Source organism: Callithrix jacchus, chromosome 7, assembly GCF_049354715.1.
Source record: "Callithrix jacchus isolate 240 chromosome 7, calJac240_pri, whole genome shotgun sequence".
Taxonomy (NCBI): Eukaryota; Metazoa; Chordata; class Mammalia; order Primates; family Cebidae; genus Callithrix; species Callithrix jacchus.
Window position 1 is genome coordinate 75,390,830 of NC_133508.1, and position 140,005 is coordinate 75,530,834.

The 140,005-nt window shown below is 43.3% G+C and overlaps 4 protein-coding genes, 1 long non-coding RNA gene, 1 other non-coding gene and 2 pseudogenes across 14 annotated transcripts; 4 read left to right on the top strand and 4 right to left on the bottom strand.

Moving 5' to 3' along the window:
* Positions 1–8,713: 8,713 nt before the first annotated feature.
* On the bottom strand, positions 8,714–33,847 carry RRAGC (Ras related GTP binding C). Of its 2 annotated transcripts, none has more exons than XM_078331300.1 (7): positions 33,779–33,847; positions 26,635–26,838; positions 25,474–25,673; positions 22,148–22,262; positions 21,404–21,546; positions 15,763–15,911; positions 8,714–10,235 (listed from the first exon to the last, which is right to left on the bottom strand). In XM_078331300.1, the coding sequence occupies exons 1-7, from the start codon at positions 33,779–33,781 to the stop codon at positions 10,084–10,086; spliced, it is 966 nt and encodes a 321-aa protein (XP_078187426.1). In that variant the 5' UTR covers positions 33,782–33,847; the 3' UTR covers positions 8,714–10,083. The 2 variants fall into 2 exon arrangements, with proteins under 2 accessions (XP_078187426.1, XP_002750677.1); XM_002750631.6 differs by lacking the exon at positions 33,779–33,847 and adding an exon at positions 29,200–29,548.
* LOC144576975 (uncharacterized) lies at positions 29,685–59,335 on the top strand. Of its 2 annotated transcripts, none has more exons than XR_013519936.1 (3): positions 29,685–42,104; positions 44,136–44,763; positions 53,209–59,335. It is a non-coding gene; the product is annotated as an uncharacterized LOC144576975 (long non-coding RNA). The 2 variants fall into 2 exon arrangements; XR_013519937.1 differs by having other exon boundaries at positions 29,685–41,843.
* Positions 31,678–41,544, bottom strand: MYCBP (MYC binding protein). Of its 3 annotated transcripts, XM_054259166.2 has the most exons (6): positions 41,459–41,544; positions 41,085–41,256; positions 36,450–36,498; positions 35,678–35,807; positions 33,774–33,855; positions 32,651–33,095 (listed from the first exon to the last, which is right to left on the bottom strand). In XM_054259166.2, exons 1-5 carry the CDS (start codon positions 41,540–41,542, stop codon positions 33,811–33,813), a joined length of 480 nt encoding a protein of 159 aa, XP_054115141.2. In that variant the 5' UTR covers positions 41,543–41,544; the 3' UTR covers positions 32,651–33,095; positions 33,774–33,810. The 3 variants fall into 3 exon arrangements, with proteins under 3 accessions (XP_002750679.5, XP_078187431.1, XP_054115141.2); XM_002750633.7 differs by having other exon boundaries at positions 31,678–33,855; positions 41,184–41,256; XM_078331305.1 differs by having other exon boundaries at positions 31,678–33,855.
* Positions 42,060–52,968, bottom strand: GJA9 (gap junction protein alpha 9). Of its 3 annotated transcripts, none has more exons than XM_078331299.1 (2): positions 49,631–52,968; positions 42,060–44,388 (listed from the first exon to the last, which is right to left on the bottom strand). In XM_078331299.1, exon 2 carries the CDS (start codon positions 44,291–44,293, stop codon positions 42,749–42,751), a length of 1,545 nt encoding a protein of 514 aa, XP_078187425.1. In that variant the 5' UTR covers positions 44,294–44,388; positions 49,631–52,968; the 3' UTR covers positions 42,060–42,748. The 3 variants fall into 3 exon arrangements, with proteins under 3 accessions (XP_078187425.1, XP_078187424.1, XP_017830067.2); XM_078331298.1 differs by lacking the exon at positions 49,631–52,968 and adding an exon at positions 48,764–48,866; XM_017974578.4 differs by lacking the exon at positions 49,631–52,968 and adding an exon at positions 48,732–48,866.
* Positions 53,053–109,494, bottom strand: RHBDL2 (rhomboid like 2). Of its 3 annotated transcripts, none has more exons than XM_017974581.4 (8): positions 109,375–109,494; positions 84,615–84,985; positions 80,873–81,021; positions 79,448–79,560; positions 62,898–62,998; positions 59,395–59,455; positions 54,390–54,451; positions 53,053–53,426 (listed from the first exon to the last, which is right to left on the bottom strand). In XM_017974581.4, exons 2-8 carry the CDS (start codon positions 84,858–84,860, stop codon positions 53,247–53,249), a joined length of 912 nt encoding a protein of 303 aa, XP_017830070.1. In that variant the 5' UTR covers positions 84,861–84,985; positions 109,375–109,494; the 3' UTR covers positions 53,053–53,246. The 3 variants fall into 3 exon arrangements, with proteins under 3 accessions (XP_017830070.1, XP_054115139.1, XP_078187427.1); XM_054259164.2 differs by lacking the exon at positions 109,375–109,494 and adding an exon at positions 96,032–96,161; XM_078331301.1 differs by lacking the exon at positions 109,375–109,494 and adding an exon at positions 88,993–96,130.
* On the top strand, positions 93,503–93,601 carry LOC118143386 (U6 spliceosomal RNA; annotated as a pseudogene).
* Positions 103,846–103,980, top strand: LOC118143457 (small nucleolar RNA SNORA70). The gene has a single exon (XR_004727669.1). It is a non-coding gene; the product is annotated as a small nucleolar RNA SNORA70 (small nucleolar RNA).
* A 1,733-nt stretch (positions 109,495–111,227) lies between the features above and the next one.
* On the top strand, positions 111,228–112,898 carry LOC100399577 (high mobility group protein B1 pseudogene; annotated as a pseudogene).
* Positions 112,899–140,005: the final 27,107 nt, after the last annotated feature.

Consider the following 140,005-nt stretch of genomic DNA (forward strand, 5'->3'; position numbering starts at 1 on the left):
TCCCCAGCACGGTGAAGTCTGTACTGAGTGTGTACACTCAGAAAGAGGGCTGGTGAATGCACAGACTCTGCCCTTCAGTCTAGTGATTGCCCTTGAAGAATTTCATTAAACACACAGAATGATTGAAAAAAGGAATGAGGTGGGCCAAAATGTGGGCCAGGAATCTTCTAAATGTTGGGTCTCAGAACACAATACCCTAAAGTATGGTGCCTTGACATGCTGAATACTTTGAACTGAAGGAAAGGGGCTCAGAAGTGTCTTTCTGATCTTCTCCTGCCCCTTTTTTTTTTTTTTTATGAGATGGAGTCTCACTCTGTTGCCCAGGCTGCAGTGGCATGATCTTAGCTCACTGCAACCTCTGCCTCCTGGGTTCAAGCAATTCTCCTGCCTCAGCCTCCTGAGTAGCTGGGATTACAGGCGTGGACCATCCCCATCTAATTTTTGTATTTTTAGTAGAGACGGGGTTTCACCATGTTGGCCAGGCTGGTCTCAAATTCCCGACCTCATGATCTGCCCCCAAAGTGCTGGGATTACAGGCATGAACCACTGCACCTGGCCCTTCTTTCTTCTGCTCCCCTTTTTACCTAAAGGCAAGCCATAAAACTGAAATTCTGGCCGGGCGTGGTGGCTCACATCTGTAATCCTAGCATTTTGAGCCCAGGAGTTCGAGACCAGCCTGGGCAACCTGGCAAAACACCGTGTCTACTAAAAATACAAAACAAAATTAGCCAGGCGTGGTGGTACTGCCTGTAGTTCCTCCTGTACTCAGGAGGCTGAGGTGGGAGGCTCCCTTGAGCATGGGTGGCAGAGGTTGCAATGAGCCAAGATCATCACACCAATGCACTCCAGCCTACGTGAGAAAGTAACACCCGGTAAAAAAAAAAAAAAAAAAAACTGGAATTCCTCTTCCCCAACGTAAGTTATAGCAACTAGAACCCCTCTCTCCCAAAGCCAGCCATAAAACCTATAAATATTACTGGAAACTTTCCCCACTTTTTTTGTGTAAGAAAAGGAAGTTCTCTGACCTACCTTGATTATAGTAGGTCTTAAACCCTCATTCCAGAAGGTGTCCTGCCCTATACCCTGGAGGAAGGAATGCTGCATAGGCAGGCCAAGAAGAATCTGGGCAGGCCTTGCAGGGTCTCCCCCTTCAGTCTGTTACCATGAGGTCTTACCCTCTGTGTCCAATCCCATTCCTACACGGCTGTCCATTCTTTATCTCATCAAAGCATGAAAATGGACAGTTTTCCTTCAGTCTCTGGCTTTCGTTTCTGAAGGCTCCCATGTCATGTAAAACTTTATTTCTTTTTTTTTTTTTTTTTTGAGACAGAGTTTCGCTCTTGTGGCCTTATCTCGGCTCACTGCAACCTCTGCCTCCTGGGTTCAAGCCATTCTCCTGCCTCAGCTCTCAGAGTAGCTGGGATTACAGGCACCTGCCATCTCGCCCAGCTAATTTTTTGTATTTTTAGTAGAGACAGGGTTTCACCATGCTGGCCAGGCTGGTCTCAAACTCCTGACCTCAGGTGATCCACCTGCCTCCGCCTCCCAATGTGCTGGGATTACAGGCATGAGCCACGGTGCCCGGCCCATGTCATCTAAAACTTTAAATCTGTTATGCTTTTCTCCTGTCAACCTGTCTTTTCTTTCTTTTCTTGCCCTGTTTTATGGTGCTGATTCTGTTAACCTGTCTTTGTCAGTTTCACTAGACCTGGTCAGGAACCCAAGGAGGATTGAGGAAACTTTTCCTCCCCTCCACTGAGGAATGCGATCAAGGAGGAAGCTGCTGAGTCGGGGAAGGCTCGTTAGAGAAGAAAGGACCTGCCAGGGGACGTGAAGGGCAGCGATCCTCAGACATGCAGAGAAGAGGAAGCTGGCAGGCCAGAATGGGGAAACTAATGAGCTAGGCTTATTTTTCCTCCCAAAATGTTGGCTTCATGTTCTACTTGACCACAAGACAATTATGTTTTATATTCATGATTTCCCTCACCCAGACTATTTTACTTGCTCATTGACACTTGTACCATATGCCAATGTATCGGTTTCAAGAAAAGCTCTCCTTTTATAGTCTTTACATATATAAGGGGCAGAATTGGAAATCCTAGGGAAAAAAATGTGAAATCCAGAACATGCAGCCAAGTCCAATTTTGCATTTCTGTTCTAAATAAGCCTCCTAAGTGGCTTATGCTCAGATTCACAACTGGTTCCTCACCTTTTTGGAGACTGAAAGGGCCACGTTCCCTCTGTCCAGTTGGTACATATAATTTTGCACAGAAATTCGGGGGCTCTTGAAACCTCTGAAACCCACCCACGAACTCCGAAGATAGTTCAGTGAACTCCTTGCACGGGAGGTTCGCTCTGAGGAGTATCCAATAAACCCGATTTCAAATTCTGTAATCACTATAATCTCTTTTGCCTGAGAAACATTTTCTTTCTGGCATTTTGCAACTGGTCACAAAAACTGGATCTTTCTGGTTCATTCAGTTGCTACCTGCTTGAGCTTCTAGCCAAGAATCAGGACCCATAGTGTGTGTTAGTGTATAAGTTAGGGTAATACTAGCTGCTATAATAAATAAACTCCATAATCTCAAAGGCTTAACACCAGAGACATCTATGTACTGCTTATCAGTCCAGTGCAAGTGTTTCTGGTCAGCAGATGAGCCTCTCACTGTGTAATCCAGGAATCCTGGAGGCTCTGCATTTCCAACAGTATTTCTGTGCTCATCAGCAGTGATCCAATAGAAGGGAAAAAAACATGGAGGATCATGCCTGAGATGGGCTAGGCCTAGAAATAGAATACATCACTTTCACTCACATTCCATTGGTAGAACTCACATGGCCATTCCTAATTGCAAGGGTGACTGGAAATGCCCAAGGAGAAGAAAGTTTATTCTGCCTTTGCCAGAATGGGTATGTACAGCTACTCTCAGAAAGTTCTGGGATAAGCTGTTCAGAGTCCCAATGGAGCATTTTCCATCCTTCCTTCCTTCCTGGCAGCCTCTAAGAAGCTCTGTTACTACTAGGAATGCAGATCTTTGCTCTGGCATCAGAGAGATGGGACTTTGATTCCAAGCTATGCCAATAAAACTAGCAATATGTTCCTGCCACAGACAACCTGAGGCAGGTTGTCTATGCCTCAGTTTTCTCATCTGTAAAATGGGTTATAACAATAGCTCCAACCTCATCACACTGGATGGATTAGATGAGAAAGCACAAGTAAGGCTCTCAGCACAATGGTTGGCAAAGTGTAAGTGCTCAAATATTAGGATAAGCATGCTACTGCTAATCATAATTTTAATTAAACTAGTACAATTATTAGTATAGACTAGCCCAATTTTTTTAAAAGAAGAAAAGGATCTAAGAGACAAGCACTGAACAGCACGTTTCTGACCATTATTTTGGATCTGAAAGAAATCAAGAATAAATAAAGGACTTAATGATACATTGGAAGAAGGGAGTTAAGGACCTATAGAGGCTGGTCCAGATGGCCACTGTGTGGCCCGGATCTCCGTTTGGAAGGTCTCTCAAGGTCACTAACATTCCTAGGCAAAATCTAGGAAAATCTGTCTCCTTTTCCAGATTCCAGGCACAGAAACCTGAAAGATAGGAACAAATTAGAGATCTTCATTTCAACAAATAAGAAATCTTTCAGTGGTGAGCACTGCTCTCTCTACCTGGTTTCCTTCTCACTGCATAAATCATTCTAACTTCTGTTCCAGCTGTCTTCCTTCCACTGACTGACCAAGGCCCTCCCTAAGGCCCAGTTCTGCCTCCCACCCCACCCTGCTCCCAGACAGTATGCTAATTGGATCTCCTCTTCCCCTTCTTCCAGCCTCAACACTCTAGTGGGCCAGAGAACATTTCCATGGAGATCCTGTGGCCCCGATCCTAAGTGAGTTCTTTTTGCCAGACGGCCTGCCTTTCTCAATTGTCCCATTCCCATCAATAGACTGCCACAGGGGTCATGTGAGGAAATAGTCCTAGGAGCCTCCATGCTAGACATCTAGTCAGGAAGAGCTATAGTGCAGCTGAAGAAAAGTATCCTCCAAGCATGGAAATGGCCAACAGCTCCACATCCAAAGTCAAGACAGGTATTCGAGAAATGTTTGGTAGGGCTATCAGCTTATTTCTCAGTTCATCTTCCAAAGCTGTAGAACCAGTATCTTTTTTGGGAAAAAGCCTCAGTACAGAGAATGCCAGCACTGCTTTCCAGAGAAAGATGGGCCCCGTCTGCAGGCTTATTACCTGGAACACAAAGTTTGCATGCCAATTTGCACAGAGATAAGAGAGAGGACATGAAAAGAAAGGAAAGAATATTCACAATTTACTAAAATGTGTGCACCAGCACCTCATTTTAAAAGAAAAGCAAAAAGAACATTGTAGAAGATTAATATTCCGTTTTTATATTTCAAGGTTCTGTCCGTTCTGCACATTATGTTGTAATAAACCAAATTAACTGTCTCTTACATGACTTCTATTATTTTATCACTCCAAGCCGGGTGTGGTGGCTCAGACTTGTAATCCCAGCCCTCTGGGAGGCGGAGGCGGGCAGATCACTTGAGGTTAGGAGTTCGAGACCAGCCTGGCCAACATGGTGAAACCCTGTCTCTACTAAAAGTACAAAATATTAGCCAGGTGTGATGGTGCACGCATTGTAGTCCCAGCTACTCTGGAGGCTGAGGCAGGAGAATTTCTTGAACAAAGGAGGTGGAGGTTGCAGTGAGCCAAGATCATGCCATTGCGCTCCAGCCTGCAGCACCAGAGTGAGACTGTCTCAAAACAAAACAAACAGCAAAACAACCAAAGTGTTTGATCACTTTAGTTCAAAAGGTGCTTTTTAAAGTGTAAGAATTTTTTTTACTTTTATTTACCTGGGTGTAGCTGTGCTAAGGCCAAAAAGGGCGTCAGCCTAAAGTGTAATAAGAATCTTAAAGTGGAAGTTGCGGCATTTTGCAGGCAACATGTTGGTAGTAACCGGCACTTTCAAATGTGGGGAGGAACAACTAGTTTCCTGCTATTCAGTTCCTCATAACTGTCCTTTGCAATGTTCTCAATTATATTTTAAACAGATCTAAATAGGCACTGGTGTATCTAGTTCTTTTTACATTAAAATTTGTCTTTTCAGAGCAAAGTCACAGCTGGGGATTGTGAAGAGATTACATGGCTCTACAAGAAAGAAAAACAAGCTGGGAGCAATGACTCACAACCGTAATTCCAGAACTTTGGGAAGCTGAGGTAGGAGGATTCCCTGATTCCAGGAGTTTGAGACCAGCCTGGGCAACATGGAGAGACTCTTGTCTCTACATTTAAAAAAAAAAAAAAAAAAAAAACTGGCCAGGCATGGTGGTGCAGCTACTCAGGAGGCTGAGACGGGAGAACTGTTTGAGCCCGGGAGGTTGAGGACGCAGGGAGCTATGATTGTGCACTGCACTCCTGCCTGTATGACAGAGCAAGGCCCTGTCTCAAAAAAAAAAAAAAAAAAAGAAAGAAAGAAAAAGAAGTACCCATGGAAGGATAAGATTCTGCACCTTTTCCTCTGCCATATTTTATCTCTCAAGCCTAAATGTGAAATAATTTCAACAAACTTCATTTGAGGCAAAGAAAAGTGGTGAAAACAGATATTTTAATTCAAATATGTGGCATTTCTTTCTATGGGAGTCTTGAAGAGCACACACATTTACAACAGATGGATTAGAGAGGAAGCAAGAAGTTCTGCCTGCTATCAGAATGCAGATAGAGCTATCTTAAGGCCTTTTTGTAGCTCAAAATCCATCAAGCAAATGTCAACAACCTTCGTTTTTACCCAACCCCTCACTAAAAAGTGAAAATCATAAACTGCTCCACTTCCAATAAAATATCTCAAATCAGTCCTGAATATTACCCCAGGGAAAATACTTCGGGGATTCTTTGGATCTCTAAGTTAGGTGTGCACTTGGGTATATGGGCAATACAAACTTTCAAGACAGAGCATATGTGCAAAAGCCACAAAGCAAGAAGCTGTGTTTAAATAATACAACACTGCCACCTAGAGGCCTAACAGTAAAGACTTGGACACCACCACCAAACATGCTGAAAAGGTAAAAACAAGCTTACCTCTGCTTGGCAGCACGGCTGGCTTAAATGAGCAGAGATATTAAGAAAATGTTACAGAGTAGTTAAATATGCTTCCTGCTCACTATCTACAAAGGCAGGTGCTGAACTAGCCAATCAAGAAACCAGTCTGGCGATGGTTGTATTAAGATACTTGGAAAACAGTGTAAAAATCATACTTCCAATCCAATGAAAACATTTCAATACAGTGAGTTTATTACACTGATTGAATATTCATTTAACGTGTCAAATCTAGGAACATGGGATATAAGCAAAGATTGAACAGCCTTCTTTATTGCAGGTCTTCTCAGAACCTTTCATATTTAACTGTATGTAGTAATCTCCAAAGAGGGACTACAGAACGCGAGTTTCTAAAACTTAACTATAGAATCCTTGTTTTGCCAAACACATCAGTGAGCAAACTCTCCCTGCCTACTAGGAAAGGAAGGTCGAGTGGTGGTTGCAGGTTATGGAATCAAACCACGTGTTCCAATTCTAACGCCACCACTTTACAATTAAACTGCTGTGTCTATTTCCCCATCTATAAAATAGGAATATAGCACCTACTTCACAAGGAGTTGTGATGATTACAAGGTAATACATGTAAACCACCTAACATAGTAAGTGGTGGTTGGCTATTCCTTCATGTCCTTCTTGGATGTTATTTGTATCCAGTCTCCTAACATTGGTGAAACAGTTCGGGGAAGCTACTATTAACAAATAACTCCAGTTATGTCCAACTGTTGTCCACATTCCTTTTACAGACTATGTTCCTTTGGGATCCCTGAGAGGGACAGGGGGAGCACTTAAACTTATTAGCTTACTTACTAGCTTAGATGGAAACAATAATGATACTAATAATCTCTTATGAATAATTGGAAGGGCTTTCAGCATTTGCAAAACAAAGGTTAGTGATCCTTACCAAAGTCCAAAATTCACACACAGTGCTTTCTCCAACAATGCTCTATTTTATCTTTTAAATCATTTCTCCATACAGAACTCAAGATGTAGAAGGTAAATTAACGAAACTCCCAAATACCTCCAGCATTCTATATTGAGACATTATATACATGCATATATGTGTGTGTGTGTATATGAATGTGAATGGGAGAAGTGGTGGTATGTGAAATAGCTAAAATACCTTGCTGCTTAAGACTTTAAGTTTTTTTTAACCATCTGTCCTAGTTCTCTTTGAAGTAACCTGGTAAAGATCAACATCCATTGGGATACAAAACATTTCAGGCAAAACCTTGATCATTTTATTCTCCAGTTTCCTTCATCCTGAGTTGTCTCCTTTCCACCTTTACTTTCTATTTCACAATTAAGGACTTCTCCACTGACTGAATTTATAATTTTCAGTAATAGGAAAACATTTATTGGGCATCTACGTACCATATACATCTTGAAGCATTCTCTCCATTTAACCAATGGAAGCCTGAAGCTAGGGGCTGCAAGTAAAGGCGCATGACACGGCAGCCAGGTGTGCAGGCCAAGTCTTGCTTTGCCACTAACTAGATCTATGATGAGGCTGGCCACTTTTGGTGCACCCCAGACAGTGCTAGTTCACACCTGCTGCTCAGGCATCCTGAGTAATGGCATCCTGTCCACTCTCAATAGTATCTGGAATTTGAGTTATACAGTCCTCCTAGTTATGGCCTCAACACAGCTCCTTATCCCTCTGCGCCTCAGTTTCCAAAATCTGAAAAAGGGGAGCAGATTAGATAGTATCGCAAGAGTTTTTTCAAACTGTTTCTGTGATTTCCATTTCAGAATTAAAGCAACTTCCAAGTAGTCCAATTATGACATTAAAAGACAGTTCAACCTCTATCTTCCTCCCACTGATAAACTAATATCTATTTTTCTCTGATTAGTTTAGACCCAACGTGTTTGTAGAGATGATTTAAGAGACATTTAAGTGTCAATGAGTATGTCAGCAACTGGAGGAAACAAAAAACAAGCTGAAATTGGTACAATTTAAGTGTGTTCTACCTTCATGCATCTTAATCCTTAGCTTGGATAAAATCATTCATGATGCCAGACCCAGGATATTCCCCACCATGCATGAGATGTGCTGATATGAAACACCCAACCAAAAATATTTTCACCTGAGCTTTGATTTACTACCCTAAAGCAGAGATGGCCAGGGAAGACACAGAGCCATGAAACTCCCACATCGGGATAGAACTTGAAACTCTGACACATAAGAAATATTAACCACATGAAGCCACAAAAGAAAAAGAAATGGGCCAAGCATGGTGGCTCACACCTATAATCCCAACACTTTGGGAGGCTGAGGCCTGCAGATCACCTGAGGTCGGGAGTTCAAGACCAGCCTGACCAACATGAAGCAACCCGAGTTTACTAAAAATACAAAATTAGCCAGGTGTGGTGGCACATGCCTGTAATCCCAGCTACTACGGAGGCTGAGGCAGAATAGCTTGAACCCAGGAGGCGGAGGTTGCAGTGAACCAAGATCACGCCACTATACTCCAGCCTGGGCAACAAGAGCAAAACTCTGTCTCAAAAAAAGAGAAAAAGAAAAATAAATGAATGAGAAAACAGCAAAGTGAGACAACCCAATGTTCCACCACCACCCTCTCATACCTCAGACAAGGAGAAAAACTGGTTTTGGAGTAAATACATTTATTGATACCCATTTCATATATAGTTCAATGAAATAATCTATAAATATAAAAAGCATTTTTCTTTTGGATATCACCATGGTCCATGTAAATACTCAACAGTCAGAATCATCTGCAGGAAGCACTCCAAGTCACACTGTTAGCTTTACAGACCTGAATATACATATTGCATTAAACAGTGGCACTTATGTACTCAAGTGGTCCAGTGGCTTTGGAATCCACGCCTACCAGGTATGTGGAATAGAAATAATGTGTTAGGTTTAAATCAATGGAAAGGGTATCAACCATCAACAAAAGCAACAATTATGAATTAATATCCTAGGCAAAGAAAGTACCACAGTTGACACTTGGTGTCAGAATACTGGAGACAAAGTATGTAAAACAATGCCTGTTACAGCACCACGTGCTCACTCCAACTCCCAGCGGACAGTCCCCCAGTGCCTTAGGGTCACTCGTGGTCAACTAAATGCAATCAAGAAGCTCGGTAGCTTAGAATAAAAGGTATGTAGAGGCTGATAACAAGGTTAAAGAAAAGTAAGCTCAACATTTCAGTGACATGAGTTTCTCCCCTAGAAGGGGATTGTGGGAAAAACTTAGTTTTAATTCCTTTTATTACACTGAGCATGATCATTTATCTAATGCAGAAGAAAGAACCCAGACATCTGGTACCCAGAACAAAGGTGCAAAAATTTTCTTCCCTTTCAAAGTTTTTTCAACACTTCCGAGGGAACTAACACAACCACTGCTGAGCCTTGCTCTCCACCTGATGCAGCATAAAATTTTCTCTCATTTCTTCAATACAGGAATGTCTTGCTGCAGACTATGTGTCTTCCAAATTAGCAAGCAAATGCATTTAAAAGGTCTTAGTTGTGCAATGTCCAAAACTGAAATCTGAGAGGCAGTGTTAGAACCTAAGCAAGGCAGAATTTTTAGTCTACTCAAATGAACGCCTAAGTGATGCATATAAAAATTCAGTCTTTTCTATTATTTTCAACTGGAATTGATGGCAACATTCCCTGGTAAGGATGGGTAACTGCTGTTATCTCCAGGTCCAAAATATCTCAACTACTTAAAGTGGACCCAAAACAGGAGAAACACACACTTGAGTTCTGTGGTCGCCAGAAATTTTTTTTTTTTTTTTTTTTTTTTGCCATTTTTCAAAAAAGAAATAGTAGCTTCAGTTGTACACCACCAGGTGAAGGGGTTTTCATCCAAATGAGAAACTCTACCCCTTGTCTCTAGTGGGACAGGCACCAGATTCCCACAAGCGGCAGCTCCCATGTCCTGAAGCACATGGCATTTGACCCTGGAGTGAGGAGTACGCTGGCACAGAGCCCCGATGCTGGGATTCAGACTAGATGGCGTTCCGTGGCGTGCCATTGTGTGTCAGCGCTTTCAGACTGGAGGCACTAGTCTGGTGACCACAGCTCCTGTGAGAAGTCACACCCACCTCAAAAACCTCATGAATAGCTTTTCGGAAACAGTGGAAGTTGTAGTCTATTAAACCTGCAGGAAGGAAAAAGAAAAGAATGCCTCCTGAATTGTCAATTGTGCAATTATCTATTTGGGTTTGCAGCCAGAAATAACTCTGATAAACACTGGTTGGAAATTAAGCCTGCAAACTAGATAGCAACCTTTTCAATCATAAGAACAGCTGGTGATTATATATATCCACCATCATAACGTTCTGCCAGACAACAAATACGATTAGACCATCACCTTGGCCAAATTAACACCTCTGGCATCCAAGCTTCAAATCATTCAATTCACATTCAAGAAAAGTAAAATATTAAAATACACTGTGTGGCCTGCTTGAACATAGTGTGATCTTTTAATAATTTATATTTGGTTTTATGAAAGTCATTAAATACTTATTGAACAGCATGATAGAGGGTACAATATGTCAAAGGAACCAGCAGATATGGTCCATGCCTTCCAGACAGGATATGCTAGCTGGGGCATAACGCCAAAATACAAGAAACAAACCAAAACAATCTGGTGTCAAATTGACTACAAATGTAAAAGAAATCCAAAGACAAAGCCAAGTGCAGGGCAAAGTAATCAATTGAAAACTTCAGGAACAAGAAAGAACTTTGGGAATACAGACACAATTTAATTAGGCAGAAAAGGGGAACAAAATCACAAGAAAACTGCAGGGAGCTGGCAATGAGAATACAGCACAGGTGGAAGACAGGAAAGAAACGGTCTGACTGTAGAGCGGGGCATCAGGGAACTCCTGGTAGGAAATACTAGGAATCAGGTATACTGCATAAGTAGGTTACAGCCAAATTAAGGTGGTCCTTCAAACTCAGAAAAGAAACAAACTATAAAAGACAAGCTTTGATCAATTCAACTACATTAAGATATACTTCTGTGCCAAATGTAAAATAAAACAAACAAGGAAATTTGAACACTGGCCAGGTATTTGATGATACCATTAAATCACTGCTAATTTTATTGTTTATTGTTTTTAAAACCACTATCTTTTAGAGATACCTACTGAAATCTGTATAGACAAAATGATTTAATGTCAGGCATTTGCTTCAAAATAATCCAGTAGGGAAAGTGGTATAAATATGAAACACGATTGGCTATAATTTTGATGACTGTTGAATCTGGGCAAGAGATTAAAAGGCTTTTATTATACTATTTTCTCTACTTTTCATACATTTGTCAGTTTCCACAACAAAATTAAAAAGATTAATAATCTATAATAACTGGGAAGCTCTCCAGGAAACATGATTGAAGTGTGTGGAGATGAGGGTTGAACCCAGGAGCTGAGAGCATGGAGATTCCTTGTGCTGCTCTACCTTTGTGTACATCTGAAAATTCCCATAAACAAAATTTTTTTTTCTTTTTTTAGAGACAGGGTCTCACTCTGACACCCAGGTTGGAGTGCAATGGTGCAATCATAGCTCACTGCAACCTCAAACTCCTGTGCTCAAGCAATCCTCCTGCCTCAGTCACCTGAGTAGATAGGACTTCAGGTGCGAGTCACCACAGCCAGCTAATTTTCTAATATTTTGGTAGAGACAGGGTCTTGCTATCTCACCCAAGCTGGTCTTGATCCCCTGAGCTCAAGCATCCTCCTACCTCAGCCGTACAAAGCACTGGGATTACAGGTATGAGCCACCACACCCAGCCTAAATGAACATTGTTTTAAGATTAAAATGGTTAGGAGCCAGGCACAAGTGATGTACACCTGTAATCCCGGCTACTTGAGAGCCTGAGGTGTAAAGACTCTGAGCTCAGGAGTTCAAGACCAGCCTGAGCAACACAGCAAAATTCCCATCTCAGAATAAAAACACACACACAAAAAAATAAACATGGAGAAAAATAAGGAAATGCTAAGAATCAGTAAACAAGGTAAATATATGTCAACAGGTAAAATGTGAAAGAAGAAACCTGAATAGCCATGAAAAGGTACTTGCCACAAAAACATACTTGCTTTAACAAGTAACTAAATAAGTAAAAATGAGAATCAAGTAAGACACCCTTTCACACCTACCAGATTGACAATAATTAAACAGTCTGACAATACCAAGCATTATTAAGGATAAGAAGGGATAAGAACGTCCATAGACCAGTCCCAGCCAGGGGTAAAATGGTGAACTCACTTTGGAGAGCTTTTTGGCAATATCTTTATTAGTCAAAGATATATGTACTCTATAAATTCCACTCCTAAATGCATACCCTAGAGAAAGCCTCCACATGCTCAAAGGGAAACTTGTTCATGAGTATTTGTTGCAGAATTATTTGTAATTTTTAAAATAATCCAAATATCCAGCAACAAGAAAATAAAATGTGGTCTATTCAACCCATAGAATACTATACAACGGTGAAAAGGAAAGAACTAGAACTATGTGTCATCAATCTGAATAAACCTCAAAAACCACCTGAATGAAAAGAATCAAGCAATTTGCAGAAGACTACTTATATTTTGATATCATTTATACAATACCCTATTATTTAGGGATAGACATGAAGTTAAAAAAAAATAGGAAAAATAAAATACATATAAGCTCAAAGGAAGAGATTTCAATTGAGAAAAACATTTAGAACACTTCAACTGGGTAGGCAGTTGGCTCTCATCTGTAATCCTGGCACTTTGGGAGTCTGAAGTAGGAAAACTGCTTGAGGCCATGAGTTCAAAACCAGTCTGGGCAACATAGAACCTATCTCTACAAAAATTTTTCAAAATTAGCCAATATGGTAGCATGAGCCCACAGTCCCAGCTAGTCAGAAGGCTGAGACAGGAGGATCTCTGGAGACCAGGAGTTTGAGGCTACAGTGAATTATGATTATGTTGGGGCAACAGAGTGAGATTCTGTCTCAAAAACAAGACTTCAACTATATTTGTCATTTTAGTTCTTAAGCTGAAAGGTGAAAATTCATGTTTTGTTTTACCCAAAAATTTGTGAATATCTGAACTATTCCATCAAAAACTCAGGCACAAGAAGGAGGACTTGTTGCAGTAAGTAACAGAGTTACTGTAGTTCCTTGAGTAGTTAAATAATATTAATTTTCTGAAAACAAGTCTGCCTTTGGGATAAAAGATGATATATACTATATATCCTCCACATATATGTCAACTGCATGAATATTATCAAGCTAGAGACTACTGCAGCACCACTGGCCTGAAGCAATGAGAACCTGGAGTAGAATCACTGACAGTAAAAATGGAAAGAAAACCCAAGAAACATTTCCAAAAAATGATCAGATTTGGTGAAAATTCAGTATAAACAACATACTAGAAAAAGAAGATCATGAAATCTCCTCTGTGAACCAATTGGCAAGGACCCCTTAAGCAATCACACCACATAATTACCTGACTACAAGGTAACTACGCTTGGACAGGAGAAACTAGCATAACTAGTGACAGAAGTATGGCAGCCAAGAGAATCACAAAAAAGGGAACATACTCATCCTTCAATGATTGACATGATATTGACGGTAACAATCACATATTTAAGAGAGGACATCCTACTAATAGCTCCAAACACGGGATGGAAGCATGAGCCCAAGTCAAATTTTTCAATCACATAGAGAAGATTAACTGAAGCCATGTATTGGATGAGCTGACCTAAAGAATAAGCAAGCAGAGGCCAGGCACAGTGGCTCATGCCTATAATCCCAGCACTTTGGAAGGCCGAGATGGGTGGATCACCTGAGGTCAGGCGTTCGAGACCAACCTGGCCAACATGGTGACACCCCAACTCTTAAAAAAAGAATAAGCAAGCAGAAAGGCTGGCTCTGACAAACACTCAGGACTGAGGGGGGAAAAAACAGCCAGAAGAAACAGGAGAGGTAGTCAGGAAAACACAAAAAATATCCCAATAATTCAGCTTCAGGGAAGCAGAGAGAGAAAAAAGCTTTGAGAAAGGAGTGACAGAGAAGATCACATGCTCAGAAGGCTGAAAAGGCTGCAAATTAAGGAAAGGCCACTGAATGCAGCAAGAAGGTAACCTGGTAACTTCTAAAAGTCTAGTTTCTATCATCAGAGGGAACAGGAAACCTACAGAATGGGAGAAAATTTTTGCAATCTATCCATCTGACAAAGGGCTAATATCCAGAATCTACAAAGAACTTAAATAAATTTACAAGAAGAAAACAAACCACCCCATCAGAAAGTGGGCAAAGAATATGAACAGACACTTAAAAGAAGACATTTATGTGACCAACAAACATGAAAAAAAGCTCAACATCACTGGTCATTAGAGAAATGCAAATCAAAACCACAATGAGATACCACCTCACACCAGTTAAAATGGCTATCATTAAAGTCAGGAAACAGCAGATGTTGGAAAGGATGTGGAGAAACAGGAACACTTTTACATTGTTGGTGGGAGTATAAGTTCAACCACTGTGGAAGACAGTGTGGTGATTCCTCAAGGATCTAGAACCAAAAATACCATCTGACCCAGCAATTCCACTACTGGAGATATATATATACCTAAAGGATTATAAATCATTCTATTATAAAGACACATGCACACATATGTTTACTGCAGCACTATTCACAATAGCAAAGACTTGGAACCAACCCAAATGCCTATCAACAATAGACTAAATAAAGAAAATGTGGCACATATACACCATGGAATACTACACAGCCATAAAAAGGATGAGTTCATGTCCTTTGCAGGGACATGGATGAAGCTGGAAACCATCATTCTCAGCAAACTAACACAGGAACAGAAAATCAAACACTGCATGTTCTCATTCATAAGTGGGAGTTGAATAAGAACACATGAACACAGGGTAGGGGGCATCACATGCTGGGGCCTGTCAGGGAAGGGCGCGAGGGGAGAGCATTAGGAGAAATACCTAATGTAGATGACAGGTTGATGAGTGCAGCCAACCACTCTGGCACGTGTATACCTAGGTAGCAAACCTGCGAGTTCTGCACATGAATCCCAGAATTTAAAGTATTAAATAAATAAATAAATAAAACAGACTTGCTCAGATGCAAGCCAAACTGCAAGCAGTTAAACAGGTAATGAAAGCATCAGAAAGGCTAGTAAAACCTTGATTTAAAATGAAAGATCAAAAAAAGAAAGGAGAAAGTCTGGACTATGTATGAAAGGGAAGGGACAAAAGCAGTTTGAGTTTTTTTTGTTTGTTTGTTTTGAGATAGTCTCACTCGTCACCCAGGCTGGAGTACAATGGCGCGATCTCGGCTCACTGCAACCTCCGCCTCCCGGGTTCAAGCGATTCTCCTGCCTCAGCCTCCTGAGTAGCTGGGATGCAGGTGCATCATGCTGCCACGCCCAACTAATTTTTGTATTTTTAGTAGAGGCGGGGTTTCACCATGTTGGCCAGGTTGGTCTCGAACTCCTGACCTCATGATCCACCCGCCTCGGCCTCCCAAAGTGCTGGGATTACAAGTATGAGCCAGCACACCCAACCTGAGCTTTGTTTTTTTAATAGCCATTTGCCTAACACTGCAATTATTATTTTCTCTTGTTTTCAAGAACCTGAGACGTTATGGCAAAGAAATTAATATAAAATCGGCTTTGTAAAATGCCATTACCTTTTCGTTCAAAGCTTTCTTCCCTAAGAATGCAGACCAGTGCCAAAAATTTAGTCACCTCCTTTAAATAAAGGACAGTTGTATTATTCAGCTTGATAATGGCCATAGATTCTTTGTCATAAGCACTTCCACTTCCATCTTCCTTTAACCTATTTTAAAAGAAAGTACTATTCATTACAGGTTTCCCATCTAGGCATCCGCCACATTTAATTTGCACAATGATATCCCCCCAGTTTCCCGAATGTCTTTGGGAAAGGATACTGGCTTAAATATATAGAGAGTGTGTTGTTAAGTTATAGTGTTCCTAAACACAGAATTCTCAGGGATTCCTCCTAAAAACAACAAGATAATCAGACATTTGGAGAAAAAGGTGCAAACATATGTATATCTTAACCAGGAAAATGACAGCATTATCAACATCTCACCAGGTGGGGTTACTCACCCCCAAGACTGTGTTCTGTAAACCCGACTGAGGTGTCTCCTCTCTTTACTGCACTCAGATCACAGGGCCCCTCTGGGACCTGCCGCCTCACTTAGGTGAGCTCCTTCAAGGCATATTCTATATGCCAGGTCAATCACATTTTCACAGAAAACATATTTTTTGCTTCCTCACTAAAGCAAGAAAATATTTAGACTATACAAGAACAGTCTCTGGTAGAGATTAGTAGGGACTACGTTGAAATCAACAACTTTAAACAAATATGGATTCAGAGTCTTTTCTGATATACTTGCCTTTAAAAATCTAAATGTTATCTAGCTATTGCTAGAAATTAAGAGTTGTCAAAAATGCTTTTTTAAAAGTATTTGCCTTCAAAAACAAAAAAGGTGAGGGAAATACACTTAAAAAAAAAAAATGTCGGCTGGGCACAACAGTGCACGCCTGTAATCCCAGCACTTTGGGAGGTCGAGGTGGGTAGATTGTCTGAGGTCAGGAGTTGGAGACCAGCCTAGTCAACATGGAGAAACCCTGTCTCTACTAAAAATACAAAAATAAAAAATTAGCCAGGCATGGTGGTGCATGCCTGTAGTCCCAGCTACTGGAAGGCTGAAGCAGGAGAATTTTTGAACCTGGGAGGCAGAGGTTGCAGTGAGCTGAGATTGTGCCACTGCATTCCAGCCTGGGCAACAGAGCAAGACTGTCTCAGGGAAAAAAAGAAAGAAAATGAAAATGTTAGGAGTAACTGGTAATTGCTTTTGGTAGTAAAACAATGTACCTTTTTTCTATTTTCATTTTTCTGTATTTTCCATGCAGTTTTTAATGAACTGGGGTTCAACTTACTTTTCAAACAATTCCAAGCCTTACAATTTACGTTCTTGTAAGGTAGCATGAGCATGAGCAAAAAAAGTTTTAGAACTGGCATGGTGTGTCGTGCCTGTAATCCTAGCACTTTGGGAGGCTGAGGTGGGAGAAATGTTTGCGCTTTGGAGTTCGAGACCTGTCTAGGCAACACCAGAAAACACACACACACACACACACACACACACACACACACACACATTTTAAGATGACAGAAATAACACTAAAACAGTTGTTAGTGGTTGTCTTTGGTAGGGGCTCTTTACTCATGTTTTCATTTCTCTATATTTTCCTTCTATACTTTTTTTGTGAAGTGGGGGCTTATTTTTACAGTTTACCTTCTCATACATTTCTTTGATCCTCACAACAACCCTGAGGACAGGAATAATTACCATTTAACCACAAAAGTCCCTTCTGCAACAAGCAAAAGTAAACTACACGAATACAAAGAGAAGACAATGCTCACTGAAAACATACAGAGGCCAGGCACAGTGGCGCATGCCTATAATCTCAACACTTTAGGAGGCCAAGGAGGATCACTTTGGCCTAGGAGTTCAAAGTCAGTCTGGGCAACAAAGTGAGACTCTATCTCTACAAAAATTTCCAAAAGTTAGCCAGGTGTGGTAGCACACACCTGTGCTCCCGGCTACACAGAAGGCTGAAAAAGGACTGCTTGAGCCCAGGAGGTCGAGGCTGCAGCGAGCTGTGTTCACACTACTGCACTCCAGCTTGGGCAACAGAGTGAGACCCTATCTCAAAAAAAAAAGAGTAAGGCCGGGCGCGGTGGCTCAAGCCTGTAATCCCAGCACTTTGGGAGGCCAAGGCGGATGGATCACGAGGTCAAGAGATCGAGATCATCCTGGTCAACATGGTGAAACCCCGTCTCTACCAAAAACACAAAAAATTAGCTGGGCATGGTGGCGCATGCCTGTAATCCCAGCTACTCGGAAGGCTGAGGCAGGAGAATTGCCTGAACCCAGGAGGCTGAGGTTGCAGTGAGCCAAGATCGCGCCATTGCACTCCAGCCTGGGTAACAAGAGCGAAACTCTGTCTCGAAAAAAAAAAAAAAAAGTAAGAACTGAAGTTCATTAAAAATGAAGTGATCTCCTGGCAAAATCAGGACTCAAACTTAGGGTTTTTAACTCAGTTCCATGCAGTTTTCAGTATCTTAACTAATATAAAGTTAATTTGGGAAGGCAGAGTGGTGGGGAAGTTGATGTCATTTGCTTTTAAGAGTATAAAAGAAAACTACTTCCTTCTAATTGGAGAAGAGGAAGTTATAAGTGCTATGTATTTTCATCTTATAGTTAAGATGCCCTATGTAGATCCTTTCCTGTACCACATGAAAAGTGAGAACAAGAACTAACTCTGACAAGAGGTTCGAACATAGACAACCCTGAAGAGGATTCCCTAAACCAGCACCCACAGCCAGCAACTGTAAGAAACTACAAGGTTCCTAATGTCAACCCACCATATGAGCTTGAATCACACACTAACATGAGAAAAAAATTAGAAAGGCACATTCTATTCACAGTCTGGAGATTAGAGTGACTTCATTTGGCTGCGATTAATAAAATTAAGAGTAAAAATATGTGAATGACCTTAAAATGCTTGCTCCGAATCTGTAAAGCATAAGATCTGCTTTCTATGTTTATCTGTTTTAATAGTTTTTAGGACTATTAGGAAAATATGCTTATCCAAATCTTAGTCAAAATAATGCCAAGGAAGGCCAGGAGTGGTGGCTCATGCCTATAATCCCAGCATTTTGGGAGATCAAGGCAGGGGTACTGCTTGAGGCTAGGAGTTTGATACCAGCCTGGGCAACACAATAAGACCCTGTCTCTACAAAAAATTACAACTAAAATAGGCCAGGTACAATGGTTCACACTTGTAATCCCAGCACTTTGGGAGACCAAGATAGGAGAATCACTTGAGTCCAGGAATTTAAGACCAGCCTGGGCAACACAGTGAGACCTCATCTTCATAGAAATCAAAAATCAGCCAGGCATGATGGCATATGCCTGTAGTCAGGAGGATCACTTGAGCCTGGGAGGCTGAGGCTGCAATGAGCCATGATTGTGCCACTACACTCCAGTCTGAGTGACAGATCACATCTCAAAAAAAAAGAAAGAAAAAAAGTTAGCTTCTGTGCGCCTATAGTCCCAGCCATTCAGGAAGCTGAGGTGGGAGGATCACTTGAGTCTAGAAGGTTGAGGCTGCAGTGAGCCGTGGCTGGAGTGCAGTGACACGATCGTAGCTCACTGAAGCCTGGAACTCTTGGGATCAAGCAATTCTCCTGCCTCATCCTCCTGCTTAATCCCCCAGGTAACTAGGACTACAGGTGCATACCACCACACCCAGCTAACATAATGTACTTCATTATGTATAAGGTATTTTAAAATGTATCTAACAGTAAAAATAAATTTTACAGTTAAATTTGATTTTTATATTATAAAAAAGTTGGTTGATACAAATTTGATTTGTTTAAAAAAAAAAAAAGCAAATGTTCTACTCATCCATTTTTTAAATTAGAAATGGGAAAACATGAAACTTTCCTAAAAAATATAATAAAACTGGGCCAGGCTCAGTGGCTCACACCTGTAATCCCAGCACTTTGGGAGGCTAAGGCAGGTGGATCACGAGGTCAGGAGATCAATACCATCCTGGCCAACATGGTGAAAACCTGTCTCTACTAAAATACAAAAAAAGAAAAACAGCTGAGAATGGTGGCGCATGGCTATAGTCCCAGCTACTTGGGAGGCTGAGGCAGGAGAATAACCAGAACCCAGGAGGTGGAGGTTGCAGTGAGCCAAGATGGTGCCACTGCACTCCAGCCTGGTGACAGAGCAAGACTCTCTCAAAAAAATAAAAAGTAAATCTATATATATATATATATAGATTGATTGATTTTTAATATATCTATATATAAAATATACATATTAAACTGACAATGTCTCATTTTCATTATGTAAAGAATTAAAACAGGTCAGGCTCGATGGTTCATGCCTATAATCCCAGCACTTTGGGAGGCCAAGGCAGGTGGATGACAAGGTCAGGAGTTCAAGACCAGCCTGGCAAACATGGTGAAACCCCATCTTTACCAAAAATATAAAAAGTTAGCCAGGTGTTGTGGTGAGTGCCTGTAATCCCAGCTACTCGGGAGGCTGAGGCAGGAGAATTGCTTGAACCCAAGAGGCACTGGTTGCAGTGAGCTGAGATCATACCACTGCACTCCAGCCCGGGCAGCAGAGTGAGACTCCATCTCAAAAAAGAAAAAAAAGAAAAGAGGTAATCACAAAGTAAAAGGAATAGACAGACAGATAAAGAATAGATAAGACAAATGTACTCTCCTACTCAGAGGTAGCTGGGGAAAGACACTGAAAAATCGGGCAAAAGACCAAAGTGAAGAGAGTCAGAGGTGAAAGACATTTAGACTAGATGGAGCAGAGAGAAAAACACAGGTAGTAGATAATGCTAAAGCATCTGAAAGCAACTTGAGAATGCTGATGTTAGTATACCAGGGGAATCTAGGAAGTCAGAAGGTGCATAGAATGCTATTAACTTTTTTTTTTTTTTTTTGGTAAAGTTGGTAAGGTTGCCCAGACTGGTCTCAAACTCCTGGCCTCAAGCAATCCTCTCACCTCAGCCTTCCAAACATCTGGGATTATGGGCGCAAGCCACTACAACCTGGCCATTATCAGCTTTTGAAAAGCCAGTAAATTCTCCAAAGTTTTCATTGTCTTCTGGCCTATTCTGCAAAATCACTTGCTGGCTGCCTTTCATAAATTTCTATATAGAATTTGGGAGATTTACATAAAGGAAGAGCTCAAATTTTAGATATTTATTGTGGAAACTTGTATATATGGGTCAGATTTTTATATGGGTAAGTTCTTCCAACATCCAAAATTCTAATTACCTTCTTTGCTCTATGAAAGATTAAGAATCCCTAATTCCACAAAGCCTGAGATTAAATCAGGAACCAGAACTTACTTTGTTATTCAGACCATTTAAATAAATTAACTTAGCTTTTCAATCTAGCTAAGTCCCAGTAGTGAGAAGATACAGTGCAACCCTCCCCCATCTTCACAACATCAGAAGAAACTTGCAGTGATAAACAAGTCCAGTTCTAGTCATGCTTTCCAACTTTTCTTAGCCATTCTCTGAAAGAGTAAGACCCAGCAGCACAGTTCCAGAGATATGCTCCAAGCTAAAGCACTATGGTCAGAACAATCCCACTGCACGCAGTACTACTTGCCAGAGGCCTCAGAAATTAGTCTCCTAGACAAATCAAGCTAACAGTTTCCCATCTGTCTGAGATCTTGCAGGAATATGCATATAACTTACCCATATATACAAGACACATCAATGACAACATCGATCATGTCACAGCAAAGTTCGTAAGATTGCATATCCACAGGGGAACTGTCTGTTGCAATGTAGATTTTGCTGACAACATCAAAGAGAAAAGCTTTTTCAATACCTGAATTCTTGGAAAAACAAATGGGAAACTGTTCAGTATTTTTTAAAATTCACAATTTACAACTTATCGAAGACCTTGAATTATTGAATAACATCCAAGAACATTTTATTTATATAACCAGATACCAAAAAACAAATAGCACTTGCTTGAGAGACTCTTCTATTATCCAAAAAAGGAAAGTGGAATTCTTTCTCTACTCTGATTTCCTGACATAATTTCATAAGTTAAATGTTCTTCTTCCTCTTTATTCAAATGAATTATTTTCTAAGATATCACCAAAAATTTAACAAAAAAACCTCTAAAAACCAAGCAATGCTACATTTTCAATAATCCTCTTATTAATATAATCAATCTCTGATTTGAATCACCTTGCTATCAAGAAAGGCATTATGTGGCAATTTACAAAACATAAAAGAATTATATTTTGACATCAACATCTATTTAAGAATTCAGAAAATAAGCAATATTTTATATGTTAAGTGGGTCATTAGTCTTTGTACTTGATTCAGATTAATTCAAGACATTTTTTGGAAAAGGTGAAAACACAAATAGGTTCACAAAAATGTAATCAGAAACTATAGTGAATTAAATATACATTTCTCACTTACTGATATAAAGATATTTAATAGGTTTTCCAAGGTCGGCAGTTGTGGAATAAGTTTCTGCACCACCTTACTAAAGGCTTCAAATATTGAATGGTCATAGATACTAGTCAAATAAAAGCTGAAAAACACAACATAGCTTGATTAATTTTAAAAATACCTTATGTTATGTGACAACTATTATAATACACAAAACTTTAAGTTTCTTAACATTTGATTTCAGTGAGTTCAATAAAGCCTCTTTCACTTATCTACCATGCCCATCACTCTAGATGACAAATGTACTTTCCCACCTGGCTTGTAGCTACCCATCTCTTTACTGCATTTACACAAAGAGCAACTGAAGTCGTACTCAGAAAAGGATTTTCAGATACATAAACTCAAATATTCACCTTACATCTTTGCAATCTGATCCAACAAGCTTTTTTAAGTACATAACTGAGACCAAAAGTAAGACTAAAAACCAAGGAAGCTAGATGAGTTATGTGACATTTATCAAATAAGAACATAATTAAGATTTCTACTAAAATATCACCTCTAAAAATTCTTTCCAGACCAGCCTACCTAAAATAGTACTCCTGTACCCAATGCTTTCAACCCCTTTCCCCTAATTTGTTTTTCTTCACAGCACTGGTAAGTACTTAAAACGATACCATACATTCATTTCAGTGCTTTTGAGCTGTGTCACTGAGAATGTAAGTTCCAGGGGAAAGAGACTTTGTCAGTCATGCTCCTAGCAGCAAGCCCACTCCCTTGAACAGTGCTCATATTTGTTGAATAAACAAATGAATACAACTGGTATTAATAATTTATGTAAAGAGTGTATTAAAGAGGATGGGAGTCGGGGTTCTACAGAGTATGAAAGAATCTCCAGGAGTCTGGAGGCCTAAAAGGACTTACAGTGGTGAAGTAATACATGTACATTCAATAAAACATGTATTGGAGGGGGAAGCCTTTAACAATTTAAACACTGTCGACCATTCTATCTGCTTTATCACACAGGGAGTATACTCTTCATTACAGTCACATCCATCACACATTTATACATATATATATATATTACAACATCAGAGACATAGAACTGTGTATACTACTTTATAGGTAATTTAAAGATACTTTCAAGGAGCTAACCTGAGAACCTAATCTAGGCAACGCAGGGCTCTAATCCAGATGTAAGAGCAATGGAACAGGTAAGGCCAAGAAGATCCTACAGGTACTAAGGAGAAAGGATTATTTTAGTGTTTCCTGTAGGCTAAAGGGTGAACAAAGTAAGAGGCTTGAGGTGAATAGGGACAGGTACAACCTGCAAGACACAGGGCATTTTAGTAAGATAAGTTTATAGAAACTGGAAATGAAATGGAGCTTCATCCATAGGGCTGCTAGTACTAAATAAAAGCTTTTATTTATTTTTTTTTTGAGACAGAGTCTTGCTCTGTTGCCCAGGCTGTAGTACAGTGGCGCGATCTTGGCTCACTGCAACCTCCGACTCCTGAGTTCAAGCGATTCTCCTGCCTCAGCTTTCCAAGTAGCTGGGACTACAGGTACACACCACCATGTCAGGCTAATTTTTTGTATTTTTAGTAGAGATGGGGTTTTGCCATACTGGCCAGGCTGGTCTCAAACTCCCGGCCTCAAGTTATCCACCCGCCTCGACCTCCCAAAGTGCTGGGATTACAGGAATGAGCCACTGTACATGGCCTAAATAAAAGCTTGATGCAAAATTCTACTGAAATTAACAAGGTCTAGGATCCTACATGGTACTTAGGAAGGGGATAGCAAGTGCCACTGGGATTGGATGCCCTGGAAAGGGACACAGACTACGGAGTAAAGAGAATCAGAAGGATCCCCATGGAGCACTGGGGAAAACGAGACAAGCACGACTCAAAATCCAGGTAAAAACTATTAGCAGTGGATTCCCAAAAGAAGACTGAATTTTTATGGAGAGGTACTTTCATTGTCTCTTATAAACATTGCTGAATTTTTATTTTTTTAACCATGAAATACTTTCAAATTTTTTAGAAACTTATTCCAAGCAAACTAGAGGTCAACAAGACTTTTCTTCATGGTTTCCCAGATGAATAACGGAAAGATTCTTGGAGACTAAGGCCCAGGGAATATTAGGGGTAGGGACAGCAGTTAGATTGAGCCCATAGAGAAGTCACAACAATAGAACAGAGACAGAGAAAGAACTTGCTGTCTCTCTCCCCTGCTCTCCCTTCAAGCTGCTTCTATCATCAAGAGAATATTTTCTTGGGTATTTTTTAATACTCATTTCTACCTATATCACCAAATAAAATAACATGTACAAAAATATTCCTCATATACTTTTAGAATGCAAATACACAAATCAATCCTATCTAGGAGCTACTATTATTTAATAATAAGTTCTTAATAATAGTTATAAACCAATAGTCTTCTAAAGTTAACAGCAGCCTTATACAAATGTATAAGATAAACCCACCTAAGCCAAACTTTAGAGTTTCATAAAAGTATACAGTGTTTTAAGGCCGGGCACGGTGGCTCATGCCTATAATCCCAGCACTTTGGGAGGCCAAGGCGGGTGGATCACTAGGTCAAGAGATCGAGACCATCTGGTCAACATGGTGAAACCCCGTCTCTACTAAAAATACAAAAAAAAATTAGCTGGGCATGGTGGCACATGCCTGTAGTCCCAGCCACTCGGGAGGCTGAGGTAGGAGAATTGCTTGAACCCAGGAGGCGGAGGGAGGTTGCAGTGAGCCGAGATCGCACCACTGCACTCCAGCCTGGGTAACAAGAGCGAAACTCCATCTCAAAAAAAGAAAAAAAGTATAAAGTGTTTTAAAAGCTTAGCTATATTAGAGTCAGTCCAGGGGCAGGAGGTGGAAGGAAAAATAAAAATGAAGAGTCAGTCCAGATTTGAAAGTGTACTCTCTGTATAAGGACGTTCCTACTGAGAAAAATACTAAGACTCATGCTAAAGCTTTCTACAACAAATGTGACAAATTCACCTCACTGAGGCAAGGAGGGGAAGTAATGAAACCAAGAGGAAAGAGTCCCAAAGCAGATTTATACCATGAAGAAACAACCTGACTGCAGTGTCTTGAGATGAATTTGGAAAAGCACCAATGGAAACACTTCACATGACTTCAATCTCCAGGAAAAGGCAAAAAGTAGGTAATTTCTCAGTATCAGGCTCCCAGACAGCTTGGAATTCAACAAAGAGATCAAAAACATAGAAGACTTGGCAAAAGGCATACAGGTAACAGAAAACTATAGTGTTTATAATGACAGAGATGGGAATACATTTACACATTGTTCAGGGCTCTCATATCAAACACACACGTTGTTACCTAAGATGGAGTTTTTCTAGCCCAGCATCTGCAAGGTCATCATTGGCCCTTTGATGAATGTCCCTCTGTGTTTCTATTTTGTGATCATCAGACAGACCATCAACTTTGTGAATAAAAACCTCAAAATTCATGTCTGGGTTAACTTTGTAGGCTTTAGAAACAGTAATGTGAAGTCTTGTTAAAGCCTCCATGTAGTCATCCTGTAAGTCAGAACAAAATATTTTTTAAAAATAAATCTCACAAGTCAAGTAATGAGAAGAAAGCCTCAAACCACCTTCTTCTCCAATCACAGAAAATATGCTATCCTAAGTATCATTCAAACAGTCAAATATATTAACTATACTACTAAATAACTCTTCAATTGTCTCAAGATGAAAAATTCAATTACCAGGTTAATGCTTGTAATTTTTAACACTAATTTAAGAAAGGTAAAAGGAAACAAACATTTCTTCCCAATATAATTTTTTAACGTAATCCCAGCTCTGCCATTTATTCAGTGTGTCACTTTAAGCAGGTTGCTTAAACTCTGATCTCAGTTTACTTATCTGTGAGATCAGAATTATATTATCTACCTAACAATACCGTGAAGATTAAATTAATTAGATCCTGTATGTGAAGGCACCCTCTGTAGAGACTATCACTCAGAAAGCATTCTTAACTACTGCTTAAGCTTGTAAAAAGTAAGCTTCTTAAAGGATAGGGACTTGTCCATTCATCTGACTGACCACCACATGCTAGGCCCTCCATAAATGCTTATTGAGTTAAACTCAATTTGGACAACTAAGTAAACTATTTGCTCTAATATCTACTGACTCAGTTCTCATATTCCTCTATGTTATGGGATGGGATCTTTTCAGGGAATGACATTACTATTAGTATAGAGTATAGTCACATCTACCATTAACCAATCAAAATGGAAGGCCAATGTTAGCTGCTCATTAACTAGGACTCAAGGATGTAAGCCACATCTCCTAATCATCTGATGTTCTGTACTTGCACAGTGGCATGCCTGCTCCCAAAGCACCTCTGCCACTGCATCTCTTACACTATTAGGGAATCCACTGCCTAAGAGATAAGCTACAAGCACATGACAAAGAAGATAAACAACTTTCCTTTGTTCCTACATCTTTTTCCCACCAGGGAAGAGGAGTTCCTAACTACCTGTGCATCAATGACATATATCAATGCTCCCGTTCCCCTGAAGATCATCTCATAGTCAAAGGTTGGGTCAAAAAAGTCCATTTGCCCAGGAAAATCCCATATCTGGAAATTCACAAAGGAGCTATTGGAAATGTCGTCCTTATAAATCTTGTTGGTACTTTCCAAAAACAGGGTCTCATTGGGTGACATCTTATGAAACACCACCTGTTAAAAGAAAAACAGGCAATTTTATGAATATTAAACCTCAGAATTTAAATTTAAAATTCCACCCTCATTTAACATTTAAAAATTTGATCCCATAGCAAAAAAAAATTTTTGAAAAGTAGAAACTGAGTGGTGAATCCATTGGTATTCACTATCCCTTTATTTTTGACAAGACACCAAATTAATTTCAATTAAATCTATTTTGAAGCTAAATCTTTCCTATGTTCTCTGCATACTCAGTACTAATAGTAGCAATCTCTATCACCTCCACTGGTTTCTCTGGGGGAAAGCTAACATTAATTCTGTTAAAATCTGCTTTAAGATTAGAAAACCTTTATAGCTAAAGCTTAAGAACTCTGGTTTATTCAAAAATTATTCTAATGCCTACCTCAGGCTCTGAGGAGTAATTAAACAAAGTGAAACAGACTGGACTCTGCCCTCACTGACTTTGCAGTCTAGTGGAAGAAATGGAGTAATTATACCAAGTAGAAAGTGAAAACATCTAGGAGGAGGCCACAGGGACTAACAGGGAAAAGATAGCTCCCATGAGAAAAGAAATGTAAATCAATTGTTAAGAATCACAATAATCGGTGGCTCACACTTGCAATCCCAGCACTTTAGGAGGCCGAGGTGGACGGATCACTTGAGGTCAGGAGTTCGACACCACCCTGACCAACATAGTGAAAACCCCATCTCCACTAAAAATATAAAAATTACTCAGGCGTGGTGGTGCACACCTGTAGTCCCAGCTACTCGGGAAGGAGAATCACTTGAACCCAGAAGGCGGAGGTTGTAGTGAGTGGAGATTGAGCCACTCCCTCCAGCCTGAGAGACAGGCAAGACTCCATATTAAAAAAAAAAGGGAATCACAATATTTGCAACCTAGACAATTCTAACATAAAACTACCTTACCTCTAACTTTCTAGACAAGAAAAATAAACAATTACTCTCAAAGTTTTCTCAGTAACAAATGTGAACAACAAAAATTAGTTTGCTAAAAATCTACAGTCAACGTACCCAAATTTTGCTGGAAAGGTTAACTAGGACTCAAGGATGTAAGCCACAATTCCTAATCATCTGATATTCTGTACTTGCTAGAGAGGTGAAAATCAAGGTAAATAAAACACAGTACTCCAGCAAATCTGGAAGAAAGCTGCTTTTAAAAAAGATCCCATCTACAAAATATCAGTCAGAATGTTAAAAAAGAAAAAAAAAAAATCACAGATGTATTTTGGATAGACCTTTGTTTGCAACAGAGAGGTGAAAAGACCAGGTGCCTGCTGATACTAGTTTTATTACCAGCTTACTACGAGCGTAATGGGTTTGACTGACGGAGGAAGTCAACTTTGCCTCTATTTCCCCCTTACTAAACAGTGTAGGCCGGTGTGGTGGTTCATGCCTGTAATCTTAACACTTTGGGAGGCTGAGGTGGACGGATCACTTGAGGTCAGCAGTTCGAGACTAGCCTGGCCAACCCATCTCTACTAAAAATACAGTAATTATCTTGGCATGGTGGCACACGCCTGTAATCCCAGCTACTCAGGAGGCTGAGGTGGGAGAACAGCTTGAACCCGGGAGAGGAGGTTGCAGCGAGCTGAGATTGAGCCACTGCACTCTCCAGCCTGGGCGACACAGAGAGACTCAGTATCAAAAACAAAAACAAAAAAAACGCGTACAGCCCTCCATTTGTTGATGAAAGCCTAAAAGTGAAAACAGACTAGGTCTGCAAAATATTCTCAAAGTCTCAGATTTTTATAAACACACACCTACAGGGGGGACAACACCAGTAATTACATTCACCAGGCCACAACTACTGAAATGGGTGCAACCTCACTACCCAATTCCCTGTTAACGCTACAGCGAAGTCTCCTTCACACCAGTAGCGAGAGCAAGCATTACAACGCTCAGTGTCTTAGTCACAACTCTTTCTGACGCGGCCCCCTGGGGCTCTGCTGGGAATCCCTGCACACTCAGGTCACCTGAAGTGAGAAGAACAAATCAAAACGAGTCAGGGGAGGGAGTCCACGAAGTTCTCCAAGTGAGAACTGGAGAGTGTGTCTCAGTTTCGTAAATGACACAGGGACTGGGTCCCAGCGGAGGTCTTGGGCGGTGCCACCGGGCACCTGCCTCCCTGCAGCCAGTTTCGCCTTCAACGCTCCACTTGGCCTCAGCTGACTTGGGCGTGGACGCAGAGGTCGGGATCCCCGCGCGGGGCCGCGCCTGTGCGCTCGCAAAAGTCGGAGAGAAAGTGAGAAGGGACGGAGCGCAAGAGGGCCCCGGCCGCCGCCCTCCCGGGCGTCCCCGCCGCCAGGCACCTGAGCCCCGGGGAGGGGGCGAGGGGCCCGGCGCGGCCCCGCTCACCTTCTGGATGGAGGACTTGCCACTGCGCCGGAGCCCCATGAGCAGAATCCTCGGCTTGGAGCTGTCAGCGCCCCCCGGGCCACAGCCTCCGCCAGCCCCTGCCCCAACCCCGCCGCCCGCCGCCGCCGCCTCCTCTTCCTCCTCCTCCACGCCGTAGCCGAAGTCCTTTGGAAACGAATCGGCCGCGCCGTAACTGCCGGCGAGGGGCGTCTCCTCCGCCCCGTACTGCAGGGACATGGTGCTGGAGCCGCCGCCGCCCGCGCCCTGACAGGCCAGGCCAGGCCAAGCCAAGCCAGGCCGCCGCCTCCCTAGTCTGCCGCCGCCGCCGCCGCCACCGCCCCCGGCAGCCGCCACCGTCCGGCCCGCCCCCCCCAGAGCCCGGCTCTCATAGGCCCCGAGCCGAAGCGCAGACGCTCATTGGCCGCCCCAGCTGCCACTCGAGAGCAGCAGGGTAGGTGGTGTCCCGTCACGTGCCGGAATCACCTGACTCGCAGCCGCGGAGGGGGGAGGAGGAGTCACGAGGAGGGCGGCCCAGCCGCGCCTCCCGCCAGGACTCCGGCCCTCTGCCCTCCGCCCCGGCCCATAGCACCGCTGGCCGCACCGCTGGCCGCACCGCTCCCCTGCCTTCTTCCGGGCTCCCAGAGCACAGCTATGGAGATGCCCTTCCGGAATTTGGGGGAAGAATTGACTATCCTCATCCTACAACTGTACTTGCCCAACCAATATTTATTGATGCCTTCGGTGTCCTGGGTGCCTACCAAGGGGCACAGAACTGGATCAGACTCGGATCCTGCCTGCCCTCAGGTCGCTTGAAGATGAACAGAGATCGGACCTCTGTGTAAGTAACCTCGGTATGAAATATTACGTGGGAAGGTCACGGATAAATCATGCTCGGGAGTTGGATGAGAACGCATCTGAGCAGATCTAGGTGTATGGATACAGTTGGTTTGTGCAAAGGTATGGGGGAGCCAGCTAGACTGGGGGGAGCCAGCTAGACTGAGGGCAGACCTCAACCAAGGCAGAGTCGTGGGTCACTGTGATAGTTTGTTCTAGCAGGTAGCTGGACCCTGATAGGAAAGCAGATGCAGCCAAGCTAGAACATCTTATCTCCTTCGCAGATAGTGGAAACTGCTGCCACTTCAAACCGAACGGGACTCAATTTGCCCTCCTTCCCGCCTAGTCAATGTCTACTTCTCCAGGAATTCTATCCCCCATAGATCACTGCCTACTTCTCCAGGAATTCTATCCCCCATAGATCACTGCCTCTTCTATGACCTCCTTCAGATTAGAGATCAAAGTATTGAAAAATGAAAGCAAACAAAAGCAAACGCTTGTCACCAAATATGTCTGAGAAATAGAGGTTTTTTTTTTTTTTATCTTTGATAATCAGATCCTCTTAAAGCACAGCCCTATACAATTTTTAAGTACAGGAGTGGGGCGTTGCTCCTAGCCCTCCAAGGAGACTGACTTCTTGATTATGAAGGAAAAATTCGCACATGAGGGCACGTCTGGGACTTTAGTTTTGTCTGAATCCAGAAGTTAAAGGTAGGATATACCCTTAGAGGTCATTTAGCCCAACCTGCCACCTAAAACAAACCAACTCTATAGTGTCTAATAGACATGTAGAATGCACTTAAAGTAGTTCGAAGAGAGCTCACCACCTCGAAAGGCAGCCAACTCTACTGTGGTAAACCTTTGTTCAAACATTCATTATTCAAGCCAAACTACACTCCCTGAAGCTTATAATAGAACAAAATAGTAGTCCTCATCTTTTTCATGACTGCACTTCAAATACCAGATTGCAGTATTCATTACCCACTAAGTCTTCCCCATTCCTTGCTAAACATCCTCAGTTCCTTCAAGCATTCTTTCTATGGTGCTGTTCAATATAACTGATATACTTGATAGACATGTTCTTTGTCTGCACTATCAAACACGTAGCCGGTAGTAGTATGAGGACTGAGCACTCGAAATGTTGCTAGTGTAACTGAGGAACTTAAATTTTTAACTGCTGCTTGTAGCTAGTACCTTATTGGAGAGCCCTGCCTTATACATTCAAATCCTCTATTGGTCACTCCTTATATGCATTCAAGCTTGTCAATACCCACCAAACATCTGACTCCTACAAAGCAATACTAAACAACTTTCAGAATATTTAGTGCCTAGACAATATTTCTATTCGTGCTTTTCAGAATGGAAATTTTTTTTAAGTATCCATAGGGTGGTTCAACGTTAATAATCACCAGAACTAACACTTTGTCAGCTATCCTAGTGCCTAAATGTGTATAAGAGCATTCTTTAACCTAAATGTAAGACTTGGTATTTCAACTTTTTGGTTTAGGTCCAGCAGTTTGGGTACTCCAGGTGGTTAATCATTTTAAAGCTTGTTTCAATATGGTCTTCCAAACAGACTTTCCAATTTGTGTCACTTACAGATCTGGCACTACTACCATCTGGTCTGTACATAATCCTTTACGGTTTGCAAGGCACTTTTACATCCGTTGTATTTAATTTGATTCTTACAACAACCTTGTGAGGTAGGTAAGATGTGAAGTTGATATTTTGTAGCAGGAGCTTAACGGAGGGGATCCATTTTCTCTTCCATGGAGCATCTTGTATATTATATTGTCTTCATCCAAATCCTTGACAGAAATGTTGATGAGGACCTCCAGAGGGCAGGCTGATCCTGAATTCTTAAATAGCACTGACTGGTACAGCAGTTTAAGCAAGTCAGTTTCACTTAAAAGTGCGATTATCCAACCCACATGTTGCCATTCTGTTCAAAAAGGATAGGACAAAAGACAGTCACAGTCACCTGCCTTACTGACACAAATGTTAATACTAATCCAATGAGTAAAAAGCACTTGAGGATTGGCTGCCACAAAAAAATTTCGGCCTGTGATATACCAAGAAACCGTCATACCAACTAAAGAAGCCAAGTCCTCTCTCTTCCAAAACCCTCATGGGGCCATGTTTTATTATAATGGTTTGTCACAGGTCCTAACCCACACTGTATTTGATTATATAAATGTCTCAATTAAGTCATTCCTCTTTATCACACCCAGCGCTTAATCCACTGCCGCCCATGTAGGAGGCACTCAAATTGGTAAAAAAGAAAATCTATTCAAGCAAATGTTCTTCTGGCCCCCCTCCAAAAACAAACTTGTGACTAGAAGAGGCACCAGCCATTGCCACATTCCTGCTAACACAACTGATTTAAATGCTCTTATAATTGGCTTGGTCATAGTTTCTAACAAGTACCAAGGCTTTTGCTAGTTAAACCAGTTTTCAATGGATCATTTTGTTTTCTATGTATGTTTTGACCAAAAACAAAGATAGGTTCTCTAACAACAGGGAGGTCTATCAGTAAAGAAAATAAGTGATCAATGAAACAAAACATCTGACTGTAGGTCTACCCAAGGAAAGGAAAAAGGACTAACAAGCAAGAATATAGTGCTTTACCATTTACAAATCTTTCACATACATTCTCATTTGACCCTCACAACAACCCTGTGAGGTAGGCATCACGGATATTCTTCTCATTAAACAGATGAAGACGGTGAATCTCAGAGCACTTCACTGATATGCCCAAGGCTCTACAGTTAGTGAGTGATTTGTATTAATATCAGTCTTTGGCCTAAAAATTCAGCACCCAACTTCCCCTCATATTTGCCCCACCTACGTCACAGGGATAATGAAGATAAAATGAATCCAGGGCTAGAAAAATAATTTGAGGGAAAAAAAAGCACTGTATAATTATACCTACAAACTATGATTTTCCACAATATATGGCTCATTCCTCTTCTCATCCAGCTCATGTGTGAACCCAGAGTTGTATATTGCCTCTGTTCTGTGCTCAGTAAGCAGATACGGCAGGCAGGGGGTACAGTATGATCCTGTTTAAAGTTACGTAAATTACAATGAGGGTAACTGCTATTATTAGGCAAATTGAAAAACAGCACAGAAAGGCTAGTGTGCAACTAGGACCCACTAAAGCTCAGAGCAAACCAATCCAAGCTTATCAGACAAGCCATGATTGCATAGAAGGAAAATGTGGTGTCAGAGTTCAAACTGGCACACACACAGTTTTCTAAGGCAAAGTGGTGGCAAAGAAGAGTTGTTTGTTCCATGTTACACAAACAAGAGCCGAAGAGTCATGAGAACCCGTACAAAAGCATCTTGTGTCACACAGATCTCTCCAGCTGCCTATAGGGAATATACACAACAGTGTCACCTTCAAAGAATGACTGTACCTGTGTTCATATCCTGAATTACACCAAGGAATAGCTCCATGCTAAACTGCCTTGGCTAAAATACAACCAGTGCCATCATTCCTAATCAGACTAATAAACAGAATGTCTTTTAAGGTAATGAGTTAGATGGCTGTGTTTAGGTTTTTTCAGGATTTACTTTGGATTCTCCTGCTTTAAGACCCAAAGAAAGTTATATTGAGTTTTTATTGATGATTCTATGTGTTTTTAACAGAATGTGACAGGTGAATTAAACATATTAAAAGAGTTCTATAGCATCTGTTCAGAAAAGATTATATACTATACAAACTATTCAAGTCATACAAAACCATTTTTCATTGTCTTTCAACTGAGAAGAATCCTATTCAGCACGCTTCTCCTCCTGAGGTGGTTCATACTGAGCAAGCTATGGGGCAAAGACAGAGGAATTTAGGTGAATTTTATTCTAAATTGGGTAAAAAATAGTAATAAAACAAGGTAACTATTATATTAACTTAATTATTAAGTCAGTAAATTGTATTAATATCAGTTTCTATGACTATCCATTTTAAATCAGTCAGTGATTTAAGATTTAATGCAATCAAATCTAATGAAAGCCCTTTTCGTATAAACCTTTAAAATTACTTTGAAACTAAAATTTCATTCCAGTTCATGACTGCACTGTTCAAATACTTGATATGCAATAAACTATATCTTCCCAAGATTCATTTGCTGATAAGCTTTCTTCCTCTCCACCAAAAGTTTACTGAAAATACCCACTGAAAAGTAGATAGTTACGTGACATGTCTTAATCTAGACAGCCAATAAACAACTAATGTCTTTGAGTTAAAAGGCTCAAAAGAGTTAACTAGCATTTACATATTGTGGAATCTTGGATAATTCAAAATAACTGCATTTTCTTTTATGCTAAGTGTGGTTCCTTGCAAGAACACTAGGCTAACGTTAGGGTTCTGCCAACAACCTGTTGGATTTGAGGAGTTTATCAGACTTCACTATGCTTTCCTTTCCTCACCTATAAGGCAGTTCGTGTACTTGTTGCACTTATCTCAAAGTTGCTGAGAAGATAAAATACATTAGGAGAAATACTTAGAGTAATGTAAAACATTATGTGATTAAGATTGTGGTAAAACCTCAAAGACTAATTTGAAGTTTCTGAAAATTCTCACAGGAGTTTGAAAAAAGGAAAGAAACTGGCTGGGTGTGGTGGCTCATGCCTATAATCCCAACACTTTGGGAGGCCAATCCAGGAGGAATGCTTGAGCCCAGGAGTTTGAGACCAGCCTGGGCAACATAGTGGGACCCCAATTCTACAAAAAATGTAAAAATTAGCCAAGCATGGTGGCAAATGCCTGCAGTCCCAGCTACTTGGGAGGCAGAGGTGTGGGGATCGCTTGAGCCTGTTAAGTCAAGGCTGCAGTGAGACGTGACTGCACCACTGCACACCAGCCTGGGTAACAGAGTGATACCCTGTCTCAAAAAAAAAAATAAAGAAAAAACTTTAGCACTAGATAAAAATTAAGGGCAAACAAATTTACAGAGGGCCACCACATATGGCCTTGCAGACTATGAACTGTACAAATTCTAAGAGGTGCAATTTATAAAGCAGTGGCCATATACTGGCCTACTTAAAATCAACTGCTTAAGAATCTTAGAACTGTCCATTTACTTATAAACAGTATTAACTAATATTCTTATCTTTTTGTTTATGCAGATTCCTAAGAACTTTTTTTTCTGTGACAGAGTTTTGCTCTTGTTGCCCAGGCTGGAGTGCAGTGGCACGGTCTTGACTCACTGCAACCTCCACCTCCTGGGTTCAAGCAATTCTCCTGCCTCAGCCTCCCAAGTAGCTGGGATTACAAGTGCCTGCCACCACTCCCAGCTAATTTTTGTATTTTTAGTAGAGATGGTGTTTCACCATTTTGGCCAGGCTGGTCTCAAACTCCTGACCTCAGATGATCTGCCCACCTCAGCCTTCCAAAGTGCTGGGATTATAGCCATGAGCCACCATGCTTGGCCAGAACCTCTTCTTGATCACACTTTGCTTGTCCTACTTACAGTTTGTATTGTGGTTTTCTAGACAGGGCTTACTTAAGTTTGGCCTTACATTGTAATTAATTCGAAATGATATTCACCCATCTCCCTACCCACCTATCCATTTTAGTGAGGTTTACATTATGTAAATATTAAAGGTAAAATTATTTTAATATGAATTCTTTCTAGAAATTTACCTTTGCTTTCAGTTTTTTATTTTCTTCTATAATAGCTTCATATTTCTCTTTCATTTCAGCCAGTTCTAGGCGAAGCAGCTCTATTTCTGGATTTTCTGGGGTAGCAGCTCCTAAGTGATGCTTTAAAAAACTATTATCAATGTTAAGAACTTACTTCTTAGGCTTGAATGAAACTAATAAAATAGCACATAGTAGTATCAATATCCCTGACCAGAGTTACCCACTTTACCACCAATATCTACCCAGAGATCACCATCCAAAAACTCAAGTGAAAATAACTTTCTCAATATTCGGAAGTATTTTAAAGGTTTTTTTCTTTTACCCCCATCCCCAGTCAGAGTCTTGCTCTGTTGCCCAGAGCCAGAGGACAATGCTGCAATGTCAGCTCATCTGCAACCTCTGCCTCCTGGGTTCAAACAATTTTCCTGCCTCAGCCTCCCAAGTAGCTGGAATTATGGGCGCATGCCACCATGCATGGCTAATTTTGGTATTTCTTTTTTTTTTGTTTTTCGCCCCCTCAACCCAGCTTTTCCCGACTCCGGGAAGAACCGGAAAGAGAAGGCCAATTTTTGTATTTCTAGTAGAGAAGGGGTTTTACCACATTGGCCAGGCTGGTCTCAAACTCCTGACCTCCTGATTCACCCTCCTCAGCCTCCCAAAGTGCTGGGATTACAAGCTTGAGCCACCATGCCCAGCTTAAAGGTTATTATCTATCTAAAAAAATTAAGTTTCAAAATAAAGCCTTTTTCTGACTTGAAAGATGAAAGGATACTCCAAAGCACTGTTAGGTTTCTCTGGTTCTTCATATAAGGCTACCAACACTGCAAATTAAAAAGCAGAAAAAGCAACAAATGAAGTCTTAAATTTGAATGGCTGAAATTATATTCCATTACCAGTAAATATTAGGTGCCAACTATATGCTGAGCACATTGCAAAGACTATACAATGCTGAAGAAGACAGACAAGGTCCCTGTTCTCAACAAATTTACAGTCAAGTGTAAAAGATAAAAAAGGAACTAAACAGAGGGTATCAAGCAGGAATACTGGATAGTGGGTTACGGTGGCACACTGGAAGAACACCTAACTAATCCTAGGACATCAGGGAACGCTTCCTAAAGGAGGGCAAAGACCTGATAACTAGGGGTTGAGTGTTTCGGATAAAATGGGAAGGTCCAGGAGCAGGAAACAATGTATTGAGGAACTGAAAATTCAAGTATGGCTGGATTTGTGAGTAATGTGGCAGGAAAGGAAACTGGTAAGGTGGTCATGGCCACATTGTGGGGGGTCATGCAAATTTGGTTGGCATATAATTAAACAGTTTCAAGAAAGGGAGTGACAGGACCCACTCTTAACTGCTATGTGGACCAGCTGGAGTGGGACAAGGAGAAAGGCAGGAAGAACAGTTAAAAGGCTGATGTGGTAATCCAGTTTAAAAAGACAGCAACCTGCAGTAAAGTGATGGGAGTGATAGAACAGTGAGAAGGAAAAAATTGGAGAATTCAGGAAAGAATCAACAGGACTATGGTAATTACAGAAGAAGCTCTGAATTCAAAAACGGTCTTCAAGAATGAAGTTTGTTTTGCTAAATAACCACCAACCAAAAACTTTACCAGTAGTCAACATGCTCAAATCAACATTAAAATAAGATATACTCAAGTGGTTTCATATCCAATTGCTCATATGAGCACTGCCTTGCTCTTCATCTATGGAACAAATTCCTCCTAGAATTTACCAGATAAAACTCTCTTAATCAGTGGTTAGACTTTTTGTGCATGGAACCCTTTGAAAAATCTAATAAAAGCAAGAAAAGTAACCACACACAAAATACTGATAGATATCTAGACCCCAAGTCCTGTTATAAACCAACTTACATACTTCCCCCTTTTGTTCTTTCAGAGTTTTAATAACAAAATAATATACAGTATGAAAAAAATCACATAACTATTTTTAACAATTTACACTTGAGTTCCGATGGTTACCTTTCATCTAAATACACTTAAGAGCACTGTTTTTTGAGAAAGTCATGTATTTATACCACCACTACCCTCTCCTCTCATCTCTCAATATTTCACAGAACTCTTTATTCTTTATTACCTTTTTCTTTAAATTACATGCTCAAACTTCTGCTGCTCCTTCCATTAATTTCCACTTATCCCTATTAAATTCTTATTTTTTTTTTAAGACAGAGTTTCGCTCTTGTTGCCCAGCATGGAGTTTATGGCGCAATCTCGGCTCACTGCAACCTCTGCCTCCTGGGTTCAAGTGATACTCCTGCCTCAGCCTCCCGAGTAGCTGGAATTACAGGCATGAACCCCGCCCAGCTAATTTTGTATTTTTAGTAGAGACAGGGTTTCTCCATGTTGGTCAGGCTGGTCTCAAACTCCGACCTCAGTTGATCCACGTGCCTCAGCCTCCCAAAGTGCTGGGATTACAGGCGAGAGCCACCTCGCCCAGCCACATCCTAATTTTATGAGACATGATTAATACTCTCTCCTCCTCTTATTCCCCCACCCCATTTCCTTCGGCTTCTAATTTCTGTCACTGGTACTTACAACGTTGATAACTGCAGAACATAATGTAAATGCTAAGTTTCCTGTGCTTTTCTATAGATGAAGTGTACTCCCTTTTAATCAGATCCTCCCACCTCAGGCCCCCAAGTAGATAAGAACTCTCTACCCAATCATGCTCCCCTTTTGCCTTCACACACAGGATTTTTAGAGGTTGATACAGTGCTCAAAATAGCTAAAATGCTTCAGCTTCCAAATGATTTATCATCTTTATCTTTAGCCATCCCTTCACAGCGTTTTATGTTATAAAGTTTTAAATCCTCTTAGAAATAAGCTGTAAAAAATATGGGCCAGACACAGTGTTTCATGCCTGAAATCCCAGCACTTTGAGAGGCCAAGGCAGGACTACTTGAGCCCAGGAGTTTGAGATCAACCTGGGCAACACTGAAATTCTACCCAAAAAAAAAAGAGAAAGAAAATTAAAAATTAGCCAGGCATGGTGGTTCATACCTATAGTCCCAGCTACTCTAGTCCCTGAGATGGGAGGATTGCTCGAACCTGGGAGCTTGAGACTGCAGTAAGCTGTGACTGTGCCACAACACTCCAGTATGGAGAACAGAGACCTTGTCTCAAAAAATATATATATATGTAAATTAAATTTGTGAGGCTGGGCACAGTGGGTCATGCCTGTAATATCAACACTTGGAGGGGCCAAGGCAGGAGGGATCACTTGAGGCCAGGCATTCCTGGGTGACAGACTGAGACTCTCTTAAAAAAAAGTAAAAACAAATAGAACTGTGTAAAGCACCTATGTTTGAAGCTGAAAGTCAAATTTTTAATAAATTACATCAATACTGTGTTGTTTGATTTTATTTAGGAGCCTGGAAATCTAAGGAGATTGAGAGGTTAAATTCCAGTGGAGTCCGGGTGAGGTGGCCCACACCTGTAATCCCAGCACTTTGGGAGGCTGAGGCAGGTGGATCACCTAAGGCCAGGAGTTCAAGATCAGCCTAGCCCACATGTTGAAACCCCGTTTCTACTAAAAATACCAAAAATTAGCTGGGCATAGTGACACATGCCTGTAATCCCAGCTACCTGGGAGGCTGAGGCAGGAGAATTGCTTGAACCCGGGGGCTGCAGTGAGCCAAGATCATGCCACTGCACTTCACCCTGGGCAACATCTTCTGTGTAATCAGTTACCTCCTAAAACTGTCATTTTTCTGCCTTTTACCATTCAGTCTTTCACTTGCTCCATCCAACCACTCTGGCCTACTTATATGTTCTGGAACTCTTGACATATATTATTTCTTTCAAGTTTTTGCTCAAAAGTTACTAAAGAAAGCCCCGCCCCCCCACACACACTATAAAAATGACACACACATCACCACCTGTCACTTTTTTTTTTTTTTTTTTGAGACAAGGTCTTACTCTGTTGCCCAGTGACACAATCACAACTCACTGCAGCCTTGACCTCCTGGGCGCAGGTGATTCTCTCACCTCAGCCTCCAGAGTAGCTAGACTACAGACAAGCACCATGTCAAGCAATTTTTTTTTTTTTTTTTTTTTTTTTAAAGAGACGGGGTTTTGCCATGTTGCCTAGGCTGGTCTTAAACTCCTGGGCTCAAGAGATCCACCCACCTCAGCCTCCCAAAGTGCTGAGATTACAGGCATGAGCAGTGCCTGGCCTCACCTGTTCCTCTTTATCCCCCTAACTCTGCTATATTTTTATCTGTAACACTTATCACTGGCTGACACTACAATTTATGTATTTGTCTCCCTCAACTAGGATACAAGCTTATGAGAGCAGAGACTTTTATCTTCACCTGCTGTATCTCCAGTGGGCAGAACAAAGGCCTAAGTAAAATGATTAAATAAAAGAAATGAACTTATGGAGTTTTTAGAGGGAGTGACATTCAAAGCATCTGTGACACTTCCAGAGACAACAGTGCACAGTGCTTTCACAGAGCAGTCCCTTAATATTTGTTGAAGTTTATTTGCAAAGAGGTAACCTATTATCTGAACCTGGAATAGGTAGCAATTCAAAATTACTAGCCCATGGAAATTAAAAGCCTGCCTTCTGCTAAGACTCAGGAGTTATGATCCTAGAATTTTCCCCTAAACTTTGCTTCTGTCCAAAGAGCAGTTAACAATTTATTTCCCACACTTCCCAAACTTCCTAGTTTCATTTCACCTAGGTCCTCATCCCTGCCAACAATTCCATTCTACACCCTTGAAAATCCCAGAGTTGAGTGACACACAGCAGGCATTCAAATTACTGCTAAGCTAATGAAGTAAACTGTATCCTACCCTTTGGAATTCTGTTTCCAACACTTTACTCATTTACTTACTTAGATCTTGAAGCAACGAAGGAAGAGATGGTGTTAACAGTAAGCTTTCATTTTTAAAAAGTGAAAACGATATAATCATTTTGATGTGCCCTCGAGCTCTTTAAACTGTAATTCTACTTTATGAAATATACACAAAATAAGAATTGACACAGACTAAGGAATGGGGGTTGAAAAGCCACAGCCAAATTAGCTATGAATCGCCTATTTTGGGGATTAGGTTCACTCAGCTACTTCATAGCCCACTTTCAAATTCGGTCATTTTTCCAGTTGCTCTTTGTTGGATGGAAAATGTTTCTTAACAAGATTATGAGGACTCCACAAAAACTGTAAGGTGGGAGGAATTGGGATCTGAAGGTCTTTGGCAAGCACGTCCACTGCGGCTGCTCGAGGCAAAGCAACGGAAGTTGGAGAGACTTTGCAACAGCTGCAAGAGTTTCACTCCCGGTGCGGAGAAGGGTAGCGTAGTTAGGCTACCCCACCCGGGCGGCGTCCAGCAGCCAGGGCCCTGCCGAACCCCGAGGCCCACCTCGCTGGACCCCGCACGGCTCCCACCTGTTTCCCCTCCTTCCCACGCTACGGCCCGCTGGGGAACGAGGCAATGCCAGGGAGCACGATGAGGGCACAAGGTATCCTCTCCTAGCCCAGGCTCACCCTTGGTCAGTGTGTCCAGCACCCCAGACTTCTCCAAGTACCTCCGGAACTGCTCACGCTTCGAGTCGGCGGCCTGAGGAGACACCGGGGGTCAGTGGCCAGAGCCTGGGGGCCGAGCAGGAAGAAGGCGCTGGGAGTCCGGCAACCCCGCCTCCGCCTCGCTACCTCCGGCCCACCCCGCGCCGAAACCTGCGCGCGCGACCCCACTCCCACCCGGAGCCGACCAGCGGCTTCCTACCGCCCGCATGCCCCCAGCCACGCCGCGCCCCCCTCACTTTGTAATGGGCCATAGTGACAGCGGCAACGGCGTAGCTGGCGCCGGAGACCGCGACTGGCGGGCTGGGAACAGCACTGCTCATGCGCGGAAGGGGCGCGCGCCTGCGCACTTGCGAACCACGAGCCGGAATCGCCGGGGTGTGGCCTGTTTTCATGGCTACCAGGACGCTCTGCATCCTCCGTAGCAGGCTGAGCCAAGGGAGGCTGCGTATGCCCGCCCCTCTGGCTATTGGAAGCGCAACTCTTCCTTTTCCGGTCGCCGTAGCGTTTCGTTTTCTTTGCAAAAGGCGAGATTTTTGTAGCTTTGTCCAGGTGATCGGCCTGGCGTCCGGAGGCAAGGCCCGGGAGCTTTGGGACTATTGCAGGAGGAAGGATATCCGCACGGTAGCGAGCGCATCTTTCTCATCTGGGACCTCGGAAGTTGTGGTGACCCATAGGTGCTAGGCTTCTTGGCTCTCATTCTGAGAAAGTGCTCACAGCTTTGCAATAGCTGAGGAGGGTGTTTAGAATCGTATATTTTGGCCCCAGCTTTTATCTTTAGAGTCTCCTTGAGTCGTGGCTGACTTGATGCGGGCCTCTAAGCAGTAACGAGCTGGCAATAGTTTTTGAGTGTTTACTGTGTGCCAGGCACTGTGGAAAACACAGGTATTTTAAATTTTAATCCTCACAACACCCCTGTAGTGTGGGTACAGTTAATAAAGTGGAGAGGTTAGATGTCCAGTGAGTAGAGCCGAGTCCAATGCGGGCCGTGAATCACGATGCTATCAACTGGTGAAAGAAAGCCACGGATCTTTTAAAGATTTTATTTACTAGGTAGCAACATGTGATTATACTCAAGATACATCAGGATCCAATCCAGAAGGAAACTACGTGATTGTGTTCTAGGGGCAAACAAAATTAACCCAGTGTTCAAAGATAAAGGATTCATAACTAAAAGGTGGAAGTATATAGATCAAGAGCCATTTCCTAAGGCTGTGGTCTCTTCAAAGATAAAACCAGAATAGCCTCAATTTAGCCTCAATTCTGAACATACGATTTTCCCAAAATCAGTTACACACATTCGAAAGGACATCATTAAAAAATCCGGATTTGGCAGCTTTATGTCTTTGAATTTAGAAGTGTTTCTTCACCATCTAAAATCAGCTGTTTTTCCATTGCTGAAATAAGTTTGCAGTTGTCTCTCTTTAACAGCTGGTCTTTAGAGCGGCCCTTAACTATTTTATCTGTGCCCCACCACCACTAGGTTACTTCTATGATAATACATAAAATGTCTAAAAGCCAACCGCTATTCAGATCTGAAGATCTGTGGGAACGCGCCTACTAATAAGATTGTTCCTTAGGGACACTACGTGATTTGTAGGACAAACAGGATTATTACAAGTTCTGACTAACCCTGGCTCAAAGGACAGCTCTCCCAAAGAATCAGCAATGTTTGGAATGTCAATTGATTGAGACTCTCTTTGTGAAGGAGAAAGGCTTCTGACTGTGCCCTCTCTGAACTGGCCTTTGAGGTTACCTTTAGGAGGTGACTTGCAGTTTTCATCTTCTTTAGAGAAAGCCCATGTAGCCCTAAGCCACCGTGGTTTCCAATCGCAGTTAGCTGGCAAGGAAAAAGCTGTTTGGGGTGACTGCCTCCTGTAGTTCTCTCCATCCATAGCAACACCTGGAATAGAAGAGTGACCTCTAGAGTGGTGGTTCCTTTTGCTGTCTTTGCCTTCGGTTTCCCTTTTTTCCCTTAACTGGTTACCATTAACTTCTTTTCCAAATATTTTATGAGTATCTTTGTTATTATTTGAACTGATGTGTTGAAAATGACTACAGCTAGTACTAAGTGTGCAAATCTCATTAGAAAGTATAGTTTCCTGTTCATCCAAAATGCATTTCTCATAATTTACATTGTGATTGTCAGGATTTGGCTGAAACACAGAAGATGAATTTAAATGAGGGTACACTGCAGTGTGTGTTTGTTTTTCCACTAACAGATTATAATCAGGGGCAGAAGGAAGTCGCTTCAGTGAATTTGCAGACATGCTCTGATATTTGGCTACATTTTCTTTTGCCTTGTTTGCATAGAGTTCATTATGTTCCTTCTTCAACTTGTATTTTCCCCAAAGCCCTCTTTTAACCTTTTTAAAACCTAGGTGGAAAATTTCTAGAATGTTTAAGAAAAGTGAAATAGTGGCTATAGATTGCATAAATAATAGAAATATTGTCTTTTCTGTTGGTCTTGAGACAAAACAATCGATTATATTTGGACACGGGTGGCCATGGCACTTAAATAGAGGCTCTAAGTGAAATCCATATAAAAGGTACTGTCCAATCATGAACCCAACCTCAACCACAGAGCGAGTGAAAATGTGTATCACATAAGTACAAAGCAAGGTTCCTCTGAGTGGAGCTTTATTTAGTTTCCTTTTCTCCAGCTGACAAAGCTCTTGCTCCAATCTCCTCCGATCCCTAGGCATTTCAGACTCCTCCTCCAATTCTACTCTTAACTGAGCTTTCATCCTTTGCCTCTCTTTCTCTAGAACTCTCAGTCGGTACAATGCATGGCCCATGTAGACCAGGGATGGTGAAGACACAAGTATCACCTGCAGAACCCAGTATCTAATGAGGGAGATAGGAAAGGCCTGGTCATAGCACACATTTCTGCAGCCTGGTTGTTCTGTATTGCAGATTAAGCCAGACTGCTCATCATTCCAGACATCTTCAGCTGCTACACCCAGAACAAGCATTCGAAAGATGAACAGGATGGTGAGCCAGATCTTTCCAATCATGGTGGAGTGGATGTGAACTTCTTCCAGAGTATCTCCAAGAAGATTCCAGTCCCCCATATTTATTTAGTTAGCCATTGTAGCTCTGATCCCCATCAAATAAGAGGCAGATAAATTCTTCCATTCTGAAGGGAGCACTATTTCTTAAAGCAAACCTATGGTGAAAATAGAACAATGCATCACTTTTTCCATATGCTGGTTGCTTTGCTTCTTTCCTGGATAGCAGTAGGGTTTTTTGTTTGTTTGCTGAGATAGAGTCTCCCTGTGTTGCCCAGTCTGGAGTGCAGTGTTGCAACCACAGCTCACTGTGGCCTCAACCTCCCAGGTTGAAGCAATCCTCCCACCTCAGCCTCATGAATAGCTGGGACTACAGGTGTGTGCCACTATACCCAGATAATTTTTTTATTTTTTGCAGAGACAGGGTCCTACGATATTGCTGCAGCTAGTCTTAAACTCCTAGACTCAAGTGATCCTCCTGTCTTGACCTCATGATCCGCCCGCCTTGGCCTCCCAAAGTGTGGGGATTACAGGTATGGGCCACCACACCTGGCCAAATGGTTAATCTATTACCAATAATATATTTAGATGTCAGGAATTTAAAATGACTTATATTTAGACATCACAATACAATGAAAAAAAATGATACCCGGAGGAGGAGTGTATATATTCTCTATTGAGAATATAGGCCAGGGCTGGGCACGGTGGCTCACGCCTAAAATCCCAGCACTTTGGGAGGCCGAGGTGGGTGGATCACGAGGTCAAGAGATCAAGATCATCCTGGCCAACATGGTGAAACCTCGTCTCTACTAAAAGTACAAAAATTAGCTGGGCATGGTGCCATTTGCCTGAACTCCCAGCTACTCAGGAGGCTGAGACAGGAGAATCGCTTGAACCCGGGAAGCAGAGGTTGCAGTGAGCTGAGATTGCGCCACTGCACTCCAGCCTGGCGACAGAGCAAGACTGTCCCCTCAAAAAAGAATATAATTTTAAGCCCTGCATATTGGCTCATGCCTGTAATCCCAGCACTTTGGGAGGCCGAGGTGGGCAGATCATTTGAGATCAAGAGTTTGAGACCAGCCTGACCAATGTGGTGAAACCACACCTCTACTAAAAATACAAAAATTAGCTAGGAGTGGTGGTGGGTGCCTGTAGTCCCAGCTACTCAGGAGGCTGAGACAGGAGAATTGCTTGAACCTGGGAGGCAGAGTTTGCAGTGAGCCGAGATCACACCACTGCACTCCAGACTGGGCAACAGAGCAAGATACTGTCTCAAAAAAAAAAAAAATATATATATATATATACATATATATATATACACACACACATACATATATAATATAATTGTAGGCCGTGTACATTGGCTCATGCCTGTAATCCAAGCACTTTGAGCCAATGTTCAGATCATCTGAGGTCAGTAGTTCCAGACCAGCCTGGCCAACGTGGTGAAACCTCGTCTCTACTAAAAATACAAAAATTAGCCAGATGTGGTGGCAGGTGTCTGTAATCCCAGCTACTCTCAAGGCTGAGGCAAGGAAATCACTTGAACCTGGGAGGCAGAGGTTGCAGTGAGCAGAGATTGTGCCACTGCATCTCAGCCTAGGCAAAAAAACAAGACTCGATCTCAAAAAAATACATATATGTATACATATATACACACATACATATACACATATATGTACACATATGCACAACATATATATAATTTTAGGCTGAGCACGGTGGCTCATGCCTGTGATCCTAGCATTTTGGGAGGCTGAGGTGAGAGAATTGCTAGAGGCTAAGAGTTCAAGATCAACCTGGTCAATATTAGTGAGACCCCATCTCTTTAAAAAAAAATTAAAATTAAAGAAAAATAATATAATTGTAGGATTCCTTATCAGAGAGAAGTCATCTTACGTAGCTGAAGTTTATTATTATTGTGGTTGTTTTGGGGCGCTTTTTGTTTTGTTTTGTTTTTTTGAGACGGAATCTTGCCCTATCACTTAAGCTGCAGTGCAGTGGCACAATCTTGGGCTTACTGCAACCTCTGCCTCCTGGGTTCAAGCAGTTCTCCTGCCTCAGCCTCCCTAGTAGCTGGGATTACAGGCGTGTGCCAGCTACTAGGCACACGCCTAGCTAATTTTTGTATTTTTAGTAGAGATGAGGTTTCACCACGTTGGCCAGGCTGGTCTCCCAACTCCTTACCTCAGGTGAGCCACCTGCCTCAGCCTCTCAAAGTGCTGGGATTACGGGCACAAGCCACACCTGGCCTATTGTTTTTTAACTGAGAACTTTTGGAAAGGTTTCTAAAACTACTGACTTGATCTTAACCTTATTTATTAAGATTAATTGATATAAACGTTATAAGCAAAGTCAATTTTTTTTTTCAGATAGAGTCTCACTCTGTCACCCAGGCTGGAATGCAGTGGCGCAATCTTGGCTCACTGCAACTTCTGCCTCCCAGGTTCAAGCAATTCTCCTGCCTCAGCTTCCCCAGTAGCTGGGATTACAGGCATGGCCACCACGCCCGGTTAATTTTTGTATTTTTAGTAGAGACAGGGTTTCACCATGTTGGCCAGGTTGGTCTCGATCTCCTGACCTCATGATCTGCCTGCCTCCCAAAGTGCAGGGATTACAGATGCGAGCCACGGTGCCTGGCCAAAAAGTGAGTGATTCTTAAATCTCATTTATACACACAGGAAAATGAATATGCTTCATTTGATAATTCAGTAAGATACAGCATTTAATGAAACCAGAGGAAATAGATCTGGCTCTCATAGGAATTTAGATTCATTTTTTCATCCAAATTGAAATGAATTTTGTTTCTTCGTGGCAGTTGGTGAGCATTTTCAGAAATTCATCTCAGTAATATCTATGAAAATGTATAAAGTTCTTATTATGCTTTGCTATGACAATTTTTTTTTTTTTTTTTAAGACGGAGTTTCGCTCTTGTTACCCAGGCTGGAGTACAATGGCGCAATCTCGACTCACCTCAACCTCCACCTCCTGGGTTCAGGCAATTCTCCTGCTTCAGCCTCCTGAGTAGCTCAGATTACAGGCACGCACCACCATGCCCAGCTAATTTTTTATATTTTTAGTAGAGACGGGGTTTCACCATGTTGACCAGGATGGTCTGCATCTCTTGACCTCGTGATCCACCCGCCTCAGCCTCCCAAAGTGCTGGGATTACAGGCTTGAGCCACCGCACCCGGCCTTGCTATGACAAATTTTTATAAATTTTTTTTTTTTTTTTAGACAGAGTCTCACTCTGTTGCCCAGACTGAATCTTGACTGGCTGCAACCTCTGCCTCCCAGGTTCAAGCAATTCTCTTGCCTCAGCCTCCTGAGTAGCTAGGACTACAGGCACACGCCACCATGCTCGGCTAATTTTTGTATTGTTAGTAGAGACAGATTTCACCATGTTGGCCAGGCTGGTCTTGAACTGCTGACCTCAGGGGATCCACCCACCTCGGCCTCCCAAAGTGCTGGGATTACAGGCATGAGCCACTACGCCCAACCTGGAGTTCATTTTAATATGACAACAATTTACAAAATTTGGGCTGCAAGTGGTGGCTCACGCCTGTAATCCCAGCACTTTGGGAGGCTAAGGTGGGTGGATCACCTGAGGTCAGGAGTTCAAGACAAGTCTGGTCAACATGATGAAACCCCATCTCTACTAAAAATACAAAAATTACCCAGGTGTGGTGGTGGACACCTGTAGTCCCAGCTACTCAGGAGGCCGAGACAGGAGAATAGCTTGAACATGGGAAGTGGAGGTTGCAGTGAGCCAAGATTTCGCCGTTGTACTTCAGCCTGGGTGACAGAGCAAGACTCTATCTTGAATAATATAATAATAGCATACTCCGACCCAGCAACCCAAAGCACTTTAAAATGTAAGCAAGTAAGTACCATTTATGGTTCATAAATAATAATAACAATAATAATATATGTAAGCAAAGATGTAATTCATGTTGTTGTCGTAAGCTAAAAACATAATTATCAATACAAGAAAAACTGGTTAAATAATGGAATACATCCATAGTGTGATACTGTGCAACCAGTAGAAATGATAAACATACACAAAAAGACATTTGATACTTCATTCCAGTGAAATTGATGCTATAAAATAGAATAACATGGCCCCATGATTATAAATTTAGTTATATTTACAGATGTATACAAAAAAGTCTAGAATGATATTCATGAAAATATTAACTGTGATTAGTTCTGGATGTTGGGATTACAAATTCCTTAATATGTTGTAATTGTATATATTTTAATTTTTTACTATGAACATTTTACTTTTATAATTATAAAAAGAAATAAGATTTTTTTCGTAAAGAACAACACCATAGTATTTCCTGAAAGGAGTAGTATTATTTAGCTACAAATGAAAGCTTTCATAGCAATTGACATAAAAACTAGTATACATAGATAAAGTACCTTAGAATTCAAAAGCAAAAGATAAAAACATTTCAGACAACTCTTAATAAGCTAAAACAGAGAGATTAACACAAACCTTTCTTAGTTTAGGTAAATCGAGAAGCAAACCATGTTTAGAAGTGACAGCATGGCCATCTTCAATTTATTTTCTGAGTTTGTTCCTTTGCAGGTATAGAACAGATTCCATTCAGTTCAGTGTCATCCATCAACTAAAATCCATTTCCCTTTCTGCTCCTCCTTGCTTCTAAAACAGCACTGTCCAATAGAACTTTATGCAACAATGGAAATATTCTATCTGTGCTATCCAATCAGGTAGCCAATAGCCACATGTAGCTATTGAACACTTGAAATACAGTTTATGTATCAGAGCAATTGAAGTTTTAATTTTAAATAATTTTAATAAAAATTTAAAGAGCTACACTTACCTAGTGGCTGCTTTACTGGACAGCACAGATAAGAGTGCTTCTAATATTCCTAATAACACACTGGAGTCTAGAAGACTAAAGTTATGAGCCCAAAATTAAGCTGAGTAAATGATTCCTCTATATTGCAGAGATGTCAAATTTAAAATCAGGAGGTATTTGTGTACTGTTTGTACTGTGACTTTTGCCATTGGGGAAATTCAATAAACTGTTTATTGTGTAATAAACCATGTTTCTAGAACCAAAAAAGTCTTTCTTATTAGATAATAGCTTCTTGGTCATCTGCCTTAATAAATGGGTCATGTCCGATTTCATAGATAAATCTTGATTCTCATGTTCTGTTATTAACAATTACATTGTATTTTAGGTCATTAAACTCTCTTTAGAGCTAATGATCTGGTGGATATGTGTTATCTGAATTATATATTATGTGTAACACATAAATTATTAATAAACTTGAAAATTGCTCAACCTTGTAGCCAGAGAATACACAGTTAAGTGAAATAATTACTTTTTAACTATCAAAATGCAAAAAATTCAAGATTTATAATACCTTCTTTTGGCAAAGTAGGGAGACACCATTACTCTCATATCCTGTAGGTAAGAATATAAATGGATACAGCTATTTAAAAGGCAGCTGAAGCCTATCAAAATTGGTCTAGCATTTCTGCTTGTGGATACTGGAAACATTCATTCAACATACACACTCAGAGACACACTGCATGTGCTAGGATGTTCACATGGCATTGTTGGTAATTTTACAAAATCAGCAATAATTTGAGTGTTCAACAGAGGAATGGTTAACTATGGTACATCTGTATTATTCAGAGAATAAAGAGCACTATGAACTAATAGAGAAAGATCCCTAGGTCATGTTGTAAAGCAGGTTACAGAAAAATACATGTATCACATTTACCCTGTTAAAATCTACATTTGATAAAAATATCTAATAAAAAATACTCTGGGCGTGGAGGATCACATCTGTAATCCTAGCACTTTGGGAGGCCAAGACAACGTGGATCACCTGAAGTCAGGAGTTTGAGACCAGCCTGGCCAACATGGTGAAACCTGTCTCTATTAAAAATACCAAAAATTAGCTGGGCATGGTGGCACATGCCTGTAATCCCAGCTACCCCGGAGGCTAAGGCAGGAGAATTGCTTGAACCTAGGAGGCAGAGGTTGCAGTGAGCCAAGAGAGCGCCACTGCACTCCAGCCTGGGTGACAGAGATCCTGTCTCAAGAAAAAAAAATACATATATATATACTTTTATATTTATATATATACTTATATATATATATACATGTGTTTATATATACACTTTATATATATATACATATGTGTGTATACATATACACACACATATATAAAGCTAAAATAGATTAACACAAACTTTTCCTAGTTTCAATAAATCTGAGAAGCAAATCATGCCTAGGGGAAGTTATACTATGGACACCTCTAATTTGGTCTTTGAATTTGTCCCTTTGTGGGTATAGAGCAGATTCAGTGCAGTTCAATACAGTGGATGAATTGGCCATCATCTTAAATCTATTTCCCTTTCTGCTCATCCTATATAGAAAAAGGTCTGCAAGGATACACACCATACTGTTGTGACCACTGATGATGGTCATCACTAGGGGAAAACAGGAGGTTTGATGTGAGAAGGTAAAAGATTTTTTTTAAGCGGGGTCTCACTCTGTCACACAGGCTGGAGGGCAGTGGCATGATCATAGCTCACTGTAACCTTGAACTCCTGAGTTCTGGTAATCCTCCCAACTCAGCCTCTGGAATAACTAGAACTACAGGCAAGCACCACCACACCTGGCTATTTTTTATTTTTTATAGAGTTCTTGAATGTTATCTAGGCTGTTCTCAAACTCTAGGCTCAAGCAGTCCTTCCACTTTGGCCTCCCAAAGTGCTGAGATTATAGGCATGAGTCACTGCACCTGGCTGAGATTTTATCTTTTAACTTCTTGTTTGAATCTTTCTTTAACCGAGAACACACTCATAAGGCCAGGCATGGTGGCTCATACCTGTAATTCCCACACTTTGGAAGGCCGAAGTGGGCAGACCGCTTGAGGTCAGGAGTCCAAGACCATCCTGGCCAAATGGTGAAACCCCATCTCTACAAAAAATATATAAATTAGCCAAGCTTGGTGGTGGACACCTGTTATCCCAGCTACTCAGGAGGCTGAGACAGGAGAATTGCTTGAACCTGGGAGGCAGAGGTTGCAGTGAGCCAAGATCGTGCCACTGCACTCCAGCCTGGGCAACAGAGCAAGACTCCATGTAAAAAAAAAAAAAAAAAGCGAGGCGTGGTGCCGTGCACTGTAATCCCAGCTACTGGAGAGGCTTAGGTAGGAGAATCACTTGAACTCAGGAGGCAAAGATTGCAATGAGCCAAGATTGGGCCACTGCACACTAGCCTGGGAGACAGAGCGAGACTCCATCTCAAAAAAAATAAATAAATAAATAACACTCATATGCCCACGTTCATACTTGAATTTAACTTTTTAAACACATTTCTGATCAGTTTTTCTCAAAATAGTAAAGTAGTAACTTATCTCACCATATGTAAGTGTATATGCCCTTTTCAGAATACAGTAACATATTTAGATGGATGTTTAATAAATGTTGATGATAAAAGAAAAAATTATACTTCCTGTGTTCAGATGACTTAAAACTACCATTTCTAAAGCATAAAAAACCACAGTCTGAAATCTATAGAGGAAAAGGACACATGCTTCTCAGCTTTCGGGTATGACATTTTAGCTTTTGCAAATAAATTCCTACCCACTCTTAGGGGAACCATGAGCCACACTAAGGATGACAGTCTGATCACAGAAGAGAATCTGAAGTCTAGGTGTATAGTGTGCACCAGAAAGCCAGTGCCAGTTTCCTTGGGATCTTAGATACAGTATCAAAATCTTAAACTAGCAGTCCAGAAAATCCTCAGTCTTCTTCTATGAGGTATTTCATGATGTACCCCGCACAGATATTTGTTCCTGTACTCCTATGATACTCTTATTTTTCAGTATTTGAGGAGCACAGCATTGTGGGACCTATAGGGGAGACTACAGGTTTCCAAGTCATTTTCTGTGTTTAAATTCTGCCGCCCTTAGACAAGTATTTAATTCGTTAAGGGTTTCTTTAAGGGATTCTTTAAGATTACTCTAAGATGCAGTGTAGTATCTACCTTTCTGGGTGGTTGACAACATTATCAATAAAGTATGTAAAACACCTCAAACAGTAGTGATCTATCTTCTCAAACAATGATCTATTTTAAAGTGATTATTAGGAGTCTGACACACGTATAAAAAAGTTTTTATTATCAGCATTGTACAGTTTTCATAGATTTTATCAAGCATTCTCCAAAATATATCCTCCAAGAGAGTAAGTCTGTTTTATAGGATACCATATGCCTGAGAAAGACCCAATCTCTAGGGGTTTGTTTTGTTTTGTTTTTGTTTTTTCGAGACGGAGTGTCACTGTGTCGCCCAGGCTGGAGTGCAGTGATATGATCTCAGCTCACTGCAACCTCTGCCTTCCGGGTTCAAGCAATTCTCCTGCCTCAGCCTCCCAAGTAGCTGGAACTACAGGCACACGCCATCATGTCCAGATAACTTTGGTATTTTTATTTATTTATTGAGACGAAGTTTCATCCTGTTGCGCAGGCTGGAGTGCAATGGCACAATCTCAGCTCACCACAGCCTCCGCCTCCCAGGTTCAAGCGATTCTCCTGCCTCAGCCTCTCAAGTAGGTGGGATTATAGGCGTGTGCCACCACACTGGGCTGATTTTGTATTTTTAGTAGAGATGGGGTTTCTCCATGTTGGTCAGGCTGGTCTCAAACTTCCAACCTCAGGTGATCTGCCCACCTTGGCCTCCCAAAGTGCTGGGATTAAAGGGGTGAGCCACCACGCCTCCCCATCCCTAGTTTTTACTACCCTTCTTTTCTCTCTTTTTCCCTTTCTACATTCAGAAGCCCCTTCCTTAAATCCTAAGATCCTTTTGTAGGCAATCCTTGAAACTGATTAATTTAGTGCTGTCTTCTCCTCTATATAAAATTGTTAGACTTTGCTGAGACTTCTCTGTTTCTTCATAGAGTTTTCCTTTTTTTTTTCTTCCTCCAGATGGCTCTTTTTATTAGTTGGCCTATCATAGGGGCAGGTCAATTTGCTGGAGATAGAAAAATGTTGAAAAACACAGCAAACAAGACACAAGCTAAATAAGCAGCGATTGCTATCCAAAACCGTGGATCTTTCAGCAGTGCTTTATCAAAGCAGCTAAACACCGTGTAGCCAATGGACATTCCAGCAAATCCACCTGCAATGTGAGCTGCAAAAGACACCTTTGGAGAAAAGGGGGGGAAATGGAAATAAGTGAAGACAATAATAATTGTGTATTTCAGTTGTGTCTCTCTTATTCAAATATAAACACCACCACAGTCAAACAAGAGTCTTAAAGGTCTAGAGAACTAGGGGGTAAGGCAAAAGAGACACAAAACTTCATATGCACAGAGAGAAGGAGATACTCTGAAACATACAAAGCTAAAAAATGTACCCATTCTCTGAGTACAAAAGGCAGAGAAATTGTTTCTCATTCTTGATCATCATTGTATTTAAAATAATTCTATATAATACCAACTAAGAGAATAGTTGAGTTTCCTTGAAGGATCTCTGTAGCAGCATAAACTGATCCCACATACATGGGATGTCATAATTAAAACAAAAGTAATAATATACACACAAACACCCAAACAGAAACTACCCAATTCAAAGACAAATCCCGGCAAAACTGGAAATTTTTGTCAATTTTCTTTATTATGCATTTAATTTCCCAAATTTTCATCGTTGTTTTCCAATCTGCTTGTTTGTTTTGTTTTTTGAAATGGGGTCTCCACTCTGTCGCCCACACTGGAATGCAATGGCATGATCACAGCTCACTGCAGACTCGACCTCTGGGACTCAAGCAATCCTCCCATCTCAGCTCCCCAAGTAGCTGGGACTACAGGCACATGCCATCATGCCTGGCTAAACCAATCTGCTTTTTATTCTATGTGGACAGGAAAATCCATTCTCTTCTGTTTTGGAATAGCTACCAGTATGGCAGGTGCGGTGAAGAAGAACCAGTGATCAAGGCTATGAGAGAGTTAAGCTGAAGAACAATACAAAAGTCTGATTTCCTTAAAAATTGTCTTCACTTCCAAATGGAAATTTGGCTGTCCTAAATCACAGTGCTGTAACCCCTATTTGGTAACCCTTTTTGACAGTAAACAAATTTCTATTTTTAAAAAGAAAGAAACTGAACTCACCGGAGACCCATTTTCAGGAACAAAGAACCTTCTATAGAGAGCAAATCCGATGTCCAACACAACTAGAAGGAAAAACACCCTGATAAAGGCTCCGAATGTCCACAATAGTACACCAAATGCTTTTGGTTCCCCTCTAATCATAACAATACTAGCTATCATTTATTGAGACTTACTCTGTCCCAGGTGCTATTCTAAACGCTCTTTTAAGTCATTAATCCTCATGATGATCTTATGAAGTAGGAACCATCATTATTCAATTTTACGGATTTATTCATCCAACAAGCATTCATTGTCCTCTATGTGTCTGGCATATTCTGGGTGGTAGAGAGGCAGCAACAGACAGATCTGACAACCCCACCTCATAGAGCTGACAGTAAAACAGTATGTCAAATGGTGCTAAGTGCTGTGGAGAAAATACAAAGAGAGGAAGAAGAACTGAGGATGCCAGATGTTGCGTGTGATTTTCAATAGGGGTGTCAAGGATGATCTCTCTGAGAATACGACACTGGACAGAGGTAAAGGTACAAGTCATGCTGCTATTTGACACAAGAGTGTTTCAGAGAGAGGGAAAAGTCCCTAAGCAGGAATGTGCCTGGGTGTGTTTGAGGAATACCAAAGCAGTTGAGCTGGCTGGATCAGTGGTTTTCACAGTAGCTTTTACCAAGACCAGCAGCATCAGCTTCACCTGGAAACTTACTAGAAATGAAAACTCTTAGACCCACCCCAGACCTATTGAACCAGAAACATTGAGGGTGGAACTCAGCTTTCTGTGGAGTTAGGTCTTTGTTTTTGTTTTCAGAAGGTGAGTTGTACACTCCTTAGCAGATTCCAACTTCCGTGACTGTTTTCCAACCACCAACTGTGGTCAAGCTGTTGTTTCCAACAACTTCTTTGTTTTAACAAGACCTCCAGGTGATTCTGGACTAGAGTTAGGAATAAGGTTGTGGATGATGAGATCAGACAAGTAGCAGGGGACAGCTTATGTAGGGTCTGCATGGACCACTGTAAGGACTTCAACTTCTAATCTGAGTGACAGGAAGTCTTTGAAAGCTCTTGAGCACAGGAGTGACATGATACAGTTTCTTTGTTTCCTTGTTTGAGACAGGCTCAACTCTGTCGCCCAGGCTGGAGTGCAGTAATGTGATCTTGGCTCACTGCAATCTCTGCCTCCCAGGTTCAAGCAATTCTCAAGCCTCAGCCTCCTGATTAGTTGGGATTACAGGCATGCACCACCACACCTGGCTAACTTTTGTACTTTTAGTAGAGACAGGGGTTTCACCATGTTGTTCAGGCTGGTCTTGAACTCCTGACCTCAGATGATCCACCCACCTCGGCTTCCCAAGTGCTGGGATTACAGGCTTGAGTAACCACTCTGGTGGTTTTTAAAAGATCATTCTAGCTGCAGTATAGAAAGCAGACTACAAGGAAGCAAGAACAGGAACTGGAAGAGCAGCTGGAAAAGTACTATTATAACAATCGAAGTGAAGAAGGATGGTGACATTTTATACATAGAGAAGCCAAGACACCAAGGCTCTACTCTCAGCCACCACACTAATTGCCTGTAATTACCATCAGGAATTGTGAAGGTGTCAGTCCATGAAAGGAAATGATTCCATATTCTCCAATAAAACTGTGAGGGCCAGAAGTTAGGTAGTCTTCAAGTAAGTCAGATCTGTGCTGCAAAAGGAGCTTCCAGCTTCTTGGCCTAGAAGAACTCTGCCCTATATGTTAGTGCTTAGAAACATCTCTTGCAGATATCACATTCCTCACCCATCCCCTAATTCCCTGTGCTCTACTTAGTGAGCCACTGTGTCCTAGGAGATGAAAAGACCTAGTCCTTGCCTTTGGGAAAATAGCATCGGGACATGTGCTCTGACTAGATTCCCTTTCAATACTGTATTGACTGATGTTGAAGTCACTGGACAGAAATTGAGGTCGAGAAAGTATTCAATATTCCTTTAACTGTAAATGACTATTCCACAAAGTGCTAGATTAATGAGGCTATATCATATTTTCAATCATCATTTGCATTTCCTGGTTGACATAAATAACATACCCATGGGACTAGGAAAGTATTTTTTAAAAACACTGCCTTGGCTGGGCGTGGCAGCTCACACCTGTAATTCCAGCATTTTGTGAGGCGGAGGCAGACAGATCACGAGGTCAGGGGTTCGAGACCAGCCTGGTCAACACGGTGAAACCCCATCTCTACTAAAAATACAAAAGTTAGCTGGGCGTGGTGGCAGGTGGCTGAGGCAGGAGAATCGCTTGAACCCGGGTGGCAGAGGTTACAGTGAGCCAAGATCACATCTTGCACTCCAGCCTGGGCCGCAAGAATGAAACTCCATCTCAAACAAACAAACAAAAAAAAACTACCACATAACTGGAAAAGTTTACTTTGGTTTAGTCTTCAGCAATTGGAGACCTCCTCTCAGAAAGTCTTTGTAACCATTAGTATGTTAATTTCTCCAACCAGTTTCTCTCCATCTTACCGTCTTCCTAGATCTGACTTTGGCTCTTTCCTCTTTTTGCTTCCTAGGGGACTTTTCTTCCAGGCTACTGCAGCCTCTAAAGTGAGACATGTCTTCCCGCCTGAAAAGCAGCCCTTATTCCAAGAAGCCAAACCACTGTCCTAATTAAAAATTTGACATTTACTTTAAAAGAGTTCCCTTCATATGGATTTTTTTCTTTTTTTTAAGACAACCTCACTCTGCCACCCAGTGAGACTAGAGTACAGTGGCTCACTGCAGCCTCAAGCTCCGAGGCTCAAGCAAATTCTCCCATCTCAGCCGCCTAAGTAGCTGGAACCACAGGCCCACACCACAACCCCTGGCCAATTTTTTTGTAGAGACAGAGTCTCCCTATGTTGCCCAGGCTGGTCTCAAACATAATGCTTGATGAAGCAATGTTTTTTAGGCCAATTGCCATTCACAATTAAGAAGATTTACCACTTGGCTGGGCGAGGTGGCTGACGCCTGCAATCCCATCACTTCGGGAGGCTGAGGCAAGTGGATCACCTGAGGTCAGGAGTTCAAGACCAGCCTGACCAATATGGTGAAACCCCATCTCTACTAAAAATACAAAAATTAGCCGGGCCTCATGGCCTGTGCCTGTAGACAGGAGAGGCTGAGACAGGAGAATTGCTTGACCCCAAGAGGCAGAGGTTGCAGTGAGCTGAAATCGCGCCACTGCACTCCAACCTGGGTGACAGAGCAAGGCTCAGTCTCAAAAAAAAAAAAAAAGGGAATTATTTTATTTCAGAGTGAAATATTAGTGTTCTTACAATTAAATGCTCAACAAACTGAAGAGTCCCTTATCAACAGACATAGTTGCCTCTGTTCCTGTAATGGAGACAATTGAACCCTTGATACAAATTGCAAAATCCTGTTTTCTTACTATTTGGACAGCCAGCATCTTAGGCTTTCTCAGGTATAACCTCTACCTTGGCTTTCAGGTCTGACCCCATGGTCTGTCATTCTTCCGCAGCCCTTCAAGTGGAGGAACTTCAGCTGGAGCAGGTCTGTCAACTCCAGTTACCACCCCCACCTTTGCTCCTGTTTTCCTCTACGCCCTACAGCTTGCTGTCATCTGGAATCTACTTTTACTCTCAGACTCAGCTGCACTTCCATCCCCTCTCCAGACAGCATTATTCCTAACCTCCCTGAGCATGTAATTCTACAATTCTTGGAGATTTCAAAAGCCACATTAGTCACCCTCCTAGTCTGGGCTTCTTGAACGGTTATCCCCTCACCCCCCAACTCTCTCTCTTTAATCCTCAACTGTCACGCAATACTTATATCCTGGATCTGTTTTGTTTTGTTTTGTTCTGTTTGTTTTTTGAGATGGAGTCTTGCTCTGTCGCCAGGCTGGAGTGCAGTGGCATGATCTAGGCTCACTGCAACCTCCACCTCCTGGTTTCAAGCGATTCCCCTGCCTCAGCCTCCCAAGTGACTGGGACTACCGGTGCGCACCACCACACCCGACTAATTTTTGTATTTCAGTAGAGACTGGGTTTCACCATGTTGGCCAGGATGGTGTCAATATCCTGACCTCATGATCCACCCACCTGAGCCTCCCAAAAGTGCTGGGATTACAGGTGTGAGCCACCGTGCACAGCCAGGTTTTTTTTTTTTTTAATCTGAAAATTTAGAAATATCAGTGGTTTCCAAGTTTTTATACTGCAGACAAAATCACATACAGCTTCCAATATATGAAAAAGTCCAGTATATAAAACCTAAGTGAAGCTATTGTGGTTCCGGTAGCGGGGGTGCCTGAGGCTCTATCCTCTTGGCTTCCCCACTCCAAAATAATACAAAAAGCAAAAATACATCACATAGGCATGTCTAAGAACCACCCATGAGAGTCCGTAGAACTCTTTTGTTTACTTCTTTCTGCTTAGTGCTGTGAAGCGGACACTTTTTTCTAACTGTAGGACAGCAGTCATTCTCCGTGTTAGTGTCTGGAAAAGGAGGAAAGGCCTTCTGAAGGCTAAACCAATAAAATTGTGAAAATATTTTGAACGTTGATTATGCAAAATAGGTCATTCTTGTCATAGCCAACTAAATCAGAGTCGACAGGCGACAAAAGCACTCAGGCACATAGCACTGCTCCCACAGTTGAATTCTCCATCAGCCCAGCTGCTGAAACTATCTGCTCTAACCTTAAGACTAGTTTCACCCAATAGCTGCTGAAACAAACTGAGTCTAAGAATCAGGTCTAAACAGCACAAGTCTAAGACTGGTTCTCCCCACCACCATCACTCACCAACCAGATCCCAAAGGTGTCTTTAGTACCAATGAGCTCTCTTTCAAAATAACATTAACATTTCTCTTTCTAAGGAAACCCCCAGCCTTTTCTTTTGTTCTTCAGACATACCGTAGACCTCCCAGGTCTGTGTGTATACCCCAAATTGCAATTCTGTGATTCCCAAATAAAATGCTTAGACATTCGTCTCTGCATTTCATTTTGACCTCGACAGTATGACGTGTTCACAAAACACACTTACTGATAAGGATGATGATCAGCAGTCTGAAAATTCCAAAGGCAGGAATCATTTCTCGAAAATTCTTGCAAAGAGATAAATAATAATCATATAAGCTATGAGTGGGCAAAAGAAACCTCAACTCTACTCTCTCTTCATCTGCTCTTCATTTGAAATAATCTCCCAGGGTCAAATATTTGTGAAACAAAGCATGAGTGTCACAGCCGAGTTTTCAAATGTATTTGGGAAGTACAGTGCACGTGGGAGAATAAAATGCCAAGGTATTTAATTTCATGATGTAATGATGCAATTTTGCTAGCCAGAAATAATCTAAATAAAAGTGACATAAAATCAACACTTAACATGTCAGTAAATAGATAGATGCTATTAAACTAAGTTTGATGAAATATTCCTAAGATTTTTGATCAATATTCATTTGATATTTCTTCATCCTCTTTCCCAGTAGTATTTAGCAAAGACTTAACTGAGATTTGAGTCTTATCTTAATTTTTTGAAGTAATTTCAAAAATATTGAAAATATTGGTCAAAAATTATTGCGGGGTTTTTTGTGGGGAGTGTATTGGGAGGTTCTCAGGGGGAGGTAGAAGACAGGGTCTCACTGTGTCACCCAGGTTGGAGTGCAGTGGTGCAATCTATAGCTCACTACAGCCTCAAACTCCTGGGCTCAAGCCCTCATCCTGTCTTAGACTCCTGAGTAGCTGGGACTACAGGTGCACACCAACACACCTGGCTCACTGTTGGATTAGAGCTTTGGGTCCCTATGTGTCACTACAAACTGCTGAGTCAGACACATCTACTATAATTTATCGAATTACTTCTCCCTTCCCTTTCAAATTAGTAATTCTCTTCCCAAGGAGAAAAGATGCTGAAATAGGCATGTTTATTCAAAATCAATTATTTTCAAACTCTTATGACCATGAAAGAAATAATTTACATAACAACCCAGTACATACATAAATCAAACAATAACACTGGCTTTTTTTTAACTTGGGTTTAATTTTTGGCTGCAATTCCTTATAGTTAGTCTACAACCACTAATGGGTTGCAATCCAAAGTTGTAAAAACCACTTTTCTAAGTGATTTCTATATTTGGACCGGTTTTATAATTGCTTTACACTTTTCTTCCTAGAATTTTTTCCTTTTTTTGAGACCAAGTCTCACTCTATCGCCAGGCTGGAGTGCAGTGACATGATCTCGGCTCACTGCAACCTCCACCTTCCAGATTCTAGCAATTCTCCTGTCTCAGCCTACTGAGTAGCTGGGATTATAGGTGTGTGCCACGATGCCCAGCTAATTTTTGTATTTTTAGTAGAGATGGGGTTTCACCATGTGGGCCCGGATGGTCTCAATCTCTTGACCTCGTGATCCGCCCACCTCAGCCTCCCAAAGTGCTGGGATTACAGGCATGAGCCACCTCACCTGGGCTCTTTCTAGAATTTTTTGTTTTGACATGCAGTTTCACTCTTGTTGCCCAAGCTGGAGTACAATGGTGCAATCTCAGCTCACTGCAATCTCCGCCTCCCAGGTTCAAGCAATTCTCCTGCCTCAGCCTCCCAAGTAGCTGGGATTACAGGTGCACGCCACCATTCTCAGCTAATTTTTTGTATTTTTAGTAGAACAGGGTTTCACCATGTTAGCCAGGCTGGGCTCAAACTCCTGACCTCAGGTGATTCACCCACATCGGCCTCCCAAAGTGCTGGGATTACAGGCTTGAGCCACTGCACCTGGCCCCTAGAATATTTTTAAAGCATACCTATGGTTCCCAAGGAAAAAAAAAAAGCATACCTAAATGGCAAAAGGACTAATAACTAGTCAGGATTTTTTAACCTGTTTTTAAAAGTGATTGGCCCTCTTACATATTATCATGGGAATGCAAGACTATATGATAACCTTGGAAGGCAATTTGGTATGTACTTTTTTTTTTTTTTTGAGACAGAATCTCGTTCTGTTATCCAGACTGGAGTGTAGTGGCTCAATCTTGGCTCACTACAATCTCTGTCACCTGGATTCAAGCAATTCTCCTGCCTCAGCCTCCCAAGTAGCTGGGACTACAGGCATGTCCCACCACACCTGGCTAATTTTTGTATTTTTAGTAGAGATGGGGTTTCACCATGTTGGCCAGGATGGTCTCCATGTCTTGACCTCATGATCTGCCCACCTTGGCCTCCCAAAGTGCTGGGATTATAGGCATGAGCCACAATGCCCCGCCTAGAAATTTATCCTACAAAAAGAAAATTACACAAATGCAAAAAGATAAATGTAAAAGAGCATTTCTTATAGCATTACTTCTAAACATGAAAAGCAGGAATCACCCCCAAATTTTTTCAATGAAAGATTCGTTAAATAAATCATGGAGCATCTATACAGAGGATACTAGGGAGCATCTGCTAAGCAGGGAGGATTTCTAAGCAATGACATGGGTAGATGGTCAGGGTGCTTTATGATAAAATGCAGAACAATATAAGGGTGATGTCATTTTTATAATATTAACATTGGTAGGATTTTGAATACATGTAGAAAAGGTTGGGGCTGCTCTGCCTATGAAGTAGCCATTCTTTTATTCCTTTACTTGCTTAATAAATTTGCTTTCCTTTGAGAAAAAAAAGGTCTGAAAAAAATATATATGTAAAACTGTCAACAAGCTCTTTCACCACCCACTAGTTAACAGATATATGAGGACCTTAACTTTCTATTTTTTTTATTTAAAATGTTATTTCATACTCATCACTGTTGAAATCAGAAAAAAAATGATAAAAATATGAAAGGAAGCTAGGTGCAGAGGCTCACACCTGTAATCCCAGCACTTTGGGAGGCCAACGTGGGCAGATCACTTGAGCCCTGGAGTTCGAGACCAGCCTGGGCAACATGGCAAAACCCTGGCTCTACAAACAATACAAACATTAGTCATCCCATGCCTGTAGTCTCAGCTATTCGGGAGGTTGAGGTGGGAGGATTACTTGAGCCCAGGAGGCAGAAGTGCAGTGACTCGGTATCACACCATTGCACTCCAGCCTGGGCGATGGTGTAATACTCCATCTCAAAAAAAAAGAAAGAAAGAAAAGAAAGCGGCCAGGTGCAGGGGCTCATGCCTGTCATCCCAACACTTTGGGAGGCTTAGGCAGGCAGATGATGAGGTCAGGAGTTGGAGTCCAGCCTGACCAACATGGTGAAACTCTGTCTCTACTAAAAATACAAAAATTAGTTGGGCATGGTGGCACATGCCTATAGTCCCAGCTATTCAGGAGGCTGAGGCAGGAGAATCTCTTGAATGTGGGAGGCAGAGGTGTGAGCTGAGATTGCACCACTGCACTCCAGCCTGGGTGACAGAGTAAGACTCCATCTCAAAAAAAAAAAAAAGGAAAGGAAAGGAAATAAAATGGCATTGCCATACAATTCTCAGAAAAATGAGTGTTCAGTAAATATTGATAAATGTAGTTGAACCAAAGAACAGTTACTGTTTTCTGTTTTTTTAAGAGACCCATGAACTCCATCCCCCTGGTTCTTACCACCAGAACATTCATAAAATAGCCTCCCATCAGAGCATAGACTCCTCCTGAAGCTCCCACCAGGTATCTGAGTGGGTCAAAGATGGAGCTGGCAAGGGACCCTAAAGAAATAAAACACAAAGGATCAGACATGACTACAGGGATCAGAAGATAAATCTTTCTAATCTAAGGTAGACATTTGGGAAGTTTGGTCTATTATCATATTAGCAAGCAACAGATCTATTTTGCCCATTTCATATAGCTGTATATGCTACCTACCAGTGTTTCTGAAAACACTGAATGTTCATTAGAACAGCTACATAACAGTGACAATGGCAGAACTGTCTGGAGCCAGAATTACCAGCAGTATGACTTGAGGAAGTTACTTAACTCCTCTATGTCTCAGTTTCCCTACCTGCAAAATGGGGCTATTAATAGAACTTAATTCAATGGATTTTCAGGGTAAGTAAATGCATCGATGTGTGTGTGTGCTTAGAACACTGCCTGACGTGTATTATATATTTGTTAGCTATTAGGTTGGTGCAAAAGTAATTGTGGTTTTGACACTACTTTTAAGGGGAAAACTGTAATTATTTTTGCATCAACCTAATATTATTATAAAATATCCTACGTTTAGTCAAAATACCTGAGACAATCCAATACTTTATTATCTAATGGCTGTCTTTCTCAATGAGCTGTAATGTGGCCTCAGAATCCTTCTCAACATACCATCTAGTCAGATTCCCCAAGCAAGATGAATCCTATTTGCTAACCTAATCCTAGATTTACTGGACCAAAACAAGACTTTACAAACCACCTTATGCTAAGACTAAAATATTCTCTCTATACCACTTAGTTCTAGTACTTGGTCTATTCCTTTCAAGGCCCTCCTTCATTTCCTTAGTGTATAATACATTACAATACCTACTTTGTGCAAGAAAAAGTCTCTGTCCTTAGTAATTTTACAAAAAAATGAGCAAACAACTATTATAAATGCAGAATATAACAACTACTATGACAAAAATAAATTTATTGTAGAAGTACTTAGGAAGGAATGATTTTCTCAACAGAAGGGTGGAGTCCTTGCTACTCTGAGGAGGAGGAGACAGCATTTTGATTAAACTTTGAAGAATCTTCAAGATTGGCCAGACATGGTGGCTCACTCCTGTAATCCCAGCACTTTCTGAGGCTCAGGAAGGAGGATTGCTTGAGGGCAGGAAGCCAAGAGTCTGAGATCAACCTGGTCAACAGAGTGAGACCTGTCTCCAAAAATATAAAAAAAATATTAGCCAAGCATGGTGGTACGTGCCTCTGGTCCTGCCTTCTCAAGAGGCTGAGCTGGTAGGATCACTTGAGCCCAGGAGTTTGAGGCTGCACTGAGCTATTATCATGCCACTGCATTCCAGTCTGGGTGACAGAGCAAGACCCCCCACCTCCTTTCCACCCCCACATACAAAAGGATTGGATAAGAAAAACAAAAGAAAGGAAGGTATTCAGGACTTAGAGAACTGGAAAAGCAATGGCATGGAAAAAGGTTTATGGATAACTGAAGATCAGTGAGAAGTAGTCTGGTAGGCTGAGCACGGTGGCTCTCGTGCCTGTAATCCTAGCACTTTGGGAGGCCAAGGCAGGTGAATTGCCCAAGCTCAGGAGTTCAAGACCAGCCTGGGCGACATGTGAAACCCTGTCTCTACTAAAAATACAAAAATTAGCCAGGAATGGCGGCAGGCACCTGTGATCTCAGCTACTGGGGAGGCTGAGGCAGGAGAATCACTTGAACCCAGGAGGCAAAGGTTGCAGTCAGCTGAGATCATGCCACTATACTCCAGCCTGGGTGACAAGAGTGAGACTCCATCTCAAAAACAAGAAAAAAATTAAAAATACAAAAAATTAGCCAGGCATGGTAGCATGTGCCTGTAATCCGAACTACTGGGGAGGCTGAGACACAAAAATCCCTTGAACCCAGAAGGCAGAGATTGCAGTGAGCCAAGATCGCACCACTGCACTCCACCCAGGTGACAGAACAAGACTCTGTCTCAAAAGAAAAGAAGTAGTCCAGAGCAACTTAGAGCATCAATTCTCAAATGCTAACCTATAGCCTAGGGCTGAGGTGACTGACTGTATCATAATCATATGATAAATTTATTTTTAAAATAGATACAAATGTCTACTTCTGATCACGATAAGGTAACAGGAAAAGGATTTGCTGTCTTGTGCAAAAAAGCCAAAAGCACTGGACAATATATATGAAAGAATGGTCTTGAAGACACTAAATATCCGAAAACAAAATGAGTAAATCATTTAGAGACAGGGAATCAGTTATAAATAGATTGAATCAGTTAGCAATAGAGTTATCAATGGAGTTATCTGACTGTTGACATACTACCTTGAGGGAGATTACAGAATACAATGCATGAAGCGGGAACCCAGGCAGATCTCAGCAAACTTTAAGTTGATGAGTTGAAGTTTAGAGTCCAGCTAGATCTGGGTCACTAGAGTTTATAAGACAGGGTACCAGAGAATAGATTGCTGCACACAGAAGACTCCAGAAAGGAGCATGGGAGGAAATTACCCAAGCCAAGGAGAGAACCACCAAAAATGAAATGGGAAGACTACCTGTTGCTTACACAGCACCAGAGAGCCTAAGTAACATTCTGTTCTGGAAAACTCTTTTGTTTCCACACATCATAAGTCTGGGCATTTACTACATGTAAGTTACACCTCAATCTTAAAATGTATCAGTACACTAGACACTGCAGAGGGACAGGGCTCCACCACCACGTACTCACTGTCCTTGAAACAGAAGCTCAAGTATGAAGTAGCCTTCTGTGACTAAGCTTATTTCCCCTCCTTTCTGACTTCTAGGAATGATCCTTGTTCTGAATGAGATTTGAGGTAATGTAGGAAACTACTCTCAATACATAATTTTTGTATGTATTGAGACAGAGTCTTGCCCATGCTGGAGCACAGTCCTGCAATCTCAGCTCAGCCTCCTGAGCAGCTGGGACTATAGACATGTACCACCACGCCTGGCTAATTTTTATTTTATTTTATTTTTTCTAGCAGAGATGGCGTTTCACCATATTAGCCAAGATGGTCTCAATCTCCTGACCTCGTGATCCGCCCACCTCAGCCTCTGAAAGTGCTGATCAGAGTCATGAGCCACTGCACCCAGCCTCAATACAGAATTTTTAAGTTGGTGAAGAAATTGGAAAGAAGGGAAATCCCAGTAGGAAAATCAAGTGTGATCAGGATGAAGTTAGCCCGAAAAGGAAGTGCAGCAAGGCCCAGGCACCCCCAGAGAAGGGACTCAGACAGCAGACTCTGGCCCTTCCAGTTCTCCTCTGGGTCTACCTCAGTCCTGCAAGCTCATGGACAGGGTGTTAATGATGGAGGCAAAACCATGGTCCTCACTGCCCTTCCTAGGGCAGGAGGGCCCTAAAGACTGATAAGCCAAATCCAGGGCCACCCTCCGCTGCTTCTCTGCCCTGCGACTTTTCTCTAGGTCCTCTCCTCCAAGCAATGTGGGAGTGTGTACTGGAAAACTCCATAATCAGTGGGGCATTGTTTTGAGTACACCAAAGGGTGCAGTCATGGGAATAATTCGCACCTTACCAAAAATAATTAAACTGCTTTCAAGTAACATAACTAAGTTACAGAACAAATCTAAAAAGTATTTATAGCTGGGCACGGTGGCTCATGCCTGTAATCCCAGCACTTTGGAAAGCCAAGGCAGGCAAATCGCTTGAGGTCAGGAGTTCGAGACCAGCCTGGCCAACATGGTGAAACCCCGTCTCTACTAAAATACAAAAAATTAGCCAGGCATGGTGGCACACGCCTGTAATTCCAGCTACCAGGGAGACTGAGGCAGAATTGCTTGAAGCCAGGTGCCGGGGGGTTGCAGTGAGCCGGCATCACACCATTGCACTCCAGCCTGGGTGACAGAGGGAGAATCTATCAAAAAAAAATACTTAATATTTTGCCTAAAATTAAAGGAACAGGAACTTCTGGTGGAGACATAAAATGGTATTACTTTGCTACCATATGACCTACCAATTCCATTCCTAGGTATATACCCAAGAGAAATGAAACCATATATCCACATGAAATCTTGTAAACAAAAAAATCTTTTTTAAAAGATCTTGTAAACAAATGTTCATACCCGTGTTATAAATAATAGCCAAAAAGCAGAAACAACCCAAATGTCCATCAACTGACAAACGAATTAAGAAAATGTCATCTATCCACCAAATGGAATATTATCTAGCCATAAAAAGGAATAAAGTATGAAACATGCTACAACATGGATGAACATTGCAAACATTATGCTAAGTGAAAATAACCAGTCACAAAGACCACATTATGATTCCATTTACATGAACTGTCCAGACTGTGCAAATCTATAGAGACAGAGGTAGGTTAGGGGCTTCCTAGAACTGAAGCAGGGTTGTAGGGTGTGGAATGGGAGATGACTGTTAATGGATACATTGTTTCTCTGGAGGATAAAAATATCCTAAAATCAGATTGTGAGGATGAGTTCACAACCTGGTAAATCAACTAAAAAATTGAATTCTACACTTTAAATGGGTGCATTGTATATCTGATTATATCTCAGTGAAGCCAGCAAAAAGTTTGTCAGTTTCTTAAAAGTTAAACATCCTCTACCATTGGATCAAGCCATTCCATTCTTAGGTATTTTCCCAAAAGAAATGAAAACATTTGTCCACACAAGGACTTGCACACAAATGTTCATAGCAGCTTCATTTGTAACCGCCTCCAACTGGAAACAACCCAAATTTCTACCACTGGGAGAATGGATAAATACAATATGGTATATCCCCACAATCAAATACTACGCAGCAATTAAATGAATCAACTCTTGATACACACCACAACATGGATATATCTCAAAATAATTATCCTGAGTGAAAGAAACCAGATAATGAAGAGTACATACTCTACTTATATAAAATTCTGGAAAATACAAACTAATCTATAATGACAGAAAATAGACCGATAGTTGAGGGGGAAGGTAGTGGAGGGTGGGAGATGGAGGGATTCCAAAGGGTCACAAGGAAACTTTTTTGGGGGTCCAGGATTATGATGTTACAGTTTCATGGTTATATGCACATATCAAAGCTTATCAAATTGTGTACTTTAAATGTGTACACTTTATTATACATCTACAGTTTAATGTACATACATCATTAAACAGAAAAAAAAATACAGATCCCAATGCCATATCAAGAGAGATTCTGATTCAGTAGACCAGGGCGGGATCTGTTAGCAATAGCTGTGACAGGGTCTCCGGGAGATTCTGACCATCAGTCAGATTGGGGAACAGTGGGCTGGAGTGCAGACCTGTATGCCTCGATCTTTCTTGTGCATTCAAGTCACCTGTGCATTTGCTAAAATGGCAAATTCTGATTAGTAGGTTGGGTGTGGAATCCAATATTCTGCATTTTAACATACTCTCAGGTGATACCGATGCTGCTAATCAGTAGACCACACTTTGCCAGAAGCAAGAGTGAGAAAATCAGAATTACATATGAAGGATTCTAGAAAAAAAGCAAAGGCTGTGCACAGTGGCTCATGCCTATAATCCCAGCAGTTTGGGAGGCCACAGTGGGCAGATCACCTGAGGTCAGGAGTTCAAGACAAGCCTGACCAACATGGTGAAACCCCATCTCGACTAAAAAAACAAAAGTAGCCAGATGTGGTAGCACATACGGTAATTCCAGCTACTCGAGAGGCTGAGGCAGAATCACTTGAACCTGGGAGGCGGAGGTTGCAGTGAGCCAAGATTGTGCCATTGCACTCCACCCTGGGTGACAGAGTGAAACTCTATGTCAAAAAAAGAAAAAAAAGAAAAGCAAGAAAGGCAATGAGGTCAGGTAGTAGAGGGTAATGAAGAATATCTTTGGATATTTTGGATTTTTTTTTTTTTTTGCCACTGTAAACTTTTCAGGTGTTTCAGGAAGGTGACCCAGTCAGCAGTGTGAAGGATAGAATGAAAGGGCAGGGGAATACCTGCCAAGAAGCTGTTGCAAAAATAGGTAGAGGATGTGAACAGGTTGTTCACTTTCTCCCTTTGCTCTGTGCTCTGAACTGGGGCAGGGCTAAATACCACAGGTTGAAATCAAGCTGTGGGGGAATCAGGGGAATAGATGCTGGAGCCAGGCAAGACCTGGCCATTGAAAAGTCTTTCAAGGGCAGAAAAAAACTGGATGTGTGCAAAAATAGACGAAGATGGAAAACCAGGATCCAAATAAGCAGAAGGGAAGTAAGATGGGAAGCGACTTCACTAAGACTTGCCAGTCCTATCTGTTTAACGTGTCTCATGACTGCGTCTTGCTCTTGATCCCCACTGCCGCTGTTCCCTGCAAGATCACAGTCCCTCACTGGGACTCTCGGTTCTAGAAGGATGACAAGTGTTTGATCAGTAAAATAATTTTGGGGATTGTTTTATATCCCACTACAATGGGTTGAATTATGTCCCTGAAAAAGATATGTTAGAATCTTTAAAGGATGAGACATACTGATTAAATATTTTTTTTTAGTTTTTAGTTTTTAGATACAGAGTCTCATTCTGTTGCCCAGGCTGGAGTGCAGTGACACGATCTTGGCTCACTGCAACCTCTGCCTCTCAGGTTCAAGTGATTCTCCTGTTTCAGCCTCTGAGTAGTTGGAATTATAGGTGTCCACCACCATGCCCCCACACCCAGGTAATTTTTGTATTTTTAGTAGAGATGGGGATTCACCATGATGGCCAGGCTGGTGCCGAACTCCTGACCTCAGGTGATTCACCCGCCTCAGCCTTCCAAAGTGCTGGGATTACAGGCATGAGCCACTGAATCTGATCTGATTAAATGATATTTTTAATTATTTTTACTTTATTCGTGGTATAAAAAATATTTTAATGAGTAGTAGCATTAAATAAACTTAATTATTTTTAAAAATCTTTGTTAAATATTATGACACAGAAATACAAAGATGTAAGCCAAGCACTGTGGCATGTGCCTCTAGTCCCAGCTATTTGGGAGGCTGAGGCAGGAGGACTGCTTGAGCCCAGGAGTTAGAAACCAGCCTGGGAAACATAGCAAGACCCCATCTCTATAAATTAATTAATTAATATAAAATGCAGAGATGTAATTTTAAAATCAGTTTGGGGGGGCTTTTTTTTTTTTGAGACAAAGTCTCACTCCATTGCCCAGGCTGGACTGCAGTGGCACTGTCTTGGCTCACTACAACATCCATCTCCCAGGCTCAAGTAATTCTCATGCCTCAGCCTCTCAAACAGCTGGGATTACAGGTGCATACCGCCACACCCAGCTAATATTTGTATTTTTTGCAGAGACAAAAATGGGGTTTCACTACACTGGCCAGGCTAGTCTCAAACTCCTGGCCTCAAGTGATCCACCAATGTTGGCCTCCCAAAACGCTAAGATTACAGGAATGAGCCACCGCACCCAACCAAATATAGTTATTTTCTATAGAAAATTTGCTCCTAGGCTGGGCATGGTGGCTCACCCCTGTAATTCCAGCACTTTGGGAGGCCAAGACAGGCAGATCACCTGAGGTCAGGAGTTTGAGACCAGCCTGGCCAACATGGTGAAACCCCATCTCTACTAAAAATACAAAAAAACTAGACAGACATGGTGGCACACGCCTGTAATCCCAGCTACTCGAGAGGCCGAGGTTGGAGAATTTCTTGAACCTGAGAAGAGGTTGCAGTGAGCCAAGAATGCACCATTGCACTCCAGCGTAGGCAGCTAAGTGAGACTCCGTCTCAAAAAAGAAAGAAAATTTACTCCTAGGCTGGGTGCAGTGGCTCACACCTGTAATCCCAGGATTTTGGGAGACCAAGGCAGGTGGATCATGAGGTCAGAAGATTGAAACCATCCTGACCAACATGGTGAAACCCTGTTTCTACTAAAAATACAAAAATTAGCCAGTTGTGGTGACATGTGCCTATAGTCTCAGCTACTCAGGAGGCTGAGGCAGGAGAATTGCTTGAACCTGGGAGGTGGAGGTTACAGTGAGCCAAGATCACGCCACTGCACCCCAGCCTGGGCAACAGAGTGAGACTCTGTCTCAAAAAAAGAAAGAAAGAAAAGAAAAGAAAATTTGCTTCTAGTGTCTGCCATAGCTAAAATATTAACTTTTAAAAGTATGTATAGTTTCAAATGCATCAAATGAAGAATTGCATCATTGCCTGGGCTTACGCCAATGATACAAATATTTTCTTGTAACTTGGCTATGAATTCTTGCCTTCCCCAATGCCAATCATTAGTTATTGCAAACTAATCAGGAAGTACTACAATAAAGTTTAAAACCCACTACAACTTTTCACTGAGAAGTTCTAACATAGATTAGGAAATTATTTCCCAGCTTTTTTTTTTTTTTTTTTTTTTTTAGATGGAGTTTCACTCTTGCTGCCCAGGCTGGAGTGCAATGGCATGATCTCGGCTCACGAGCACCTCTGCCTCCCAGGCTCAAGCAATTCTCTTGCCTCAGCCTCCCAAGTAGCTGGGATTACAGGCATGTGCCACCACGCCCAGCTAATTTTGTATTTTTAGTAGAAACAGTGTTCATCCATGTTGGTCAGGCTGGTCTTGAACTCCCAGATTCAGGTGATCCACCTGCCTCTGCCTCCCAAAGTGCTGGGATTACAGACATGAGCCACCACGCCCAGCCTATTTCCCAGCTTTTTAAGTGTGAACTTCTATAAAAGATGGTGCATCATTTTGTTGCAGCAAAATCATATAATGGTGGAATAATTTCCAATTATTAATTTTCAACATGCTCTTTTCGCAGCATGAATATTTGTGGAAAAGCAGTTCTTTTCTCACTTCTTGAGAGAAAAATACTCTCATGTCCTCAAAGGGACATATTTTGTGCTTGTTTTTTCAACCACATCTGTTAGGTAGCATTACTACTGGAAAAATTTTTGTTGTTACAGAAAAATATTCAGGAAATTCTTTTTTAAAAAGAAAAGTGCATGAGCTAATTTAAGTTAACAACTCTTCTAAGTAATTTGCCAAACATAATCAGCAAATCTCTGGGAGATACAAAAGATTTTTGTGATAAATCCTTAACTCAGATGTCCTTTACTCCTTGGAAAGATTATTGCATTTACACAGACTGCAGTAAATCTTACAGCACAAAAGGGGACAATGAGGGCTTTCACTTCCTTTGTGTGGTAGAACTCCCAAACTACCCCCAGGAAACTGCATATATAAAATATATATGTGTGTGTATATATATTTCTTTTCTTTTTTTTTTTTTTTGAGACGGAGTTTCACTCTTGTTACCCAGGCTGGAGTGCAATGGCGCGATCTCGGCTCACCGCAACCTCCACCTCCTGGGTTCAGGCAATTCTCCTGCCTCAGCCTCCTGAGTAGCTGGGATTACAGGCATGCGCCACCATGCCCAGCTAATTTTTGTATCTTTAGTAGAGACGGGGTTTCACCATGTTGACCAGGATGGTCTCGATATCTTGACCTCGTGATCCACCTGCCTCAGCCTCCCAAAGTGCTGGGATTACAGGCTTGAGCCACCGCGCCCGGCCTCTTTTTTTTTTTTTTTTTGAGATGGAGTTTCATTCTGTCTCACCCAGGCTCCAGGCTGGAGTGTAGCAGCATGATCTCGGCTCACTGCAGCCTCCACACCCTGAAGATTCAAGCGATTCTCCTGCCTCGGCCTCCTGAGTAGGTGGGATTACAGGCATGTGCCACCACACCTGGCTAATTTTGTATTTTTAGTAGAGATGGGGTTTCTCCATGTTGGCCAAGCTGGTCTTGAACTCCTGACCCCCGATAATCCACCCATCTCGGCCTCCCAAAGTGCTGGGATTACAGGCTTGAGCCACCACGCCCAGCTGAAACTGCACATATTTCAGTGACACATAAATACCAAAGGGAGTCTTTTGTCAATCTGTGTATTAAATATTACACAGTTATATTAAATATATATATATTTTTTATTTTGAAACTCCATCTCAAAAATATATATATATACATATATATTGAGACAGAGTTTCGCTCTTGTTACCCAGGGCTGGAGTACAATGGCATGATCTCAGCTCACCAAAACCTCCCACTCCTGGGTTCAAGCAATTCTCCTGCCTCAGCCTCCCGAGTAGCTGGGACTACAGGTGCACACCACCTTGCCCAGCTAATTTTTGTATTTTTAGTAGAGACAGGGTTTCACCATGTTGACCAGGATGGTCTCAGTCTCTTGACCTCGTGATCCACCTGCCTCGGCCTCCCAAAGTGCTGGGATTATAGGTGTGAGCCACCATGCCCAGCTAAAAAATGTTTGTTTGTTTTTTGAGACAGAGTCCCGCTCTGTCGCCCAGGCAAGTGCAATCTCAGCTCACTGCAATCTCTGACTCCCGGGTTCAAAGGATTCTCATGCCTCAGCCTCCTGAGTAGCTAGGATTACAGGTACACACCACCATGCCTGGCTAATTTGTATATTTTCAGTAGAAAACCAATTTCACCATATTGGTCAGGCTGGTCTCAAACTCCTGATCTCAAATAATCTGCCCACATCGGCCTCCCAAAGTGCTGGGATTACAATCATTAGCCACCGTGTCCAGACTAATTTATTTTTTGGTAGAGACAGAGTTTTATTATGTTGCCCAGACTAGTCTCGAACTACTGAACTCAAGCAATCCTCCTGCCTCAGCCTCCCAAAGTGCTGGGATTATAGGCATGAGCCACTGTGCCTAGTCTTATTTTTCTTTTTACCATCCATAGGACTTTGCTCGATAGATTTCTTGCTCATTTTTTAGAAATAAATGGATTGGTAAAGAGCACCTACAAAAAATTTACAGTTGGCTGGGTGTGGTGGCTCATGCCTGTAATCCCAGCACTTTGGGAGGCTGAGATAGGCAGATCACTTAAGGCCAGGAGTTTGAGACCAGCCTGGCCAACATGGTGAAATTGTGTCTGTATTAAAAAAAAATTAGCTGGGTGTGGTGCCGCATGCCTGTAATCCCAACTACTCAAACTACTCAGAGGCTAAGGTACATGAATTGCTTGAAACTGGGAGGTGGAGGTTGCAGCAAGCAAAAATTGTACCACTTCACTCCAGCCTGGGTAACAGAGACTCTGTCTCAAGGGAAAAAAAAAAAAAACAAAAAAAACTTACAGCTAACATTACACTTTGTGGCAAAAGACAAATTGCTTTCTGCCTAAGATTGGAAACAAGGCAAGAACATCTGTTCTCTTCAATCCTATTTAACATAGTGCTTGAAGCACTAGCCAGCACAATAAGGCAAGAAAAAGAAACAAAAGACATACAGATTCAAAAGGAAGAAATAAACTCTCTATTTATAGATGACTTGATGATTTGCAGATGACATGGAAAATCCCAAGGAATCTACAACAAAACAAAACAAAATCCCTACAACTAATAAGTGAGTTCAGCAAGGTCACAGGGTATAAGAACAACATGCAGAAATCAATTGTATTTCTATATTCTAGCAATGAACACATGAACACTGAAATTTAAAACAACATTTAGGAGATATAAATAAGAGACATTGTTCATAGATTAAAAGACTTACTATAGAAAAGATATCAGTTCTCCCCAAATTGATGTACAGATTTAAGGCAACTCCTATCAAGATTTCAGCAAGAATTTCTATAGCTATAAACAGAATTATTCTAACACTTATATGGAAAGGGAAAGGAATTAGAACAGCCAAATTTTGAAAATGAAGAATAAAGTAAGAGGAATCATTCTGATTTCAAGACTTATTATATAGCTACAGTAATCAAGCCTATGTAGTATTGGTGGAGGGATACACACAGAAATTGATGGAATAAAAAGAACCCAGAATAGCCCCCACATAACTACAGGCAAATGATTTTTTATAATAGTGCAAAAGCAGTTCATTGAAGGAGGAAAAAATCTTCAGTGAATTGTTCTAGCATATCGCCCAGGCTGGAGTGCAGTGGCATGATCTCAGCTCACTGCAACCTCTGCTTCCCAGGTTCAAGCAATTCTAGTGCCTCAGCCTCCCTGTAGCTGGGATTACAGGCACATGCCACCATGCCCAGCTAATTTTTGTCGTTTTAGTAGAGAGAGGGTTTCACTATGTTGGCCAGGCCAGTCTCAAACTCCTGACCTCATAATCCACCTGCCTCGGCCTCCCAAAGTGCTGGAATTATAGGTGTGAGCCACTGAGCCCGGCCTACTATAACTGGATATCTTTAGGCCAAACAAACAAAAAGAAACTCAAACTCAAAACGGGTTGTATATTTGAAAGCAAAGGCTGGGTGAGGTGGCTCACACCTGTAATCCCAAGCACTTTGGGAGGCCTAGGAGGGCGGATCACCTGAGGTCAGGAGTTCAAGACTAGCCTAGCCAACATGGCAAAACCCATCTCAACTAAAAATACAAAAATTAGCTGGGCATGGTGGTGGGTGCCTGTAATCCCAGCTACTCAGAAGGCTGAAGCCAGATAACCACTTGAACCTGGGAGGCAGAGGTTGCAGTGAGACAAGATCACACCACTGCACTCCAGCCTGGGTGACAAGAGCAGAACACTGTCTCAAAAAAATAAATAAATAAATAAAATTAAAAAGAAAAAAAATAAAGCATAAGGCTTGGAGCAGTGGCTCATGCCTATAATCCCAACACTTTAGGAGGCCAAAGCCAGAGGTTCACTTGAGCCCAGGAGTTTGAGGCTGCAGGCTGCAGTAAGCTATGATTGAGCCACTGCACTCCAGCCTATGCAACCAAGTGAGACCCTGTCTCTAAAAATAAACAAAACAAAGAAATAAATATAAAGCATAAAACTATAACTTTTAGCAGATAACATTGGAAAACCTCTTCAGGACCTAAGGTTCAGTGAAAAGTTTTTAAGACATAACCCCAAAATCACCATTCATAAATGGAAAAATTGGTAAGTTAGACTTCACCAGAATTTAGAATTCATGTTCTGTAAAAGACCTTGGCAAGAAGATAAAAAGACAAGCTACAGACTGGGTGGAAATATTTATAAACTACATATTCAGTTAAGGGCTAGCATCTAGAATATACAAAGAATTCTCAAAATTCAACAGTTAAAAACGTTAACAAATGGGCGAAAAACAGAAGAGGCATTTCACTAAAGAAGATAGACAGAAGGCAGATAAGCACATAAAAAGATACTCAATAATGCATCTCAGAATGTCCCTCCAAATTTGAAAAAAAAGATATTCAACATTATTACCCATTAGGAAAATGCAAATTAAAACCATGATCAGATATCACTACCCACTTAGGAGTGAAATGGGGAAAAGCTCCCTTGCCCTGTCACAGGGCGTGTGATGGGGGTGTGGCTGGCTTCTTCAGTGCCCCACTGCTCAAACCTCTAGGAGAGTATACAGATGGGCAGGCTGCAGGGCTCTGACCCCAGGGCAGCGTCTAGGGGTGAATTTTACAGCTGAAGCCCCAGTGGGCATGTGTTATAGGGTACTTTTTTAGTTTAGCCCTTCCATAGGTGAGTTCTGCTACTCAGCTCAATTAGACTTCTGCCTTATTTCAAGGTCAGAGAGCTTTCTGTATCCCAGGGTTCTTGCCTTGGTGTACCAGAAGAATTAGATCACATGAGGGCTTGGAGAAAGAGTGCAAGATTTTTTGTTTGTTTGTTTTTGAGACAAAGGCTCGCTCTGTCACCAGGCTAGAGTACAGTGGCATGATCTCAGCTCACTGTAACCTCTGCCTCCCGGGTTCAAGCGATTCTCCTGCCTCAGCCTCCCCAGTAGCTGGGACTATTGGTGTGCACTACCACACCCAGCTAATTTTTGTATTTTTAGTAGAGATGGGGTTTCCCCATGTTGGATCAAGACCAGGATGGTCTTCATCTCTTGACCTCATGATCTCCCTGCCTTGACCTCCCAAAGTGCTGGGATTACAGGCATAAGCTACCATGCCCGGCCAAGTAAGTGTAAGGTTTTATTGAATGGAAGTAGCTCTCAGCAGATGGGTTAGCCAGAAGGGTGATGGCTTTCCCCTGGAGTAGGGCCACTCAGCAGCCCAGGCTCTCCTCTGACTGACCCAGCCAAACTCCACATCCTTCTGCTGCTGGTGAGTGGCTTGCTAGCATGCTGGCTCCTGTCCTGTCATGTGCCAATGTGTTCCTCCTGACATCCAGCTGCTTGCGTGTCTGCCGGCTAGGGTCCCAGAGGTTTTATAGGCACAGAATGGGGCATGGCAGGCCAGGGTAGTATTGGGAAATGCACCATTTGGGCAGGAAAAGAAAAATGCCTTGTCCTCACCTAAGTCCGTGAGCACAGGCCAGGGCGGGAGTGCGGGGGTAGAGCCCTAGCCAGGAACCATGCCCTCCTCTACCCAGCACTTCCCTTCCCTGCTTCCACATCACAAGCACAGGTAAAATAAAAAATCATGCGCCAGGTGCGGTGGCTCACGCCTGTAATCCCAGCACTTTGGGGGGCCAAGGTGGGTGGATCACAAGGTCAAGAGATCAAGACCATCCTGGTCAACATGCTGAAACCCGTCTCTACTAAAAATACAAAAATTAGCTGGGCATGGTGGTGCGCGCCTGTAGTCCCAGCTACTCAGGAGGCTGAGGCAGGAGAATTGCTTGAACCCAGGAGGCGGAGGTTGCGGTGAGCCGAGATCGTGCCATTGCACTCCAGCCTGGGTAACAAGAGTGAAACTCTGTCTCAAAAAAAAATCATGCAACACCAAATGGTGAATCTGAATCATTTATATATTGCCAGGGTGAATATAAAATGGGAGAGACAGTCTAGAAAACATTCTTTAAATGTTTAATATTTAAAGAATTTTCTTTAAAAATTCACCTGTAATCCCAGCAAGGCCAAGGTAGGCAGATCATGAGGTCAAGAGTTTGAGGCCAGCTCCCTCTGTCACCCAGGCTGGAGTGCGATCTCGGCTCACTGCCAACCTGGTGAAACCCTGTGTCTACTAAAAATACAAAAATTAGCTGGGCGTGGTGACAGGCACCTGTAATCCTAGCTACTTGGGAGGCTGAGGCAGGAGAATCGCTTGAAACCAGGAGGCAGAAGTTGCAGTGAGCCAAGATCGTACCATTGCACTCAAGCTGAGGTGACAGGGCGAGACTCTGTCTCAAAAGAAATTGACTAATCAATTAAATTTAAAAAGATGCCCCTATCATATGATCCAACAACTGTGTCTTTGGACATATATCCTAGAGAACTGAAAACCGTGTTCACAAAGCCCCATGCTGACGTTCATAAAAATGTATACACAAGTGTTTAGAGTGGTGTTATTCCTAACAGCCAAAAACTGAGAACAATGCAGATGTCCTTCAATGAGTGAATGGTTAAAAAGTGGTGCTATATCCATTTTATGGAATAAATACTGGGCAATAAAAAGGAATAAACTACTGACACAGGCAACGACCTAGATGAATCCCTGGAGAATTATGCTGAGTGAAGAAAATCAATCCCACAAGGCTATCTACTGAATTATTCCATTTATATAATATTCTTCAAATGACAAAATTATAGAAATAGAAAACAGATCACTAGTGACCAGGGGTAAAGGAGGTGGGAGGGAAGGCAGTAGAGCTATAACAAGGCAACATGGGGGATCCATATGGCTTGAAAAAGTTTTGTACCCTGACTATCAACGTGGATATCCTAGTTGTGATACAGTACTAATGTTTTGCAAGATGCCACCATGGGGGGTAGCTGGTTTAAAGGGTACATGAGACCTCTGGGCATTATTTTTAACAACTGCATGTAAATCTACAATTATCTCAAAATTAAAAGTTTAGTTTTTAAAAAAATGTTTCCAATTAGTAAACAAATGGATGGATGGGAATTCGAATATTTTCTTCCCATTACCATAATAGATCACCTTAGATGCACCCAGTTTTAGAGATCACTGCCATATGCTGCTTGTACCTACTCAGTGTTTGGGCCCCGTAAGTTATTCTCTACATTCCCTTAATGTCATCTTTCTTAAATGCAAATCTGATCATGTTACTTCTCAAAATCATTAGTCTGCAGTTTTCTTTATTCCTTTGTGTGTGTGTGTGTGTGTGTGTGAGACAGAGTCTCGCTCTGTTGCCCAGGCTAGAGTGGCATGATCTTGTCTCACTGCAATCTCTGCCTCCTGCGTTCAAGTGATTCTGGTGCCTCAGCCCCCTGAGTAGCTGGGATGAAACGGGTGTGCCACCATTCCAAGCTAATTTTTGTATTTTTAATAGAGACAGGGTTTCACCATATTGGCCAGGCTGGTCTCGAACTCCTGGCCTCAAGTGCTCCTCCCAACACTCAGTCTCCCGAAGTACTGGGATTACAGGTGGGAGCACCTGGCATGCTTGCATTTTCAGTTATGCAAAACCCTGTCTTGAGTGTTAGCTACCTGAGAATAGACACAATGACTAGTCCTTATGTGCGATATTATCTCTAATTAAATGACCTCTAAGGCTTACTGTTCCCTAGCACATATTAGGAGTACAATAAATCGACTTAAAGAAGGCCACTGTAAGTATTTATTTCCTTTGCTTTTAATCCTAAGAGCCCAGAGGTATTGATTCGGTGTTACCTGAGAACACTGACCTGCAATCACTCCTGCCAGGTACACCAGCCCCACACGGAGGCCTTTGTGGACCATTTCCAAGGGAATACCCAAAACAAGCTGCATACAAAGATTCCCCAAGATGTGCTGAACTCTGCAACGAAAAACAATAGTTGTCAAATATTATGGCTAAACCAAGCAGTTATTTCCCAGGGAGACAAACTTTCATGTGCTTTTTTCTAGTTAAGGATTTGTTTAACTAGAATTCCATTTTCTAATTTTTTTTAGCAGAAAACTTTTTTCTTCTTTTACGAGTGTGTGTGTGTCAGTCTTTTTCGTGTGTGTGTGTGTGTGTGTGTGTGTGTAAGCAGAGATTGTACCACAACCTCCACCTCATGGGTTCAAGCAGCTCTCATGCCTCAGCCTCTCTATTAGCTGGGAGTACAGGCATGTGCCACCACTCCCGGATAATTTGTTTTCTTTTTTGAAACAGTCTCCCTCTGTCCCCCAGGCTGGAGTGCAATGGTGCAATCTCGGTTCACTGCAACCTCCACCTCCCACATTCAAGTGATTCTCTTGCTTCAGCCTCCCTAGTAGCTGAGATTACAGGTACCCATGACCATGCCCAGCTAATTTTTGTATTTTTAGTAGAAACGGGGTTTCACCACGTTAGACTGTTCTCGAACTCCTGACGTCAGTGATATACCCATCTCAGCTTTCCAAAGTGCTGGGATTACAGGTGTGAGCTACCACGCCCAGCCAATTTTTGTATTTTTAGTAGAGACAGGGTTTTGTCATGTTGACCAAGTCGGTCTTGAACTCCCAACCTCAGGTGATCCACCTGCCTTGGCCTGGCAAAGTACTGGGATTACAGGTATAAGCCACCATTCCTGGACCCTCTGGGCATTTTTTATGGGAAAAAATTAACTTCTGTTTAAGGCCCTGATAGATATTTTTGGTACTTGCATCCAAAATATTCCTAATTTATATAACCCCACACATGATATATCCTACACAGCCTTGCAAATTTTTTTTTTTTTTTTTGAGATGGAGTCTTGCTCTTGTCCCCCAGGCTGGAGTGCAGTGGCACAATCTCAGCTCACTGCAACCTCCACCTCCCGGGTTCAAGCAATTCTCCTTCCTCAGCCCCCTGGGACTATAGGTATGTGCCACCATGCCTGGCTAATTTTTTTATTTTTAGTAAAGATGGGGTTTCACCATATCAGCCAGGCTGGTCTCGAACTCCTCACCTCAAGTGATCTGCCTGCCTTGGCCTCTGTGACTACATCTTCTAAGCCTCAGACATGAAACAGCAGGAGTAATGCCTACTACCCCTCGGGGTTGCAGGCAGATCAAACAAGATTATGGATATGAAAGTGCCTTATCAATAATAAAGTCCCTAATAAATGTTAGGGTTACAAGGATATAATCACCTCTGATACCTGGGGCTTCACGTCATTGCTTACCCAGCATGTACCAGCATGTATGAGATAAACCTCCAGGCTTCTTCCCTCTTCTCAGGACTATAGGTAAAGGGACTCTCCAAGATGCCTGTGTCCAAGGTGATCCACTGTTTCTGAGGCTTCCACACAGCATAGTAAATAAACACTGCCAGCTGACGAACAGAACAGACATATGTGTTAACCATACCTTCTCCAGAGAGGGGTCCCATTCAAGCCCATGGGCAGTAACTGTTTTCGGATGACTCAGCTCTCAAGTGGGCCACACCATAGTGCCAGAAGATAACATGAAATACACTTCTCCACCATCCCCAATGTGATGGTTCCCACCATACCCCACTTCCTCTGATGGTTGGGTGCAGTGCTAGCTCACATTGTAAGGAAGAATTTGTGAATCCCTGTGGCCCTGCTCTTGGACACTCTGCTCTCTGACACCATGTTCTCTACCACCCTCTCCCTCTTAAATACCTACTGCCCTCATCGTCGAACCAACTGATCTTTCATTTGCAACTTACTATGAAAATAGATCAATGGCTGGGTGCAGTGGCTCATGCCTGTAACCCCAGCACTTTGGGAGGCTGAGGCTGGCAGATCACAAGCTCAGGAATTCAAGACCAGGCTGACCAACATAGTGAAACCCCATCTCTACTAAAAATACAAAAATTCGCCGAGCATGGTGGCGTGCGCCTGTAATCCCAGCTACTCAGGAAGCTGGGGCAGGATAATCGGTTGAACACGGGAGGCAGAGGTTCCAGTGAACCAAAATCATGCCACTGCACTCCAGCTTGGGCAGGACAGAGGGAGAAAAGAAAGAGAGAGAGAGAGAAGGAGGGAGGGAGGGAAGATCAGTGCTGGCTTCCAAAGAATAGAGCAGGGAGAGGGAAAAATAATTACTTGCCCGGGAGAGACCTGGCAAACACTGCCTTAATCAAGGGATGGAGGTGAAAGTCCCAGTGACACCATGTGACATCATCAACTTTCTGAGCCTATGTGATGGGAAGGGCCCTTTGCCTCCATGGTATTCTTCTAAACTCATAACTCCAGTTAAATCATGAGAAAAGCATCAGATAAACCCCAGCTGGGAGACATTCTACAGGCTCCCGGCCAGTCCCCCTCAAAACTATCAGAATCATGAAAAACAAAGACTGAGAAGCTGCCACAGATCAGAGGAGCCTGGGGAGACATGGCCACTAAATGCAATGGGTACCAGAGGAACAGAAAGAGGACATCAGTGGAGAAAGTAGTAAAAATCCAGAAAAATCTGGAGTTTAGTTAGTAATATGCCAATGTCAGTTTCTCGGTTTTGACAAATGTACTATGGGGCCAGGCACAGTGGCTCCTGCCTATAATCCCAGCCCTTTGGGAGGCCGAGGCAGGTGGACCACCTGAGGTCAGGAGTTCAAGACCAGCCTGACCAACATGGTGAAACTACATCTCTACTAAAAGTGTAAAAAGTTAGCCAGGCGTGGTGGCGCATGCCTGTAATCCCAGCTACTCGGGAGGCTGAGTCAGGAAAATCACTTGACCCTGGGAGGCAGAGGTTGCAGTGAGCTAAGATTGTGCCACTGGCACTCCAGCCTGGGTGAGAGAGCAAGACTGTCTCAAAAAAAATGACTATGGAAATGTAATGTACTATATACAGAGATTATCCTGGGTTTGGAAAAAAAAAAGGGGAAAGAAATGTCGGATATAGGAGGAGCTGGGTAAGAGGCATTCAGGAACTTTCTGTTTTATCTTTACAACTTTTCTATAGTGGTAAAATTATTCCAAAATAAAAAGTTTATTTAAAAAAATTTTTTTAAGACAGTTTCGCTCTTGTTGCCGAGGTTGGAATACAATGATGCCATTACAGCTCACTCCAACCTATGCCTCCTGGGTTCAGGTGATTCTCCTCTTTCAGCCTCCTGAGTAGCTGAGATTACAGGTGCCTGCCACTACGCCTGGCTAATTTGTGCTATTTTTAGTAGAGACGTGGTTTCACCATGTTAGCCAGTCTGGTCTCGAACTCCTGACTTCAAGTAATCTGCCCACCTCTGCCTCCCAAAGTGCTGGGATTACAGGTTTGAGCCACACAGCCTAGGCATTTTTAAATGTTTAATTTAAAATGGAGAAGACACACACATAGCTGATTAGAACACCAGACAACCTACAGGCTGACAGTATAACAGGGGGGAGAAGCAGGAAAAACAGGTACAGATGCTTCAGATCCAGACAACTTCCCGGTTGCAAGCAGCCTCACAATAAAATCCTGTGAAAAAACGTTAGAACTGTGCCCCTTCAACCTAACCAGACTTGACCACAGCATCTGCCGGGATGCTTACACCTCAGGCTCACCTTGATCTGAGCCATCAGAGGCTTGGTCCCTGCAACAGTTAATTTTATGTGTCAACTTAGCTAGGCTATGCTACCCAAACATTTGCTCAAACATTTTCCTAGATGTTTTTGTGAAGGTATGGTTTATATTAACATTTAAATCAGTAGTCTTTGAGTAAAGCTGATTTCCCACCATACCACGGGTGAGGTTTGTCTAATTGAAGGCCTTGCTAGAGAAAAGACTGTCCTCTGTTAGGAAAAGGGAATTCTGCCAGGAGAACTCTACCCTTGGACTTGAACTGCAAGTCTTCCCTGCGCCTCCAGCCTGCCAGCCTTCCCTGAAGATTTTGGACTTGCCAAGCCTCCATAACCATTTGAGCTAATTCCTTAAAATAAATGGTTTTTTTTGAGATGGAATTTTACACTTGTTGCCCAGGCTAGAGTGCAATGGCACGATCTCATCTCACTGCAGCCTCCACCTCCCGGGTTCAAGCAATTCTCTTGCCTCAGCCTCCCAAGCAGCTGGGATTACAGGCATGCACCACCGTGCCAGGCTAATTTTTGTATTTTTAGTAGAGACAGGGTTTCACCCTATTGGCCAGGCTGGTTTCAAATTCCCAACCTCAGGTGATCTGCCTGCCTCAGCCTCCTAAAGTGCTGAGATTACAGGCATGAGCCACTATGCCTGGCTTTTAAAATAAATCTTAATCTCTCTTCCCCCAGCACACACACACCTATTGATTCTGTTTTTCTGAAGAACTCTGACTAATATAGTTTCTGGTAAGGAAGCTGAGGCATCAGTACATCAATGGAAATTAAAAGGATTACATTAGGAACTTCCTAATGCCCATGAAGTCACACCCCACTGGCCCCGTGACTATGATGTGGCCTTGGGAAAGTCATCCCACCTCTCTGAGCCTTGCAGTCTTTTCTGGAAAACAAGAGGACTGTCTAGATCAGAGCTTGACAACACACCACGTGCTGCCTTAAGTAGACGTTGTTAAAGGATCCCGTTTCTTTCCCACTGAAATTCAGAAACAGCCTATCATACTTCTAAACCTGGGGCCTCAGAAAGGCCTTACCAACCAGTCTAAATTGGTTCATGAGAGAAAACCCATGTGCAACCCCAGGATGATTTGGTTCCTAAAAACATCATGGTTAAAATGAAAAAAAGCCACTGAAAATGCAGCACAGTTGGGCAGATTTGTCTGACAAATAAAACTCTGCCCTGGGTTGGCAGTGACAGGGAGTGTAAGGAAGGCCCCCAAAGGCAGCTCTGGGGAGGGAGGAGGCAGAGGTTAGGTGTGTGCTGTCCCCATCCCCGCCAAGCTCTGTCACATGTTTTCAGTCCCTTCTCTAGATCTACATCTGACCCCTAGTTTGTTTGCAACTCCCCCATGCCACTTACTCCAGTGCCCACCCTGCTCCCATTCACCTCGGCCAGGCTGATGGAGATGATGAACACAGGGGGTGGGAAGCAGTTAGCTCGCTCCAAGTATGTTCCTCGGGCCTTTTCAGGAAGCATCCATCTTGAGACGATCCTATGGACCTTTTTATTCTTGGCACGATCTTTCCCTGCCCCGTCATCTCTCATTTTCTCCTCTTCCTCCAGCTCTTCTTTCATCTCTCTCTCCATATTCAGATTCGTGCTCTCCATCTCCAGATCATGAGCAGCAGCCATTGTCCTGGGTTCTTCCTCCACCCCTGAGGGGCATGAATGCCAGGGAACAGCAAACAGCAGGTGGTCTTCAGCGTTCGGCTCTTTCCTGGGCTGTCTGGTGCAACCACTGCTTTCCAAGGCCTTTCCTGTGTGTGAAGAAAAGGCAGCTGAAGATGATCAAAATGATCTAAACCTCCTAAATTGCCCAAAATAAAGTTTTCTCTGCATTGTTTTAAAAAGCATGAGCCAAAGAACCAGGTGGCTGAGATTAAAACACAGCTGTACCACGTATCATCTGTAAGTTAACATCAGATTATATGAAAAATAAGTTAACACTTATTTAAATTCTCTGAGTCAGCTCACTGAAACCTCCGCCTCCTGGGTTCAAGCAATTCTTCTGCCTCAGCCTCCCAAGTAGCTGAGATTACAGGTGCACACCATCACACCTTGCTAATTTTTGTATTTTTAGTAGAGAAGGGGTTTCACCATGTTGGCAAGGCTGGTCTCAAACTCCTGACCTCAAGTGATTTACCCACCTTGGCCTCCCAAACTGCTGGGATTACACTTTGTGTGTAATTGGCATTGCCGCTGAACCTGGCCCTGTTTTTAGCCATTTAAAGTGTACAATTCAGTGAATTGAGTACATTTGCAATGTTGTGCAACTATCACCACTAGTTCCAAAACGTTCTCATCACAAACAAAAACCTGATACCCATACCCATTAAGCAGTTAATTCCTATTGCCCTCTTGCCGTAGTCCCTGGCAATGACGAATCTGCTTTCTGTGTCTATGGATTTACCTATTCTGGATATTTCATATAAATGAAATCATACAATATGTATGTACCATACAGTGCATGGCCTTCTGTTCTTGGCTTCCTTCACATAATGTTTTCAAGAGGCATGCGTATCGTAGCAAGGGTCAGAATTTCCTGTTTGTTTTTTGGGGGGTGGGGGGCAGACAGAGTCTTGCTCTGTTGGCCAGGCTGGAATGCAGTGGCATGATCTCGGCTCACTGCAACCTCCACCTCCCGGGTTCAAGCGATTCTCTGGGCTCACCTCCCAAGTAGCTAGAATTGTAGGCGCCTGCCACCATGCCTAACTAATATTTTGTATTTTTAATAGAGATGGGGTTTCACCATGTTGGCCAGGCTGGTCTGAAACTTCTGACCCCAAGTGATCTGCCCACCTCAGCCTCACAAAGTGCTGAGATTACAGGTGTAAGCCACTGCACCCAGCAAAATGTCCTTTTTTTATGGCTGAATGCTATTGCGTTGTATAGACACGCCACATTTTGTTTATCCACTCATCTGTTTATGGCCATTTGGGTTGTTTCCACCTTTTGGCTATTGTGAATGAACATCCCTGTAAAGTTTTGTTTAAATATCTGTTTCTAGTTCGAGTGGGGGTGTATACCTATGAGTGGAATTGCTGGGTCATATAATAATTAATTCTATGTTTAGCTTATTGGGAAACCCTCAGATTCCATTTTAAACTCAGGATAATGACAGCACTTGCCTCGTAACATTGCTGGGAAGATCGCTTGAGATAATGCATGTGAAGCACTTAGAACAGTAAGCTCTTGGAGGCCAAGGTAGGCAGATCAGGTCACTTGAGGTCAGGAGTTTCAGAGCAGACTGGCCAACATGGTGAAACCTCGTCTCTACTAAAAATACAAAAATCAGCTGGGCATAGTGGCACACGCCTGTAATTCCAGCTATTTGGGAGGCTGAGGCACGAGAATCACTTGAACCTGTGAGGTGGTGGTTGTAGTGAGCCATATTCATGCCACTGCACTCCAGACTGGGTGACAGAGCAAGACTCTGTCTCAGAAAAAAAAAAAAAAAAGAACAGTATCTGGCACATAGTAAACACCCTATAATTATTAGTTGTTATCGGCTATGGACGGATGAATGGGTTTTAGATGGATGGATGGACAGATGGAAGGGATGGAGCTGAGCCTGGGGCCTGTTCTTATACTGCATGTTACTGGGAATCAGATCAAATTCAATTGATTTTCAAATAAAACTCATTAGGCAAGTTTTCACATTACAATAGATTATATTCAATACATTTAGGAAGAGACATTTTTCTTTTCCCCAACAACTTTTCTGAAATAAAGTCTTTTTCTCTCCATTGCATTTTTTACCCACCCACTCACCCACCTCCCAGAGTCAGACATTCAGTCCATAGATATAACTATATTTTATTAATTTCCCTTGAACATTGATGATTTTTTTCTAGTTTTTGCCACATCTCATAATTGACAAAACTACAATGTGGATTTAAGATCAGCAGCTTTTAACTACAAATATTAAAGTATTTAAGTTCAATTAGGGACAGCTCTCATTGTATAAATCAGCCTTATTGTAAATCTAAATATCATACATAATCATTTTATGAGGAAATAAAATTCCATATTGTTAACAACTTTGTAAAAGGAGCTACAAAATAAGGATTACATTTGCCCTTATCTTGGAATTTCAGCAGTTCCGGAATTTCACAGCTTCACAACCACCGTTTTAAGTATATTAGTGCCTAAACATATTTCCTGCGCTGCAAAATAGTCAACCCCATTGGTTTAGCCAAACCTCGCTGCATGTCTGCTTTCTGCCTTGCCTTGTACCATAAAGCAGACGTGTAGTTCTAGCTACTTCAGGCTCCAGCACCAAATGAGCACATTGGTAGCAATTTGAAGCATTTGGGGTTTTCTTATTTTTTTATTTATTTATTTATTTTTTTTTTTTTTGAGACAGAGTCTGGCTCTGTGGCCCAGGCTGGAGTATAGTGGCACAATCTCGGCTTATTGAAACCTCCACCTCCTGGGTTCAAGCGACTCTTCTGCCTCAGCCTCCCAAGTAGCTTGAATTACAGGTGCCCAACACCATGCCAGCTAATTTTTGTATTTTTTAGTAGAGATGGTTTTTCACCATGTTGGCCAGGCTGGTCTTGAACTCTTGGTCTCCCAAAGTGCTGGGGTTACAGGTGTGAGCTACAGCGCCCGGCCTATTTTAATTTTTTTGAGACAAGGTCTCTCTCTGTCACCCAGGCTGGAATGCAGTGGCAGGATCACAGCTCACTGCAGCCTCTACTTCCCAGGCTCAAGCGAGCCTCCCACCTCAGCCTCCCAAGTAGCTGGGACTGCAAGCATACATGCCACCATGCCCAGCTATTTTTTTCTCTGTTGGGATGGCGTCTTCCTGTGTTACCCAGGCTGGTCTCAAACTCCTGGGCTCCAGCGATCCTCCTGCCTCAGCCTCCCAAAGTTCTGGGATTACAAGTGTGAGCCACTGCAGCCAGCCAGCATTTTGGTTTTACCTCTCAGTAAATTACTATCATCCTCCAACTCCTTACCTGTACACTCTGTTTCCTGAGAACAGGGGCCGCTCTCTGATTTAGCTGATCTCCAACACCTGGTGCTGTAATGTTCACAGGTGCTCCTTCCAGTCTCTGACATTTCCCCACCTCTCCTATTCATGTTTATCTCCTTTCCCACTCCTGAATTTCTGAGGAAATATCACCTATCAGACTGGTAACAATGAAAAAGACTCAGGCTGGGCGCAGTGGCTCACGCCTGTAATCCCAGCACTTTGGAAGGATGAGGTGGGTGATCATCTGGGGTCAGGAGTTCAAGACCAGCCTGGCTAACATGGTGAAACCCCCATCTCCACTAAAAATACAAAAATTAGCAGGGCGTGGTGGCAGGCACCTGTAATCCCAGCTACTCAGGAGGCTGAGGCAAAAGAATCACTTGAAACTGGGAGGCGGAGGTTTCAGTGAGCTGAAATTGTGCCATTGCACTCAATCCTGGACGACAAGAGCAAAACTCCATCTTCAAAAACAAAAGAGAAAAAGAAAAAAAAAAACTGATACTATCCCATATTTATGAGGCTGTGTGGAATTGGGTGCAGTATATGAAGTGTTAATTAAGGCAGCCATTTGGAAGGTAACTGGCAAATATCTGTAAACTATAAACAGTATATACCTTTCAACAGAACCATCCAACTTCTAGAAGTCCACCCTTTAAAGGCATTTGAGCGCATACACAAAGCTGTATTTATAAACAATCTAGATGAACTTCAGTGGGGTTGCTGTATTTTGTAACAGTTCTAATTCTTAGGTAGTTCCTCCTTACCCTGCTGGAATCTACTCACCAGCTCCTAGGTCCAAGGTTTCCTTCCCGAGGGCCTCACAAATCAAATCTAATAGAAGGTCATGTCATTAATTTTGTCCTTCCTTGGGCGTGGCCTGTATATAAACTCCATGCACTCTACAGGTTAAACTTGGGATACAATGTCCAGAAACACACTTCAGGTTACCAGAATTCTTAGAAGCCTAATTGAATGGAGCAGGAGTCTCAAAACAAAACAATGATTACAACACATTATAGTCTCAAAGAAATATAAAAGCATCAACAGCTGTCCATTCATTTACTTGGCACTTGCGAAGTCATTCATTGGGCGTCATTCACTGGGTGGATATTTACTGCACTGACTCTGCTTTCTTACTCACTAAGCAAACCTCCTACCTCTTATCTGCAGCAAGTTGCTGCCCACTCTTTTTCGAAAGGCCTCACATACACAGATCAATACTGGGTGGCACTGCTGTGAAAAGTTCTCATCCTACAGGTAAAGAACAGCTGGGTAGGTTGTTAGAATGTCTCTAGCCTTCTGGTTTAAAATGGAAATGTTCCTTATGCACTGAGAACCAAAATCCTTTCACGGGTTCCTAGGATTGAGGAGGGAGAAAAAGAACCAAAACCCTTTCCTTTGTGGCTGGCAAGTATTCTTTTTTAAAAATGTTTTTAACTTTATTATTACTTTCTTTTTTTTGAGATGGTGGCCTCCCTATGTTGTCCAGCCTGGTCTCAAATCCTTGAATTCAGGGGATCCTCCCCACTTGACCTCTCGAAGCACTGGGATTACAGGTGTGAGACAGTTTCTAATCCACAACTATTCTCAAGAGAAAACATAGAAAGATCCTACCTGGCCACAAGTACACAAGTACTCTTTTTTTTTTTTTTGAGACAGAGTCTTGCTCTATCACCCAGGCTGGAGTGCAGTGGTGCAACCTCGGCTCACTGCAACCTCCCCATCCCGGGTTCAAGCAATTCTGCTGCCTCAGCCTCCTGAGTAGCTAGGATTACAGGCGCACACCACCACGCCCAGCTAATTTTTGTATTTTTAGTAGAGACAGGGTTTCACCATGTTGGTCAGGCTGGTCTTGAACTCCTGAGCTCGTGATCCGCCCGCCTCAGCCTCCCGAAGTGCTAGGATTATAGGCATAAACCGCCATGCCCAGCCCACAAATACTCTTAAAAGGAAACACAGAAAGAATTTTCCTAAGTGCAGACTTTGCCTGGAATAAGCATTACTTATTATCGATCACAGAGCCAGTGTGTTGGCCAAAGACTTGAAAGGGCACTGTGCTCATTTACCCAGGACAGTTGACTACCTTAAAAAAAAAAAAAAAAATCTGTAGAAAAGAGATTACTTTTCTCTTCCTTTCTTTCTTTTTTTTTTTTCCTGAGATCGAGTTTTGCTCTTGTTGCCCAGTCTAGAGTGCAATGGTGCCATCTCAGCTCACTGCAACCTCCGCTTCCCAAGTTGAAACGATTCTCCTGCCGCACCCTCCCAAGTAGCTGGGATTACAGGCACCCATCACCATGCCTGGCTAATTTTGTATTTTTAGCAGAGATGAGGTTTCACCATGTTGGTCAGGCTGATCTCAAACTCCTGACCTCAGGTAATCCACCTGCCTAGGCCTCCCAAAGTGCTAGGATTACAGGGGTGAGCCACCGTGCCTGGCCAAAACGGGATTTCTATAAAGAGATTTACATAGGAGACTCCTAACATTTGCAAGAGATTTTTCCAGACCTTTCAGATGCCCTAATCCACTACATACCACATTGTATCTCCCAAAATTACATTGTAAACTACAGCCAGGCTGGACACAGTAACTCACACCTGTAATCCCAGCATTTTGGGAGGCCAAGGTGTTCAGATCACTTAAGGTCAGGAGTTCGAGACTAGCCTGGCCAACATAGAGAAACCCTACCTCTACTAAAAATACAAAACTTAGCCAGGCATGGTGGCATGCACCTGTAATCCCGGCTACTCAGGAGACTGAGGCAGGAGAATCACTTGAACCTCGGAGGCAGAAGTAGCAGTGAGCCGAGCCTGTGCCACTGCACTCCAGCTTGGACGACAGAGTGAAACTCCATCTCGAGAAAAAAAAAAACTATGGCCAGAAAATTTTGAGTGATTCCATGTCAGTCCTTAGATGATTCTATAAATGTAGAAATAAAGTTATTTATAAAATTGCTATTTGAAGAGTATTGACCATACTTAATACTTTGTACCCGAGATCCCAATGAAGGAAAGAAAAAGAAAACATGGTTAGTTGAGTCTCTTCTTATCTTTTAGTAAAGATTAATCTCTCTCTTGATGAGCAGTTTTGGCACTGGCTGATGCACTCACTAAACAACTCTTCCTTGTATCTCAGTGACACACATGGTTGATCTAATGCTATCAGGGATCTCAGACACCACTGAACTTGACACACCATGCCAATTTATCAAAAAATTCTATCTGTAGCCAAAAAACAAAGTCACTTTCTTATACCTCCTCACTTTCTCTTTGTTTGTATCACTGGCACTATTGAGTGATTTATTTTATGAATCTTTTCTACTCTGCAAACAAGAAACAAATATTTTAATCACTGCATGCAAACTACATAAAGGATAATAGTCCTGTGAGACGTCCAGGCAGAGCAATAGGCCTGGCTCACTAATAGGCAAAGCCAATCATTCAACTCATATTCATTTATAATGGGCCTTTGGGAGTAACTAATAAATTACCAAAATTGCAAGTGATGAAGCTGCAAATGTCAGGGTCTTCCAGTGGATTCTCTTAACAACATATACGTAGCCATCATTTGTCAGTTCTCTTGGGGAATTTATCTTCTCCTGGTGGACAGCAGGAAACGGCTTCCATTAGAGACACTAACCATGCCCAATATTCACTTTTCCGTGTGGCTAGGTAGCTAGAGTGACCTACACTTGACCAATCAGCTGCATTTGCTTAGGATTTCTGACGCTGGAGGTGAGGATGGGAAAAATTCTTTACAGTGATTGCAGCAGTGGCAGCAGTATCCAGTGTCCAGACAGGCTTGCCATTGGGTCCGCATGGCATCCAGCATCCAACGCCAGCCGTGGCTGTGATGAAGGTAGTGGCACTGAGCACTCGGCAGCAGCAGCTCTGAGGCTGTCCTCACCATCTGGCTCTGTGATGGGATTTTGGTGTAATTCTAGGGGCCTGGTCTCTCTGTGTTTCTGCTTATTTTCCAAGCCTTGTTTCTAGAGTCTTCCAGTGATTCTGCAACTTACTCAATGTGCTTTCAACAAAATTCATTTCCCGATTTAATTAGTCAGAATCAGTTCCCATCTTTTGCAATCAAAAACCTGACTAGGCCGGGCATGGTGGCTCATATCTGTAATCCTAGCACTTTGGGAGGTCAAGGCGGGAGAACTGCTTGAGTCTCGAACTTCAAGACCAGCCTGGGCAACATAGTGAGACCCTCGTCTCTAAAAAAAATTAAAACATTAGCTGGGCATAGTCCTGTGTGGATGTGGTCCCAGCTATTTGGGAGACTAAGGTGGGAGGATTGCTTGAGCCTGGGAGGTTGAGGCTACAGTGAGCTGTGATCATACCACTGCACTGCACCCTAGGCAATAGAAAGAGACTTAAAAAAAATAAAAGAATTTGACTAACATACCTGAATAGCCAAGAAATTCTTCTTAACTCTACCTGGAGTGTCCTTGTTGCAAGTTAAATTCAGTTCTTGGCCGGGTGTGGTGGCTCACACCTGTAATCCCAGCATTTTGGGAGGCTGAGGTGTGTAGATCACCTGAGGTCAGGCGTTTGAGACAAGCCTGGCTAACATGGCAAAACCCCATCTCTACTAAAAGTACAAAAAAAAATTAGCCAGGTGAGGTGGCAGATGCCTCCAATCCCAGCTACTAGGAAGGCCGAGGCAGGAGAATCATTTGAACCCAGGAGGCAGAGGTTGCAGTCAGCCAAGATCGCTCTACCACATGCCAGCCTGGGCAACAGAGATAGATTCCACCTCCAAAAAAAAAAAAAGTCAATAAAAATAAAATCAGTCTTGTTCTGCATTTGGGAGGCACAATGCGAGGAGCATAGAATCAGGAGACGTGTTTTCTGGTCTACACGGCCACTTCCTGGCTGTGTGACCAGGGGCAAGTTCCTTCCTGGCTCTGAGCCTTAGTTCTCTCAGCTGCACAGTAAAGTTCCCAGTCTGGCTTTGCCAAAAAGTTTATCAAAAACTAACGGGTGCTGGGTACAGTGGTTCATGCCTATAATCCCAGCACATTGGGAGGCCAAGGTGGGTGGATCATCTGAGGTCAGTAGTTAGAGACCAGCCTGGCCAACATAGAGAAACCCCATCTCTACTAAGATACAAAAAAATTAGCCAGGCATGGTGATGTGTGCCTGTCATCCCAACCACTTGGGAGGCTGAGGCAGGAAAATCTCTTGAACCTGGGAGGTAGAGGTTGCAGTGAGCCAAGATTGTGCCACTACACTCCATCCTGGACAACAGACCAAGACCCTGTCTCAATCAATCAATAAAAGAATGCTTGTGGTGCTCCCTTTGGCAGCACATATAACTGAAATGATACAGAGATTAGCATGACCCCTGCACAAGGATGACACGCAAATTCGTGAAGTGTTTCATACAAAATATCAGAGTTATTTAAAAATTTAAAAAAATATATGCTTGTGGAAAAAACAGGGGAAAGACAGAGGAAGAGAAAGAGAGGAGGGAAAAGGGGAAGGAGGAATCCTAACCACACATTGACTAAGTCTTTGTGTGACTTTGTGTTGAAAAGAGCCTGCTACCAACTCTTTCCTCTGCACAGCCACACCCCTTCCATTGTCATTCTGTCATTGGGTACCATCTGTGAAGCCGCCATGTCATAATGGCTATCAAAAAAAGGGCTCGCCATCTGCCTTTAAAGAATACCCTACCTTGTATTTGACACTGTAAAGACCTGAATTCTACTCCCAGCATCCACATTTAGTTTTTCACTGGGCTGGAGTTTCCTCAGCTGTAAAACAGAGCTCAGCCGGGCACAGTGGCTCACACCTGTAATCCCAGCACTTTGGGAGGCGAGTGGATCACCTGAGGCCAGGAGTTCGAGATCAGCCTGACAAACATGGAAAAACCCATCTCTACCAAAAATACAAAATTAGGCCAAGCGCAGTGGTTCACGCCTATAATCCCAGCACTTAGGGAGGTCAAGGTGGGCAGATCACGAGGTGAGGAGTTCAAGACCAGCCTGGACAATATGGTGAAACCCTGTCTCTACTAAAAATATGAAAAAATTAGCTGGGGGTGGTGGTGAGTGCCTGTAATCCCAGCTACTCGGGAGGCTGAGGCAGGAGAATTGCTTGAACCCGGGAGCCAGAGGTTGCAGTGAGCCAAGATTGCGCCACTACACTCCAGCTTGGGCAATAGATGGAGACTCTGTCTCAAATAAATAAATAAATAAATAAGCCTGGCACGGTGTGTCGCATTCCTGTAATCCCAGCTACTCAGAGGGCTGAGACAGGAGAATCACTTGAACACTGGAGGCAAAGGTTTCGGTGAGCCAAGATCATACCATTTCACTCCAGCCTGGGCAACAAGAGCAAAACTCCATCTCAAAAAAAGCAAACAGAGTTCACCTCTGCCCTGAGTATCTTACAAAATTGTTGTAAGAATCCAATAAAATAATAAAGAGTTACTGGAACAATAATCTTACTGTGTGCTAGCTCCCAGGCTAATTCTGAGCATTCCCTTAATTTTTACAACTTTGTAAGGCAGGGTAATAACATTCCCATTTTTAGGATAAAGAAACCCAGGCTCCCAAAGTAACTTGCTCAAGGTCTCCCAGCTAAGGATGGGAGGGCTGGGAGAAGAGTCTCAGGTGCCTGACTCCAAAGCCCTGCATGTTCCACTGCCCCTGTGATATACATGTACCAAGTGTTATAGAAAGATACTTCTTCATTTGTCATGGGATTAAGGTTAAAAATAAAAATTTACTCCAGCCTTGGCAACAGAGCAAGACCTTGTCTCAAAAATAAATAAATTTATAATAGTGCAATGGAGTGCAATGATGTGATCTTGGCTCATTGAAACCTCCACCTCCCGAGTTCAAGTGATTCTCCTGGCTCAGCTTCCCAAGTAACTGGGATTACAGGCATGAACCACCACACCTGGCTAATTTTGTATTTTTAGTAGAGACAGGATGTTGGTCGTGTTCTCCATGTTGGTCAGGCTGGTCTCGAACTCCCAACCTCAGGTGATCCACCCGCCTCTGCCTCCCAGAGTGCTGGAGGCATGAGCCACCATGCACCCGGCCACATAAAAAATTTTTTAAATAAAAAATAACGCGCCAGGCACAGTGGCTCATGTCTAATTCTAGCACTTTGAGAGACCAAGGCAGGAGGATTGCTTGAGGCCAGGAGTTTGAGACCAGCCTAGGCAATACAGTGAAAATCCTTCTTTACAAAAAAAATTTTTTTTCTTATATTTTTAATTTTTTTTTAAGACGGGGTTTCACCATGTTGGTCAGGCTGGTCTTGAACTCCCGACCTCAGGTGATCCACACGCTTCGGCCTCCCAGAGTACTGGGATTACAGGCGTGAGCCACTGCGCCCAGCCAAAAAATTTTTTTAAATTAAAGTTTGCCAGGAGCAGTGGTGTGCACACCTGCACTTCCAGCTACTAGGGAGGCTAAGGCGGGAGGATCGCTTGAACCAAGAAGTTCAAGATTGCAGTGAGCTACAAGGTGCCACTTGTACTCTAACCTAGGTGACAGAGTGAAACCCTGTCTCCAAAAACTAAATTAAAGAAAAGAAGTGTGAATCTTCTTTTTGGTTATTTTCATCCTGCCTTCCTGTACTGTTATCTCCTCCTTTTCCTCCAGCTGCCTAGACAGTCCCAGACTAGACCCTGGGAATTCCCAAACGGAAGCTGTAGAGGATGTGGCAAGTCATGACCCCTAGGGGAAGATGGATCTGGGAATTCCCACCATCCCCATTGCTACCACGAGGACTCTGGGTGGACACAGTGTCCAGGACGGGGAAAGGATTTGCCCATTTGAGAAGAGGACTAAATCAGGCTCACCTTCCCTTCTTCACCTCACCCAGGAGGGCACTGGCAAGGCCAACACCCTTACGACAACTCCTTTTCCATGGCAGACACTTTTAGTGGTGAGCTTGTGCTGCAGATTCAAACAGGGAGGTTTTTAATATCTGAATTGTTTTTTCTAAACAGCTGGCCCCACCCACTCATTGGTACCAGGCGGGTTCCTGCCGGGGCTGAGACCAGCCTTGATGTGGTGGGGAGGGTGGGGGGGGAGCTCAAGAGGCTGGGCAGCGGGCTGCACTGGGTGTAGCCAATTGCTGCCCAGCTGGGCCTGGCAGGGAGGCTTTCAGTCGTGTTGCTAGGCACCTGGGTAATTGGAGAGGCCGGGATTGGGCTTCTGGGCCACAGAGCTTGACAGCCTTCTTCATCACACTGCAAACCGTCATTATGCCAGAGGCCTGCAGCATTCTCTCTGTGGTTACAGCCTGAAAGGATGCTTTTTTAGCTACAGAAATTAAGAACTGGCTTTTCAATATTATGGGTTTGTGGTTGTAGGTTTGCCTTCTTTTGGCTACGTTTCTGAGGCCACACTTGGAATAAACAGGCAAAAGATTTAAAAACAAAAAATACCTTCATAAACCCCCATTTCCAAAAGAAAGAAGCAAAGCACCCTTGACATCGGTAGTAAGGGCAGCTAAGGTGGGGAACTCTACTTCCTGAACTCTCTCCAAGGTTCACTCCGGGTTAAAAGTTTCTTCCTTGAAACTTCACAGGTGGGCTATGGTTCAGGGTAGGGGGTCCAGAGCTCCGGTCATGTGCAGGGCCTCTCAGCGGAATAATGTCAAGTCCATTCAAAGACAATCATAACACCCCAGCCCTCAGTCTCCAGAACCACTTTTGCTTATATTATTTTTTGGACTCTCCATCTGCTCTATGACGAAGACATCTCTATTATTCCCATTTTACAGGTGAACAACTAAGGCAAAAAAGAGGCATCCATGATTACATACCTAGCGACAAACCCAGGAATCTTGGCCCAGAGTCTGGGCTACCCCACAGCTATTTAACATATTACATATATTTGTGTACCCTATTATAGTATTTGTATTTTTTTTTATTTTTTGAGACGGAGTCTCACTCTGTCACCAGGCTGGAGTGCAATGTTGCAATCGTGGCTCACTGCAACCTCCACTTCCCAGGTTCAAGCAATTCTCCCGCCTCAGCCTCCCGAGTAGCACCACCACGCCCGGCTAATTTTTGTATTTTTAGTAGAGACGGGGTTTCACCATGTTGGCCAGGATGGTCTCAAACTCCTGACCTCATGATCTCTCTGCCTCAGCCTCCCAAAGTGCTGAGATTACAGGTGTGAGCCACCGCCCCCAGCCTATAGTATTTGTAATAGTAAAAATAATACACATTGGTATAGAAGGCATAGGAATTTCATCCTGTATCTTGTCTTATCCTAAAAACATCATCTTTGTTGATTGTAAATGGGCTTTAAATGCTGTGGTGTGTGCACTAAGGGATATAGTCTGAAAGAATTCCCAAAGACAGACACACTATTTATGTGAGTTAACAGACCTAGCACAGCAGAGCATAGGGCTGAAGGAAAACGCTGACCCTGAGCCACTTCCTCCTTCATTCAAGGACAGTTGGCTCAGGCCCTTAAGTAAGGAGACAAAATCATGGCTTTCAGTAGATATTTGTAGGCATTTTTCAAAAAAAGGCTTTCACTGACTCATCCAGAATTTTTTTTTTCAATAGTGGTCCATTGATAATGACCAGCTGTCTGGCTTACCCAGGACTAGGAGTTTCTTGGGATGTGAGACTTTTAGTGCTAAAATCAGGGCAAGCCAAGGGTGTTGGTCATCTTGTCACGGACTTGCCTCAGAATCATCTGGGGAGGTTAGCAGAGATGGCTGGTTCTAATCCTAGGGCAGTAGTTCTTCACCCTGACCTCACATCAGAATCATTTGAGGAGACTTTGATGTGTCTGACCCCAGATCAATGGAAACTGGGTCTCTGCGGTGAAGGCCTGGTGCTTGTATCTTTTCATGAGCAGCCAAGACTGACAACTCCACCCCTAGAGATTTGGATTCAGAGGTTCTGGGCTCAGGTCTTGTTCAGAAATCTGCTTGCATTTTTAATAGCTCCCAGGGGCTTCTTATATTCACCATGTTTTGACAACCAGTGAACGCTTACGTGATGAGTGCATCCAAAGCTAAGCATGCACTGAATGCCTTGTGTGTGTTAGGCTCTGGAAACACATAGGAAAAAAAAGAAAAACAGACCACCTCCTGTTCTCCAGGCCCTCTCTATTCAGTGGGGGATAAATACCTATAAATTGTTCCAACATAGGATACTGTGGTTTAGATTTAAAAGTGGGTCAGCACCATCAGCATGGTTAGGTCTATTCAGTGTCCACAAACCAAGTATAGTAGACTAAAGACAGAGCATATAATTTGCCATTCCTCTCACTGAGCGATACAGTTTGGGTTTGTTTCTTCTCTCCTTAAGTCTGGGCCAGCCCTGTGACTGGTTTTTACCAATACTACATGGCAGAAGCTATGCTGGGTACTTTGCAGGGCCAGGCCTTAACAGCTATGCGGCCTGCCCTTTGCTCCTTTGGGAATGCTTCCTCTTTGAAGCCTAATACCATGTAAGAAGGTTGACTACCTGGAGGCACCATGCTTTGAGGAAGCCCAAGGTACCCACATGAAGAGAGAGGCCATGCAAAAGAGCACAAAGAGCCTGCTTTGGCTCAGAAGATGGCCTAATTTAAAAAAAGAAAAAGAAATGTAAAAATAAAATATAGGGCCGGGAGCGATGGCTCATGCCTGTAATCCCAGCACTTTGGGAGGCCAAGGCGGGTGGATCACAAGGTCAGGAGTTCGAGACCATCCTGATGAAACCCCATCTCTACCAGAAAAATACAAAAATTAGCTGGGCATGGTGGTAGGCACCTGCAATCTTAGCTACTAGGGAGGCTGAGGCAGGAGAATCACTTGAACCCGGAAGGCGGAGGTTGCAGTGAGCTGAGATTGCACCACTACACTCCAGCCTGGGCAATAAGAATGAAACTCCATCAAAGAAAGAAAGAAGAAAGAAAGAGAGAAAGAAAGAAAGAGAGAGAGAGAGAGAAAGAAAGAAAGAAAGAGAAAGAGAGAGAGAGAGAGAGAGAGAGAAAGAAAGAAAGAAAGAAAGAAAGAAAGAAAGAAAGAAAGAAAGAAAGAAAGAAGGAAAGAAAGAAAGAAAGAAAGCACCAAGGTGCCAGACCTATGAATGGAACCCAGGCTCATTCACCAGCTGAATACAGTTGTGAATGACCCTAGCTGATGACTACATGGAGCAGAACTGCTCAGCTGAACCCTGCCCAAATCCCTGGCTTGCAGAATTATGACAAAATAAAAGAGCTCTTGTTTTTTTTGGTATTTGTTCATTTTGAGACAAGGTCTGGCTCTGTTACCCAGGCTGAAGTACAGAGGCATGAACTAGGCTCAATGTAAGCTCCGCCTCCTGGTTTCAAGTAATTCTTTTGCCTCAGCCTCCCAAGCAGCTGGGACTACAGGCAAGCACCACCACACCCAGCTAATTTCTGTATTTTTGTAGAAACGGGGTTTCGCCATGTTGCCCAAGCTGGTCTTGAACTCCTGAGCTCAGGTGATCCACTCACCTTGGCCTCCCAAAGTGCTGGAATTACAGGCATAAGCCACCGCACCTATTCTTGTTTTAAGTCACTAAATTTTGGAGTGATCTGTTACACAGAGATAGCTACCAGCATGCCTCATCAGAACCAGAAGACAGAACGTCACCTCATACCCTTCTGCCTTTCTTTCCATTCACATTATTCATCTTCGTATTCTTCCATTGAGTAGATTACCGATGTCTGACCAGAAAATGCCCTCCCAAATTAGTCTTCACTCTGTTTCCACTCCTGCCTCCCTCCAACATGAAACAAAACAAAACCATAAATTAGAGTGTATCAACTCTCGGCTTAAAAGCCTTCAATGGTTTCCCATTGTCTTCGGGATAAATATAGGATCCTAATGGCAAATGATAAGATCCTGTATGACCTAGCTCTGCCTTCTTGGTGAAATTCACTTTCTTTTTTTTTTGAAATTCACTTTCTACTACTTTCTCCTAACGGCTCAGTGCTACAGCCACAGGGACGTCTTTCTGTTCCTGGGACACACCAAACACTCTCCTGCCTCAAGGTCTTTGTACTTACTGTTTCTTCTACCCAGCCCTCCCCCTTCCCTGAAACATACACACAAGTTGGTCTTGTCCTTCATAACCCATAGCTCGTCCCCAGGAAGTCTCCCCTGCCCGTGCCTTCCCCCACCCCTATATACTCTACTGAATTTCCCCACTTATATGCTCCCAGCACTTAACATTATTTAAAAATATCTAGTTTATTTATTGTCTATCTCTTTCTGCTAGAATATGAGCTCCAGAGAAGTAGAAAAATTTATTTTATATTCCATTTGTATCCCAGTGTCTATAATGGTGCCTACCACAGCTCAGCAAGTATTTGCTAAATTAACAATCACATGAATGGAGAAGGAAGGAAAAGGGAAGTATAATGGAAAGAGCTCTGACCTTTCAGGAGTCAGGAAATCCTGGTCCTTGCTTCAATTCTGCCCCTGCTTACCTATGGATAAGCCACTGCCCCTCACCTAAGCAGAAATCTCACCCCCGCCAACAAACACATGGCCGGCGATGTTTATTGCTGTCATACACCACAGGTCTTCACACAAAAAAATGTGTTTTAAGACAAAGTCTTGGTCTGTCCAGACTGGAGCGCAGTGGCACAGTCTCGGCTCACTGCAACCTCTGCCTCCCAGGTTCAAGCGATTCTCCTCTCTAGATTCCTGAGTAGCTGGGATTACAGGTATGTGCCACCACGCCCGACTAATTTTTGTATTTTTAGTAGAGACGGGGTTTTGCCATGTTGCCCAAGCTGGTCTCAAACTCCTGAGACCAGCAATCTACCCACTTCGGCCTCCCAAAATGCTGAGATTACAGGAATGAGCCACCGTACCCAGCCCACAGGTCTTCACAATTTTTTGTTCATAAATCCCCATAAAATTTTTGAAAAAGTTCAGGTGTGGTGGCTTATGCCTGTAATCTCAGCACTTTGGGAGGCCAAGGCAGTTGGATCACTTGCCAGGAATCTGAGACCAGCCTGCCAAGATGGCAAAATCCTGTCTTTACGAACAATACAAAAAATTAGCCAGGCATTGTGGCGGGTGCCTGTAGTCCCAGCTACTCAGGAGGCTGAGGCAAGAGATTTGCTTGAACTTGGGAGGCAGAGGTTGTAGTGAGTCAAGATTGTGCCACTGCACTCCAGCCTGGATGACAGAGCGACTCTGTCTCAAAAAAAAAAAAAAAAAAAAAAAAATTTCAGCAAGCTCTATTTTCTCTCATACATTTTAAAGTTAATAACTACAATTATATTTTACAAGTTAAAATCAGCTCCAAGATCAAATTTTCTGTCATAGACTTCGTTAGAGACATATTTTAAGTATATTTTCATCCAAACCTTAGAGCTACAAATTTCACTTGTTCAGTTTATGGAAAATGTCTACTACATAATCCAGTTGGCAAACCCAGTCCTCACTGTCAAACCAATCAGCCAAATCAAACGGATTTTCTGTCCATAAGAAAATCTACCTTCATTTTTTAAAGGTTCCATAAATGCATTAATTTGCATCCCCATGACAGTTGGCTCATGTCTCATTTCTAATTTTATAATACATAAATAAAGAGCCAAAGCACTTAACTTTAATATAGAATAATGGCTAAAAGCACAGATTCTAGAGGAATTCAAAGAGTCCGAATCCAAATTCTGATTTCACCACTTAATACCTCTGTGACCGTGGGCACCTTATAAAACCTTTGTGCCTTGTGAACATCCTCTGTAAAAGGAGGGTGGTAAGTATCTACTTTGTAGATTCGGTATGCGTACTGAATTAGTTCATTATCTTTAAAACCTTTAGAACAGTGTCTGGAACATAATTAGCACTGAGCAAATTTTTTATTTTGTTTTGTTTTGAGACAAGGTCTCACTCTGCTACCCAGGCTGGAATACAGTGGTATGATCTCAGCTCACTGCAACCTCTGCCTCCCAGGTTCAAGCGATCTTCCCACCTCAGCCTCCTGAGTAGTTGGCACTACAGGTGTGCACCACCACACCTGGGTAACTTTTGTATTTTTTGGTAGAGACAGGGTTTAGCCACATCACCCATGCTGGTCTCGAACTCCCAAGCTCAAGTAATCCACCCACCTCAGCCTCCTGAAGTACTGGGATTACAAGTATGAGCCACCACACCCGGCCCTATTTGGGTATTTTTAAGACAGGGTCTTGCTTTGTCACCCAGGCTGGAGTGCAGTGATGCAAACACTGCAGCCTTAACCTCTTGGTCTCAAGATATCCTCCCACCTCAGCCTCCCAAATACCTAGAACCACAGACACATGCCACTGTGCCCAGCAAATCTTGTAGAGATCAGGTCTCGTCGTGTTACCCAGGCTGGTCTCAAACTCCTGGGCTCAAGTGATCCTCTCACTTCAGTCTCCCTAAGTGCTGGGATTGCAGGCATGAGCCACTGTGCCCAACCTGAACAAGTATTTCTATTTCTTTATTTTTATTTTATTTTTTATTTTCTGGCTTTATTTAATCAGCTTTCTCAGGTTGAATAAACAAGTATTCTTTTTTTTTTTTTTTGGAGATGGAGTTTTGCTCTTGTTACCCAGGCTGGAGTGCAGTGGAACGATCTCAGCTCACTGCAATCTCTACCTCCTGGGTTCAAGCGATTCTCCTGCCTCAGCCTCCCGAGTAGCTGGCATTACAGGCAAGCACCACTATGCCCGGCTAATTTTTGTATTTTTAGTAGAGACAGGGTTTCACCATGTTGACCAGGATGGTCTCGATCTCTTGACCTCGTGATCCACCTGCCTCGGCCTCCCAAAGTGCTGGGATTACAGGCATAAGCCACCACACCCAGCTATTTTTGTTTGTTTTTTGGGAGTTTTTTTGAGACGGAGTCTCACTGTGCTGCCCAGACTGGAGTACAGTAACACAATCTTGGCTCACTCCAACCTCCACCTCCTGGGTTCAAGTGATTCTCCTGCCTCAGCCTCCAGAGTAGCTGGGATTACAGGCACATGCCACCACTCCTGACTAATTTTTGTATTTTTAGTAGAGACAAGGTTTCACCATTTTGGCCAGGCTAGTCTTCAACTACTGACCTCAAGTGATCCAACAGACGTGGCCTCCCAAAGTGCTGAGATTACAAGCATGAGCCACCACAACCGGCCAAAAAGTATTCTTTTTTTTTTTTTTTTTTTTTACAGAGTTTTGCTCTTGTTGCCCAGGCTGGAGTGTAATGGCACAATCTCAGCTCACCGCAACCTCTGCCTCCTGGGTTCAAGTGATTCTCCTGCCTCAGCCTCCTGAGCAGCTGGGATTACAAGAATGTGCCACTGTGCCTGGCTAATTTTTGTATTTTTAGTAGAAACAAGGTTTCACTGTTTTGGCTAGGCTAGTCTTGAACTACTGACCTCAAGAGATCCACCCAACTTGGCCTCCCAAAGTGCTGGGATTACAGGCATGAGCCACTGAGCCCAGTCCCAACAAGTGTTCGTAAATAAAATAAATACTACGAGTCTATAGTAGAGGCACAGCACCCTTTCTTTTCTCCTGCCTAATCTCTCTTTACTGGCTATCTCTCAGGAACAGAGCATTCTCTAATTGCCCTTTTGAACAATGGACCTTGTTCAATGGATTTGGGATGGACAGAGGTGTAACTTTCTTGTAAAGCCAAAGAAGAGAAACAGTGAAAACAGAGTTGATCTGTAGCCAATTAGGCCGACTGGGTTCCTTTCCTCATGGGGGCCCCATGTGCAATGGCTGCAAACAGCCCCTTCCTTGGTAGTGTAATGCAGCCTGTTTCTTGTATGGGTTGCTCTGAGGGACCTTGAGACAGGCCTTTCAGATGTGTGTTCATGTCTCTGACCTTGCACTACCCCAGGGTAGGCTCCAGACAGGCATGGGAGGTGCCTTTGGAAAGCCCCAGGGCACAGTGGCCAGGGATCACACTGGCCAAGTGATCATGTCCATCCGCACCAAGCTGCAGAACAGGGAGCATGTGATGGAGGCCCTGTGCAAGATCAAGTTCCCTAGCCGCCAGAAGATCCACATCTGAAAGAAGTGGGGTTTCACCAAGTTCCATGCCGATGAATTTGAAGACATAGTGGCTGAGAAGCGGCTCATCCCAGATGTCTGTGGAGTTAAGCACATCCCCAGTCATGGCCCTCTGGACAAGTGACGGGCCCTGCACTCATGAGGGTGTCCACTGTGCTGCCCCCTCTTTATACTCACCAATAAATTCTACTTCCTGTCCACCAAAAAAAAGAGAAAGAAAAAAGGAGAGGGAAGGAAGGAAGGAGAGAAAGAAGGAATGAAGAAAGGAAGGAAGGAAGGAAGGAAGGAAGGAAGGAAGGAAGGAAGGAAGGAAGGAAGGAAGGAAGGAAAGGGAGGGAGGGAAGGAAGGAAAAACGGGGTTGGCAAGGAGAACTTAAAAGAATCCAGACAAGCAGATGGCTTTTAGCCAAGAGTCCCTGCAGAAGCTGAGAACCTGGAAATGGATTCCTTTAATGTTATCTGTGCCCCTGCACCTCCAGTTCCATGACCACTGGCCAGTTTGACACACTCTCCCTGGGCACATTCGGAGTTAGGTATAATTCCTGGAAATCCTTCTATAACTCCATCGCTATCTCTCTGGCATAATAAAGCATAAGGTATTGTAAGCAATATCCTTGAACCTATTCTAAATTATATGAAAGTAAAGTATTCATAAATCCAAAACTTTTAAAGGAGGAACAGATTCGCTGTGACCCAGTATACAGCTGAGGGCAAAGTACCAGTCCTCAGGAACAGGCCAACTCAAGAGACCCTTCATGAACAAACCATGATGAAGTCCTAAAAAGCAGACTAATTTCCGTAGATAGGTGGGGATCCATCAGGCCTGAACACCTTGGCATCATCATCTCCTGGGCCCCCACCCATCAGCCTTACTTCTGAAATGCAAATCAGGAGGTGTCACTCCCATTGCTAAATCCTTTCAGTGGGTACCAATGTCCTTGGTTTAAAGCCTAGATTCCTTAACAAGGCACAGAAAGGCCTCATGACCTGAACCCTGCCTATTTATTCACTCATTTCTTTCCATTTCCCCAAATACACCCTTGGTCCCAGCCACACCAAGCCCCTAGCAGTTCCAGCTCCACTCTCTACCAGGTCTTTTCATGAGCTCCTCCCTCTGCTAGAACACCTTCCCCCCACCCCCATGGGTGATAATGTGATAGTCTATCCCTTACTATCACATTTGGGAATCAGTTAAAGAAAAGAAAAAAAAGGCCGGGCACAGTGGCTCATGCCTGTAATCCCAACAATCTGGGAGGCCGAGGTGGGTGGATCATGAGGTCAAGAGGTGGAGACCACCCTGGCCAATATGGTGAAACCCTGTCTCTACTAAAAAATGCAAAAATTAGCTGGGTGTGGTGGCACATGCCTGTAGTCCCAGGTACTGGGGAGGCTGAGGCAGGAGAATCGCTCGAACTTGGGAGGCGGAGGTTGCAGTGAGCTGAGATTGCATCACTGCACTCCAGCCTGTCAACAGAGTGAGACTCCATCTCAAAAAAAAAAAAAAATGAAAAAGAGAAAAACATTTCAATTTAAAAAAACAAAACAAAACAAAAAGACTCTGTCCTTTACAACTCCTCTGCAAAGCCTTATTGAGTGTCTACCACGTGCTTAGCATTGTGTTAGGCACTGAGGATGCAAAGGAGAACACAGCAGACCGGGGAGAATTAAGTGCCCTTCTTGGTTCCGTCAGCAACCTCTGCTGTGTCGAGGGTATCATTGTCTTCTTTGTATGATAATTATCTCCTCTACAAGGCTGTGAGCATTCTGAGGATAGGGCTTCGTGTTATTCATCTTTGAAGCCCTACTACCTAGTCTATGGAATGCATCAGTAAATATTTGTCAAATTCATTTACTCACAAAGGATTCATTGAAAAGTTTTCTATTAGGGATGAATGAGGTGCTAGTTATAAAACTGAACCAATAGGATCGTGGCTATGATCCCTGCCCTCTTGAAACCTTGTAGTCTTGCCAGGCGCGGTGGCTCACGCCTATAATCCCAGCACTTTGGGAGTCCAAGTCGGGTGGATCACGAGATTGAGACCACCCTGGTCAACAAGGTGAAACCCCGTCTCTACTAAAAATACAAAAATTAGCTGGGCATGGTGGCATACGCCTGTAGTCCCAGCTACTCGGGAGGGTGAGGCAGGAGAATTGCTTGAACCCAGAAGGCGGAGGTTGCCGTGAGCCGAGATCGTGCCATTGCACTCCAGTCTGGGTAACAACAGCGAAATTCCATCTCAAAAAAAAAAAAAAAAGAAACCTTGTAGTCTCAGGGGATAAACAGAGCACTTGATTTAATGAATGATGTAGGAATGAGTGAATGAGTTAACGAATCAGGGAAGGAGTCCAGATGCAGCCTCCCAGAGCAGTAGATCTACAGGAAGTGAAAGGTCAGTGTCTAGGGAGGTAGTTGGGGAATTCTGATGCCCTTTTGGTCTTCCTTTTTTCTTTTCCTTGAGAAAGGGTCTTGGTCTGTCACCCAGGCTAGAGTGCAGCGACCGGATCTCAGCTCACTGCAGCCTTGACGTCTCAGGCTCAATTGATCCTCCCATCTCAGCCTCCAAAGTAGTTGAGACAGGCTGGGCTTGTTGGCTCATGCCTGTAATCCCCGCACTTTGGGAGGCCAAGGCAGGGGGATCACTTGAGTCCAGGAGTTCGAGACCATCCTGGGCAACGTGATGAAATCTTTTCTGTACCAAAAATATAACAACGACAACAACAAAAGTTAGCTGAGCATGACAGTATGTGCCTATAGTCCCAGCCATTCAGGTGGCTGAGGTGGGAGAATCACCTGAGTTGGGGAGGGCACCACTGCAGAGTGAGACTCTGTCTCAAAAAAACAAAGTAGCTGAGACTACAGGCACACATCACCATGCCAGGCTAATTTTGTTTATTTTTTGTAGAGGAAAGGTCTCACTATGTTGCCCAGGCCAGTCTCAAACTCCTGGACTCAAACAATTCTCCTGCCTAGGCCATCCTAAAGTGCTGGGATTACAGGCATGAGCCATGTGCCCAAGCTTCTTTTTTTGAGACAAGGTCTCACTTGTTGCCTAGGCTGGTTTTGAACTCCTGGCTTCAAGGAATCCTCCTACTTTAGCCTCCCAAAATGTTGGGACTGTAGACATGAGCCACCACCCCAGCCTGGTCTTTCTAATACAGAGAAACTTGAAAGACAGCAAGTAGCAGAGCAGAAGCATGGAGTTTCGAGTCTGACCTAGGCTTGAATTCTGGATCCATCACTTATTAGCCATGTGACCTTAGGCAAATCCCTTACCCTGTTTGTATCGTCATTTCCCCATCTATAAAATGGGGTTGATAATAATATCATAAGAGCATTATGACTAAATGAGAGAATGCATTTAAAAGCCCTTACCCTGTGTCCATAGTTTAGGAATTGGTGGTTCCCATCACTTGCTCAGTGTTGGGTATGCAAATTCAGAAACACATGTCTGGACTCAGCCCTGGCCTGGTGTTTTCCCCACAAACCAGAAGCTGACACCTTCCCTACTCCCATGACTGTGTGGCTCTCCCTTCTTTATTTTATTTTTTAAAGACAAGACCTCACTTTGTTGCCCAGGCTGGTCTCGAACTCCTGGACTCAAGCAATCCTCCCACCTTCACCTCTCAGAGTGCTGGGATTACAGGCATGAGCCATGGAGCCCAGCCTTCTCTTCCTTCACCACTCCCCCATCACTGGCCAGTTCTGTTTACATGCTGCCTAAGTGTTTTCAAGGCCAGGGGTTGTCTAGCATATCTTTACAAGTCTAAGGTAAGGGAGGTGCTGGTTAGGGAGAGGCATGGCAAGAAGTCGGTCAAAGAGGAAGGGCAAAGCACAGGTGTTTAGGAAGGCCCCGCAATCAGCCTGGCACCCAGCTTGGTGCTCAACATGCATTGTCTCCTGTCATCTTCATAAAAATGTCATTTTAAGCTGGCCCCCAAGCCTCACGCCTATAGTCTCCCAGTTAATCAGGAAGCTGAAGCAAGAGGATTGCTTGAGCACAAGAATTGGAAGTTCATTGTAGTAAGTTATGATCAGGCACTGGACGCCAGCCTGGGCAATGTAGCAAGACCCTGTCTCTTTAAAAAAAAAATGGGGCCGGTCGCAGTGGTTCACACCTGTAATCCCGGCACTTTGGGAGGCGGAGGTAGGTAGATCACGAAGTCAGGAGTTCAAGACCAGCCTGGCCAAGATGGTAAAACCCCATCTCTACTAAAACTACAAAAATTAGTCAGGCGTAGTGACAGGTGCCTGCAATCCCAGCTACTTAGGAGTCTGAGGCAGGAGAACCGCTTGAACCCTGGGAGGAGGCGGGGAGGAAGTTGCAGTGAGCCAAGATCTCACCTCTACACTCCAGCCTGGGCAACAGAATAAGAGTCCGTCTCAAAAGAAAAAAAAAAATTATAGCTGAGGAAACTGAGGCTCAGGAGGTAAACAGGAGATACGGGATATAAAGCCAAGCCTCTCTGTGACTCCAAAATAGTTTTCTCCTCTCCCATGCTGCTCACCAGCTTGTAGATGATCATCAGATGTTTGAGGAATAAATTTTCCTTATTCCCAAGAGGAACAGAAATTGTGCAGCCCTCTTTCCAGAGAATCCAGGTACATGCTCAAACAGTGATGAATAAACAAATGAACGCTAATGAATAAATGAAAGATTGAGTGAAATCCCTCTGGTACCCGCACCAGGAAGAAGGAAACAAACAACCCTAGAAGAGCCTCCTTGCAGGAGGAAGTGGAGACTGTCTACAGGGCCGTGGTCTCCAGTGTGCAGGTCAGCAAAGGGCGAGGAACTGACTTACTTGGAGTTAGAAAAACTTAGGAGGGTCGGGGGTGCTGGGGAGAAGGTGATGACTAGAGAGAAAGCCAGTGACTGAAGGTCAGAGAAGAAGAATGAAATTACCCCGTCCCCACGCTCAGCCCTTCCCTGCCATTTCACTTGGGGAGATAGACCCTGACGCCTGGCCTGACATGCTGCCAACTTTTAAAATGAAAGTTGCAGGATCCAAAGCGGCCACACCATGAGGTCACTGCAGAAGGCGAGTTACCAAGGGAGCACCCCACACCTCCCCCTCCTTCCTGCACCAGCCCCTCCATGCCCCCACCCTGCACTTCCTGCCACCGCCCTCTCGTCCTGACATGGGGACTCCCTCCACTCCCTCCCAGCTCCCACATCTTACTCTGAGAGACAAGGTACGGGTGTCCCGGCTGGTCCTTGAGTTCCAGGCTTTTTGGGCCGGGAGTTGCCTGCTGCCCTGAAGCTCCCGCTCTACCAGGCGCTCCTCAGTCCCTCCCCAAACGAAAAACCTCCAGACAGGTTCCAAAGCTGCCCAGCCCAGGAGGAGGGAGCCTGAGGAAATCCCCTCCCAGTCGGGCAGGGCTGGCCTGCTTGGCAGTCTTGCTCCTGGGCTGGCCCTAGATGAATTAGTCCTCCCCCTTGCCTGCTTGGGTATGAGCCAGGGAGCCGGTGGCAGACTCTGCTCTTTCTCCAGGGCACTGGGCTCCATTCCACCTCCAAGTCCTGTCCTCCTGCTTCATGCCTGGGTCCCCTGCCCTCCCCTCTCCGCTCTCTGACACCTCGACAGGGTGGTCTCTATCAACAGAGTGGTCTCTATCAACGGGGTGGTCTCTATTACTCTGCATTTTGTTGTTCTCCAGTGTGAAGCCAGGCCTGGTACTGAGCACCAGGGTGGGTGACTTGATGACCCTCAGCAGAGGTTTAGTCCATGGAAGAATTGGTGACACCATGGCCCCTGGTGAAATAGCTCTGATTATTCATTCAAAGCGTTTTTTAGAGTAACTGGCCTTGTGCAAGGCCCTGAGGATGAAGAGGTAGATTAATGCGGTCCCTGTCCTCCTACTCCACTAGGAAGACAAAGAATGAAGCTCTAAGTAGACGCTGTGCAAGATTCAGCCAGAAGGAGGCTGGGCACGGTGGCTCTAGCCTTTAATCCCAGCACTTGGGGAGGCCGAGGCAGGCGGATCACCTGAGGTTGGGAGTTCAAGACCAGCCTAACCAACATGAAGAAACCCCATCTCTACTAAAAATACAAAATTAGCTGGGCGTGATGGCACATGCCTGTAATCCCAGCTACTCAGGAGGCCGAGGCAGGAGAATTGCTTGAACCTGGGAGGCAGAGGTTGCAGCGAGCAGTGATTGCACCATTGCACTCCAGCTTGGGCAACAGGAGCGAAATTCCATCTCAAAAAAAAAATTTTTTTTTTCAGGAAGAAGGGACCAGGGAGGACTCCCCATGTGTGGAAGTGTTCTGGAAAAACCTTTAGACAACATAACACACAAGATGGGTTTTGAAGGATGAGTAGGGGTTTTCCAGAATTGTGAGGAGGGAGGGGGAGCACAGGCTGACAGTAGAGGCCATGAGAAAGGACGGAATTCAGCAGGAACCACTTGAAGTTCAGAATTGTGAGCGGAGCATGTCAGATCAGGAAGGGCCTTGTGTGCCTTGATAAACGGCTTCAACTGTGTTCTGTAGGTTCTGGGGCATCATAGAAAGGTGTATGTGTGTTTGTTTTGTTAGTTTGAATACAGGGTGTCTCTGGGGGGCAGAGGTTATAGTGAGCTGAGATTGGGCCACTGCACTCCAGCCTAGGTGACAGAATGAGACTCTGTCAGTCTGTCTCAAAAAAAATTGGGGTTTCTCTCAGTTACCCCGGCTAGAATGCAGTGGTGCAGTCATAGCTTGAAGCAGCCTTGAACTCCTGGGCTCAAGTCTCAAGTGATCCTTCCACCTTAAGCTTCCTGTGTAGCTGGGACTACAGGCACGCACCACCATGACCAACCAGTTTTTCAATTTTTTTTTTTTTTTTTTTTTTGAGATGGAGTCTCACTCTGTCGCCAGGCTGGAGTGCAGTGTCGCCATCTCGGCTCACTGCAACCTCTGCCTCCCGGGTTCAAGCAATTGTCCTGCCTCAGCCTACCAAGTAGCTGGGACTACAGGCGCATACCACCATGCCTGGCTAATTTTTGTATTTTTAGTAGAGAGGGTGTTTCACCATATTGGTCAGGCTGGTCTCAAATTCGTGACTTCATGATCCACCCATCTCGGCCTCCCAAAGTGTTGGGATTACAGATGTGAGCCACCGCACCTGGCCCAGTTTTTAAATTTTTCGTAGAGATAGGATTTCACTATGTTGCCCAGGGTGATCAGGAACTGCTGGCTTCAAAAGATCCTCCTGCTTCGGCCTCCCAAAGTGCTGGGATTACAGGCGCTACACAACACCTTGCTAGCTCACAGATAGGCTTTAAATAGGGACACAAACTATCAGATTGCATTTAAAATAGATCACTGGGGGCCCAGCACGGTGGCTCACGCCTGTAATCCTAGCACTTTGGGAGGCCAAGGTGGGTGGATCACCTGAGGTCAGGAGTTCAAGACCAGCCTGGCCATCATGATGAAACCCCATCTTAAAAAAAAAAAAAAAACCATAGATCACTGGGGCCAGGTGTGGTGGCTCACACCTGTAATCCCAGCACTTTGGGAGGTCAAGGCTAGAGGATGGCTTAAGCCCTAGAGTTCAAGACCAGCCTGAGCAACATCGTGACACCTGTCTCTACAAAAAAAAATTTTTTAATTATCTGGACATGATGGTGTGCACATGTAGTCCCAGCTACTCCAGAGGCTGAGGTGAGAGGATAGCTGGAGCTCAAGAGGTTGAGGCTGCTATAATCACACCACAACACTTTAGCCTGGGTGACAGAGTGAGACCCTGTCTCAAAAAAAAAAAAAAAAAAAGACAGCCATTGCAGTACATTGAGCTCCATAGAGATAGTGCCAGGGCAAGGGAGAGCCAGATGGGTACAGGGTGACTCTGTGCCTCACTGAGGAAAAATAACTAAACATGGGCAAAGGAGATCCTAAGGATTCGAAAGGCAAAATGTCATCATATGCATTTTTCATGCAAACTTGTCGGGAGGAGCATAAGAAGCACCCAGATGCTTCAGTCAGCTTCTTAGCATTTTCTAAGAGGTGCTCAGAGAGGTGGAAGACCATGTCTGCTGAAGAGAAAGGAAAATTTGAAGATATGGCAAAGGTGGACAAGGCCCATTATGAGAGAGAAATGAAAACCTATATCCCTCCTCAAGGGGAGACAGAAAAGAAGTTCAAGGATTCCAATACACCCAAGAGGCCTCCTTCGGCCTTTTTCCTGTTCTGCTCTGAGTATCGCCCAAAAATCAAAGGAGAACATCCTGGCCTGTCCATGGGTGATGTCGTGAAGAAACTGGGAGATGTGGAATGACACTGCTGCAGATGACAAGCAGCCTTATGAAAAGAAACCTGCCAAGCTTCTTTTCATAGGAAAAATACCAAAAGGATATTCCTGCATATTGAGCTAAAGGAAAGCCTGATGCAGCAAAAAAAGGGAGTTGTCAAGGCTGAAAAAGCAAGAAAAAGAAGGAAGAGGAGGAAGATGAGGAAGGCAAAGAGGATGAAGAGGAAAAGGAATATGAAGAAGATGAAGATGATAATGAATAAGTTGGTTCTAGCACAGTTTTTTTTCTTGTCTATAAAGCATTTAACCCCTCTGTACACAACTCACTCCTACAAAAAAAATTTTGACAAAAGAAGACAAAAATTGAAAAGAAAAGAAAAAGATCACTGGGACCTGCAATGTAAAGAAGGGTCTGAAGCAGGCAGCACTAGAGGCAAGAAGACCAGTCAGGCTTGCACGAGTCCAGGCAAGTGATAAGTAGGCCTTAGCAAGGCACTGGCTAGGCAGTGGGGGGGCGGGAGTGAGAGAAAGGAACAGATTCAAGAGCTGCTCAGGGGGTAGCACTGATGGGACTTAACAATGAGTAAGGGAGGAGCCTAGGATGAAGCTAAGATTTCCAAATGGAATAACTACTGAGGTTGATAGTGGTGCCCGTAAATAAGATGGAGAAATCTGGAAGAAATGGCCAGGCACAGTGGCTCAAGCCTGTAATCTCAACGCTTTGGGAAGCTGAGGTGGGTGGATCACTTGAGGTCAGGAGTTCGAGACCAACCTGGCTAACATGGTGAAACCCCGTCTCTACTAAAAATACAAAAATTAGCTGGGCATGGTGGTACATGCCTGTTATCCCGCTACTTGGGAGGCTAAGGCAGGAGAATCACTTGAACCCAGGAGATGGAGGTTGCAATGAGCCGAGATCACACCACTGCACTCCAGCCTGGGCTATCAAGGGAGACTATGTCTCAAAAAAGAAAAAAAAAAGTTGGGTGCAGTGGCTTATGCCTGTAATCCCTGCACTTTGGAAGGCCGAGGTGGGCAGATCACGAGGTCAGGAGTTCAAGACCAGCCTGGCCAACGTGGTGAAACCCCATCTCTACTAAAACTACAAAATTTAGCTGGGTGTGGTGGTGCACATCTGTAGTCCCAGCTACTCAGGAGGCTGAGGCAGGAGAATCACTTGAACTCTGGAGGCGGAGGTTGCAGTGAGCCGAGATCTCACCACTGCACTCCAGCCTGGGCAACAGAGTGAGACTCTGTCTCAAAAAAACAAAAAAAATCAGGATCAGAAGAAAAGCAATTTGGGGGAAAATGAATTCTGTTCCGGACTTGTTGAGTCAGGGGCACCTGCAGAGATGTTCAGGGAGCAGTTGCTCCAGGGATAAACAGGAGTTGTGTATCAGTCAGGGCACCAGCAGCAAGGAGAAGGCATCTTCAGCTAGATTTGAAGGTCTGGGAAGGGTAAAGGAAGCCATTAAGAGATGTTGAATATCCAGGGATGAACAGCAGTGGGAAGCCATGCAGCATTCACTGAGTCCAGCGAGAGCTGGAGCCATGGACAAGGGCCCCTGGCAGAGCTGCAGTTGTGCAGGAAGGCAGCCCCCACTGGAGCAGAGTGGAAACAGAAGCAGGAATATCCCAATCACCTTAGTCTCCGCCTTCCTATTCCAGAGTCTTCTCCTTAATGAAACTCAACCAGAAGCCAGACGGCAAGGTGCCCCAAGGCACAGAACAAGGAAGAGAAAGGATGGGGGTTGGGAGGAGTCAGCAAACAGCTGGAAAAAAAGAGATTTAGGAGTTACACAGAGAAGGCAACTCATGGGAGCCGGTGAGGTGACTCAGGGAGAGAAATTAGAGAGGAAAAAAGGATCTAAGACAAGACTCAGGGAATGCTACAGGGGCAGAAAGGGTGAGTTCTTCCCTCCCCGTTAGAGGGTCACAGAGGAAAGTGTAACAGATTCATTACATGCATGCATGTGCAAGGGAGTCATACAAGATATCAACTCAAAGCAAGGCCAGATGGTTGATGCTTAAATATCCCCTTCACTGGGGAAAAGATGGATTGGGGGCTGGTTGTGGGAGTCAGTCATTTTCAGGATAAATGAATAAGCCCAAAGACCAAGTTTCTCCAGGCCCTGAGGGAGGTGGCCACACAGGTTAATGGGAGAGTGAAAGAAGAAAGCATGCCAAGAAAAGTTTGTCTGATTCTGCAGATGAAAATGTCAACAAGGTGCAGTGGCTCACACCTGTAATCCCAGCAATTTGGGAGGCTGAGGTTGGCGGATTGCCTGAGCTCAGGAGTTCAAGACCAGCCTGGGCAACATGGTTAGACTCTGTTTCTACCAAAAATACAAAAAAAAAAAGTTAACCAGGCATGGTGGCACATGCCTGTAGTCCCAGCTACTCAGGAGGCTGAGACACAAGAATTGCTTGAATCTGAGAGGCAGAGGTTGCAGTGAGCCGAGACGGCGCTGCTATACTCTAGCCTGAGTGACAGAGCAACACTCTGTCTAAAAAAAATGAAAAGAAAGAAAATATCTTAAGTATCTTAGGTCATCTCAGACAGAATAGACGGCAGCCTGTGGTTGAGTTAGTCTTTCTTAGATCTGGGGAAGGGAAGTGGGGCTCCGAGAAAGCCTGACTGTGTATTTCACAACTGTGGCTTTTTCTCTACAGATGTAAATCTCCTCCACAAAAAGCAGCTTTTCAGGACTATTCCTGTCTGCAGGCCCTCTGAATAGCCATCTCAAAATAATTCAAAGAAGTATATTTTGGGGTGAAGTATTTTTGGTTTCTTTTCACACCAAGGGCCATGCAGAGCATAGAGCAAGGGAAAATAAGAGGAAAGACCAAAACTGAGAGCCAAGCCCACCGCCCACCACAGGGACAGATCGGAGAGAAAGGACTCAGATGGCACAAAAGCAGCCAAGCACTGGAGCGGACAGAGTAGTAGAAGGAGGAACCTGGGAGACACCTGGGGCACTCGTGTCGGACACTGAGCCTTTCTGTAGGGAGCTTATACCTACATATGTATAAGGAAGTTATACCTCACCCGCATTTTCTAGCTAAAGCAGGTGGCAAGTTTACCTGCTAGGAGTTAGGAAGAGAGAGACTGGGTGGAAGATTGAAGGAAATTTACAACTGCTTGAAACAACAGCTGAGAGAAGAGAAAACTGACCAAAGCAAGGTAGACGCTCACAGAGGGAATGCCAAGGATCAACACGCAGGCAAGAATGAGGGACCCTCAAGAAGTGAGAAACTGGTGAAACCAGGTCCTGGCCTGAGTGATATGTTAGTAAGATCAATGCAGCATGGGTGAGAGCCAGGTGACAGCCACCAGCAATCCTTCGGCACCCAGGAAGGAGACAGCTTTCGCATAAGATGGAAAGTGTCGGCTGGGCACAGTGGCTCCTGCCTGTAATCCCAGCACTTTGGGAGGCTGAGGCAGGAGGATCACGAAGTCAGGAGATAGAGATCACACTGGCTAACACAATGAAACCTGGTTTCTACTAAAAATACAAAAAATTAGCCAGGCTTGGTGGTGCGTGCCTGTAGTCCCAGCTACTCGAGAGGCTGAGGCAGGAAAATCACTTGAACCCGGGAGGCTGAGATTGCAGTGAACTGAGATCATGCCACCGCAGTCCAGCCTGGGTGACAGAGCAAGACTATGTCTCAAAAAGGAAACAAGGAAAAAGAAAAATGTCTGCAGAAAAAAAGTCCTGCTTAGCTATGGAAGTGCAAAGAGCATCAGGAGGCAGTGCTTGCTCACAGATCTGTACCGGGGTTGTGGCTGGGCCACCTCAACTCTAATATCCAGTTATCCCTGGCTATCAAAGACACTACTGACTGTTCCAGCCCTCTAGTCAACCTCCCTTGTGATTCGATGCTCAACAAGCTGCTTTCTACGCTGTATGATTTCAGAGAGAGGTGTCTGCCCACACTCAGTGCACACACAAGTTGGGGAGCTCTCAGAAAATAAAGCCTGGTGATCTATTCAGAAATAGGAAAATATAAAAGAAAACAAAGTCAGTATTTTATTTATCTCTGTATCACCAGCACCCATAACAGGGATTGGCATTGAGTTTGGTACAAAAAGTGTTTACAAAATATATCTGGAGGAAGCTGATATACTCTTAAATGTTTGTAAATTAATACATTTTCATTTAGAATTTGTATACCAGTTTCATGTAAATTTCATTAATGTGAATTAGTATCTTCAAATTGTATCAGTTCTGAGATATTGACAAGTTTACTTTTCTTTTTTTGAGATGGAGTCTCACTCTGTCACCCAAGCTGGAGTGCAGTGGCACAATCTTGGCTCACTGCAACCTCCGCCTCCAGGGTTCAAGTGATTCTCCTGCCTCAGCCTCCCAAGTAGCTGGGATTACAGGCACCCGCCATCACGCCTGGCTAATTTTTGTATTTTCAGTAGAGACAAGGTTTCACCATGTTGGCCTGGCTGGTCTCAAACTCCTGACCTCAGGTGATCCACCCTCCTTAGCCTCCCAAAGTGCTGGTATTATAGGCATGAGCCACCTCGTCCAGCCACACATTCATTTCTAAGCATGCAAAATTCAGAGCTTGACCCTGAACCGTGGTGAATTCACCAAGATCATGACTCTTTGGGGCCAGAGCACCAGTCTTCTCTTTTTTTTTTTTTTTAAGACAAAGTCTCAGCCGGGCGTGGTGGCTCACGCCTATAATCCCAGCACTTTGGGACGCCGAGGCGGGTGGATCACGAGGTCAAGAGATCAAGACCATCCTGGGTCTCGATCTTTTGTATTTTGTAAAAATACAAAAATTAGCTGGGCATGGTGGTGCGCACCTGTAGTCCCGGCTATTCGGGAGGCTGAGGCAGGAGAATTGCTTGAACCCAGAAGGTGGAGGTTGTGGTGAGCCGAGATCGTGCCATTGCACTCCAGTCTGGGTAACAACAGTGAAACTCCGTCTCAAAAAAAAAAAAGACAGAGTCTCACCTGTCGCCCAGGCTAGAGTGCAGTGGTATGATCTCAGCTTATTGCAACCTCCGCCTCCCAAGTTCAAGCAATTCTCCAGCCTCAGCCTCCTGAGTAGCTGAGATTACAGGCAAGTACTACCACATCTGGCTAATTTTTTGTGTGTGTATTTTTAGTAAAGATGGAGTTTCACCATGTTGGTCAGGTTGATCTCAAACTCCTGACCTCAAATGATTTGCCTGCCTCAGCCTCCCAAAGGGCTGGGACTTCAGGGGTGAGCCACTGCACCCAGCCTGCAATTCCTCTATCCTGATAAATGAGCTCAATCTGGCTAGTGGGCAAGATGAACTCATTGGGCAGTTATAGTTCCTTGCATGTAGATGCAAAGTCAGCTCATCTTCATTGCACTCGGAGTTCACCACCACCATAACATCTACCACAATGTATTTAAATTATCTGTGCCTGTGTGTTTCTCCTTCTTTGCTGAAGGACATGCCCTGAGATTATGAGCTCCTCAAGAGCAGTAACTTTCTCTGTTTCATATTTGTATCTATGCAGTTGTGGCTAAAATCTGACATGAAGTATGAAACAATACATGTTTGTTACAGCTGGGCACAGTGGCTCACGCCTGTAATCCCAGCACTTTGGGAGACCAGGGTGGGCAGATCACCTGAGGTCAGGAGCTCAAGACCAGCCTGGCCAACATGGTACAATCCCATCTCTACTAAAAATACAAAAAGTAGCTGATCATGATGGTGGACGCTTGTAATCCCAGCTACTCAGGAGGCTAAGGCAGAAGAATCGCTTGAACCCAGAAAGCAGAGGTTGCAGTGAGCCGAGATTGCACCACTGCACTCCAGTCTGGGGAACAGAGCAAGACTCCATCTCAAAAATAAAAATAAAATAAATACATAAATGTTGGTTGAACTTTCAAACTGAGGAGCATAGAATGGTTATAATCCCAAGGGTCCCACCTTCAGCAGGGTGAAGTCTCCCCTGGGCACCAGCAGGTGTTAGGACATTTCTCTGTGGCTTCTGGCCACCTCCCTCCTTGTTTGAATCCTGATCCATAGTGGATGGTAAAACTACAGGTGAGTCCCTGGATGTGTGCTGAATGACCACCTGAGAGAGCTCCAAGGTCTCAGGGTGTCAGGCCACACCACAAGAAGCAAGATAAGCTACTGGCTGCACAGAAGTTACTTACTGTATTCGTCCAGATTCCTTGTGAGGCAAGAGAATAGGGTCTGAAGGCCGGGAACCTAAGGCCAGATGTATGATGACTTCCTAGAATGGAATCAGAGGGAAAACCCCACCTCTCCACACCCAAGTAACAAAATCATCAAAGGCTATGCCCTTTGCAACCCACCCACTTTTCCACTGAATGTCAGATGAAAACTGGAAAGTACTTCTTTTTTTCTTCTTCTTCTTCTTTTTATTTTGAGACAGAGTCTTGCTCTGTCACCAGGCTGGAGTGCAGTGGCACAATCTTGGCTCACTGCAACCTCCACCTTCTGGGTTCAAACAGTTCTCCTGCCTCAGTCTCCCTAATAGCTGGGACTACAGGTGCACACCACCATGACCAGTTAATTTCTGCATTTTTAGTAGAGACAGGGTTTCACCATGTTGGCCAGGATGGTTTTGATTTTGTGACCTCACGATCTGCCCACCTCGGCCTCCCAAACAAAGTTCTGGGATTACAGACATGAGCCACCTTGCCCAGCTTTTTTTTTCTTCAGATGGAGTCTCACTCTATTGCCCAGGCTGGAGTGCAATGGCTCAATCTCAGCTCACTGCAACCTCTGCCGCCTGGATTATTCAAGCAGTTCTCCTGCCTCGGCCTCCTGAGTAGCTGGGATTACAGGCACCTGCCACCATGCCCAGCTAATTTTTTTATTTTTTTTTTTAGTAGAGATGGGGTTTCGCTATCTTGGCCAGGCTGGTCTTGAACTTCTGACCTCACGATCCGCCTGCCTCGGCCTCCCAAAGTCCTGGGATTACAGGCATGAGCAACCGAGCCTGGCCTCCTGAGAATTTTCTTTTTTTAATTTATTATTTTTATTTTATTTTATTTTATTTTATTTTCTTCCTGAGAATTTTCTACCCCATACATCAACTCATACCTATTTAGGTACAGACATAATCATGTCACTGGTGTGGCCCCAAATATTACAAGATGAACAATTAAAATATTCCTGGATTGGCAGTGCCTATAGGCACCTGGCAAAAATAAGCCTAAGTATGCAGAAAAATGTCACTAAATAGAGGTCTCAAAGATTTCCCATAAAGTTTCAAGTAACATAGCTCAATAAGAAAAATGTATATCTCATATGTACAACGATGATATGTCAAAAAATATCAAAAAAAAAAGTCACACTATACCAGGAAACAAACTCCTACAAACAGAAACAACCAACTATAGAACCCTACCCATAAAGATCAGACATGGTTATTATATATAGGATATATGATGTCTGTTTAATATCTTGAAATAAATTAGAGGGAATTAGAGGGTAAAAGTACAACCAAGAAAAAAATTATCAAAGTTAATCAAGCAGATTTCACAAAGAATCAAATGTAACTTCTAGAAAGAAAAAACATAATAATTAATATAAAAAACCCATTGCATGGGTTAAATCCCAGATTAAAAGAAAGAATTAGAGTCCATTGTGAAGATATCAGTGCAACACAGAAATAAAAAAATAGAAAATATAAAACATAGATTTAAAAGACACAGAAGCCAGATTCAGGCTGAGATGGGAGGATCACTTCAGACCAGGAGTCCCAGGCTCTAGTGTGTCATGATTATACCTATGAGTGGCCACTGCACTCCAGCCTGGGCAGCATAGCAAGATCCCATCTAAAAGAAAAAAACACATAAGAGAGAGTTAAGAAGGTGCAATGTATATCTAATTAGAATTCCAGAGGGAGATAATAATGAGAGTGATCTCAGCCCACTGCAACCTTTGCCTCCTCGGTTCTCTTGCCTCAGTCTCCCATGTAGTCTTGGGAAGAAGAGGGAAGCAACTAGAGGGAAAAGGCAGATTACCTACAAAGAATGACAAATAGACAGATAGCTGACTTCTCAATGCAACACTGGAATTCAGAAGTCAGTGGAAGGACTTCCAATTGCTGAGAGGAAATAATTGTAAATTTTATTTTATTTTTAATTTTTATTTATTCATTTATTTATTTATTTATTTATTTGAGATGGGGTCTCACTCTGACACCCAGGCTGGAGTGCAGTGGCACAAACATAGTTCACTACATCCCTGAACTCTTAGGCTCAAGTGATCCTCCTACCTTGGCACCCAAAACCACTGGAATTAGATTATAGGCATGAGCCACCAAACAGGGCTGCAAAAGACATTTTATAACAAAGAGAATACCAACAGCTGACTGGGAGAGGTGGCTCATGTCTGTAACCCCAGCACTTTGGGAGGCTGAGGCAGACAGATCACCTGAGGTCGGGAGTTCGAGACCAGCGTGACCGACATGGAGAAACTCATCTCTACTAATAATACAAAAATTAGCCAGGTCTGGTGGCACATGCCTGTAATCCCAGCTACTCAGGAGGCTGAGGCATGAGAATTGCTTAAACCCAGGAGGCGAAGGTTGCAGTGAGCTGAGATCGTGCTATTGCACTCTAGTCTGGTCAACAAGAGTGAAATTCTGCCTCAAAAAAAAAAAAACCAATAGCCAATAAACATATGGACTGGGTGTAGTGACTCATGCCTATAATGCCAGTGTTTTGGGAGGCAGAGGTGGGCAGACTGCTTGAGCCCAGGAGTTGAAAACCAGCTTTGGGCAACAGAGTAAGACCCCTATCTCTACAAAAAAATCAAAAATTGGCCGGGCTCAGTGACTCACGCCTGTAGTCCCAGCACTTTGGGAGGCCGAGGTGAGAAGATCACGAGGTCAGGAGATCAAGATCATCCTGGCCAACATGGTGAAACCCCGTCTCTACTAAAAATACAAAAAAAAAAAAAATTGTTGGGCATGGTGGTACACGCAGCTATAGTCTCAGCTACTCTGGAGGCTGAGGCAGGAGAATTGCTTGAACCCAGGAGGTGGAGATTGCAGTGAGATGAGGTCACGCCACTGCACTCCAGCCTGGGGGACAGTGCAAGATTCTGTGTCAAACTTTAAAAAAAAAAAAAATTACCCAGTTATGTGCCACAAGCATGAGCCAGGGAGGTCAAAGCTACAAGTGAACAATGATCATGCCACTGCACTCCAGCCTGAGTGACAGAGCAAGAACCTGTCTCAAAAATGAAAAAATAAAAAGAAACCAGGTACAGTGGCTCACGTCTGTAATCCCAGCACTTTGGGAGGCTGAGGTGGGCAGATCACTTGAGGTCAGGAGTTTGAGACCAGCCTGACCAACAAGGTGAAACCCAGTCTCTGCAAAAAATACAAAGAAATTGCCAGGCATGGTGGCGGACGCCTGTAGTTCCAGCTACCTTGGAGGCTGAGACAGGAGAATCACTTGAACCCAGGAGGTGGAGGTTGCAGTGAGCCAAGATTGTGCCACTGCACTCCAGCCTGGGCAACAGAGTTTTACTCTGTCTCAAAAAATAAAAAGTTAGAAATAAATAAACATACAGAAAGGTGCTCAACCTCATCACTTCTCAGGAAGAAGAAAACTAAAGCCATAATGAGATACTATTCATTTTATATCCACTATATTGAAAACAATTTAAAGCTCTGACTACATTAAGTGCTAGGGAACATGCAGAGCAATTGGAACTTTCATCTACTATGGTGAGACTGTAAATTGGCTCAATCACTTTGTAAAACAGGGTGATATTACTTAATAAAGTTGGGCATATGCATACCCTAGATCCCAGCAATTTAACTCTAAGTCTACATCCTAGAAAAAACCATATACTGTACATGAAGAGATATGTTCAAGAATTTATATTGCAACAGACAAATGGATACAGAAAATGTGGTAGGCTGAGCATGGTGGCTCACGCCTGTAATCCAAGCACTTTGGAGGCCAAGGCAGGTGGATCACCTGAGGTCAGGAGTTCAAGATCAGCCTGACCAATATGGTAAAACCCCATCTTTATTTAAAAAAAAAAGAAGAAAAAAAAATGTGGTACATATGCCCAACAGAGTATATTCTATTCAGCCATAAATAAAATGAGAACCTGTCATTTGCATGGTGAAACTGAAGGACATCATGTTAAGTGAAATAAGCCAGGCACAGAAAGACAAACTTCACATGTTCTTATTCATTTACAGGAGCTAAAAATTAAAACAATTGAATTCATGAAGATAGTACGTAGAATGATGATTACTAGAGTCTGGGAGGAATAGTTAGTGGGTACAAAAATGTATTTAGGTAGAATGAATAAGATCTAGGGTTTTTTAGTTGTTGTTTCTGTGTTTTGGGGTTTTTTTTAGACAGAGTCTCATCCTATCGCCCAGAGTGAAGTGTAATAGTGTGATCTCGGCTCACTGCACCCTCCGCCTCCCAGGTTCAAATGATTCTCCTGCCTCAGCCTCCTGAGTAGCTGGGATTACAGATGTGCACCACCACACCCAGCTAATTTTTTTGTATTTTTAGTAGAGACAGGGTTTCACCATGTTGGCCAGGCTGGTCTCAAACTCCTGACCTCATGAAGATCTAGCATTTGATAGCACAACAGGATGACTACAGTCAACTCTAATTTATAGTACACTTTAAAATAGCTAATAGAGGCTGGGTGCTGTGGCTCACGCCTGTAATCCTAGCACTTTAGGAGGCTGAGGTGGGTGGATTACCTGAGGTCAGGAGTTCAAGACCAGCCTGGCCATCATGGTGAAACCTCATCTTTATAAAAATAAATAAATAACACTGCCATGTGTGTACCTATGCAACAATCTTGCATGTTCTCCACATGTACCCCAAAACCTAAAATGCAATTTTAAAAAATTGGAAAAAAATAATAAATACAACATTTAAAAATAAATAAATAAAATAAAATAAAAATAGCTAAAAGAGTAAATTGGAACGTTTGTAACACAGAGAAATGATACATGCTGGAGGCAATGGATACCCCACTTACTCTGATATAATTATTACAAATTGTATGTCTGTATCAAGATAGCTTATTTATTCCATGAATATATACACTTATACCCATAACAATTAAAAATCAAATTAAAAAAAAACAGAATTTTTCTTGCAACACTACTACCATTTTTCATAATAGTAAAAAATCAGCTTGGTACAGTGCTTGCACCTGTAATCTCAGCACTTTGGGAGGCTGAGGCAGGCAGATCACTTGAGCCCAGCAGTTTGAGACCAGCCCAGGCAACATGGCAAAACTGTATCTCTACAAAAAATACAAAAATTAGCCAGGTGTGTTGGTGCACGCCTGTAGTCCCAGCTACTCAAGAGGCTGAGGTGGGAGGATGGCTTCAGCCTGGAAGGTCAAGGCTGCAATGAGCCATGATCAGGCCACTGGACTCTGGCCTTGACGACAGAGTGAGACCTTGTCTCCAAAAAGAAAAAAAGTAAAAGAACTGGAAACAAACCTGAAATGAATAAATTGTTGGGTGTCTATACAATCAGATGCTAAACAGGAGTGAAAGTGACTGAATTTCAGCTATGCCATATGAAATATCTAAACAAGATACTCGAGCAGAAGCAAGTTGCAAAAGAACACGTAGGGTATGATTCCATTATATAACATTCAAGTAAAACTACACACTATGCTATATATATATTCCAGATTTTCATCCACAGCTCCTGACCCATAACTCCCATAGCCCTTGTTACCTTGTTACAGTATTTTGTTATAATGTTGGGGGTGCTTTAGGCCTTATGAAACAGAATCCCTCTCTGCCCTCCTGTCCTCCTTTTTCTTATGTGAAGGCAGGACTCTCATCTGACTGCAGGTCAAAGAGTCTCATTCCAGAAAGGGTCCTGTCCCATACTCTGGAGGAAGGAATGCTGCTGCACAGAGAGGCCAGGAAGAATCCGGGCAGGCTTTGTGTGAGATCATACTCTTGATCCAATCTTGTGTGTGTGTGTGTGTGTGTGTGTGTGTGTGTGTACGCGCGCACGCATGCGCAACACAATCTCACTTTGTTGCCTGGAGTGCAGTGGTGTGATCTCAGCTCACTGGAACCTCCGCCTCCCAGGTTCCAGCAATTCTCCTGCCACAGACTCCCAAGTAGCTGGGATTACAGGCATGTGCCACCACGCTTGGCTAAATTTTTTGTATTTTTAGTAGTCAGGATTTCACCCTGTCAGTCAGGCTGGTCTCAAACTCCTGACCTCAGGTGATCCACTTGCCTCAGCCTCCCAAAGTGCTGGGATTACAGGCATAAGCCACCACACCTGGACCTCTTTGTCCAATCATTTCTACACAGTTATCAATCATGCCTATGTAATGAACTCATTTTAAAAACCTGAAAGGACAAGGTTCACAGAGCTTCCAGATAGCTGAACATGTGGAAGCCCCTGGAGGGTGGTGTAGCAAAGGAGCCCATGGAAGGTCTGCACCCCTTACCCAATACCTTGCCTTACACATCTCTCCATCTTTATCATTTATAACATCCTTCATAATAAACTGGCAAACTGTTTCCCTGAGTTCTGTGAATAGCTCCAGCAAATTAATTGAACCCAAAGTGGGAGTCTTGGGAACCAGAACTTGAAGCCAGTCTGTCAGAAGTTCCTGAGGCCCGGACTTGCAACTGGTGTCAGGGCCGTGTGGAGCAGTCTTGGGGACTGAGCCCTCAACTCGTGGAATCTGATGCTGTCTCCGGGTAGACAGTGTTGGAACTGAATTGGAGGATGCCCAGCTGGTGTCTGTTGCAGCTTGCTTGCTGGTGGGAAGAAATCTCCACATATTTCAGGATCATAGAAGTCTTATTTATTGATTATTATTGTGTTAGTGTGAAAGCAGAGGAAAAACACCGTTTGAGTTTTTCCCTAATATATATATTTATATACATATAAAGTTGAAGATGTGCATACCTTAGATCCCAGCAATTTAACTCTAGTTATACACCCTAGAGAAACCACGTACCTGTATATCAAGAGACATATATAGGCCGGGCATGGTGGCCCACGCCCGTAATCCCAGCACTTTGGGAAGCTGAGGCAGGCAGATCAAGACCTCAGGAGTTCAAGACCAGCCTGGCCAACATGGTGAAATCTCGTCTTTCCTAAAAATACAAAAATTAGCTGGGCATAGTGGTGTGCGTCTGTAATCTCAGCTACTTAGGAAGTTGAGGCAGGAGAATTGCTTGAATATAGGAGGCAGAAGTTGCAGTGAGCCAAGATCATGCCATTGCACTCCAGCCTGGGCCACAGAGCGAGACTCCGTATCAAAAAAAAAAAAAAAAAATTTAGCCGGCCATGGTGGCACACGCCTGTAATCCCAGCTACCTGGGACACTGAGGCAGGAGAATTGCTGGAACCTGGGAGGAAGAGTTTGCAGTGAGCAGAGATAACACCACTGCACTCCAGCCTGGGCAACAGAGTGAGATTCTAGCTCAAATAAATAAGCAAAATTTTTTCTTTTCTTTTCTTTTCTTTTTTTTTAAAGAGATGGGATCTCCCTTTGTGGCCCAGGCTGGTCTCAAACTCCTGACTTCAAGGAATCCTCTCCTCTCGGCCTCTCAAAGTGCTGGGATTACATGTGTGAGCCACTTTGCCTTGCCTCATAGAATTTTAATTTACATTTCTCTGACTAATATGAGAGTTTGAACACTTCCTCAAATGGTTGCAAGCCATTACAAGTTTTTTACGATTTTATGTTTATACCTGCCTTTAATTTACACTTTGATTTTTAAAATTTATGTAAGCCTGGTGAAGGGAAACAGTGGGAGCAGAGAAGGAACAAAGAAATCTATAACTGGTTGTGATCAATTTGTTGTAAACACCGCTGCACTCAGACCAGCCTCAATTTGATCAAATTTTTTATCAGCATTGATGATTACCACTGAGTGATAAGACTGATGGGTTACTAGGGAATTATTCTGCATTGGGAACATTTTACTCCATGGGTCATTTCTCTTAAGTTCAAGTAGTCCAAGTATATTTCACAAGTTCTAGTCTCATTGGCTAATTTTTGAAAACAAGCTTCTTGTTTAAGTAAGTATAGAAAATGCTGTATATCATAACCCTGCCTTATAAAATCCCAGCACGTGTCAGCATCATGAGGCCTCTAAGCTTCTAAGAAGTCCTTCAACAAACAAGTCTGTTCAACTTTGCTTCACCTAGCACTTACCAAACTTGTCTGACTTCTTTCATGTGCACTTGCTGTAATGCCTGTTGACTGGCTCATCCCACAAAATTAGGAGTGCCTTCTCGCAATAGCTTTGTAAACTAAATAGGATATTTCTTGCCAAATTTACTTTAAAAATAAATGTACTGTTGTTTAAGAAAATCATACTAGATAGGCTAGCCATGGTGGTGTACATATGTAATAACAGCATTTTGGGAGGACGAAGCAGGAGGACAACCTGAAGCCAGGAGTTTGAGACCACCCTGGCCAACACAGTGAGACCCCATCTCTATGAAAAAAAAATTAAAAATTAGCTAGGCATGGTGGCACATGCCTGTAGTCTTAGCTAATCAAGAGGCTAAGGTGGGAGAATTGCTTGAGCCCAGGAGTTTGAGGCTGCAGCAAGCTATGATCACACCACTTCACTCCAGCCTGGGCAACAGAGAGAGACCCTGTATCTAAAAAAAAAATTTTAAATAGGCCAGGTGCAGTGGCTCACGCCTGTAATCCCAGCACTTTGGGAGGCTGAGGTGGATCATCTGAGGTCAGGAGTTCGAGATGAGCCTGGCCAACTTGGCAAAACCCCATCTCTGCTAAAAATACAAAAAATTAGCTAGCACAGTGGCAGGCACCTGTAATCCCAGCTACTCAGGAGGCTGAGGCGGGAGAATCACTTGAACCTGGGAGGCAGAGGTTGCAGTGAGCTGAGATGGCACCACTGCACTCTCCAGCCAGGGTGACAGAACAAGACTCTTGTCTCAATAAATAAATAAATATATATGTTTTTTAAAAGTCTTACCAGCTAAATTTGGAAAAGGCCATTTTGTTGCAATAATATAGGCCATATTACAGTTAGTCTTTCCTGTTACCATTTTTTTTTTTTTTTTTTTTGAGACAGAGTCTCGCTGTGTCACCCAGGCTGTAGTGCAGTTGTTCAATCTCAGCTCACTGCAACCTCCGCCTCCTGGGTTCAAGCAATTCTCCCTACCTCAGCCTCCCAAGTAGCTGGGATTACAGGAACCCACCAACACGCTCAGCTAATTTTTGTATTTTTAGTAGAGACGGAGTTTCACCACGTTGGCCAGGGTGGTCTTGAACTCCTGACCTCAGGTGATCTGCCAGCCTTGGCCTCCCAAAGTGCTGGGATTACAGGTGTGAGCCACTGCACCCATCCACCATTATTCTTAAAAATAGAGATTATATTATTAATAATAACCTATGTCCTATATAACAAATTACCCCAAAGTTTAGTGACTTAAAAAACAATAAACTCATCTCACAGTTTCTGTGAGTCAGGAATTCAAGAGTGACTTGCCTGGGCAGTCCTGACTTAGAGTTTTTCAGGAGTTGCAGTCAATATATCAGCTAGGGCTCTGGTCATCTGAAGGCTTGACTGGGGCTGTAGGGTAGGCTTCCTGCCACTCTTACAGTGGCAAGCTGGTATTGGCTGTGGTCAGTAAGCCTCAGTTCCTCTGCACATGGCTCTCCCAGGGCTACCTATTATCCTTAAAAGTGAGTAACTCAAGAGAGCAAGGCAAAGGAGGCTGTGTCTTTGATGACTTAGTCTTAGTAGTCACATACTGTCACTTCTGGATTATTCTATTGATCCCTCAGTCAACCTTTATTTGACATGGGACAGGACAACCCAAAGGCATGATTATCACAAGGTAAGGACCATTGGGGGCCACCTTGGAAACTGGCTGTCATAGAGATCTTGAACTACTTTGAAAACACTTATTTCCTTTTCATTTCAGTCTCAGACACAGTAGGTGGATCACTTGAGATTGGGAGTTTGAGACCAGCCTGGCCAACATGGCAAAACTCTGTCTCTAATAAAATACAAAAATTAGCCAGGTGTGGTGGCGTGTGCCTGTAATCCCAGCTACTCAGGAGGCTGAAGCAGGAGGTTGCAAAGGCCAAGATTGCACCACTGCACTCTGGTCTGGGAGACCAAGCAAGATTCCATCTCAAAAAAAAAAAAAAGAAGACAGATATAATAAGGTCTCTGAAATATTCTCAGCAATCTACTATTGTCTAAGAATTTTTATTGTTTTGTACAAATGGGGTCTTGCTTAGTCACCCAGGCAGGTCTCAAACTTCTGGCCTCAAGAGATCCTTCTCCCTCAGCCTCTGAAACCACCTTTGCAAAATCATGACTGAGACAGTGAAAGAGATCTAATTTGACCAACTCCATCTTGCTTCTAACCACCAAGCTGTCCTTGTTCATTCCTGGGTGTAGGCTGAATTAACTTTGAGAGAAACTTAGTTTAGTTTAAACAAAGATGGTAACAGCCCTTTCCCAAAGCAGACCTCCTTGCCCGGGCACTACATTGCCTTTGCAGAACTGTTAGCCACAACATTAGAAATACGGTTTAGGAGTCATGCAGCTGAAGGCTACAAGATTCTGACCCTCCCTAAACTGCTCCTAAGATCAGTGCTTGAGATATTTTGCAGACCCTGCAATTGATGGATCAGCTGGTGCCACCCAGATGAATAAACTGGCTCATCTGATCTTGCGCCCACCCCCGCCCCCTCACCCAGGAACTTACTCAGCACAAGAGAGTTTCAATTCTCTATGAATTCATCCCTGACCAATTAGCACTCCTGGCTCATGGCTCATTGGCTTCCCCCCACCTGCCAAGTTATCCTTAAAAACTCTGCTCCCCAAATGCTAGAGGAGACTGATTTGAATAATAATAAAAGTCTGGTCTCCCTCACAACTGGCTTTGCGTGAATTACTCTTTCTCTATGGCAATACCCAGTCTTGATGAGCGGGCTCTACCTAGGCAGCAGGCAAGGCGAACACCTTGGGCGGTTTGGTTCACATTTCCCAACGTGTTAAAATTACAGCCATAAGCCATGGTGCTTGGCCTCTAAAAATTTGTTGAAGCTCTGTCTCTTCGTTGTTGTTGTTAATAACATTTTTATTCAATAAGAGAAAGAATCTTGCTACGTTGGCCGGACTCCTGGCCTAAAGCATTCCTCCCAAAGTGCTGGGATTAGAGGTGTGAGCCGCTACACGCAGCTTGAAACTCTGTCTTGATTGTATCTTGAAAGGAGACACGGCTGGGTGAGGTGGCTCAGGCCTGTAATCCCAGCACTTTGGGAGACCGAGGCAGGCAAATTACGAGGTCAGGAGATCAAGACCATCCTGGCTGACATGACAAAATCCCATCTCTACTAAAAGTACAAAAACTAGCGGGGCTTGGTGGCACGTGCCTGTAGTCTCAGCTACTCAAGAGGTTGAGGCAGGAGAACCACTTGAACCCAGGTGGCAGAGGTTGCAGTGAGCCAAGATGGTGCCACTGCACTCCAGCCTGGTGACAAAGGGAGACTCTGTCTCAAAAAATTAAATTAATTAATTAGTTAATTAAATGAGTTCTATTCTATATTTGGACAAGTGTAAACTTTTTCAAGCTTGTGGTTGAAGAAGCAAAAAAAATAAATAAATAAACCAAAACAACCACAAAAAAGAACTCTAATAAAATCTTTGCATGCAAGTTACATGCAAAACAGAACACAAAAGAAACTCCAGTAATCCCAGCACTTTGAAAGGCTGAGATCTGGGAATTGCCTGAGCCTAGGAGTTCAAGATCAGTCTGAGCAACATGGCAAGACCCTGTCTTTATAAAAAATAATAATAAAGGCGGGGCACGGTGGCTCATGCCTGCAATCCCAGCGCTTTGGGAGGCCAAGGCAGGTGGATCTTGAGGTCAGGAGGCCAAGGCAGGTGGATCTTGAGGTCAGGAGATCAAGACCATCCTGGCTAACACAGTGAAACCTTGTCTCTACTAAAAGTACAAAAAATCAGCTGGGCATGGTGGCACACACCTGTAGTCTCAGCTACTCAGGAGGCTGAGGCAGGAGAATCACTTGAACCCAGGAGGCGGAGGTTGCAGTGAGCCGAGATTGTGCCATTGCACTCCAGTCTGGGTAACAGAGCAAGACTCCTTTTCAAGAACAAATAATAATAATTTTTAAAATAGCCGGGCACGGTGACTCACATCTGTAATCCCAGCACTTTGAGAGGCCAAGGAAGGCGGATCATGAGATCAGGAAATCAAGACCATCCTGGCCACCATGGTGAAATACAAAAATTAGCTGGGTGTGGTGGTGCGTGCCTGTAATCTCAGTTACTTGGGAGGCTGAGGTAGGAGAATCACTTGAACCTGGGAGGTGGAGGTTGAAGTGAGCCAATATTGGGCCGCTGCACTCCAGCCTGAGCAACAGAGCGAGACTTCGCTCATTTATTGTAAAGGTAGGGTCTTACTCTGTTGCCTACACTGGACTCAAGGGCTCAAGGGATCCTTCTGCCTCATTCTCCTGATTAGCTGGGACTACAGGCATGTGTCACCACACCCAGCCAAATTGCAATGATTTTTGTTAACTATTAACTCTATATTCTCTCAGGAAGAGCTTGATAATATTTTTCATTTGTTTAAACATTTTAATTAAAGAACTAAGGACCATTTAGCTGCAGAACATTCATTCATACTGTTGTGCCTGATGTACTCTCATTCTTGCCCACCTGTTCACTTTAATTCCGTAGGTATTCTCTCATCTGAATGAACTTGAAATTTAATCTATCTCACCTTCAAAAAGAGAAGCTTCTTTTTCCAGACCATAGACCTGCCTTTCTGATATTTTTTCCACCTAAAGGTCATTTAGGTTCCTCCTTGACAATAGCAAGCACTAGGCCAGGTGCGGTGGCTCACTCCTGTAATTCCAGCACTTTGGGAGGCTGAGGCAGGGGATCACTAAGGTCAGGAGTTCAAGACCAGCCTGGCCAACATGGTGAAACTCCTCTTTACAAAAATACAAAAATTAGCCAGGCATAATGGCGGTGCCTGTAATCCCAGCTGCTCTGGAGGCTGAGGCAGGAGAATCACTTGAATCCAGGAGGTAGAGGTTGCAGTGAGCCGAAATCACACCACTGCACTCCAGCCTGTGTGGCAGAGCAAGACTTCATCTCAAAAAAAAAAAAAAGCAAGGACTCAGACAGTATACACTTTGTGTCAGTGGCTGTACCAAGTATTTTACATATATTAATTTATGAATCCTATCATATAGAGGGATTAAGTAATTCTAGCTTGGCTTTGAACTCAAGTAATCTGGCACCAAATTCTGCCTCTTCTCTCTGTCGCCCAGACTGGAGTGCAGTAGCATGATCTCAGCTCCCTGCAACCTCCACCTCCCAGGCTCAAGGGATCTTCCCACATAGCCTCCCGAGTAGCTGGGACTACAGGCACATGCCACCACATTATTAATTTTTGTACTTTTTTTAGAGACTAGGTTTCACCATGCTGCCCAGGCTGGCTACAACTTTCTTGCCACTGTTCTCACTAAGAGATGAATGTATTTCCCCTCCCCTTCAATCTGGTCTGGCCCAGTTACTTGCTTTGACTAAAAGAACGTGGGGAGATTGATGTGTTAACTTTTATGCTGGGCCTTAAGCAATCTGCAACATCCTCTTCATGCACTTGGAACACTCCCTCTTGGAACCCAACTGCCCTGCTCTGAAGACCACACCATGTGAAGAGGCCAAGTGAAGGATTACGGAAGCACTGTGGTCAACAACCCCAGCTGAGCTCCCAGCCAACTGCTAGCCAAGTGCATGAGCCATCTTTGGATACTCCAGTCCATTCGAGCTTAGAATTACTGAAACCCCAGCCAATGCCATGAAGGAGAGCACAGCCCGGTTGAGCAGGTAACCTGAAGAATTGTGAGAGATAGTAAATAACTCTGGTGGTTGTTTTAAGTCGCTAAGTTTTGGGAGCATTCATTATGCAGCCGTAGATAACCAAAACAGCAGTTGTTAACCCAAAATGAAGTTAAAAAGCAGCCAGGGCCAGGTGGCAGAGCAATTGTTGACCAGGGCTGGGCACGATAGCTCATGCCTGTAATCCCAGCACTTTGGGAGGCTGAGGTGGGCGGATCACAAGATCAGGAGTTCGAGACCAGCCTGGCCAATATGGTAAAGCCTTGTCTCTACCAAAAATTAGCCAGGCGTGGTGGCAGGCGCCTGTAATCCAAGCTACTTGGGAGGCTGAGGCAGGAGAATCGCTTGAACCTGGGAGGCAGAGGTTGCAGTGAGCCGAGATAGCACCATTGCACTCCGGTCTGGGTGACAGAGAGAAACTCCATCTCAAAAAAAAAAATATTGATCAGGAAGAAAAATGAAGGGGCTATTGACTATGCAACCCCTCAGGCCATCACCAATCTCCAATACCTCACCAATAGAATAGTGACTCTAAAACAGAACAGCTCCCTAAGAAGGAATCCTCTCCAATCCTCCTCTCAAGGAGTACCTCTAAGGCAGCAGTCCCCAGCCTTTTTGGCACCAGGGACTGGCTTCGTGGAAGACAATGTTTCCACAGACAGTGGCTGGGGATGGTAGTTTCTGGATAATTCAAGTTCATGATATTTACTATGCATTTCATTTCTGTTATTACTACATTGTATCATGTAATAAAATAATTATACAACTTACCCTAATGTAGAATCAGTGGGAGCCCTAGGCTTGTTTTCCTGCAACTAGATAATCCCATCTGGGGGTGATGGGAGATGGTGACAGATCATCAGGCATTAGATTCTCTTTTTTTTAAAATTTTTTTTTTTTTTTTAAAGACAGGGTTTCACCATGTTGGTCTGGCTCCCGACCTCAGGTGATCTGCCCACCTTGGCTTCCAAAGTGCTTGGATTACAGGCGTGAGCCACCACGCCCTGCTAAATTCTCATAAGGAAAATTTTGTACTTTTAGTAGTTTACAACAGGTTTGCACTCCTATGAGAATCTAATGCCACTGGCGATCTGATGGGAGATGGAGCTCAGACAGTAACGTAAAAGAAGGCGAGTGGCTGTACGTATAGATGACGGTTCGCTGGCTCACCCACTACTCACCTCCTGCTGTATGGCCTGGTTCTTAGCAGACCAGGCCGTGGCCTGGAGGCTGGGGACCCCTGTTCTAAGAGATCCTGGACAAGGAAAGTCATAACCCAGGATGACCAGATTCTATAACCAAGGAATTTACCCACTGGATGGAACTCTGGCATCTGGGCTACACAGGTTCAGTGCATGACTGCAGGAGGCCCTGTTTACATAGACTATCATGTGAATGCTGCCCGTGGAGCTCTAAGTATGGAGACCTTCTTCAAAAAAATGCGTTAATGAAGGATCTCCAAGAAATTTGCAAAATTACTGTATTCTCTTTAACCAGCAGGGCATGGGGTCTATACCCTGGAGTGCAGTGGTGCGATCTCACTCCCACCTCCACTTCCAGGGTTCAAACAACTCTCCTGCCTCAGTCTCCCGTGTAACTGGGATGACAGGCACGTGCCACCATGCCTGGCTAATTTTGCATTTTTAGTAGAGATGGGGTTTCTTCATGTTGGTCAGGCTGGTCTCGAACTTCCCACCTCAGGTGATCTGCCCACCTCGGCCTCCCAAAGTGCTGGGATTACAGGCATGAGCCACTGCACCTGGCCTAAATGAGAGTTTTAATTGAGGTCTGTATTAGTTTGCTAGGCCTAGCATAACAAAGTGTTACAGACTGGGTGGCTTAAACAGCAGAAATTAATTTCTCACCATTCTGGAAGCTAGAAATCCAAGACCAAGGTATTGGCAGGAATGTTTTCTTCTGCGTCTTCCCTTGTAGATGGTCATCCTCTCCCAATATTTCCCCTCTGGACGTGTCTGTGTCTAAATTCCCTTTTCTTTTCTTCTTTTTTCTTTTTCTTTTTTTTTTTTTTTAATTGAGACAGGATCTCATTCTGTCACCCAGGCTGGAGTGCAGTGATGTGATCACGGCTCATGGCAGCCTCAACCTGCCTGGCTCAAGCAATCCTCCCACCTCAGCCTCCAGAGTAGTTGGGACTATAGGTGTGTGCTATCATGCACAGCTAAATTTTTGTAGACATGAAGATCTCACCATGTGGCCTAAAATGGTTCTCTCTCTTTTTTTTTTTTTTTTTTTTTTTGAGACAGAGTTTTGCTCTTGTTGTCTAGGTGCAATCTTGGCTCACTATAACCACCACCTCACGGGTTCAAGTAATTCTCCTGCCTCAGCCTCCCAGGTAGTGGGAATTACAGGCACCAGCCACCGTACCCGGTTAATTTTCGTATTTTTAGTAGAGATGGGGTTTCGCCATGTTGACCAGGCTGGTCTTGAACTCCTAACCTCAGGTGAGATCAGTTGGCCTCCTAAAGTGCTGGGATTACAAGTGTGAGCCCCTGAGCCTGGCCTGGTCCTCTTTTTATAAAGACATCAGTCAAGGCTGGGCGTGGCAACTCATGCTTGTAATCCCAGAACTTTAGGAGGCTGAGGCAGACAGATCACGAGGTCAGGAGTTCAAGACCAGCCTGGTCAACACCGTGAAACCCCGTCTCTACTAAAAATACAAAAATTAGCTGGGCATGGCGGCAGGTGCCTGTAATTCCAGCTACTTGGGGGCAAAAACAGGAGAATCGCTTGAATCCAGGAGGCAGAGGTTGCAGTGAGCCAAGATTGCGCCACTGCACTCCAGCCTGGGTGACAAAGCTAGACTACTTCTCAAAAAAAATAAAATAAAAAAGATACCAGTCATATCGAGCTATGGCTCACCCTAATGAGCTCATTTTGCCTTAATTACCCCCTTAAAGGCCATACATCCAAATGTAGTCACATTCTGAGACTATAAGAGTTTGGATTTCAACATAGAAATTTTGGAGGAATGCAAGCCCATGAAAAGATCATCCTCTTTTCCTCTACTGTTGTACATATCATACATGCTATGGTTTAAATATGTTGCCCAAAGAACATGTGTTGAAAACTTAATCCCCAGTGCAATAATTTTGGAAAACGGAGCCTAATAGAAGATGTTTATGTCATGAAGACCCCACCCTCATGAATGGATTAATGCCAGTTATGAAGGGACTTTTCTTTTTTGTCTCTGTGGCTCTTTTCAGTTTATTACATGAAGAAGTTACACTAGTCCAAGCTAAGAGCGGACTCCAAATGGTTACTTCATACACAATGTGAGGTGTTTAAACTTGTGACAAATACAGAAGGGAAATTCTGCTCATTGCAAGGAAATCCTCACTTAAGCTTCAGTGAGCCACAAACACTTAAAACCCATGAACCTTCAGCTGATTGTCCTTAGCCAGTGCAATCTCCGCAAGGAACTGGCATAGGTTCTTGCTCTGCTCACTCTGTAGCTGAATTAGTTCTCCATATTCTGAATGCTTGATTACAGGCAAATTTCTTCTTAAGCACCTTAACTAGTTTCTTTTCTTTTCTTTCTTTTTTTTTTTTTTTTTTTGAAACAGAGTCTCACTTTGTCACCCAGGCTGGAGTGCAGTGGCACGATATCTCTGTTCACTGCAACCTCCATCTCCCAGGTTCAAGCAATTCTCCTGCCTCAGCCTCCCAAGTAGCTAGGACAACAGGCATGCACCACCATGCCCAACCAGTTTTTGTATTTTTAGTAGAGATGGGGTTTCAGCATGTTGGCCAGGCTGATAACCAGCTCCTGACCTCAGGCAATCCACCCACCTCGGACTCCCAAAGTGCTGGGATTACAGGTATGAGCCACCACACCTGGCCTAGTTTCTTTTTATGATGGTCATCAGCAATTCCTTGGACAGTAGTAAAGAGTCTTCCTGCCATTTCTCCATTAAATTCTTTTATTTTTATTTATTTATTTATTGAGACAGAGTTTCGCTCTCATTACCCAGGCTGGAGTACAATGGCGTGATCTCAGCTCACCACAACCTCTGCCTCCTGGGTTCAAGCAATTCTCCTGCCTCAACCTCCCAAGTAGCCACCATGCCCAGCTAATTTTTGTATTTTTAGTAGAGACGGGGTTTCACCATGTTGACCAGGATGATCTCCATCTCTTGACCTCGTGATCCACCCGCCTCGGCCTCCCAAAGTGCTGGGATTATAGGCATGAGCCACCATGCCCGACCCTGTTAAATTCTTATATGGATATAATCCTCAGTGCCAGCAGGAAGCAGATTATCACCCTTAGTTGCATCCAGCAAAGAGGTCAAAAGAGTAGATGTTCTGAATAGTAAACATACCATACAATTCCTTTTCCTCAGCGGAAACTGCCTACAGAAGGTAGCAGTGGAAGAAGTGGGAGGATGTGAGCAAAAGGTGGGTTATAGAGCATCAGGAAGCAAGGGGGCTCAAAGGGAAAGCTGCTGAATCCTCAGTGGTGGCTCAGTAACTGCAGTCATGAAAGGACTTGAGATTTTGAGTTCAATCTCTTGGTGTCTCACACTCTCTTGCTCTCCCATATTCCACCATGAATGACTCAGCAAGAAGGTCATCAACAGACACCAGAACCTTGATATTGGACTTATCCGCCTCCAGAACTGTGAAAAATACATTTCTTTTCTTTATAAACTACCCAGTCGGTGATGTTCTGTTATAGCAACACAAAATGGACTAAAAGTATGTTGCTAGTAAATATATAATTTTAACCATGGGTTTTAAGATCCGGAGCTGATTGGAAATATTGGACTTCCCCTAAAGATTCTGTACTCAGAGCTGGATGCAGTAACTAAATGTAATTTTGGATGTGAAGGTGCTTCAACTTGTATGTAGTATAATCCTAGCAACAGAGCAAGACCCTGTCTCAAAAAAAACAACATAAAAAGGATATTAAGGCTGGGCACAGTGGCTCATGCCTATAATCCCAGCACTTTGGGAGGCCAAGGTGGGTGGATCATGAGGTCAAGAGATCGAGACCATCCTAGTCAACAAGGTGAAACCCCGTCTCTACTAAAAATACAAAAATTAGCTGGGCATGGTGGCATGCGCCTGTAGTCCCAGCTACTCAGGAGGCTGAGGCAGGAGAGTTGCTTGAACCCAGGAGGCGGAGGTTGCAGTGAGCTGAGATCATGCCATTGCACTCCAGTCTGGGTAACAACAGCGAAACTCCATCTCAAAAAAAAAAAAGCATATTAAGTAGCTTATAAAATAAATGGGAGGGCTGAAGAACCACATTCTGAGCTACATAATGAGGAAGAGCCAAAACCAAGTTGCAGAACTGGTCTGATGACAAGACACCACTGCCATGATTAAAGAGCTCCAGATATACTGCTTGTGCCAATGATACCATGACCAGCAGATACTGGACTGATCACCACCCTGCAGTCACTGCTTTTCCAGGAAGTGAATCTCCTGAAACCAACTTTTCTAGCAAGCTTTGAGGCAGATGTGCCTGACTGGCAGAGCCCAGTCCACATGCCAGTGCTCTAGCTGCAAGGCAGGTGGAAAAAAGAGTACCTAGCACTTTCAGCTTCTGTAGGGGATGGTAGGCCCTGTATCTCTGACTCATCACCTGATGGAATTCCCTAAATAAAAAAAAAAGGGTTAGACTGCTGTGGACCCAGCATATATGTCGTGTCCCTATACCTGTAACTCTCAAGACCACTCCTGTAAGGGACATTAACTTTGGATTAGTACCAGTATACCTCACAAAGCCTACTGCAAACACGGCTTACACATTTTAACAATCTATACTGAGGCCAACTTATTGAATGAAGGTTGGTTTAAGACAGGTGTAAGTTCTCACCAAGGAAACTGTTGCCTCTGCCACATCAGAAAACTAGGAAATTAGGAAGCCATTGTTCCAACTGTTGGCTCCAGGAACACATTACCTTAGCCAGGATCTGGGGAAAAAAAAGCCACTGCCAGAGCTGTTGGTACCAGAGCCATGACATACTGAATCCTCACATGCAACTTCATGTTATTCCCCGCTTCAACTCAGTTAGGCATGTATCTGATTGGGAGACTCAAAGACATTCAGAGACTAAGCTTCAAGAAAGGCATTCAGAGACTAAACTTTATGACTAAGGGTGGGCACGATGACGTACACCTGTAATCCCAGCACTTTGGGAGGCCAGAGTGGGCAAATCCGGGTCAGGAGTCCGAGACCAACCTGGCCAACATGGTGAGACTTCGTCTCTACTAAAAATGCAAAAATAAGCCGGGCTTGGTGGCCGGCACCTATAATCCCAGCTACTCAGGAGGCTGAAGCAGGAAAATCACTTGAACCCAGGAGGTGGAGGTTGTAGTAGCTGGGATTATAGGCATGTGCCGCCTGGTTAATTTTTATATTTTTAGTAGAGACAGGGTTTCACCATGTTGACCAGGCTGGTCTCGAACTCCTGGCCTCAAGTGATCTGTGTGCCTCAGCCTCCCAAAGTGCTGGGATTACAGGCCTGAGCCACCATGCCCGGCCTACACCAATCTACTTTTGACAGTGAGTGAGAAAGATGAGTCCTAGGGAACATAACGCCAGGACAGCAGGACAATTAGAAATCTATTTCTTTTTCACAGTCTTTGTTTTTAGAAAACCTTTATTTTTTAATTTATAAAATATTGCAAAATATTTAAACAATACAAGCATAAAGTAAAAAACGAAAGTGTCCCTTAAGTTCATTTCAAAAGTAACTACTGTAAATAGTTGCATATTTATCTATCAAGCATTATCTATCTATCCAACATTTTCTATCTATCTGTCCTTCTGAGTGTATATATGTGTATAGTGCTCATGGCTTTGAATTCCTTCCTTATAAATGTTTTGTTGACCAGAGCACTGGGTCTGAATTTGTCTCACAGTCCTGTAAACTATTAAGGCTGTAAGCCACGACCTTAATTAATCCCTTAAATGTTGTATCTCTAATGAAACTCCTCAAAGCAAACAAACCTGCCTGAGCCAACTGTGTACTCCTGCTCCTTGGTGGTAGATGCTTGAAATACAGGCTCCTCTATTCCCTCTTGGATTCTGCCAAAATTTTCTAGGCAATTTCTGTAATTTACTCCAAAGGAATTCCCTAATGCAGTGACATCCTTTGTTTTTGTCCTCCCAAACTCCTCCCTCTCTTCTGATCACAAGCCTCTGCTCTCCCTGGGCCACAGGAACAGGAGCAAAACTCAAGGCAGGTTAATCAGCATTTTTCCTGAGACTTTGCAAATTAGAGTTTGAAGGAAGCTGTTCCTTGTCTTCTGGATTAAAAAAAAAAAAAAAAGAGTCTGGGCGCAGTGTTTCATGCCTGTAATCCCAGCACTTTGGGAGGCCAAGGCGGGCAGATCACAACGTGAGGAGTTTGAGACCAGCCTGGCCAGCATGGTGAAACTCCTCTACTAAAGATACAAAAAATTAGCCAGGCATGGTGGTGGGCACCTGCAATCCCAACTACTCTGGAGGCTGAGGCAGGAGAATCACTTGAACCTGGGAGACGGAGGTTTCAGTGAGCCAAGATCACATCATTGCATTCTAGCGTGGGCAACAGAGCGAGAATCTGTCTCAAAAAAAAAAAGAGAGAGCCAGACAGGGTGGCTCACGCCTGTAATCCCAACACTTTGGGAGGCCAAGGCGGGTGGATTATTTAAGGTCAGGCGTTCAGGA

Bases quoted from the DNA above. Each gene is read 5' to 3' on its own strand.
- RRAGC (XM_002750631.6), bottom strand. From the start codon at position 29,436: ATGTCCCTGCAGTACGGGGCGGAGGAGACGCCCCTCGCCGGCAGTTAC. The intron at 22,263-25,473 runs GTAACAACGTGT...TGTGTTTTTCAG, and splicing joins CTAGAAAAACTCCATCTTAG to CTTTTATTTGACTAGTATCT. The intron at 15,912-21,403 runs GTAAGTTATATG...CTTTTAAAATAG, and splicing joins GATGTGTCTTGTATATATGG to GTTAAAGGAAGATGGAAGTG.
- MYCBP (XM_078331305.1), bottom strand. From the start codon at position 41,542: ATGAGCAGTGCTGTTCCCAGCCCGCCAGTCGCGGTCTCCGGCGCCAGC. The intron at 36,499-41,084 runs GTGGGAGCCGTG...TTTAATTTGCAG, and splicing joins GTGGGAAGGAGGGGAAACAG to TGTTGGTAGCCTTATATGAA. The intron at 35,808-36,449 runs GTATCCTTTCAT...CATTGATAATAG, and splicing joins AAACCTAACAGTGCTTTGGA to TTTTTTAAAGCATCACTTAG.
- GJA9 (XM_078331299.1), bottom strand. From the start codon at position 44,293: ATGGGGGACTGGAATCTTCTTGGAGATACTCTGGAAGAAGTTCACATC.
- RHBDL2 (XM_017974581.4), bottom strand. From the start codon at position 84,860: ATGGCTGCTGCTCATGATCTGGAGATGGAGAGCACGAATCTGAATATG. The intron at 81,022-84,614 runs GTGAATGGGAGC...TCTGTTCGTCAG, and splicing joins TCTCCATCAGCCTGGCCGAG to CTGGCAGTGTTTATTTACTA. The intron at 62,999-79,447 runs GTCAGTGTTCTC...TTATTTCTTTAG, and splicing joins CCTGGCAGGAGTGATTGCAG to GGTCCCTTGCCAGCTCCATC.